This window comes from Pseudophryne corroboree, assembly GCF_028390025.1.
Source record: "Pseudophryne corroboree isolate aPseCor3 chromosome 3 unlocalized genomic scaffold, aPseCor3.hap2 SUPER_3_unloc_21, whole genome shotgun sequence".
NCBI classification, from domain to species: Eukaryota; Metazoa; Chordata; class Amphibia; order Anura; family Myobatrachidae; genus Pseudophryne; species Pseudophryne corroboree.
The window spans coordinates 140,395-284,573 of NW_026967510.1; the positions used below are offsets into that span (position 1 = coordinate 140,395).

The 144,179-nt window shown below is 47.9% G+C and overlaps 1 protein-coding gene and 1 pseudogene across 1 annotated transcript; one reads left to right on the top strand and one right to left on the bottom strand.

The window, feature by feature from the left end:
- The first annotated feature begins 159 nt into the window (after positions 1 to 159).
- Positions 160 to 278, top strand: LOC134983722 (5S ribosomal RNA; annotated as a pseudogene).
- A 2,040-nt stretch (positions 279 to 2,318) lies between these two features.
- LOC134983706 (zinc finger protein 585A-like) lies at positions 2,319 to 111,524 on the bottom strand. Its single transcript, XM_063949361.1, has 2 exons — positions 110,229 to 111,524; positions 2,319 to 5,511 (listed from the first exon to the last, which is right to left on the bottom strand). Exons 1-2 carry the CDS (start codon positions 111,484 to 111,486, stop codon positions 3,563 to 3,565), a joined length of 3,207 nt encoding a protein of 1,068 aa, XP_063805431.1. The 5' UTR covers positions 111,487 to 111,524; the 3' UTR covers positions 2,319 to 3,562.
- Positions 111,525 to 144,179: the final 32,655 nt, after the last annotated feature.

Below are 144,179 nucleotides of genomic sequence, written 5' to 3' on the forward strand. Positions count from 1 at the left end.
AAATATTGTGGCTACATTTTATCTGGTTATTATTGGCATAACTGTTTTTATTGTGTTGAACTGTAATAAATATTAGAAATATTTTTATTTATATACCATCAGCGCTCTTTTATGTCTCTATTGAAACTTAAACAATCTATGGGCCTTAATGAAAGCATAAATTACTACCATACCCCACCGATAAAGCCTGATCTCGTCCGATCTTGGAAGCAAAACGGTGGTGGGCTGGGTCAGTATCTGTGAGGGTGACCCCCAGAGAATACCCGGTGTTGTAATTCGTGACCTCCTCGACTCTTAGCCAACAGAAGGATCACCACATTCTCCCTGAATCATTTCTTTTGCTTATTCTTCTGATCTGTGTACCGTTTCCCTTTATTCATTATAGATCCAAAATTGGTCAATACTAATCAGGATCTACATTTTTGACTATAATTCAGTTCAATGACCCTTGGAGGTCTTATTAATACAAGCTGAGCTTGTGCTGGTGGGATAGGATTAGGATGTAGAGCCAGAGTGTCTACATCCCTCCTGAAGTCTACTAATATAGACTAACCAGAACATTTCCAATTTTCTAAAAAATGTCTACATTTCCTTAAGTTTAATAATTGTGGTGGACTATATAAGTGTGGATTTTTTTTCTTAGAGTAATGAGTTAATAAAAGTTATGTTTTAATATCTTCATACTAACAAATATAAACAAGAGTGCACCCACACAAGAGTCTTCTGTAAATCCTTTTCTTCCCAGTTGTTTCTGACTCTGGGTGAACCACCAGACTTATCAATCAAAATACGAATCATTCGTACATATCATATGTTATTCTGGTACTCTATCATTATTGTTATCACTATTTTTTCTGTACCTTCAGAAAACTGGTGCGGAATCACGTCTACTTTGTGAGATACAATCTATATCGTCTGAGGCATCCAGTTGCCGCATAAGAGCTGCTATCTAATAATCAATATATTTGGTGCTCATTTAATACATGTAATATTGCATTAGCGCCTGATTTAGCTAGGTAATTATATCTTGCATTTTGTCATCTCACTGACGTGACAGGCTCAGCTGTCAGTCATGCAGCCCCACTGCGCCCACTCTCTCCGTACTCATACATACATGCCTTTCTGGGAGTGTCTCGTCCTGGCTGTCAGTCATGCAGCCCCACTGCTCCCAGTCTCTCCGTACTCATACATACATGCCTTTCTGGGAGTGTCTCGTCCTGGGTGTCAGTCATGCAGCCCCACTGCGCCCACTCTCTCCGTACTCATACATACATGCCTTTCTGGGAGTGTCTCATCCTGGTTGTCAGTGAGACAGTATCTCTGGCACAGCTGTGTAATCATGATGTGAGTGTGTGCTGAGTAGTGAGTACTGCTAGCAGCAAGTCTCACAGCTTAACTGCAGTGTAGCAGTGGGGTGTGGGGGGAGAAGGGGGTTGCTACACCAATGAGTCAAGGAATGGAGTAGTTGGATGGGACTCACACAGCAGGTGGTGAAAAACTTAAAAAGGAGGAGTGGTTGGAAGGGGAAGCAACTGGTAGGTTCAGAGGGGATTAGTGAGGGTAAGGACTCTCAAGGGAAATTGGAGTGGGAGCCCACAGGTTCCAAACTGGGTAAAGAGCAGCTTTTAGGAAGGAAATTGGTGAGCCAGACCCTGTGGTTGACCCTTCTCTGCCTCATGTGGGGTGGATCCTTGGACTCTCCAGTTCCTCAGGAGGCTGTGGATTCTTCTTGCCCACTACCTAGTGGTTCTGTGGTCATCTCAGGCCATGAACCTCCCAGATGCCAGGCCTCCAGATAAACATGAAATGGTCATGGAGGTGGTCCTGGGCTCTGTACAGGAGGAGGTAGAAAAAGCAAAGGAAAGTTGTGTCCCTTCTGAAGGGGCAATGGTAGACATTGTGAATGGTGAAGGTAAGGTTTTGTGGGCGAAGAGGGAGTTATGCCATATATTCCAGAAGCATGGGTCCTCAGCCTATATGATGGCCCACAATTAATGTGGCCTCTGTCTTGACCGACCAAGCTTGATTTATGGGCTTTTTAATTTTTTTTTAAGCAGGATAAAGGCTGATTTTTTTATTTCTGCAGTAGACTAGAAGAAGCCCAGACAGTCCCACTTCCATTATACCACCTGAATGTGACTGTCAGTGACCACCGTGCCATCACTTACCTGTATGCTTACACGAAACAGAATGATGGAACACTTACAAAGGTTTCTTCTGGTGTCCACTCCGAGATTAGACATTATGGCGTAATTACTCAGACGGGAATATAAAACAGATAAAAAAAATAAAAGCTTTAATGTAATAATTAGACGCAAACAAAAGCTTTTATTATGAAATCATACAGGGGAGTATCTGCACCATATAGATGTAACATACAACAAACCACCGCAGATGGAACCCGGGTGACTCTAATGCACATGGTAATGTACAGGGTATATATGGATAGGATCTTGTATCAGAAAACACTCAACACTCCTTATCAAGATGAGTGTCTGCAACAAGTTAGGCAAACTAGAAGTGAAAACACGTTCCAATGGCCGCCATATTGTCGTGCAGCAATACAGATTGTGGAAACTGGTATTAGACATTCACATTTACACAAAGAACAAGATACAAAATAAACAGCAGAAAAAAGACCTAAGCATTTGGGATGTATTATTTAGGAAGTAAATAGAGGTACATTAATGAAAAGTGTGAGTAGCAGTCACCAGTCTGCTTGTGAAGGTCTCTAGAGTGGTGGTCTTTTGGACTGTGCAAGGCAGTGAGTTCCATGGTCAGGACTGCAAAGCTAAAAGTTCAACCCATAAATGAATGACAGGAGATTCTTGGTACTGCTGGTAACAGTCCTTCATATGTAGAAGTAAGCAGGGCAGTAAGGACGCAGAAGCTGCTTCTAGTACCTTGGACCATGTAATGTTGTGCTGGGAAGGTCAGTTAGCCAATTATGAAATAGATTTTCCATCTTACAGGCAGCCGGTGAAGGGAGTAGAGAATGGGTGTTATGTGGCAGGAACGGGCGGGTTAGGTAACAGCTTGGCTGCTGCATTCTGTACTAGCTGCAAGCTCTGTAATTCTTTTGCTGGGTGACCCAGGTAGATGGCATTGCAGTAGTCTATGAACTTCTGAGGGAATGAAGTGCTTGATTCTGTCTATGGTCCACAGATGGAAGAATGTGGATTTGTATGTGGTGGATACCTGATGTCTGTGTCAGCCACATACCAGGACAACACAAAGATTCAGCACATGTTCAGTATTTTGCAATTCTGAACACCAAAGCATAAATCCAGATGGTTGGTAAAGCTGTAGTCTTGTCCTTTGTTGGGAAGCTTCTACTATGTTTCACAAAGACTGAGTCACAGCCAACTGGCATCATCCACCCCTGGCGCTCAGCTAGGATTGGTATTTGGTTCTCAGTACATGGAGCAAAAAGCAGGTAATCAGCATAGCAGTGGTAGACCAGGCCATGACGTCTGATTATCTCACCCAGTGGTAGCATGTATATTTTATAAAGCATAAGAGATAGGATTCACCCTTGAGGAACATTGGACGACAGTGATAATTATACTCCAGAAGATGGAAATGGTTCCGTACTTGGGTAATGTCTAATATGTTCAACAAGAGCGGATTTATTTCTCTCACAGCATGAAAATGGCTTCTCACCTGTGTGACTTCTCTGATGTGTGACAAGATCTGATTTCCGTACAAAACATTTCCCACACTCAGAACAGGAAAATGGCTTCTCACCTGTGTGACTTCTCTGATGTATAACAAGAGCTAATTTCTGTGTGAAACATTTCCTACACTCAAAACAGGAATATGGCTTCTCACCTGTGTGACTTCTCTGATGTGTGACAAGATCTGATTTCCGTACAAAACATTTCCCACACTCAGAACAGGAAAATGGCTTCTCACCTGTGTGACTTCTCTGATGTAAAACAAGATCTGATTTCCGTACAAAACATTTCCCACACTCAGAACAGGAAAATGGCTTCTCACCTGTGTGACTTCTCTGATGTAAAACAAGATGTGATTTCTGTGCAAAACATTTCCCACACTCAGAACAGGAAAATGGCTTCTCACCTGTGTGACTTCTCTGATGTAAAACAAGATGTGATTTCTGTGCAAAACATTTCCCACACTCAGAACAGTAAAATGGCTTCTCACCTGTGTGACTTCTCTGATGTAAAACAAGATTTGATTTCCGTACAAAACATTTCCCACACTCAGAACAGGAAAATGGCTTCTCACCTGCGTGACTTCTCTGATGTAAAACAAGATTTAATTTCCGTACAAAACATTTCCCACACTCAGAACAGGAAAATGGCTTCTCACCTGTGTGACTTCTCTGATGTATAACAAGAGCTGATTTCTGTGTGAAACATTTCCTACACTCAAAACAGGAATATGTCTTCTCACCTGTGTGACTACTCTGATGTGTGACAAGATTTGATTTCTGTGCAAAACATTTCCCACACTCAGAACAGGAATATGGCTTCTCACCTGTGTGACTTCTCTGATGTAAAACAAGATGTGATTTCCGTGCAAAACATTTCTTACACGCAGAACAGGAATACGGCTTCTCACCTGTATGACTTCTCTGATGTGTAACAAGAGCTGATTTATGTGTGAAACATTTCCTACACTCAAAACAGGAATATGGCTTCTCACCTGTGTGACTTCTCTGATGTGTGACAAGATTTGATTTCAGTGCAAAACATTTCCCACACTCAGAACAGGAATATGGCTTCTCACCTGTGTGACTTCTCTGATGTAAAACAAGATGTGATTTCTGTGCAAAACATTTCCCACACTCAGAACAGTAAAATGGCTTCTCACCTGTGTGACTTCTCTGATGTAAAACAAGATTTGATTTCCGTACAAAACATTTCCCACACTCAGAACAGGAAAATGGCTTCTCACCTGCGTGACTTCTCTGATGTAAAACAAGATTTAATTTCCGTACAAAACATTTCCCACACTCAGAACAGGAAAATGGCTTCTCACCTGTGTGACTTCTCTGATGTATAACAAGAGCTGATTTCTGTGTGAAACATTTCCTACACTCAAAACAGGAATATGTCTTCTCACCTGTGTGACTACTCTGATGTGTGACAAGATTTGATTTCTGTGCAAAACATTTCCCACACTCAGAACAGGAATATGGCTTCTCACCTGTGTGACTTCTCTGATGTAAAACAAGATGTGATTTCCGTGCAAAACATTTCTTACACGCAGAACAGGAATACGGCTTCTCACCTGTATGACTTCTCTGATGTGTAACAAGAGCTGATTTATGTGTGAAACATTTCCTACACTCAAAACAGGAATATGGCTTCTCACCTGTGTGACTTCTCTGATGTGTGACAAGATTTGATTTCAGTGCAAAACATTTCCCACACTCAGAACAGGAATATGGCTTCTCACCTGTGTGACTTCTCTGATGATTAACAAGATGTGATTTCCGTGGAAAACATTTCCCACACTCAGAACAGGAAAATGGCATCTCACCTGTGTGAGCATGCTGATGAATAACAAAATGTGAGCTATGTGCAAAACATTTCCCACACTCAGAACAGGAATATGGCTTCTCACCTGTGTGACTTCTCTGATGTATAACAAGAGCTGATTTCTGTGCAAAACATTTCCTACACTCAGAACATGGAAATGGCCTCTCACCTGCCTTAGCTGGCTGATTGGTAATACGCTTTGTGTTCTGTGTAAAACATTTGGCATCTATAGAACAGGGAAACACTGTATTTACTGTCAGAGCTGTAACAGATGCACCAATATCAGAGTGATCAGGAGAACATTTCCCAGTATCAGAGGGATCAGCTGATAGAGCTGGATGTATAATTGGGGTAATGGGGTTAGCTCCTGGAGAATCCTGTCTACTGTCGTTATCGGTTATTTCAGAATCCAGGGATAACATTAGATGTCCTTCTGAGATGTTCCTGCTTGTGTGTCCATCTGCTGGAAATAAAATACATTAATATATAAAATGAATAGACAAGACCCAGGGTGTTACAGGACACAATATATAATTCTATAAACTGACATTTTTTCCTGAAATCATTGCTTTTATGTTTATTAAAAAACAAAAAAAGCTAGGATGCTTAGACTGGAGCTTGATCAACATTGAACGCTCATGTGGGATTACTAGATGTGACATGGACGCTCATGTGGGAGTACTAGAGGTGACAAATGCAAAATCATGCACTTGGGTCTCAAAAATCCAAAGGCTAAATATAGTAGTAATGGCACTATACTGGAAACTACTGAGGAGGAAAGGGATCTAGGAGTCACTATTTCAGATGACTTATAGGCAGGTAAGCAATGTAACAAAGCAATGAGGAAGGCTAGTCAGATGCTTGGCTGCATTGGGAGAGGAATCAGCAGCAGAAAGAAAGAAGTAATAATGCCACTGTATAGGTCATTGGTATGGCCTCATCTAGAATACAGTGTTCAATTCTGGAGGCCATATCTTCAAAAGGATATTAATACATTAGAAACTGTACAAAGGAGGGCAACTAAAATGGTGCATGGCCTACATTACAAAACATACCCAGAAAGACTAAGAAATCTCAATATGTATAGTTTGGAGCAGAGAAGGGAAAGGGGGAACATGATAGAAACTTTCAAATATATCAAGGGTTTTAACAAAGTCCATTCTCCAAATGAAGAGAAGCAATAGAACACGGGGACATGCACTGAGACGGGAGTGGGGGGGGGTGGGGTTCAGGGGGAAATTTGCGGAAAAATTACTTCATAGAAAGGGTAGTGGACAAGTGGAATAGCCTCCCATCGGAGGTGGTAAAGGCTAAAACATTAGAGCAAATTAAACACGCATGGGATAGACATAAGGATATCCTTACAAAGAAATAAGGATCAAATAAGGTTAGAGATAAAAAGAATGTAAAAAAAAAAAAGGGGGGGGCAGACTAGATGGGCCAAGTGGTTCTTATCCGCCGTCAAATTCTATGTTTCTATGACATGGACGCTCATGTGGGATTACTAGAGGTTACATGGACGCTCATGTGGGATTACTAGAGGTGACACGGGCGCTCGTGGGATTACTAGAGGTGACACGGGCGCTCATGTGGGATTACTAGAGGTGACACGGACGCTCATGTGGGATTACTAGAGGTGACATGGACGCTCATGTGGGATTACTAGAGGTGACATGGACGCTCATGTGGGATTACTAGAGGTGACATGGACACTCGTAGGTTTACTAGAGGTGACATGGGCGCTCATGTGGGATTACTAGAGGTGACATGGACGCTCATGTGGGATTACTAGAGGTGACATGGACGCTCATGTGGGATTACTAGAGGTGACATGGACGCTCATGTGGGATTTCTAGAGGTGACACGGACGCTCATGTGGGATTACTAGAGGTTACATGGACACTCATGTGGGATTACTAGAGGTGACATGGGCGCTCATATGGGATTACTAGAGGTGACATGAACGCTCATGTGGGATTACTATAGGTGACATGGGTTTTGCAATAATAAAACAGCAAAGAAGAGAAAGTGCTGTCCTGCTTGCGCAATAATAATAGGATTTTAATATACCTACCGGTAAATCCTTATTTCGTAGTCCGTAGAGGATGTTGGGGATGCATCAAAGACCATGGGGTATAGATAGGTCCTGTGGAGCCTTGGGTACTATAAAATTTGAATAGTGTGGGTTGGCTGCTCCCTCTATGCCACTCCTCCAGACCTCATTTTAGGAACTGTGCCTGAGGAGATGGACAACCTCGAGAGAGGATACTACAAAACTGTGTGGTGAGATTTCACCAAATCACACTGAATTTATAATATGCAACCACATGTAACTCAATGAAAACATGTCAGTATACATGACCAAAGAGTGGCAACAAATGCTGCCATTACTGAACAAGTAACAACCGTGCAGGAAAACATCAGCACTGGGCGGGCGCCCAACATCCTCTATGGACTACGAGAAAAGGATTTACCGGTAGGTATATTAAAATCCTATTTTCTCTTATGTCCTAGAGGATGTTGGGGATGCATCAAAGACCATGGAGCCTATACCAAAGCTCCCACTAGGGGAGGGAAAGTGCTGATGTACCCTGCAAACTAATTGACCCAACTGGAGGTCATCAGAGGCCAAAGTATCAAACTTGTAGAACTTAGCAAATGCGTTTGATCCTGCTCACGTAGCTGCTCAGGAAATTTGAAGTGCGGAGACACCTCGGGCAGATGTCCAGGAAGAGCCCACTATACGAGTAGAGTGATGCTTTACCGATTTAGGTTCCGGCAAACCTGCCGCAGAAAACATGCTGAATAGTACATTCGATCCAGCGAGAAAGAGTCTGCTTAGAAGCAGCACACCCAATTTTAATCGGTATCATGAAGTACAAAAAATGCTTCCGACTTTATAAGAGGAGCAGTCCTCTTCACATATACCTTCAAAGCCCGGACCACGTCCAAGGACTTACTGAAGTAGAAATGTCAGTAGCCACTGACACCACAACAGGTTGGTTGATATGAGAAACCGACACAACCCTAGGAAGGAATTGTTGACGCGTCCTTAGCGCAACTCAAAACTCATGAAAAAACAAAGAGGGCTCTTGTGGGATAAGGCCCAACATTCCAACACCCGCCTTGCGGATGCCAATGCTAACAAAGTGATCAGCTTTCATGTAAGAAACTGAAATTCTGCCTCTCATAAAGGTTCAATGAATCTGAATGCAGGACTTGTAACATAACAGAAACATCCTATGGCTCCGTAGGAGGCACACAAAAAAAAAAAAAAAAAGGAGGCTGTATCCGCAGAACCCCTTTCAAGAACGTCTGCACCGCAGGAAACGCAGCCAATGGTTTCCGGAAGAAAAAACAAACAAGGCCGAAAACTGGACCTTGAGCAAGCCTAATCATAGGCCCACAACCACACGGGACTGTGGAAAGAGAAGGAAAAGACCTACGTGGAACCCCACTAAAGGAAGTTTCTTGGATGTACACCAAGACATCTTTTCTCCAATAACCATGTCACGATCCAGGTAATTCCTTATTAGTATTTACCTTCCAAATGCCTCCCGAGACTGTCCCTGTGGCCGCTGTGCGCGTCTGGGTGCATGTGATTCTGCTACTGCGGCCTTTATCGCCATTGTTACACATTTCCTATAGTAGTTTATTCCCCTTCTGTGTGTGTTCATGGGCGCAGCCATGTTGGACTTCAGTCACATGACATTGTTTCTCCTATCCACGGTGCTGACAAGTGCTGGAGCCTAATTGCCCACCAATCCCTGCTAACCTGTGGGTTTAAATAGCCTGTCCCAGCATTGAAGGATGTCAGTGCTTCAATTGTCTTCAGTGATTCCAGTGTGCAGTTCTCCTATGGACTTTCTCTGCGGTACAGCCTGACTTCCTGGTGATTACACTCTGCAGTGTAACCCGACACTCCAGTGATTAACCCTCTACAGTCTACCCTGATTCACCTGTGTCTGAACTCCGGCTTTCCAGCAGCCATTCTCCAGCTTCTTCTACAGCTCTCCAGCGATCCCCAGCATCACATCATGCTTCACCTGTGCTTCTAAGTACAATAGTGCATTTCTATCTGCGAACCCCAGCTTCACTCAAAGATTACCAACGATCCCCAGCATCACTTTATGCTTCACCTGTGCTTCTAAGTACAATTGTGCATACCACTTATACTTCAGATTACTGGTCACAACCAGTAATATTTCAGAGACTCTCTTGTTACTGTTTTTGTTTGGTTGCACATTATCTGACTTTTCGTTTAATAAAAGCATTTAAAGATATTCCTGTTGTCGTGGTCACGCCTTCGGGCATTTGGTATACAGCTTCTACGTATGTCCAGGAGTCCCACAGCTCCTCCTAAATTCAAGTACCCGTCAGCCTCTACAACTGAGGCTCCCAGTCACGGTCACCAGCCCTCAGTTGTGACAGTAAGCACTGACCTAATGGATCTGGCCGGAGACCAGGCCCAAGCGTTTAACCTGATGCAACAACTTGCAGCACGCTTAGAACTTCTGGAGGCTGCACAGGGTCAAGTTATTCGCTGTCTCCAGGACCTTTCCACCCGGCTGGATGGAATCCAAGTAACCCTTCATGGTTCAGGGGCGGCCAGTGTTGTGACTCTCAGTCAACTGTTGGTTCAGTTACAAGACCTTCTCTCTAGCATCGTTCCAGTTATTTCAAAGTGTCTCTGTGATACTCCTATTATCTCTGCTCCCATCTCCATGAAAGCCTTCCCACAGTTTGCTGAGAACAAGGATGCTACAGCTGCCAATCTCTCTATGTCCAAGTCGTTTCCCCTTGCTCCAAGAAAAGATAAGTTCCGGAGTAAGCCACGGTCTAGACTTTCTGAAGAGGAACGCAAGCGTCGCATGCAGTTTCAACTCTGCTTCTACTGTGGGGGTTCTGATCACTTTATTAAAGACTGTTCTCTCCGTAAGCCAAGGAAGTGGGATAGATCTCCACATCACAGCATTCATAGTTACAAACCTTCCTATGTGGAATCTTCAGCTCCTTCTGATCCGGTCAAGAAAAATATAAAAGTTGATCAAAGAAAAACCCAATTCTACAATTGGGGTCCTGTGTCCAGGAGCCCCATTTCCAATTCCGGGAAACAAAAAGAGATTTAATGAGACTTTCTTCACTAAAGGGAAATCCAATTCAGCAGCCCAAGACGGGGCGTCTGTTTCTGCAGCCCCAGGAGGGGTATCCAATGTTCAAGCTCAACTAGCGGCATATGCGTCTTCTCAAAAAGGAGTTTCTGATCTGTCAACTCCAGGAGGGGTGCAGGAGAAAACAACCCTGAGAGAGGTGTCTGATTCGTCAACCCCAGGAGGGGTCACCGAAATTTCAGCCCCAAGGGAAGTATCCAGAGCAGAGTTCCCAGATGGAAATTTTTGTGCTACAGATACAGTTATGAACTCCTGTTTGCCGTTTTCAGAGAGCACCACCCTGTTGGCATCCAGCATGGACCAGGTCCTGGATGGTCTAACTGAACACTTGGATACCACTCATTCCGTTTCCAACCGGATTCTGACTCCTTCGGTTCCAGCTGATTCCAGTAAGCCTCTTTGGTTCCAGCCGATTCCAGTAAGCTTCCACCGGTTCCAGCCGGGTCAAGCTTTTCCGGACCCAATCCTGTCCCATCCGTCTGTCCGGATCAACCTCCTTCGGTTCCAGACGATTCCAGCACCTTCCAATCTAATCAAGTCCTATCCGTCAGTCCAAAGACTCCTCTGGTTCCAGCCAGTTCAAGTTCATCAGGATTCAATTCAGATTCCGAAGGTGAATTTGTTGATGACTCAAGCTGCATTATGGGAGGTCCTGCTCTTTCCTGTTATGCTTTCACGCATGAAGAGGTTCCAGAATTACCAAAAAGCTCTACAGGTCTCTGTATGAAAAGTCCTCGTTATAGAACAAGATTTCATTTAAGCCTTAGTGGAGTGCTAGCTTCAAAAGCACAATTTTCTCGTACTTCTAATCCAGGAAAGGAACCTTCTACATGTTATTCCTCAGTCCTTTCAGATGAAGAAGATTGGGATGACTTCTAGCAATCCAGTTGCTTCAGGCTTTCCACGCCAGATTTCCTCCTCAAGCCTAAGTAGTGTCTTGGGGCCACTCCTAAAGGGGAGGGTACTGTCACGATCCAGGTAATTCCTTATTAGTATTTACCTTCCAAATGCCTCCTGAGACTGTCCCTGTGGCCACTGTGCGTGTCTGGGCGCATGTGATTCTGCTACTGCGGCCTTCATCGCCATTGTTACACATTTCCTATAGTAGTTTATTCCCCTTCTGTGTGTGTTCATGGGCGCAGCCATGTTGGACTTCAGTCACATGACATTGTTTCTCCTATCCACGGTGCTGACAAGTGCTGGAGCCTAATTGCCCACCAATCCCTGCTAACCTGTGGGTTTAAATAGCCTGTCCCAGCACTGAAGGATGTCAGTGCTTCAATTGTCTTCGGTGATTCCAGTGTGCAGTTCTATGGACTTTCTCTGCGGTACAGCCTGACTTCCTGGTGATTACACTCTGCAGTGTAACCCGACACTCCAGTGATTAACCCTCTACAGCCTACCCTGATTCACCTGTGTCTGAACTCCGGCTTTCCAGCAGCCATTCTCCAGCTTCTTCTACAGCTCTCCAGCGATCCCCAGCATCACATCATGCTTCACCTGTGCTTCTAAGTACAATAGTGCATTTCTATCTGCGAACCCCAGCTTCACTCAAAGATTACCAACGAACCCCAGCATCACTTTATGCTTCACCTGTGCTTCTAAGTACAATAGTGCATACCACTTATACTTCAGATTACTGGTCACAACCAGTAATATTTCAGAGACTCTCTTGTTACTGTTTTTGTTTGGTTGCACAGTATCTGACTTTTCGTTTAATGAAAGCATTTAAAGATATTCCTGTTGTCGTGGTCACGCCTTCGGGCATTTGTTATACAACTTCTACGTATGTCCAGGAGTCCCACAGCTCCTCCTAAATTCAAGTACCCGTCAGCCTCTACAACTGAGGCTCCCAGTCACGGTCACAAGCCCTCAGTTGTGACAAACCATGGTAAAGTCTTGACGTGACTCCATCCCCTGTCCGAATAGCATAGGGATGACTTTGCTCGGAATACCATTCCGAGCTAATATCAGCCGCACAACTTCCATATCATCAAACGGATATGCGATAAGTGTTTAATAAGAACTGGCCCCTTCAGACGCAGGTCCTTTTGACGATGCGGAAACCTTCGAACCTTTGGAAGTAACCCAAGAGCCTGAAAACAAGCTCTCCTTGGCCATCCCAGGGCAATGAGGGACGCCAGATTTTATGTTCCATTAAGTGTAACTGGAGAGAACACCTCCACTGACTAAACGCCCCTGGAACCAACAGAGGGCTGACTGCCACTGAATGTGGGTTTGTTCTGGAACCCAGTGTTCAAAACTTTATTTTGAGATGAAACATTCGTTCCACCCTACAGAGGAACGTACCAAATGTTTTAGATTTTTGACGTAAACTATGTCAGTCCGACCTTCGTTACAGAATGCTTGTGCGAAGAAGTCAGACATGTCGTGGAAGTTCTCCCCTTGCGCGAATGTCTGTCAAACTTTCTCCTGAGAGAGGAGGATCCAGGTACGACTTCTGAACCTGCGTTCCTCGAGTAGATGGAACCATTTTACCCCTTTTCAGGGAATGAAATCTAGGTGGAAGCTCAACGGCGTACTCACCGTTACATCCCAAGATGTGCTTTGAACACTTGTCCTAGAGATTTCGCTAGAAGAACTCGTTCTGGAATCATTAAATTACGCCACAGCAGTGCTGTGAGATATTACGGGATTAGGGAAGATGTGAACATCTGGACAAGGACCCTCTGCAATTACAGAGGCCTAAGAACCTCCAGAACTGATAACAGTGCCGCATTGCCAACCATATGTAGGTATGACGCAGAGGTCAAGTGGGAAGCGGGCCTAGCCCCGCCAGTCGTAGAGACTGCCTTTCCAAATGGAAAATAAGAATTTACTCACCGGTAATTCTATTTCTCGTAGTCCGTAGTGGATGCTGAGGACTCCGTAAAGGACCATAGGGAATAGACGGCTCCGTAGGAGACTGGGCACATCTAAAGAAAAATTTAGGACTATCTGGTGTGCACTGGCTCCTCCCCCTATGACCCTCCTCCAAGCCTCAGTTAGAACACTGTGCCCGGAAGAGCGAACACAATAAGGAAGGATTTTGAATCCCGGGTAAGACTCATACCAGCCACACCAATCACACCATATAACTCGTGATAGGAACCCCGGTTAACAGTATGATAACAACGGAGCCTCTGAACAGATGGCTCGCAATAACAACCCGATTTGAGTAACAGTAACTATTTACAAGTACTGCAGACAATCCGCACTTGGAATGGGCGCCCAGCATCCACTACGGACTACGAGAAATAGAATTACCGGTGAGTAAATTCTTATTTTCTCTGACGTCCTAGTGGATGCTGGGGACTCCGTAAGGACCATGGGGATTATACCAAAGCTCCCAAACGGGCAGGAGAGTGCGGATGACTCTGCAGCACCGAATGAGAGAACTCCAGGTCCTCCTCAGCCTGGGTATCAAATTTGTAGAATTTTGCAAACGTGTTTGCCCCTGACCAAGTAGCAACTCGGCAAAGTTGTAAAGCCGAGACCCCTCGGGCAGCCGCCCAAGATGAGCCCACCTTCCTTGTGGAATGGGCTTTTACAGATTTAGGCTGCGGTAATCCCACCGCAGAATGCGCCAGCTGAATAGTGCTACAAATCCAGCGCGCGATAGTCTGCTTAGAAGCAGGAGCACCCAGCTTATTGGGTGCATACAGGATAAACAGCGAGTCAGTTTTCCTGACTCCAGCCGTCCTGGAAACATAAATTTTCAGGGCCCTGACTATGTCCAGTAACTTGGAATCCTCCAAGTCCCTAGTAGCCGCAGGCACCACAATAGGTTGGTTCAAGTGAAAAGCTGATACCACCTTCGGGAGAAACTGAGGACGAGTTCTCAACTCTGCCCTATCCATATGAAAAATCAGATAAGGGCTTTTACAAGACAAAGCCGCCAACTCTGATACACGCCTGGCCGAAGCCAGGGCCAACAGCATGACCACTTTCCACGTGAGATATTTTAAATCCACAGTCTTAAGTGGCTCAAAACAATGTGATTTCAGGAACTCCAAAACCACATTGAGATCCCAAGGTGTCACCGGGGGCACAAAAGGAGGCTGAATATGCAGAACTCCTTTGACAAAAGTCTGAACTTCAGGCAGTGAAGCCAGTTCTTTCTGGAAGAAAATCGACAGAGCCGAAATCTGGACCTTAATGGACCCCAATTTGAGGCCCAACGTCACCCCTGCTTACATGAAATGCAGGAATCGACCCAGTTGAAATTCCTCCGTTGGGGCCTTTCTGGCCTCACACTAAGCAACATATTTCCGCCAAATGCGGTGATAATGTTTTGCAGTAACATCCTTCCTGGCCTTGATCAGGGTAGGGATGACTTCCTCCGGAATGCATTTTTCCTTCAGGATCCAGTGGTCAACCGCCATGCCGTCAAATGCAGCTGCGGTAAGTCTTGGAACAGGCAGGGCCCCTGCTGCAGCAGGTCCCGCCGTAGTGGTAGAGGCCATGGGTCCTCTGAAAGCATCTCTTGAAGTTCCAGGTACCAAGCTCTTCTTGGCCAATCCGGAACCACGAGTATAGTTTTCACTCCTCGCCTTCGTGTTATTCTCAGTACCTTGGGAATGAGAGGCAGAGGAGGAAACACAAACCGACTGGTACACCCACGGTGTTACTAGAGCGTCCACAGCGATCGCCTGAGGGTCCCTTGACCTGGCGCAATATCTTTTTAGCTTTTTGTTGAGGCGGGACGCCATTATGTCCACCTGTGGTCTTTCCCAACAGTTTACCAGCATTTGGAAGACTTCTGGATGAAGTCCCCATTCTCCCGGGTGGAGGTCGTGCCTGCTGAGGAAGTCTGCTTCCCAGTTGTCCACTCCCGGAATGAACACTGCTGTTAGTGCTAACACGTGATTTTCCACCCATCGGAGAATCCTTGTGGCTTCTGCCATTGCCCTCCTGCTTCTTGTGCCGCCCTGTCTGTTTACATGGGCGACCGCCGTGATGTTGTCTGATTGGATCAGTACCGGCTGGTTCTGAAGCAGGGGTCTTGCTTGGCTTAGGGCATTGTAAATGGCCCTTAGCTCAAGAACATTTATGTGAAGTGAAATCTCCTGAGTTGACCACAGTTCTTGGAAATTTCTTCCCTGTGTGACTGCCCCCCAGCCCCGAAGGCTGGCATCCGTGGTCACCAGGACCCAGTCCTGTATTCCGAATCTGAGGCCCTCTAGTAGATGAGCCCTCTGTAGCCACCACAGCAGCGACACCCTGGTCCTTGCCGACAGGGTTATCCGCTGCTGCATCTGGAGATGGGACCCGGACCATTTGTCCAACAGGTCCCACTGGAAAATCCTTGCGTGGAACCTCCCGAATGGAATTGCTTCGTATGAAGCTACCATTTTTCCCAGGACTCGTGTGCATTGATGTACCGACACCTGTCCTGGCTTTAGGAGGTTTCTGACTAGAGATGACAACTCCTCGGCTTTTTCCACTGGAAGAAACACTTTTTTCTGGTCTGTGTCCAGAATCATTCCCAGAAACAGAAGACGTGTCGTCGGGACCAGCTGTGACTTTGGAATATTGAGAATCCAGCCGTGCTGTTGCAGCACTTCCCGAGAAAGTGCTATCCCCACTACCAACTGTTCCTTGGACCTCGCCTTTATCAGGAGATCATCCAAGTACGGGATAATTAAAACTCCCTTCTTGCGAAGGAGTATCATCATTTCGACCATTACCTTGGTAAAGACCCTCGGTGCCGTGGATAACCCAAACGGCAGCGTCTGGAACTGATAGTGACAGTCCTGTACCACAAATCTGAGGTACTCCTGGTGAGGGTAAATGGGGACATGCAGGTACGCATCCTTGATGTCCAGGGAGACCCTGTAATCCCCCTCGTCCAGGTTCGCAATAACCGCCCTGAGCGATTCCATCTTGAACTTGAAACTTTTAAAATAAGTGTTCAAGGATTTTAAATTTAAGATGGGTCTCACCGAATCGTCCGGTTTCGGTACCACAAACATAGTGGAATAGTAACCCTTCCCTTGTTGAAGGAGGGGTACCTTGACAATCACTTGCTGTGAATACAGTTTTTGAATAGCCACCAACACTGCCTCCCTGGCAGAGGGAGTTGCCGGTAAGGCAGATTTTAGGAAACAGCGTAGGGGGGGGGGACGGCACACGTCTCGAATTCCAGCCTGTACCCCTGCGATAATACTTGAAGGACTCGGGGATCCACCTGTGAGAGCCCACTGTGCGCTGAAATTCCTGAGACGGGCCCCCACCGTACCCGGATCCGCCTGAGCAGCCCCAGCGTCATGCTGTGGACTTACCGGACGCAGGGGAGGACTTCTGCTCTTGGGAACTAGCTGTGTGCTGCAGCTTTTTCCCTCTACCTTTGCCTCTCGGCAGTAAGGATGAGCCTCTAGCCCTCTTGCTTTTCTGGGGCCGAAAGGACTGTACCCGATAAATACGGTGCTTTCTTTTGCTGTGGGGTAGACTGTGGCAAAAAAGTCGATTTCCCAGCAGTAGCTGTGGAAACGAGATCTGAAAGACCCTCCCCAAACAGTTCCACCCCCTTATAGGGCAAAACTTCCATGTGCCGTTTCGAGTCGGCATCGCCTGACCATTGCCGTGTCCATAACCCCCATCTGGCGGCAATGGACATAGCGCTTATTTTTGATGCCAGCCGGCAAATATCCCTCTGTGCATCACGCATGTATAAGACTGCATCTTTTATATGCTCTATCGTCAGCAAAATATTGTCCCTATCCATAGTATCCATATTATCCCGACAGGGAATCTGACCAAGCAGCTGCAGCACTGCACATCCATGCCGATGCAATAGCTGGTCTCAATATAATGCCTGAGTGTGTGTATATATAGCTTTAAAGGTTGTTTACTGCTTTCTATCAGCAGGTTCCTTTAGGGCGGCCATATCCGGAGACGGTAGTGCCACCTTTTTTGATAAGCGTGTCAGTGCTTTATCTACCCTAGGGGGTGTTTCCCAACGTGACCTATCCTCTGGCGGGAAAGGGTACGCTGCCAATAACCGTTTAGAAATGATCAATTTCTTATCTGGGGAAGTCCACGCTTCCTCACACACCTCATTTAATTCCTCAGATGCAGGAAAAACTACAGGTAGTTTTTTCTCACCAAACATAATACCATTTTTTGTGGTACCTGGGGTATTATCAGAAATGTGTAATACATTTTTCATTGCCTCAATCATGTAACGGGTGGACCTATTGGAGGGTACACTAGTCTCATCGTCGTCGACACTGGAGTCGGTATCCGTGTCGACATCTGTGTCTGTCATCTGAGGTAGCGGGCGTTTTAAAGCCCCTGATGACATTTGAGACGCTGGAACAGGCACAAGCTGAGTAGCCGGCTGTCCTATGTCGTCAAACCTTTTATGTAAGGAGTTGACACTGTCACGTAATTCCTTCCATAAGTCCATCCACACAGGTGTCGACCCCACAGGGGGTGACATCACATTCACAGGCATTTGCTCCGCCTCCACATCATTTTCCTCATCATACATGTCGACACAGCAGTACCGACACACAGCACACACACAGGGAATGCTCTGACAGAGGACAGGACCCCACAAAGCCCTTTGGGGAGACAGAGGGAGAGTATGCCAGCACACACCAGAGCACTATATACCACAGGGATATCACCTATAAAGAGTGTTTTCCCCTTATAGCTGCATATATATTATTATACTGCACCTAATTTGTGCCCCCCCTCTTTTACCCTTTCCGTAGTGCAGGACTGCAGGGGAGAGCCAGGGAGCGATCCTTCCAGCGGAGCTGTGAGGGAAAATGGTGCCGGTGTGCTGAGGGAGATGGCTCCGCCCCTTTTTCGGCTGGCTTTCTCCCGCTATTTTAAGAATTCTGGCAGGGGTTAATTAACACCTATATAGCCCCTGGGGTTATATATGGCATCAGTTTGCCAGCCAAGGTGTTCTTTATTGCTTCTTAATTCCCCCCCCCCCCAGCGCCCTGCACCCATCAGTGACCGCAGTGTGTGGTGTGCATGAGGAGCAATGGCGCACAGCTGCAGTGCTGTGCGCTGCCTTGAAGACAGAAGTCTTCAGCCGCCGATTTTCCGGACCACCTTCTTGCTTCTGGCTCTGTAAGGGGGACGGCGGCGCGGCTCCAGGAACGGACGACGAGGTCGGGTCCTGTGTTCGATCCCTCTGGAGCTAATGGTGTCCAGTAGCCTAAGAAGCCCAAGCTACCACCACTTAGGTAGGTTCGCTTCTTCTCCCCTTAGTCCCTCATTGCAGTGAGCCTGTTGCCAGCAGGTCTCACTGTAAAATAAAAAACCTAAACTATACTTTCTTTCTAGGTGCTCAGGAGAGCCCCTAGTGTGCAACCAGCTCCGCCGGGCACAGAAATCTAACTGAGGCTTGGAGGAGGGTCATAGGGGGAGGAGCCAGTGCACACCAGATAGTCCTAAATCTATCTTTAGATGTGCCCAGTCTCCTGCGGAGCCGTCTATTCCCCATGGTCCTTACGGAGTCCCCAGCATCCACTAGGACGTCAGAGAAATCAGAGATTTAGTTTCCAAATTTCTTTTGATAATTCCGCCAGGTGGGAGCCAGTTAAGTTATTGACTTGCGACCGTAGGTAATGCATACCCATAGCGGATCCCTGTCTCCCACCTGAGTGGACTTCCAGGGGGAAGCGTCATGTGAAAATAGTAGGTGGAACAGATGTCGTATTCTGTTCCTGCCCCTCCTTTCCCGAAAAAAAGGCGGGGACCTCGGGACCTTACCGTTATCCCGCCCCTAGGGTCAAGAAAAGAGCATCCCTACCAATCGAACATTTATATACATATATAAAATTCTAACAGAGGTCCTGCATACTTTCCAATAGTACTGGAAACCCATGCACCCACAATAGGTGGCCTGAAGACAGTTTTACTGGCCGAGTATATAAATGGGAGTGTAGGCTCAAGTATGCGGCCAGCCTGTTCTTTCAGTGATGCTGAACCGGGGACGGGTCAGGTAATAGTAATCTGATAATCTGGACACAGCGGTGTGCACCACAGGAGAAATCTCCCAATATGTCTTATCCTTTTCAGGACACGGCTAAGCCGTGAAAATACCCTTAAGAATCAGGACTTATGTGCCTGGGATTTTCCAGGCGTGTTCAAACATAGCATCAGAAATAGGGGATGTTATCACAGGCTTCGTATTTATAGTAAAATAATCTCTCATCTCCTGTACAGGAGTGTAACAGCGATTTCTAACTCTTCCCCGAAGTTTGCATCATAGTTTGAATACACTTTGCTAGGATAGCATTCTGTCTACAGATCCCCTCTCACGTCCCCGTGTCGACTTCTGACGACTTGCATTATACGTGTAAAAGCACGCTTCGAGGGACATGAGGGGTCTAAAGAAGTTTTCAAATTGTATAAATATATCATTCAACTGAGAAATTATAAACTTAACTTCTGTAAATCCTCATCATGGGGACCAGGAGACATGACACCGTCCTGTCTTACTGACATGAAGCAATAGCTGAATTACATTCTGCATTGACTGATGTATATATATATGTTCCTTATAGACATGATATACTGTAATGTTACACATACACAGATACACAGTTTGTATACTGATTTATCAGATTAATCGGACAGGAATTCATACAGTGCACATCCTCTGATATACTCTTTAGACTGATAATGTGAACTTTCACCCTCATACCCAGACGGTCTGCAACATTTACCTCAGAGAATAATCAGATCAATACAGAAGTATGAACCAGCCACATACCAGCGCTACTAGAAACTTTTTTTATAACCTTCCACTGAATTAATACATTAACATCATCCCAAAATACATCCCCCTATACTTATAACACCCTGTTACCAGTGAGTTATGAGCAGCGGTGCAAGTATGCGGGTACGGGCAGGAACGGCGTACCCTTAAGAATTTAGCCGTGGGTATGCCGTACCCACACCGACGGGCCGCCGCTCCTCTTCCCTCCCTGCCTCTGCTGCTCCCCGCACCACCGCTGATGTGAGGGGAGGAGAGTGCAGCCTGCGCCTCTCCTTCCCCGTAGTCTCCGGCGGGTACAGGTGCCTTTGTTCAAGTCAGCGCTGCCCGTGAGCCAATCAGAGCTCGCGGGACCGATCCTCCCGAAGAAGTAAGGGCCATGGATCTTCCAACAGAAGAAGATCCAGCAGATACGCATACCAACCCCTCCTTGGTCTGTCCCGAGCAATGAGGATTGCCAGAACCTTTGTTCTTCTTACAAGTTGAAGAACTCTTGGAATCAGAGGAAGTGGGGGGGAACACATACACTGACGTGAACACCCACGGTGTTACCAGTGTGTCCACTGCCAATGCCTGCGGGTCTCTCGACCTGGAACAGTACCTCCACAGCTTCTTGTTGAGATGGGAGGCCATCATGTCTATGTGAGGTACCGCCACCAAATAGGTTACCTCATCGAACACCTCAAGGTGGAGGCCCCTCTCTCCTGGATAGATATGGTGTTTGCTGAGGAAGTCTGCTTCCCAGTTGTCTACTCCCGGAATAAAGATTGCAGACATCGCCACTGCGTGCCTTTCTGCCCAGAGGAGGATTCTTGACACCTCTGACATTGCAGCCCTGCTCTTTGTTCCACCTTGTTGGTTTATGTAGGCCACTGTTGTCACATTGTCCAACTGCACCTGAACAGCTCGATCCTGTAAGTGGTGTGCTGCTTGAAGAAGGCCATTGTACACGGCCCTTAGCTCCAGGATGTTTATTGGGAGAAGAGATTCTTGATACGAACACCTTCCTTGGAAGGTTTCTCCCTAAGCGACCGCTCCCCAACCTCTTAGACTTGCATCCGTGGTTAGAAAAATCCAGTCCTGAACCCCGAACCTTCGGCCTTCCAGAAGGTGTGGTAGTTGTAGCCACCAGAGGAGCAAAATCCTGGCTCATGGTGACAGACGTATCCTCTGGTGCATATGTAGGTGAAATCCCGACCACTGGTCCAAGAGATCCATCTGAAAGGATCGAGCATGAAACCTTCCATGCTGCAGAGCCTCGTAGGAGGCAACCATCTTCCCCAGAAAGCAGATGCACTGATGAACCGATACCCGGGAAGGCTTCAAGACACCCCGGACCATTGTTTGAATCACCAATGCTTTTTCCACCGGTAGAAACACCCTCTGCACCTCCGTGTCGAGGATCATTCCCAGGAAAGACAGGCTCCTTGTTGGCTCCAGGTGAGACTTTGGAAGTTTCAGTATCCAACCGTGCTCCTTGAGCAGAGTGTCGTGAGAACAATGGATCTTAATAACTTCTCCCTGGACGAAACCTTGATCAGGAGATCGTCCAGATATGGAATTATGTTCACCCCCTGCTTGCTGAGGAGAACCATCATCTCTGCCATCACCTTGGTGAAGACCCTCGGTTGAAACAGATAGTGATCGTTTAACAGTGCAAACCTGAGATAAGCCTGATGCGGCGACCAAATGGGAATGTGGAGGTATGCATCCTTGATGTCCAGGGACACCAGGAATTCCCCCTCCGTCAGTCCTGAGATGACAGCTCTCAGAGACTCCATCTTGAACTTGAACTCCCTGAGATAAAGGGTCAAAGACTTTAAACATAGAATTTGTCGGCAGATAAGAACCACTTGGCCCATCAGTCTGTCCCATTTTGTATTACATTATTTTTATCTCTAACCTTATTTGATCCTTATTTCTTTGTAAGTATAACCTTATGTCTATACCATGCATGTTTAAATTGCTCTACTGTCTTAGCCTCTACCACCTCTGATAGGAGGCTATTCCAATTGTCCACTACCCTTTCTGTGAAGTAATTTTTCCGCAAATTTCTCCTGAACCTCCCCCCCTCCAGTCTCAGTGCATGTCCTCGTGTCCTATTGCTTCTCTTCATTTGGAGAATGTTTCCCTCCTGGACTTTGTTAAAACCCTTCATATATTTGAAAGTTTCTATCATGTCCCCCCTTTCCCTTCTCTGCTCCAAACTATACATATATATAATACATATATTTAACCTTTAAATGTTCCCTGAAAACTCACCTCTTCAAACAAGCCTATCAAATTCCAAACCTACCCACATAACCTTCAGTGCTTCCCTATCTAATTAAATCCTCTCTGTACAGTACACATAACATCACATATCTTGTCTTTCTTTACTCTCACACCCTCCTGACACTTGGCCAACATCGCTGGGTGATCCTATCATACAACCAATTAAGAACCTAGCAATCTGGTTGACCATTATGCAATAGGTAGCATCTATCCTTGTGTATCAATGCCTATTTCTCCATAGATTGTAAGTTTGCGAGCAGGGCCTTCCTATCTCTATGTCTGTCTGTTTTTACCCAGTTTTGTTGTATTACTGTTGTTCTAATTGTAAATCGCAACGGAATATGCTGCGCCATATAAGAAACTGCTAATTAATAAAATAATAGTTTCCTACTGTATTGTCTTACTGACCTATTGGTGGTCATTCCGAGTTGTTTGCTCACTGCCGTTTTTAGCAAAATAGCGATCAGGCTAAAAATGGGCGAATCTGCCATGCGTATGAGCCGCAGGGCGCACGCGCTAAGTATTTTCACACGAAACTATGCAATTTTTCACAGGTCCGAGCAACGCTTTTCAGTCGCTCTGCTGATCGGTGAGTGATTGACAGGAAGTGGGTGTTTCCGGGGCGGAAACTGAGCGTTTTCCGAGAGTGTGCAAAAATGCCTGAGTGGCTGGAGAAACGGGGGAGTGGCTAACCGGACGCTGGGTGTGTTTGTGATGTCAAACCAGCAACTAAACGGACTGAGGTGATCGCAATCTAGGAGTAGGTCTGGAGCTACTCAGAAACTGCAAGGAAATACTTAATAGCAGAACTGCTAATCTTTTGTTCGCAATTCTGCTAAACTAAGATACACTCCCAGAGGGCGGCGGCCTAGCGTGTGCAATGCTGCTAAAAGCAGCTAGCGAGCGAACAACTCGGAATGAGGGCACTAGTTTCTTACTGCATTGTCTTACTGACCTATAGTTTCCTTCTGTATTGTTTTACTGACCTATAGTTTCCTTCTGTAATGTCTTACTGACCTATAGTTTCCTTCTGTATTGTCTTACTGACCTATAGTTTCTTCTGTATTGTCTTACTGACCTATAGTTTCTTCTGTATTGTCGTACTGACCTATAGTTTCTTACTGTATTGTCTTACTGACCTAAAGTTTCTTACTGTATTGTCTTACTGATGTATAGTGGCTTACTGTAGTCTTACTGACCTATAGTTTCCTTCTGTATTGTCTTACTGACGTATCGCAGCTTACTGTAGTCTTACTGACCTATAGTTTCCTTCTGTATTGTCTTACTGACGTATCGCAGCTTACTGTAGTCTTACTGACCTATAGTTTCCTTCTGTATTGTCTTACTGACCTATAGTTTCCTTCTGTATTGTCTTTCTGACCTATAGTTTCTTCTGTATTGTCTTAATGAACTAGTTTCTTCTGTATTGTCTTACTGACCTATAGTTTCTTACTGTATTGTCTTACTGACCCATAGTTTCTTAATGTATTGTCTTACTGACCTATAGTTTCTTACTGTATTGTCTTACTGATGTATAGTGGCTTACTGTAGTCTTACTGACCTATAATTTCCTTCTGTATTGTTTTACTGACGTATCGCAGCTTACTGTAGTCTTACTGACCTATAGTTTCCTTCTGTATTGTCTTACTGACCTATAGTTTCCTTCTGTATTGTCTGGCTGACCTATAGTTCCTTACTGTATTGTCTTACTGACGTATCGTGGCTTACTGTAGTCTTACTGACCTATATTTTCCTTATTTATTGTCTTGCTGACGTATCGTGGCTTACTGTATTGTCTTACTGACCTATAGTTTCCTTCTGTATTGTCTTACTGACCTAGTTTCCTTCTGTAATGTCTTACTGACCTATAGTTTCTTCTGAATTGTCTTACTGACCTATAGTTTCCTATATACATAGTTTTCCTGTCTATGGTGGTCATTCCGAGTTGTTCGCTCGCAAGGCGATTTTAGCAGTATTGCACACGCTAAGCCGCCGCCTACTGGGAGTGAATCTTAGCATAGTAAAAATGCGAACGATGTATTCGCAATATTGCGATTACACACCTCGTAGCAGTTTCTGAGTAGCTTCAGACTTACTCGGCATCTGCGATCAGTTCAGTGCTTGTCGTTCCTGGTTTGACGTCACAAACAAACCCAGCGTTCGCCCAGACACTCCCCCGTTTCTCCAGCCACTCCCGCGTTTTTTCCGTAAACGGTAGCGTTTTTTCCCACACGCCCATAAAACGGCCTGTTTCCGCCCAGTAACACCCATTTCCTGTCAATCACACTACGATCGCCGGAGCGAAGAAAAAGCCGTGAGTAAAATACTTTCTTCACAGCAAAATTACTTGGCGCAGTCGCAGTGCGGATATTGCGCATGCGCACTAAGCAGAAAATCGCTGCGATGCGAAGAAATTTACCGAGCGAACGACTCGGAATGAGGGCCCAGGTATGGTAGGTAAGTAAGTTAACAAGAGTGCTCCCAAAAAAGAGGATTTTGGTACTTACCGATAAATCCATTTCTCTGAATCCCCTAGGGGACACTGGAGTCTTATACAGTAGGGGTGTGAAGCTTGCAACCGGAGGTGTGGCACAATCTAAAAATGATCATTGTCTGCACAGACGGCTCCTCCCCCTTCACATCCCTCATCCCTCAGTTTGGAAAATTTGACCAAGAGAACAGGACATGATACTATAGCACATGGCGAGGAACCGACCCGCACAACATATCAAACAGCATCCAAGAAACTCTTAACAGAAAAACTAACGTTGTTTGCACAAACTGTTTGAACAAGAACCTTGAACACAGCAGGTTGACAGCACCGAGGTGGGCGTCCAGTGTCCCCTAGAGGATTCAGAGAAATGGATTTATTGGTAAGTACCAAAATCCTCTTTTCTCTTTCATCCACTAGAGGACACTGGAGTCCTACACAGTAGGGGACGTCCTAAAGTTATCCCCCAGGGAGGGAGTGCTGTCGGTGGCCTGCAAAACTAAAACGTCCAAACTTAGAGTCTCCGGACGCGAAGTTATCAACCTTGTAAAATTTTGCGAACGTGTGGGCTGAGGACCACATCACCGCTCTGCAAAGTTGAGTAGTGGAAACACCTCTGGCAGCTGCCCATGACGCACCCACTGATCTGGTGGTATGAGCACCCATCTGAACCGGAAACTGTTTGTCACAGGAAATGTAAGCTTGCCAAATGGCAAGTCGAATCCATCTAGACAAAGGCTGCTTAGATGCTGACCAGCCCTTTTTAAGAACAAACAATGGTCCAACTTTCTAAAGGACGACGTAACTTGTACATATACACGTAAAGCTCAGACAACATCCAAGGACACTTCCCCATCTGTGAGACCCTGAAAAGATGGGACCACAATTGGCTGGTTTACATGAAACCCCGAAACCAACCTTAGGAAGGAAACCTGCTCTTGTACGGAGTTCTACCCTATCCTCATGAAACATTCAAAGGACTCTTACACGATAAGGCTCCCAACTCAGAAACTCACCTGGCTGAAACCAAGGCAAGCAATAATGTAACTTTCCAAAAGAGATATTTCAGGTCTGTTCTTGCTAACGGCTCAAAAGTTGGAGATCTCAAAAATTCCAACACCAAAATTTAAGTCCTATGGCGCAGTGGTAGGATAAAAAGGGGGTTGTATCTTCAGAACCCCCTGTAAAAAGGTTTGAACCTCTGACAAGAGTGCTAACCGCTTGTTGAAATAGGATGGAGAGAGCCGAAATTTGAACCTTCAGAGAGCCCAGCCTCAGTCCTACATCTAGACCGGCCTGAAGGAAGAGTAGAAGTCTGGATAAGTGGAAGTTCGTCGAATTCCAACCACGTTCTTGACACCAGTCCATGCACTTCTTATAAATCCTGTAGTAGTGCATGGCTGTGACCGGCTTCCTAGCGGCAAACATCGTAGGAATGGCCGTTCTTGGTATCCCTCTGTTTCTTAAGATCCGGGTTTCAATAGTGACGCCGTTAAACGTAGCTGGGTGTTGGAACAATCCCTGAGATAGCAGGTCCTCCCTCTGAGGTAACCATCAAGGATCTTCCACTAGTAACCCTCGCAGGTCTGAATACCAACTCCTGTGGGGCCAATCTGGTGCAATTAGAATTGACCACACTCGTTCTCATTTCAACCATTTCAGAACCCTGGGTATGAGTGGGAAAGGTGGAAAAATGTAAACCCTCCTGTCAATGCGTCCACTCCTTCTGCTGCTGGAACTTTTGCCTGGACACATATCTGGGCAGCTGATGGTTTTGCCGAGACGCCATTAGATCGACTTGAGGTAGACCCCATCTCCTCACCACCATGTCAAAAATCCGTGGATGTAGGCACTACTCTCCCGGATGCATGTCCTGGCGGCTGAGATAATCTGCTTCCCAGTTTTCCACACCTGGAATGAACACTGCCGAGAGGATGAGGTTTCGCCTTTCTGCCCACAACAAGATCTTTGTGGCTTCCTTTAACGCCATCCTGTTCTTTGTTCCTCCTTGATGGTTTATGTAAGCCGTCATTGTGACATTGTCCGACTGTATCTTTAAGTGTTGACCCATGACTAGGTCTGCGGCTAAGAGAAGTGCATTGTAAACTGCTCTCAGTTCAAGAATGTTTATGGGTAGGCTGCTCTCCTGTAACGTCCATCCTTTATGTCCATGGATACCATGACCCCTCCATGTTCTAAACACACAATAACTGACTGGATTTATTCCATCTTGAATCTGCAAACCGTTAGGAATTTGTTCCACTAGGACGGCACTTCAATCTCTGAGTCTGGCGTCCGTTGTCAGGGTCCTCCAATCCCAAATGCCGAATCTCTTGCCTGCTGCGAGATTCTTGTGCAACGACCACCAAATCAAGAAGGTTCGTATGCGTGGTGGATGCTGGATTCTTCGATGTAGAAGCCAGTGCGAACCTGCTCCCTGAGCAATGAGTTTAATCTGGAATCGTCAGGAATAAAGTCCTCCGCACCGGAGAGCTGCGAATGACGCCACCCTCTTCTCGAGAAGTAGCACACAGAGGTGTAGAGAAACCATCTGTGTCCTTAGTACCTGAGCCACTAACCTCTGTGGGTCCTGGATCTAGTTCTCTGGTAGGAATACTCTTAATTGTATCGTGTCCAAGATGAGACCGAGGAATTGAATCCGTGGAGTTGGCATGAGGTTGGATTTCTGGAAGTTCACAATCCACCCATGTTGAATGAGAAATTGATGAGATTTCCGAGCATCCTTTATCAGCTGTTTCTGAGATGAGGCCTTGATCAGTAGATCGTCTAGATAAGGTATGATCGTGACCCCTGTCTCAATCCTGTCACCACTATTGCTATGATCTTTATAAAGATTCTTGGAGCTGATGATAGACCGAATGGCAGGGCCCTGATTCGGTAGTGATCCCACACCGGTGCAAATCTTAAGTAAGCTTGGTGAGGGGTCCAAATCGGGATATGAAGGTATTTTGCACTACCAAAAGTTTTGAATAAAATCCCGTTCCTCATTGAGGATCTGGGACTGGCGACTTAACCCTTTGTATGCAGGAGTCTTTGAAGTTGCCTCCTGTAACGCTCCTGCTCGCAATGGGCACCTAGGACCTCGCGCTGCAAATAAACGGACTGTGTGGACGCTGTTGTAACTATCCTGTAACCCTGGGAAATATCTGGTTGACCCAGACATCTGGTGATGTTTTGGCCCAGGCGTCCCGAAAACCTTCCAACTCTGCGCCCCCCAAGGGGGACCCCAGGTGAGCAGGGAAACCATCATGCCACAGGTCTGTTCTGCTTTTCTGGTGTTGACTATGAACGACCTCTACCTCTGGTTCCACGAGTCTGTTGCTCCAAAACCTCTTCTGGCTCGGTACGACAGCGATCAAATGAATTTAAACACTGGTCCCGAGCAACCTCCTCTAACGTGTGATGTGGTGCTCGAGTAAGAAGTAGGTAGAAAGGTAGATGTCACTGCAGTTGCCTGCGAAATCCACTTGTCTAACTCATCAAACATCATCTAACCCCCAAATGGAATAGCCTCTACTCTCTTTAAAAGAAGGGGAGCGGCGGAGGAGCTGCGCTGCTAGCCTACCAGGGCTTAAGTTACTAGGCAGCAGCGTATGAGAAGCCCTCGTACTAGCACCGACGGCGGGAGGAAGCGTGCAGGGGATATAGCCCGGGTCTCTGTGAGTGCAGGGGAAGCTGCGGCTGCTAGCAGCAAGAGATATGTCGTTTCAGCGGGAGGGGACGCTCTTTTCAAGCGCCACGCTGTGTGTTTAAGAGGCGGCGGTATACGCTGCCGCTGACAGCCGCGCTGTGTCTCCCTCAGCCCTCTGTCTGTAGAGGAAGGAAGGGCGGGCGGGGGAGCAGACATGAAGCGGGAGTATATAGCTGGCCAGGGAGTGTTTTAGACCGTTTGTTCTGTCACAGCGCCAGCGGAAGGAGGGGGGCGGCGGGGAAGCTGCGCTGCTGAGTCCCAGGGCTTAGAGACAGAAGGTAGCAGCGTTGTGTGCGGTCCGCGGGAGGAAGTCTGTCAAACTGCCTCCTGGATCCATGAAGAAGCTATGGTTACCGTGAGTGTAACTGTAACTAGGGCCCCTTCACAACCAGTACTCACTGCTGACTCTGTGCTCCGGATTTTCTGAGGAGAGATGCAGATCCCCTTTAGTAGGGATCATTGTCTCTCTATTCTTAAGACTTTCGTCCCCCTTTACATTAGGGTAACTCAGTCTCAATATTGAAATGGAGCAGGAGCTCCCTTCTTGTGCTGGTACCTCCTTGGAACAATTTTTCAAACTGAGGGATGTGAAGGGGGAGGAGCCGGCTGTGCAGACAATGCTAATATTTAGATTGTGCCACACCTCCGGTTGCAAGCTTCACACCCCTACTGTATAAGACTCCAGTGTCCCCTAATGGATGAAAGAGAAAGGAGGTTTTACCTCTTTCTTTCCCGACCGCTCTTCTATGCAGAAGGGATATATCTGCTGTTTGAGAGATGCTCCCTGTAAGGAATATAGAAATTTTCCACTTGTAGCTGATCTTGCAAAAGACCCCCACCCAATTTGTATCAGTTAAATTAAAGTCTCCCATGATTAGGACTTCTCCCTTTAAAGCCATTTTAGTGATGTCCAACAATAGATTCCTGTCCAAATCCTGCCCCTGGCCAGGTGGTCTACAGATCACCCCAATGCTAATAATGTCCTTCTCTCTGGTTTCTGTGGTGAGCCAAAGGTCTACTATATACAAGGAGTTATTTAATACCTGCATCATCTAACAAAATGAAGGTTATTTAATAAAAGGTTGCTAAACTGAGAAATTTAGATCCCATACAAATTAGACGCTCCACAAAAAACACACTACTACTTATATATGATCCCTAAAAATAAACTTCTGCTTGTTACTTTTAATAACACTTTAGTGATGTGTGTAATAACGCTCTTCATGTGATGTTTGTCAAGGATAGCCTTGTGTTATAAACACCCAACTGAGAACAGGGCTGATGGTGGAGGAGGATGTAGGATAAGAGATTGCTGTAGTGACTGAGCAATGAGAATATGTGACTTCTGTAATAATAAGATTTTACTTACCGATAAATCTATTTCTCATAGTCCGTAGTGGATGCTGGGACTCCGTAAGGACCATGGGGAATAGCGGCTCCGCAGGAGACAGGGCACAAAATAAAAGCTTAAGGATCAGGTGGTGTGCACTGGCTCCTCCCCCTATGACCCTCCTCCAAGCCTCAGTTAGGATACTGTGCCCGGACGAGCGTACATAATAAGGAAGGATATTGAATCCCGGGTAAGACTCATACCAGCCACACCAATCACACCGTACAACTCGTGATCTGAACCCAGTTAACAGTATGATAAATGCAAAGGAGCCTCTGAAAAAGATGGCTCAACAATAATAACCCGAATTTTTTTTGTAACAATAACTATATACAAGTATTGCAGACAATCCGCACTAGGGATGGGCGCCCAGCATCCACTACGGACTATGAGAAATAGATTTATCGGTAAGTAAAATCTTATTTTCTCTAACGTCCTAAGTGGATGCTGGGACTCCGTAAGGACCATGGGGATTATACCAAAGCTCCCAAACGGGCGGGAGAGTGCGGATGACTCTGCAGCACCGAATGAGAGAACTCCAGGTCCTCCTCAGCCAGGGTATCAAATTTGTAGAATTTTGCAAACGTGTTTGCCCCTGACCAAGTAGCTGCTCGGCAAAGTTGTAAAGCCGAGACCCCTCGGGCAGCCGCCCAAGATGAGCCCACTTTCCTTGTGGAATGGGCTTTTACTGATTTTGGCTGTGGCAATCCTGCCATGGAATGTGCAAGCTGAATTGTACTACAAATCCAACGAGCAATCGTCTGCTTAGAAGCAGGAGCACCCAGCTTGTTGGGTGCATACAGGATAAACAGCGAGTCAGATTTTCTGACTCCAGCCGTCCTGGAAACATATATTTTCAAGGCCCTGACAACGTCAAGCAACTTGGAGTCCTCTAAGTCCCTAGTAGCCGCAGGTACCACAATAGGTTGATTCATGTGAAATGCAGAAACCACCTTAGGTAGAAATTGAGGACGAGTCCTCAATTCCGCCCTGTCAGAATGAAAAATTAAGTAAGGGCTTTTACATGATAAAGCCGCCAATTCTGACACACGCCTGGCTGAAGCCAAGGCTAACAGCATCGACACCTTCCACGTGAGATATTTTAAGTCTATCGTGGAAAGTGGTTCAAACCAATGTGATTTTAGAAAACTCAACACAACATTGAGATCCCAAGGTGCCACTGGAGGCACAAAAGGAGGCTGTATGTGCAGCACCCCTTTCACAAATGTCTGAACTTCAGGTACTGAAGCCAGTTCTTTCTGGAAGAAAATCGACAAGGCCGAAATTTGAACCTTAATGGAACCTAATTTTAGGCCCATAGACAGTCCTGTTTGCAGGAAATGCAGGAAACGACCCAGTTGAAATTCCTCTGTAGGGGCCTTCTTGGCCTCACACCACGCAACATATTTACGCCAAATACGGTGATAATGTTTTGCGGTTACTTCCTTCCTGGCTTTGACCAGGGTAGGGATGACTTCTTCTGGAATGCCCTTTTCCTTTAGGATCCGGCGTTCAACCGCCAAGCCGTCAAACGCAGCCGCGGTAAGTCTTGGAACAGACAAGGCCCCTGCAGTAGCAGGTCCTTTCTTAGAGGTAGAGGCCACGGTTCGTCCGTGAGCATCTCTTGAAGTTCCGGGTACCAAGTCCTTCTTTGCCAATCCGGAACCACGAGTATAGTTCTTACTCCTCTCCTTCTTATGATTCTCAATACTTTTGGTATGAGAGGCAGAGGAGGGAACACATACACTGACTGCTACACCCACGGCGTTACCAGAGCGTCCACTGCTATTGCCTGAGGGTCCCTTGACCTGGCGCAATATTTGTCCAGTTTTTTGTTTAGACGTGACGCCATCATGTCCACCTTTGGTTTTTCCCAACGGTTTACAATCAGGTGGAAGACTTCCGGGTGAAGTCCCCACTCTCCCGGGTGAAGGTCGTGTCTGCTGAGGAAGTCTGCTTCCCAGTTGTCCACTCCCGGAATGAACACTGCTGACAGTGCTATCACATGATTTTCCGCCCAGCGAAGAATCCTTGCAGCTTCTGCCATTGCCCTCCTGCTTCTCGTGCCGCCCTGTCTGTTTACGTGGGCGACTGACGTGATGTTGTCCGATTGGATCAACACCGCCTGACCCTGAAGCAGAGGTTTTGCTTGACTTAGGGCATTGTAAATGGCCCTTAGTTCCAGAATATTTATATGAAGAGATGTTTCCATGCTTGACCACAAGCCCTGGAAATTCCTTCCCTGTGTGACTGCTCCCCAGCCTCTCAGGCTGGCATCCGTGGTTACCAGGATCCAATCCTGAATGCCAAATCTGCGCCCCTCTAGTAGATGAGCACTCTGCAGCCACCACAGGAGAGACACCCTTGTCCTTGTTGACAGGGTTATCCGCTGATGCATCTGAAGATGCGATCCGGACCATTTGTCTAGTAGATCCCATTGAAACGTTCTTGCATGGAATCTTCCAAATGGAATCGCTTCGTAAGAAGCCACCATTTTCCCCAGGACCCTCGTGCACTGATGTACTGAGACCTGTCCTGGTTTTAGGAGGTTCCTGACTAGCTCGGATAACTCCCTGGCCTTCTCCTCCGGGAGAAACACCTTCTTCTGGACTGTGTCCAGAATCATTCCTAGGAACAGTAGACGTGTCGTTGGAATCAGCTGCGATTTTGGAATATTTAGAATCCACCCGTGCTGACGTAGTACTACCTGAGATAGTGCCACTCCGACTTCTAACTGTTCCCTGGTTCTTGCCCTTATCAGGAGATCGTCCAAGTAAGGGATAATTAAGATGCCTTTTCTTCGTAGAAGAATCATCATTTCGGCCATTACCTTGGTAAAGACCCGAGGCGCCGTGGACAATCCAAACGGCAGCGTCTGAAACTGATGACAGTTTTGTACTACAAACCTGAGGTACCCTTGGTGAGAAGGGTATATTGGGACGTGGAGATAAGCATCCTTGATGTCCAGAGACACCATATAGTCCCCTTCTTCCAGGTTCGCTATCACTGCTCTGAGTGACTCCATCTTGAATTTGAACCTTTTTATGTAAGTGTTCAAAGATTTTAGATTTAAGATTGGTCTCACCGAGCCGTCCGGCTTCGGTACCACAAACAGCGTGGAATAATACCCCTTTCCCTGTTGTAAGAGGGGTACCTTGATTATCACCTGCTGGGAATACAGCTTGTGAATGGCTTCCAGAACTGCCTCCCTGTCGGAGGGAGACTTTGGTAAAGCAGACTTCAGGAACCGATGAGGAGGAAACGCCTCGAATTCCAGTTTGTACCCCTGTGATACTACCTGTAGAATCCAGGGATCCACTTGCGAGTGAGCCCACTGCGCGTTGAAATTCTTGAGACGGGCCCCCACCATGTCTGAGTCTGCTTGTAAAGCCCCAGCGTCATGCTGAAGACTTGGCAGAAGCAGGGGAGGGCTTCTGCTCCTGGGAAGCGGCTGCATGGTGCAGTCTTTTTCCTCTTCCTCTGCCCTTGGGCAGAAAAGAGTGGCCTTTTGCTCGCTTGTACTTATGGGAACGAAAGGACTGAGTTTGAAAAGACTGTCTTTTAATGCTGATGTGAAGTAACCCGGGGTAAAAAGGTGGATTTTCCAGCCGTTGCCGTGGCCACCAGGTCCGATAGACCAGCCCCAAATAACTCCTCCCCCTTATACGGCAATACTTCCATGTGCCGTTTGGAATCTGCATCCCCTGACCACTGTCGCGTCCATAATGCTCTTCTGGCAGAGATGGACATTGCGCTTACTCTTGATGCCAGGGTACAAATATCCCTCTGCGCATCACGCATATATAGCAATGCATCCTTTAAATGTTCTATAGTTAACAAAATATTGTCCCTATCCAGGGTATCAATATTCTCCGTCAGGGAATCCGTCCAAGCGACTCCAGCACTGCACATCCAGGCTGATGCGATTGCTGGTCGCAGTATAACACCAGTATGTGTGTATATACTTTTTAGGATATTTTCCAGCCTCCTATCAGCTGGTTCTTTGAGGGTGGCCGTATCAGGGGACGGCAACGCTACTTGTTTAGATAAACGTGTGAGCGCCTTATCTACCCTAGGGGGTGTTTCCCACCGCGCCCTAAGCTCTGGCGGGAAAGGGTATAGTGCTAATAATTTATTAGAAATTAGCTGTTTTTTATCGGGGGAAACCCACGCTTTATCACACACCTCATTTATTTCATCTGACTCAGGAAAAACTATTGGCAGTTTTTTCACACCCCACATAATACCCGTCTTTGTGGTACTTGTAGTGTCAGAAAGGTTCAATGCCTCTTTCATTGCCGTGATCATGTAACGTGTGGCCCTACTGGACATTACGTTTGTCTCGTCACCGTCGACACTAGACTCAGTATCTGTGTCAGGGTCTGTGTCGACCCACTGAGGTAACGGCCGTTTTAAGGCCCCTAACGGTGTCTGAGACGCCTGAACAGGCACTAATTGATTTGCCGGCTTTCTCATGTCGTCAACAGTTTTTTGCAAATTGCTGACATTATCACTTAATTGCTTAAACACAATCATCCAGTCAGGTGTCGACTCCCTAGGGGGTGACATCACTAACACAGGCAACTGCTCCGCCTCCACCTCATTTTCCTCCTCATACATGTCGACACACGCGTACCGACACACAGCACACACACCGGGAATGCTCTGATAGAGGACAGGACCCCACTTAGCCCTTTGGAGAGACAGAGGGAGAGTCTGCCAGCACACACCCAGCGCTATATATATACAGGGATAACCTTATATAAGTGTTAAACCCTTATAGCTGCTGTTTTATATTGTAATCTGCTGCCAAAATGCCCCCCCTTCTCTTTTTTACCCTGATTCAGAAGCAGGACTGCAGGGGAGAGTCAGGGAGCCGTCCTTCCAGCGGAGCTGTGAGGGAAAATGGCGCCAGTGTGCTGAGGAGATAGGCTCCGCCCCTTCACGACGTCCTTATCTCCCGCTTTTTCTGTGTAAAATGGCAGGGGATAAAATACATCCATATAGCCCAGGAGCTATATGTGATGTATTTCTTTAGCCTCCTAAGGTATATTTCTGTTATATTGCGTCTCAGGGCGCTCCCCCCCCAGCGCCCTGCACCCTCAGTGACCGGAGAGTGAAGTGTGCTGAGAGCAATGGCGCACAGCTGCGGTGCTGTGCGCTACCTTAGTCTGAAGACAGGATGTCTTCTGCCGCCGATTTCACCGGACCTCTTCGTCTCTTCTGGCTCTGTAAGGGGGACGGCGGCGCGGCTCCGGTGACCCATCCAGGCTGTACCTGTGATCGTCCCTCTGGAGCTAATGTCCAGTAGCCTAAGAAGCCCAATCCACTCTGCACTCAGGTGAGTTCGCTTCTTCTCCCCTTAGTCCCACGATGCAGTGAGCCTGTTGCCAGCAGGACTCACTGAAAATAAAAAAACCTATATAAACTTTTATTCTAAGCAGCTCAGGAGAGCCACCTAGATTGCACCCTTCTCGGCTGGGCACAAAAATCTAACTGAGGCTTGGAGGAGGGTCATAGGGGGAGGAGCCAGTGCACACCACCTGATCCTTAAGCTTTTATTTTGTGCCCTGTCTCCTGCGGAGCCGCTATTCCCCATGGTCCTTACGGAGTCCAAGCATCCACTTAGGACGTTAGAGAAAAGTGTTTATTACTCACCTGTGCTGATATCTGTAGGGATCTCCTCCTCCTTACACTGCTGATCACCCTTCACATACATCTCTTCTTCTCCCTCTATATCTTCTGCCTTCATATCAGTCACATACGTCTCTTCTTCTCCCTCTGTATCTTCTGCCTTCATATCAGTCACATACGTCTCTTCTTCTCCCTCTATATCTTCTGCCTTCATATCAGTCACATACGTCTCTTCTTCTCCCTCTGTATCTTCTGCCTTTATATCAGTTACATACGTCTCTTCTTCTCCCTCTATATCTTCTGCCTTTATATCAGTCACATACGTCTCTTCTTCTCCCTCTATATCTTCTGCCTTTATATCAGTCACATACGTCTCTTCTTCTCCCTCTATATCTTCTGCCTTCATATCAGTCACATACGTCTCTTCTTCTCTCATTATATCTTCTGCCTTTATACGAGAAAGACGTTCTATCTAAATAACCCAAAAAATACAATGGCATTTGCATACTGTTTGGTTAAACTGAGGTGAAACAGTATAATATCAGTGTATAAAACACACAGATCCTCTACACATTATATAGTGACAGTCACTTTGGTATATTGGGGAGACCCTAAATCCCACCTACCTGATCCTCCTGTGGGATCCTGTGATTCTCCTCTGTACAGTCCTGGGAATACAGAGGACGGGGACATCTCTCTGGGGTATCTCTGTTACTGGGCCCATCTGTAGGAGACACACAGTGACTGAGTACAGTGTATATATGTGATTATCAGATGAGGTGTGTATATAGGGGCCCCCATACCTGCTCTCCCCTGTACAATACATGACATTGTCCTCTTACCCAGTGATGTGAGGGGCCGGTGATTCTCCATCATCACGTCCTTGTACAGACCCCTGTGTTCCTCTATATACTCCACCTCCTGCATGGAGACATAGACAGTGACATCCTGACACCTTATAGGAACCTGACACACACAGTGATACAGTCATCACCCAGACATCCCCCGGTGTTACTGTATAATGTCCCATTCCCAGCAGTCACCTCTCCAGTCATCACCCAGACACGTCCCCTGGTGTTACTGTATAATGTCCCATTCCCAGCAGTCACCTCTCCAGTCATCACCCAGACACATCCCCCGGTGTTACTGTATAATATCCCATTCCCAGCAGTCACCTCTCCAGTCATCACCCAGACACATCCCCTGGTGTTACTGTATAATGTCCCATTCCCGGCAGTCACCTCTCCGGTCATCACCCAGACACATCCCCTGGTGTTACTGTATAATGTCCCATTCCCAGCAGTCACCTCTCCAGTCATCACCCAGACACGTCCCCTGGTGTTACTGTATAATGCCCCATTCCCAGCAGTCACCTCTCCAGTCACCACCCAGACACGTCCCCCAGTGTTACTGTATAATGCCCAATTCCCAGCAGTCACCTCTCCAGTCATCACCCAGACACATCCCCTGGTGTTACTGTATAATGTCCCATTCCCAGCAGTCATACCTCCAGTCACCACCCAGACACGTCCCCCAGTGTTACTGTATAATGCCCAATTCCCAGCAGTCACCTCTCCAGTCATCACCCAGACACATCCCCTGGTGTTACTGTATAATGTCCCATTCCCAGCAGTCATACCTCCAGTCATCACCCAGACACGTCCCCTGGTGTTACTATATAATGTCCCATTCCCAGCAGTCACCTCTCCAGTCATCACCCAGACACGTCCCCTGGTGTTACTGTATAATGCCCCATTCACAGCAGTCACCTCTCCAGTCATCACCCAGACACGTCCCCTGGTGTTACTATATAATGTCCCAGTCACAGCAGTCACCTCTCCAGTCATCACCCAGACACATCCCCTGGTGTTACTGTATAATGTCCCATTCCCAGCAGTCACCTCTCCAGTCATCACCCAGACACGTCCCCTGGTGTTACTATATAATGTCCCAGTCACAGCAGTCACCTCTCCAGTCATTACCCAGACACATCCCCTGGTGTTACTGTATAATATCCCATTCCCAGCAGTCACCTCTCCAGTCAGCAGCTGAATGATCTTGTTAGGGAGTTGCAGGATATTCTGGTCAATGTGTCTCATGTGTCAGTGAGTGAGGTGGAGGCACCGTGATGGGGCTCTGGGTCCTGCGCAGTCCTCCTGACACACGGGGATGGCTGCTCGGTGTCTCACACTCACCGGATGTCTTCTTCACTACTGCGTAACCCTGCGAAATGGGGGAGACATCACTGTAAATACTCACAGATCTTCTCATCTCCCCAGTCATGTCCCTGTATTATTAATAGATATGTGATGTCACTGTGACGCTCCCAGTTCCCCTCACCTCCCCAGTCATATACCTGTATTATTACTATAGATATAAGTGATTTCACTGTGACGCTCCCAGATCCACTCACCTCTCCAGTCATGTCCCTGTATTATTACTATAGATATAACTGATGTCACAGTGACGCTCCCAGATCCCCTCACCTCCCCAGTCATGTCCCTGTATTATTACTATTGTTCCAATAGACACACTCATCCCAACCCACACAGTGTACCTGTCCTATAACGGGCACACTTACCTCTGCATTATGGTTACCTTCTTTTTACTCAATCTACCTACCAGACATACACACCAGGGACGTGCGGTGAGGTACATTTATCAGGAGGCACTGGCTAGTACCAGAGCCAGATTTACACACAATATATGAGCCCAAGGATTACACACAGGAGCAGAGGTATACACACGTGGGCATTGTACACAGGTGCAGAGGTATACACACGTGGGCATTGTACACAGGTGCAGAGGTATACACACGTGGGCATTGTACACAGGTGCAGAGGTATACACACGTGGGCATTGTACACAGGTGCAGAGGTATACACACGTGGGCATTATACACAGGTGCAGTAGTATATACACGTGGGCATTAGACACAGGTGCAGAGGTATACACACGTGGGCATTAGACACAGGTGCAGAGGTATACACACGTGGGCATTGTACACAGGTGCAGAGGTATATACACGTGGGCATTATACACAGGTGCAGAGGTATACACACGTGAGCATTAGACACAGGTGCAGAGGTATATACACGTGGGCATTATACACAGGTGCAGAGGTATACACACGTGGGCATTATACACAGGTGCAGAGGTATACACACGTGGGCATTAGACACAGGTGCAGAGGTATACACACGTGGGCTATATACACAGGTGCTGTGGTATATACACGTGGGCATTATACACAGGTGCAGTGGTATATACACGTGGGCATTATACACAGGTGCAGAGGTATATACACGTGGGCATTATACACAGGTGCAGTAGTATACACACGTGGGCATTATACACAGGTGCAGAGGTATACACACGTGGGCATGATACACAGGTGCAGAGGTATATACACGTGGGCATTATACACAGGTGCAGAGGTATACACACGTGGGCATTATACACAGGTGCAGTGGTATATACACGTGAGCATTAGACACAGGTGCAGAGGTATATACACGTGGGCATTATACACAGGTGCAGAGGTATACACACGTGGTCATTATACACAGGTGCAGAGGTATACACACGTGGGCATTATACACAGGTGCAGAGGTATACACACGTGGGCATTGTACACAGGTGCAGAGGTATATACACGTGGGCATTATACACAGGTGCAGAGGTATACACACGTGGGCATCAGACACAGGTGCAGAGGTATATACACGTGGGCATTAGACACAGGTGCAGAGGTATACACACGTGGGCATTATACACAGGTGCAGAGGTATACACACGTGGGCATTAGACACAGGTGCAGAGGTATATACACACGTGGGCATTAGACACAGGTGCAGAGGTATACACACGTGGGCTATATACACAGGTGCTGTGGTATATACACGTGGGCATTAGACACAGGTGCAGAGGTATATACACGTGGGCATTATACACAGGTGCAGAGGTATACACACGTGGGCATTATACACAGGTGCAGAGGTATACACACGTGAGCATTAGACACAGGTGCAGAGGTATATACACGTGGGCATTATACACAGGTGCAGAGGTATACACACGTGGGCATTATACACAGGTGCAGAGGTATACACACGTGGGCATTAGACACAGGTGCAGAGGTATACACACGTGGGCTATATACACAGGTGCTGTGGTATATACACGTGGGCATTATACACAGGTGCAGTGGTATATACACGTGGGCATTATACACAGGTGCAGAGGTATATACACGTGGGCATTATACACAGGTGCAGTAGTATACACACGTGGGCATTATACACAGGTGCAGAGGTATACACACGTGGGCATGATACACAGGTGCAGAGGTATATACACGTGGGCATTATACACAGGTGCAGAGGTATACACACGTGGGCATTATACACAGGTGCAGTAGTATACACACGTGGGCATTATACACAGGTGCAGAGGTATACACACGTGGGCATGATACACAGGTGCAGAGGTATATACACGTGGGCATTATACACAGGTGCAGTAGTATACACACGTGGGCATTATACACAGGTGCAGAGGTATACACACGTGGGCATGATACACAGGTGCAGAGGTATATACACGTGGGCATTATACACAGGTGCAGTAGTATACACACGTGGGCATTATACACAGGTGCAGAGGTATACACACGTGGGCATGATACACAGGTGCAGAGGTATATACACGTGGGCATTATACACAGGTGCAGAGGTATACACACGTGGGCATTATACACAGGTACAGAGGTATACACACGTGGGCATTATACACAGGTGCAGAGGTATACACACGTGGGCATTAGACACAGGTGCAGTGGTATACACACGTGGGCATTAGACACAGGTGCAGAGGTATATACACGTGGGCATTATACACAGGTGCAGTGGTATATACACGTGAGCATTAGACACAGGTGCAGAGGTATATACACGTGGGCATTATACACAGGTGCAGAGGTATACACACGTGGGCATTATACACAGGTGCAGAGGTATACACACGTGGGCATTATACACAGGTGCAGAGGTATACACACGTGGGCATTATACACAGGTGCAGAGGTATACACACGTGAGCATTAGACACAGGTGCAGAGGTATACACACGTGGGTATTATACACAGGTGCAGAGGTATACACACGTGGGCATTAGACACAGGTGCAGAGGTATATACACGTGGGCATTAGACACAGGTGCAGTGGTATACACACGTGGGCATTATACACAGGTGCAGTGGTATACACACGTGGGCATTATACACAGGTGCAGAGGTATACACACGTGGGCATTATACACAGGTGCAGAGGTATACACACGTGGGCATTATATACAGGTGCAGAGGTATATACACGTGGGCATTATACACAGGTGCAGAGATATACACACGTGGGCATTAGACACAGGTGCAGAGGTATACACACGTGGGCATTATACACAGGTGCAGTGGTATATACACGTGGGCATTATACACAGGTACAGAGGTATACACACGTGGGCATTATACACAGGTGCAGAGGTATACACACGTGGGCTATCTACACAGGTGCAGAGGTATACACACGTGGGCATTATACACAGGTGCAGAGGTATATACACGTGGGCATTATACACAGGTGCAGAGGTAAATACACGTGGGCATTATACACAGGTGCAGAGGTATACACACGTGGGCATTATACACAGGTGCAGAGGTATACACACGTGGGCATTAGACACAGGTGCAGAGGTATATACACGTGGGCATTATACACAGGTGCAGAGGTATACACACGTGGGCTATATACACAGGTGCAGAGGTATACACACGTGGGCTATATACACAGGTGCTGTGGTATATACACGTGGGCATTATACACAGGTGCAGAGGTATATACACGTGGGCATTATACACAGGTGCAGAGGTATACACACGTGGGCTATATACACAGGTGCAGAGGTATACACACGTTGGCATTATACACAGGTGCAGAGGTATACACACGTGGGCATTAGACACAGGTGCAGAGGTATACACACGTGGGCATTAGACACAGGCGCAGAGGTATACACACGTGGGCATTATACACAGGTGCAGAGTTATATACACGTGGGCATTATACACAGGTGTAGAGGTATATACACGTGGGCATTATACACAGGTGCAGTGGTATATACACGTGGGCATTATACACAGGTGCAGAGGTATACACACGTGGGCTATATACACAGGTGCAGGGGTATATACACGTGGGCATTATACACAGGTGCAGAGGTATATACACGTGGGCATTATACACAGGTGCAGAGGTATATACACGTGGGCATTATACACAGGTGCAGAGGTATATACACGTGGGCATTATACACAGGTGCAGAGGTATACACACGTGGGCATTATACACAGGTGCAGAGGTATATACACGTGGGCATTATACACAGGTGCAGAGGTATATACACGTGGGCATTATACACAGGTGCAGAGGGATACACACGTGGGCATTATACACAGGTGCAGAGGTATACACACGTGGGCATTATACACAGGTGCAGAGGTATATACACGTGGGCATTATACACAGGTGCAGAGGTATATACACGTGGGAATTATACACAGGTGCAGAGGTATACACACGTGGGCATTAGACACAGGTGCAGAGGTATACACACGTGGGCATTGTACACAGGTGCAGAGGTACACACACGTGGGCATTGTACACAGGTGCAGAGGTATACACACGTGGGCATTATACACAGGTGCAGAGGTATATACACGTGGGCATTACACACAGGTGCAGAGGTATATACACGTGGGCATTATACACAGGTGCAGAGGTATACACACGTGGGCATTATACACAGGTGCAGAGGTATACACACGTGGGCATTATACACAGGTGCAGAGGTATATACACGTGGGCATTAGACACAGGTGCAGAGGTATATACATGTGGGCATTATACACAGGTGCAGAGGTATACACACGTGGGCATTACACACAGGTGCAGAGGTATATACACGTGGGCATTATACACAGGTACAGAGGTATATACACGTGGGCATTGTACACAGGTGGAGAGGTATACACACGTGGGCATTATACACAGGTGCAGAGGTATATACACGTGGGCATTATACACAGGTGCAGTAGTATATACACGTGGGCATTATACACAGGAGCAGAGGTATACACACGTGGGCATTATACACAGGTGCAGAGGTATATACACGTGGGCATTAGACACAGGTGCAGAGGTATACACACGTGGGCATTATACACAGGTGCAGAGGTATACACACGTGGGCATTATACACAGGTGCAGAGGTATACACACGCGGGCATTATACACAGGTGCAGAGGTATATACACGTGGGCATTATACACAGGCGCAGAGGTATATACACGTGGGCATTAGACACAGGTGCAGTAGTATATACACGTGGGCATTATACACAGGTGCAGAGGTATATACACGTGGGCATTATACACAGGTGCAGAGGTATATACATGTGAGCATTATACACAGGTGCAGAGGTATATACACGTGGGCATTATACACAGGCGCAGAGGTATATACACGTGGGCATTAGACACAGGTGCAGTAGTATATACACGTGGGCATTATACACAGGTGCAGAGGTATATACACGTGGGCATTAGACACAGGTGCAGTAGTATATACACGTGGGCATTATACACAGGTGCAGAGGTATACACACGTGGGCACTATACACAGGTGCAGTGGTATATACACGTGGGCATTATACACAGGTGCAGAGGTATATACACGTGGGCATTATACACAGGTGCAGTGGTATATACACGTGGGCACTATACACAGGTGCAGTGGTATATACACGTGGGCATTATACACAGGTGCAGAGGTATATACACGTGGGCATTATACTCAGGTGCAGAGGTATACACACGTGGGCATTATACACAGGTGCAGAGGTATATACACGTGGGCATTATACACAGGTGCAGAGGTATATACACGTGGGCATTATACACAGGTGCAGAGGTATATACACGTGGGCATTAGACACAGGTGCAGAGGTATACACACGTGGGCTATATACACAGGTGCAGAGGTATACACACGTGGGCATTATACACAGGTGCAGTAGTATATACACGTGGGCATTATACACAGGTGCAGAGGTATACACACGTGGGCATTATACACAGGTGCAGAGCTATACACACGTGGGCATTATACACAGGTGCAGAGGTATACACACGTGGGCATTAGACACAGGTGCAGAGGTATATACACGTGGGCATTATACACAGGTGCAGAGGTATATACACGTGGGCATTATCCACAGGTGCAGAGGTATACACACGTGGGCATTAGACACAGGTGCAGTGGTATACACACGTGGGCATTAGACACAGGTGCAGAGGTATACACACGTGGGCATTATACACAGGTGCAGAGGTATACACACGTGGGCATTATACACAGGTGCAGTGGTATATACACGTGGGCATTAGACACAGGTGCAGTGGTATATACACGTGGGCTATATACACAGGTGCAGAGGTATATACACGTGGGCATTATACACAGGTGCAGAGGTATACACACGTGGGCATTGTACACAGGTGCAGAGGTATACACACGTGGGCATTATACACAGGTGCAGAGGTATATACACGTGGGCATTAGACACAGGTGCAGAGGTATATACACGTGGGCTATATACACAGGTGCAGAGGTATATACACGTGGGCATTATACACAGGTGCAGTAGTATATACACGTGGGCATTATACACAGGTGCAGAGGTATACACACGTGGGCATTGTACACAGGTGCAGAGGTATACACACGTGGGCATTATACACAGGTGCAGAGGTATATACACGTGGGCATTATACACAGGTGCAGAGGTATATACACGTGGGCATTATACACAGGTGCAGAGGAATATACACGTGGGCATTATACACAGGTGCAGAGGTATACACACGTGGGCATTATACACAGGTGCAGAGGTATATACACGTGGGCATTAGACACAGGTGCAGAGGTATACACACGTGGGCATTATACACAGGTGCAGAGGTATACACACGTGGGCATTATACACAGGTGCAGAGGTATATTCACGTGGGCATTAGACACAGGTGCAGAGGTATATACACGTGGGCATTAGACACAGGTGCAGAGGTATACACACGTGGGCATTATACACAGGTGCAGAGGTATACACACGTGGGCATTATACACAGGTGCAGAGGTATATACACGTGGGCATTAGACACAGGTGCAGAGGTATACACACGTGGGCATTATACACAGGTGCAGAGGTATACACACGTGAGCATTAGACACAGGTGCAGAGGTATATACACGTGGGCATTAGACACAGGTGCAGAGGTATACACACGTGGGCATTGTACACAGGTGCAGAGGTATATACACGTGGGCATTATACACAGGTGCAGAGGTATACACACGTGGGCATCAGACACAGGTGCAGAGGTATATACACGTGGGCATTAGACACAGGTGCAGAGGTATACACACGTGGGCATTATACACAGGTGCAGAGGTATACACACGTGGGCATTAGACACAGGTGCAGAGGTATATACACGTGGGCATTATACACAGGTGCAGAGGTATACACACGTGGGCATTATACACAGGTGCAGAGGTATACACACGTGGGCATTAGACACAGGTGCAGAGGTATACACACGTGGGCTATATACACAGGTGCTGTGGTATATACACGTGGGCATTAGACACAGGTGCAGAGGTATATACACGTGGGCATTATACACAGGTGCAGAGGTATACACACGTGGGCATTATACACAGGTGCAGAGGTATACACACGTGAGCATTAGACACAGGTGCAGAGGTATATACACGTGGGCATTATACACAGGTGCAGAGGTATACACACGTGGGCATTATACACAGGTGCAGAGGTATACACACGTGGGCATTAGACACAGGTGCAGAGGTATACACACGTGGGCTATATACACAGGTGCAGAGGTATATACACGTGGGCATTATACACAGGTGCAGAGGTATACACACGTGGGCATTGTACACAGGTGCAGAGGTATACACACGTGGGCATTAGACACAGGTGCAGAGGTATACACACGTGGGCATTATACACAGGTGCAGAGGTATACACACGTGGGCATTATACACAGGTGCAGAGGTATATACACGTGGGCATTATACACAGGTGCAGTGGTATATACACGTGGGCATTATACACAGGTGCAGAGGTATATACACGTGGGCATTATACACAGGTGCAGTAGTATACACACGTGGGCATTATACACAGGTGCAGAGGTATACACACGTGGGCATGATACACAGGTGCAGAGGTATATACACGTGGGCATTATACACAGGTGCAGAGGTATACACACGTGGGCATTATACACAGGTGCAGTGGTATATACACGTGAGCATTAGACACAGGTGCAGAGGTATATACACGTGGGCATTATACACAGGTGCAGAGGTATACACACGTGGGCATTATACACAGGTGCAGAGGTATACACACGTGGGCATTATACACAGGTGCAGAGGTATACACACGTGGGCATTATACACAGGTGCAGAGGTATACACACGTGAGCATTAGACACAGGTGCAGAGGTATACACACGTGGGTATTATACACAGGTGCAGAGGTATACACACGTGGGCATTAGACACAGGTGCAGAGGTATATACACGTGGGCATTAGACACAGGTGCAGTGGTATACACACGTGGGCATTATACACAGGTGCAGTGGTATACACACGTGGGCATTATACACAGGTGCAGAGGTATACACACGTGGGCATTATACACAGGTGCAGAGGTATACACACGTGGGCATTATATACAGGTGCAGAGGTATATACACGTGGGCATTATACACAGGTGCAGAGATATACACACGTGGGCTTTAGACACAGGTGCAGAGGTATACACACGTGGGCATTATACACAGGTGCAGTGGTATATACACGTGGGCATTATACACAGGTGCAGAGGTATACACACGTGGGCATTATACACAGGTGCAGAGGTAAATACACGTGGGCATTATACACAGGTGCAGAGGTATACACACGTGGGCATTATACACAGGTGCAGAGGTATACACACGTGGGCATTATATACAGGTGCAGAGGTATATACACGTGGGCATTATACACAGGTGCAGAGGTATACACACGTGGGCTATATACACAGGTGCAGAGGTATACACACGTGGGCTATATACACAGGTGCTGTGGTATATACACGTGGGCATTATACACAGGTGCAGAGGTATATACACGTGGGCATTATACACAGGTGCAGAGGTATACACACGTGGGCTATATACACAGGTGCAGAGGTATACACACGTGGGCATTATACACAGGTGCAGAGGTATACACACGTGGGCATTAGACACAGGTGCAGAGGTATACACACGTGGGCATTAGACACAGGCGCAGAGGTATACACACGTGGGCATTATACACAGGTGCAGAGTTATATACACGTGGGCATTATACACAGGTGTAGAGGTATATACACGTGGGCATTATACACAGGTGCAGTGGTATATACACGTGGGCATTATACACAGGTGCAGAGGTATACACACGTGGGCATTATACACAGGTGTAGAGGTATATACACGTGGGCATTATACACAGGTGCAGTGGTATATACACGTGGGCATTATACACAGGTGCAGAGGTATACACACGTGGGCTATATACACAGGTGCAGAGGTATATACACGTGGGCATTATACACAGGTGCAGAGGTATATACACGTGGGCATTATACACAGGTGCAGAGGTATATACACGTGGGCATTATACACAGGTGCAGAGGTATACACACGTGGGCATTATACACAGGTGCAGAGGTATATACACGTGGGCATTATACACAGGTGCAGAGGTATATACACGTGGGCATTATACACAGGTGCAGAGGGATACACACGTGGGCATTATACACAGGTGCAGAGGTATACACACGTGGGCATTATACACAGGTGCAGAGGTATATACACGTGGGCATTATACACAGGTGCAGAGGTATATACACGTGGGAATTATACACAGGTGCAGAGGTATACACACGTGGGCATTAGACACAGGTGCAGAGGTATACACACGTGGGCATTGTACACAGGTGCAGAGGTACACACACGTGGGCATTGTACACAGGTGCAGAGGTATACACACGTGGGCATTATACACAGGTGCAGAGGTATATACACGTGGGCATTATACACAGGTGCAGAGGTATACACACGTGGGCATTATACACAGGTGCAGAGGTATATACACGTGGGCATTATACACAGGTGCAGCGGTATACACACGTGGGCTATATACACAGGTGCAGAGGTATACACACATGGGCATTAGACACAGGTGCAGAGGTATATACACGTGGGCATTATACACAGGTGCAGAGGTATACACACGTGGGCATTATACACAGGTGCAGAGGTATACACACGTGGGCATTATACACAGGTGCAGAGGTATATACACGTGGGCATTAGACACAGGTGCAGAGGTATATACATGTGGGCATTATACACAGGTGCAGAGGTATACACACGTGGGCATTACACACAGGTGCAGAGGTATATACACGTGGGCATTATACACAGGTACAGAGGTATATACACGTGGGCATTGTACACAGGTGGAGAGGTATACACACGTGGGCATTATACACAGGTGCAGAGGTATATACACGTGGGCATTATACACAGGTGCAGTAGTATATACACGTGGGCATTATACACAGGAGCAGAGGTATACACACGTGGGCATTATACACAGGTGCAGAGGTATATACACGTGGGCATTAGACACAGGTGCAGAGGTATACACACGTGGGCATTATACACAGGTGCAGAGGTATACACACGTGGGCATTATACACAGGTGCAGAGGTATATACACGTGGGCATTATACACAGGCGCAGAGGTATATACACGTGGGCATTAGACACAGGTGCAGTAGTATATACACGTGGGCATTATACACAGGTGCAGAGGTATATACACGTGGGCATTATACACAGGTGCAGAGGTATATACACGTAGGCATTATACACAGGTGCAGAGGTATATACACGTGGGCATTATACACAGGTGCAGTGGTATATACACGTGGGCACTATACACAGGTGCAGTGGTATATACACGTGGGCATTATACACAGGTGCAGAGGTATATACACGTGGGCATTATACTCAGGTGCAGAGGTATACACACGTGGGCATTATACACAGGTGCAGAGGTATATACACGTGGGCATTATACACAGGTGCAGAGGTATATACACGTGGGCATTATACACAGGTGCAGAGGTATATACACGTGGGCATTAGACACAGGTGCAGAGGTATACACACGTGGGCTATATACACAGGTGCAGAGGTATACACACGTGGGCATTATACACAGGTGCAGTAATATATACACGTGGGCATTATACACAGGTGCAGAGGTATACACACGTGGGCATTATACACAGGTGCAGAGCTATACACACGTGGGCATTATACACAGGTGCAGAGGTATACACACGTGGGCATTAGACACAGGTGCAGAGGTATATACACGTGGGCATTATACACAGGTGCAGAGGTATATACACGTGGGCATTATACACAGGTGCAGAGGTATACACACGTGGGCATTAGACACAGGTGCAGTGGTATACACACGTGGGCATTAGACACAGGTGCAGAGGTATACACACGTGGGCATTATACACAGGTGCAGAGGTATACACACGTGGGCATTATACACAGGTGCAGTGGTATATACACGTGGGCATTAGACACAGGTGCAGTGGTATATACACGTGGGCTATATACACAGGTGCAGAGGTATATACACGTGGGCATTATACACAGGTGCAGAGGTATACACACGTGGGCATTATACACAGGTGCAGAGGTATATACACGTGGGCATTAGACACAGGTGCAGAGGTATATACACGTGGGCTATATACACAGGTGCAGAGGTATATACACGTGGGCATTATACACAGGTGCAGTAGTATATACACGTGGGCATTATACACAGGAGCAGAGGTATACACACGTGGGCATTGTACACAGGTGCAGAGGTATACACACGTGGGCATTATACACAGGTGCAGAGGTATATACACGTGGGCATTATACACAGGTGCAGAGGTATATACACGTGGGCATTATACACAGGTGCAGAGGTATATACACGTGGGCATTATACACAGGTGCAGAGGTATACACACGTGGGCATTATACACAGGTGCAGAGGTATATACACGTGGGCATTAGACACAGGTGCAGAGGTATACACACGTGGGCATTATACACAGGTGCAGAGGTATACACACGTGGGCATTATACACAGGTGCAGAGGTATATTCACGTGGGCATTAGACACAGGTGCAGAGGTATATACACGTGGGCATTAGACACAGGTGCAGAGGTATACACACGTGGGCATTATACACAGGTGCAGAGGTATACACACGTGGGCATTATACACAGGTGCAGAGGTATATACACGTGGGCATTAGACACAGGTGCAGAGGTATACACACGTGGGCATTATACACAGGTGCAGAGGTATATACACGTGGGCATTATACACAGGTGCAGAGGTATACACACGTGGGCATTATACACAGGTGCAGAGGTATACACTCGTGGGCATTATACACAGGTGCAGCAGTATACACACGTGGGCATTATACACAGGTGCAGAGGTATATACACGTGGGCATTATACACAGGTGCAGAGGTATACACACGTGGGCATTATACACAGGTGCAGAGGTATATACACGTGGGCATTAGACACAGGTGCAGAGGTATATACACGTGGGCATTATACACAGGTGCAGAGGTATACACACGTGGGCATTATACACAGGTGCAGAGGTATACACTCGTGGGCATTATACACAGGTGCAGCAGTATACACACGTGGGCATTATACACAGGTGCAGAGGTATACACACGTGGGCATTAGACACAGGTGCAGAGGTATACACACGTGGGCATTATACACAGGTACAGAGGTATATACACGTGGGCATTATACACAGGTGCAGAGGTATACACACATGAGCATTATACACAGGTGCAGAGGTATATACACGTGAGCATTATACACAGGTGCAGAGGTATATACACGTGGGCATTATACACAGGTGCAGCAGTATACACACGTGGGCATTAGACACAGGTGCAGAGGTATATACACGTGGGCATTGTACACAGGTGCAGAGGAATACACACGTGGGCATTATACACAGGTGCAGAGGTATACACACGTGGGCATTATACACAGGTGCAGAGGTATACACACGTGGGCTATATACACAGGTGCAGAGGTATACACACGTGGGCATTAGACACAGGTGCAGCGGTATACACACGTGGGCATTAGACACAGGTGCAGAGGTATACACACGTGGGCATTATACACAGGTGCAGAGGTATATACACGTGGGCATTATACACAGGTGCAGAGGTATACACACGTGGGCATTAGACACAGGTGCAGAGGTATACACACGTGGGCATTAGACACAGGTGCAGAGGTATACACACGTGGGCATTAGACACAGGTGCAGAGGTATATACATGTGGGCATTAGACACAGGTGCAGAGGTATACACACGTGGGCATTATACACAGGTGCAGTGGTATATACACGTGGGCATTATACACAGGTGCAGAGGTATACACACGTGGGCATTATACACAGGTGCAGAGGTATATACACGTGGGCATCAGACACAGGTGCAGAGGTATACACACGTGGGCATTAGACACAGGTGCAGAGGTATATACACGTGGGCATTATACACAGGTGCAGCGGTATATACACGTGGGCATTATACACAGGTGCAGAGTTATACACACGTGGGCATTATACACAGGTGCAGAGGTATACACACGTGGGCATTATACACAGGTGCAGAGGTATACACACGTGGGCATTATACACAGGTGCAGAGGTATATACACGTGGGCAATATACACAGGTGCAGAGGTATATACACGTGGGCATTATACACAGGTGCAGAGGTATACACACGTGGGCATTGTACACAGGTGCAGAGGTATATACACGTGGGCATTACACACAGGTGCAGAGGTATACACACGTGGGCATTATACACAGGTGCAGAGGTATACACACGTGGGCTATATACACAGGTGCAGAGGTATATACACGTGGGCATTAGACACAGGTGCAGAGGTATACACACGTGGGCATTATACACAGGTGCAGTGGTACATACACGTGGGCTATATACACAGGTGCAGAGGTATATACACGTGGGCATTATACACAGGTGCAGAGGTATACACACGTGGGCATTAGACACAGGTGCAGAGGTATATACACGTGGGCATTATACACAGGTGCAGAGGTATACACACGTGGGCATTATACACAGGTGCAGAGGTATATACACGTGGGCATTATACACAGGTGCAGAGGTATACACACGTGGGCATTATACACAGGTGCAGAGGTATATACACGTGGGCAATATACACAGGTGCAGAGGTATATACACGTGGGCATTATACACAGGTGCAGAGGTATACACACGTGGGCATTGTACACAGGTGCAGAGGTATATACACGTGGGCATTACACACAGGTGCAGAGGTATACACACGTGGGCATTATACACAGGTGCAGAGGTATACACACGTGGGCTATATACACAGGTGCAGAGGTATATACACGTGGGCATTAGACACAGGTGCAGAGGTATACACACGTGGGCATTATACACAGGTGCAGTGGTACATACACGTGGGCTATATACACAGGTGCAGAGGTATATACTCGTGGGCATTATACACAGGTGCAGAGGTATACACACGTGGGCATTAGACACAGGTGCAGAGGTATATACACGTGGGCATTATACACAGGTGCAGTGGTATACACACGTGGGCATTATACACAGGTGCAGAGGTATATACACGTGGGCATTATACACAGGTGCAGAGGTATACACACGTGGGCATTATACACAGGTGCAGAGGTATATACACGTGGGCATTATACACAGGTGCAGAGGTATATACACGTGGGCATTATACACAGGTGCAGAGGTATACACACATGGGCATTATACACAGGTGCAGAGGTATACACACTTGGGCATTATACACAGGTGCAGAGGTATATACACGTGGGCATTATACACAGGTGCAGAGGTATATACACGTGGGCATTATACACAGGTGCAGAGGTATATACATGTGGGCATTAGACACAGGTGCAGAGGTATACACACGTGGGCATTATACACAGGTGCAGAGGTATATACACGTGGGCATTATACACAGGTGCAGAGGTATATACACGTGGGCATTATACACAGGTGCAGAGGTATACACACGTGGGCATTATACACAGGTGCAGTGGTATATACACGTGGGCATTATACACAGGTGCAGAGGTATACACACGTGGGGTATATATACACAGGTGCAGAGGTATATACACGTGGGCATTATACACAGGTGCAGAGGTATATACACGTGGGCATTATACACAGGTGCAGAGGTATACACACGTGGGCATTATACACAGGTGCAGAGGTATACACACGTGGGCATTAGACACAGGTGCAGAGGTATACACACGTGGGCATTAGACATAGGTGCAGAGGTATACACACGTGGGCATTATACACAGGTGCAGAGGTATACACACGTGGGCATTATACACAGGTGCAGAGGTATACACACGTGGGCATTATACACAGGTGCAGAGGTATATACACGTGGGCATTATACACAGGTGCAGTAGTATATACACGTGGGCATTATACACAGGTGCAGAGGTATATACACGTGGGCATTATACACAGGTGCAGAGGTATACAAACGTGGGCATTATACACAGGTGCAGAGGTATACACACGTGGGCATTATACACAGGTGCAGAGGTATACACACGTGGGCATTATACACAGGTGCAGAGGTATACACACGTGGGCATTATACACAGGTGCAGAGGTATACACACGTGGGCATTAGGAGAATGTGAGGGGCGGCAGGTGAGGGGGCATTAGGAGAATGCATATGCAGCAACTGAGGGGGCATTAGGAGAATGCAGGGGCAGCAGGTGAGAGGGCATTAGGACAATGTCAAGGGCAGCAGGTGAGGGGGCATTAGGAGAATGCAGGGGCAGCAGGTGAGGGGGCATTAGGAGAACGCATAGGCAGCAGCTAAGGGGGCATTAGGAGAATGCAGGGGCAGCAGGTGAGGGGTCATTAGGAGAGTGTCAGGGGCAGCAGGTGAGGGGGCATTAGGACAATGTCAGGGGCAGGAGAGGGGGCATTAATTAGGATAATGTCAGGGGCAGCAGGCATTAGGAGAATGCATAGGCAGCAGCTGAGGGGGCATTAGGAGAATGTCAGGGGCAGCAGGTGAGGGGGCATTAGGAGAATGTCAGGGGCAGCAGGTGAGGGGGCATTAGGAGAATGTCAGGGGCAGCAGGTGAGGGGGCATTAGGAGAATGTCAGGGGCAGCAGGTGAGGGGGCATTAGGAGAACGCATAGGCAGCAGCTGAGGGGGCATTAGGAGAATGCAGGGGCAGCAGCTGAGGGGGCATTAGGAGAATGTCAGGGGCAGCAGGTGAGGGGGCATTAGGAGAATGTCAGGGGCAGCAGGTGAGGGGGCATTAGGAGAATGTCAGGGGCAGCAGGTGAGGGGGCATTAGGAGAATGTCAGGGGCAGCAGGTGAGGGGGCATTAGGAGAATGTCAGGGGCAGCAGGTGAGGGGGCATTAGGAGAATGTCGGGGGCAGCAGGTGAGGGGGCATTAGGAGAATGTCGGGGGCAGCAGGTGAGCGGGCATTAGGAGAATGCCGGGGGCAGCAGGTGAGGGGGCATTAGGAGAATGCCGGGGGCAGCAGGTGCGGGGGCATTAGGAGAATGCCGGGGGCAGCAGGTGAGGGGGCATTAGGAGAATGCCGGGGGCAGCAGGTGAGGGGGCATTAGGAGAATGCCGGGGGCAGCAGGTGAGAGGGCATTAGGAGAATGCATAGGCAGCAACTGAGGGGGCATTAGGAGAATGCAGGGGCAGCAGGTGAGAGGGCATTAGGACAATGTCAGGGGCAGCAGGTGAGGGGGCATTAGGAGAATGTCAGGGGCAGCAGGTGAGGGGGCATTAGGAGAATGTCGGGGGCAGCAGGTGAGGGGGCATTAGGAGAATGTCGGGGGCAGCAGGTGAGCGGGCATTAGGAGAATGCCGGGGGCAGCAGGTGAGGGGGCATTAGGAGAATGCCGGGGGCAGCAGGTGCGGGGGCATTAGGAGAATGCCGGGGGCAGCAGGTGAGGGGGCATTAGGAGAATGCCGGGGGCAGCAGGTGAGGGGGCATTAGGAGAATGCCGGGGGCAGCAGGTGAGGGGGCATTAGGAGAATGCCGGGGGCAGCAGGTGAGAGGGCATTAGGAGAATGCATAGGCAGCAACTGAGGGGGCATTAGGAGAATGCAGGGGCAGCAGGTGAGAGGGCATTAGGACAATGTCAGGGGCAGCAGGTGAGGGGGCATTAGGAGAATGCAGGGGCAGCAGGTGAGGGGGCATTAGGAGAACGCATAGGCAGCAGCTAAGGGGGCATTAGGAGAATGCAGGGGCAGCAGGTGAGGGGTCATTAGGAGAGTGTCAGGGGCAGCAGGTGAGAGGGCATTAGGACAATGTCAGGGGCAGGAGAGGGGGCATTAATTAGGATAATGTCAGGGGCAGCAAGCATTAGGAGAATGTGAGGGGCGGCAGGTGAGGGGGCATTAGGAGAATGCATAGGCAGCAGCTGAGGGGGCATTAGGAGAATGTCAGGGGCAGCAGGTGAGGGGGCATTAGGAGAATGTCAGGGGCAGCAGGTGAGGGGGCATTAGGAGAATGTCAGGGGCAGCAGGTGAGGGGGCATTAGGAGAACGCATAGGCAGCAGCTGAGGGGGCATTAGGAGAACGCAGGGGCAGCAGCTGAGGGGGCATTAGGAGAATGCAGGGGCAGCAGGTGAGGGGGCATTAGGAGAATGTCAGGGGCAGCAGGTGAGGGGGCATTAGGAGAATGTCAGGGGCAGCAGGTGAGGGGGCATTAGGAGAATGTCGGGGGCAGCAGGTGAGCGGGCATTAGGAGAATGCCGGGGGCAGCAGGTGAGGGGGCATTAGGAGAATGCCGGGGGCAGCAGGTGAGGGGGCATTAGGAGAATGCCGGGGGCAGCAGGTGAGGGGGCATTAGGAGAATGCCGGGGGCAGCAGGTGAGGGGGCATTAGGAGAATGCCGGGGGCAGCAGGTGAGGGGGCATTAGGAGAATGCCGGGGGCAGCAGGTGAGGGGGCATTAGGAGAATGCCGGGGGCAGCAGGTGAGGGGGCATTAGGAGAATGCCGGGGGCAGCAGGTGAGGGGGCATTAGGACAATGTCAGGGGCAGCAAGTGAGGGGGCATTAGGAGAATGTCAGGGGCAGCAAGTGAGGGGGTATTAGGATAATGTCAGGGGCTGCAAGTGAGGGGGTATTAGGAGAATATAGGGGCAGGTGAGGGGGTATTAGGAGAATATAGGGGCAGGTGAGGGGGTATTCGGAGAATATAGGGGCAGCAGGTGAGGGGGTATTAGGAAAATATAGGGGCAGCAGGTGAGGAGGCATTAGGAGAATATAGGGGCCGCAGGTGAGGTGGCATTAGGAAAATATAGGGGCCGCAGGTGAGGGGGCATTAGGACAATGTCAGGGGCCGCAGGTATGGGGGCATTAGGACAATGTCAGGGGCCGCAGGTGAGGGGGCATTAGGACAATGTCAGGGGCCGCAGGTGAGGGGGGCATTAGGAGAAGGTCAGTGGCAGGAGAGAGGGCAATAGAAGGTCATTAGGTGAGGGGGCATTAGTAGAATGTCAGGGGAAGGAGAGGGGGTATTAGGATAGGTTGGGGGCAGGAGAGGGGGTATTAGGAGAGGTTGGGGGCAGGAGAAGGGGGTATTAGGAGAGGTTGGGGGCAGAAGAAGCGGGTATTAGGAGAGGTTGGGGCAGGAGAGGGGGTATTAGGAGAGGATGGGGCAGGAGAGGGGGTATTAGGAGAGGATGGGGGCAGGAGAGGGGGTATTAGGAGAGGATGGGGGCAGGAGAGGGGGTATTAGGAGAGGTTGGGGCAGGAGAGGGGTATTAGGAGAGGATGGGGGCAGGAGAGGGGGTATTAGGAGAGGATGGGGGCAGGAGAGGGGGTATTAGGAGAGGATGGGGGCAGGAGAGGGGGTATTAGGAGAGGATGGAGGCAGGAGAGGGGGTATTAGGAGAGGTTGAGGGCAGGAGAGGGGGTATTAGGAGAGGTGGGGGCAGGAGAGGGGGTATTAGGAGGGTTGGGGCAGGAGAGGGGGTATTAGGAGAGGATGGGGGCAGGAGAGGGGGTATTAGGAGAGGATGGGGCAGGAGAGGGGGTATTAGGAGAGGATGGGGGCAGGAGAGGGGGTATTAGGAGAGGATGGGGGCAGGAGAGGGGGTATTAGGAGAGGATGGGGGCAGGAGAGGGGGTATTAGGAGAGGATGGGGCAGGAGAGGGGGCATTAGGAGAGGTGGGGGCAGGAGAGGGGGTATTAGGAGAGGATGGGGGCAGGAGAGGGGATATTAGGAGAGGTAGGAGGCAGGAGAGGGGGTATTAGGAGAGGATGGGGGCAGGAGAGGGGGTATTAGGAGAGGTTGGAGGCAGGAGAGGGGGTATTAGGAGAGGTAGGAGGCAGGAGAGGGGGTATTAGGAGAGGATGGGGGCAGGAGAGGGGGTATTAGGAGAGGTTGGGGCAGGAGAGGGGGAATTAGGAGAGGTTGGGGCAGGAGAGGGGGTATTAGGAGAGGTTGGGGCAGGAGAGGGGGTATTAGGAGAGGTTGGAGGCAGGAGAGGGGGTATTAGGAGAGGTAGGAGGCAGGAGAGGGGGTATTAGGAGAGGATGGGGGCAGGAGAGGGGGTATTAGGAGAGGTAGGAGAGGGGGTAGGAGAGGGGGTATTAGGAGAGGATGGGGCAGGAGACAGGAGGGATGAGGGGACATTACGTGGAGGATAAGGCAGCAGCTCACACCCTGGCCTGGACGGAGAAATGTGTACCGGAAGTGGGCGGGGCGACATTTCCGTGGGATCGTCACCATAACGCATGGGATTATGGGTAGTGACTACCACGGTAACTCAGCAACCAGGAGCAGCCCCGCCCACTCACTGCTTATAGGTCGCAGCTTCCAGTCACAGTTAAACACAGCCCCGCCCTTACTTCCTCTCATAGGCCGCAATACTCCGTCACTCATTTGCCTCTAGCCCCGCCCACTCCCTGCCCATTGGACGCAGCGTCTCGTCACACAACAACCTCTCCCTGCCCGCCCACTCTCCCGCCCATTTGCCGCCGTATCCTATCACTCTCCTGTACATTGGCCGCGGCCACGCCCACTCTCCTGCTCATAAATCGCAGCTTCCAGTCACTGTTACACCCAGCCCCGCCCTCTCTCCCTCTCATAGGCCGCAATGCCCCGTCACTCAACTAGCTCCAGCTCCGCCCACAGCACCCAGATTTCCGTCACTCAGCCATCGTTAGCCCCGCCTACTCTCTAGCCCCAGCTCCCTGTTACGTCATTATCAGAGCTTGCTCAGACTAAGCCAACATGGCGGCCCCCATAGGGAGCCGAGAACATGGCGCTTTCCCCGTCCTGATGTTGTGATGTGTGTATAATAATAATGGGTGATGTATGGTCACAGCTGCGGTGTTACTGACCGGGCTGAGGCCAAGGAGGAGAATGTAGTGACAGAGGTCCATGGGGGAGGGTGTAGTGACAGAGGCCCATGGGGGACATGTAGTGATAGAGGCCCATGGGGGGGGGGGGGGGGGGGTTGTAGTGACAGAGGCCCATGGGGGAATGTAGTGATAGAGGACCATGGGGGGAAATGCAGTGACAGAGGCCCATGGGGGATGCAGTGACAGAGGCCCATGGGGGGGGTGTAGTGACAGAGGCCCATGGGGGGGGTATGTAGTGATACAGGCCCATGGGGAGGAGGGGGGATGTAGTGACGGGCCCATTGGGGGGTGTAGTGACAGAGGCTCATGGGGGAAAAGGTAGTGACAGGGGCCCATGGGGGACATATAGTGATATAGGCCCATGGGGGGGGGTTGTAGTGACAGAGGCCCATGGGGGAATGTAGTGATAGAGGACCATGGGGGGAAATGCAGTGACAGAGGCCCATGGGGGATGCAGTGACAGAGGCCCATGGGGGGGTGTAGTGACAGAGGCCCATGGGGGGGTATGTAGTGATACAGGCCCATGGGGGGAAATGTAGTTATAGAGGTCCATGGGGGGAATTTAGTGATAGAGGCCCATGGGGGGGAATGTAGTAATAGAGGCCCATGGGGGAATGTAGTGACAGGGACCCATGGGGAGAATGTAGTGACAGGCCCATGAAGGAATGTAGTGATAGAGGCCCATGGGGGGGATGTTGTGATAGAGGCCCATGGAGGGGGAGATGTAGTGATAGGGGCCCATGGGGGCGAGGGATGCAATGATAGAGGCCCATGTGGGGAATGTAGTGACGGACCCATGGGGAGAATGTAGTGATAGGCCCATGGGGGGGGGGGTGTAGTGATAGAGGCCCATGGGGAGAATGTAGTGACAGGCCCATGAATAAATGTAGTGATAGAGGCCCATGGGGGAGGGATGTAGTGATAGAGGCCCATGGGGGGATTGTAGTGATAGAGGCCCATGGGGGGAGGGATGCAGTGATAGAGGCCCATGTGGGGAATGTAGTGACAGGGACCCATGGAGAGAATGTAGTGATAGAGGACCATGGGTGGTTGCAGTGATAAAGGCCCATGGGGGAATGCAGTGATAGGGACCCATGGGGGGAATACAGTGATAGAGGCCCATGGGAGGTGTAGTGACAGAGGCCCATGGGGGAAAATTTAGTGACAGAGGCCCATGCGTGACATGTAGTGACCGAGGCCCATGGGGGAAATGTAGTGATAAAGGCCCATGGGGGGTGTAGTGATAGTGGCCCATGGGGGGGTGTAGTGATAGAGGCCCATGGGGGGATGCAGTGATAGAAGCCCATGGATGGATGCAGTAACAGACGCCCATGGGGGGTAGTGAAAGAGGCCCATGGGGGGGTGTAGTGACAGAGGCCCATGGGGAGAAAGTAGCGATAGTGGCCTATGGGGAGAATGTAGTGATATGGGCCCATGGGGGATAGTGATAGAGGCTCATGGAAGGGAATGTATCGACAGAGGCCCATGGGGGTGAAATGACAGACGCCCATGGGGGGTTGTGATATAGGCCCACATGATAGAGTGATAGAGGCCCATGAGGGAATGCAATAATAGAGGCCCATGGGGGAATGCAATAATAGAGCCCCATGGGGGATGCAGTGATAGAGGCCCATGGGGGGGAATGCAGTGACAGGGACCCATGGGGAGAATGTAGTGACAGGGGCCCATGGGAGGGAATGTAGTGACAGGGACTCATGGGGAGAATGTAGTGACAGAGGCCCATGGGTGGGATATAGTGACAGAGGACCATGGGGGACATGTAGTGATAGAGGACTATGGGGGGAAATGTAGTGACAGAGGCCCATGGGGAAATGCAGTGATAGAGGCCCATGGGGGATGCAGTGACAGAGGCCCATGGGGGGTGTAGTGACAGAGGCCCATGGGGGGATGTAGTGATAGAGGCCCATGGGGAAATGTAGGGACAGAGGCCCATGGGGGGGATGTAGTGATAGAGGCCCATGGGGGAGGGATGTAGTGATAGAGGCCCATGGGGGGGGAGATGTAGTGATAGAGGCCCATGGGGGCGAGGGATGCAGTGATAGTGGCCCATGTGGGGAATGTAGTGACAGGGACTCATGGGGAGAATGTAGTGATAGAGGCTCATGGGGGGGATGTAGTGATAGATGCCCATGGGAAGAATGTAGTGACTGGCCCATGAAGGAATGTAGTGATAGAGGCCCATGGGGGGATGTAGTGATAGAGGCCCATGGGGAAGGGATGTGGTGATATAGGCCCATGGGGGGGAATGTAGTGATAGAGGCCCATGGGGTGAATGTAGTGACAGGCCCATGGGGGGATGTAGTGACAGAGGCCCATTGGGGATGTAGTGACAGAGGCCCATGGGGGATGTAGTGACAGAGGCCCATAGGGGGATGTAGTGATAGAGGCCCATGGGGGAATGCAGTGTACCTTGGCTACCCGGTACAGTAACCGTTTCCACTAGGTCACACTCCCTGCTCCCATCCCAGCAAGGCCGCGGCCAGCTTGGCGCCTCATACTTTCCAGGGATGGGTCAGAGAGCTGAGCTTCCCTAAACTCCTGCCTGCGGCCCTCACTTTCTCCTAAGTTTGGACACTCTACAGGGGGAATATTGGGGTCAGTCAAGTGGGGGTCAGTAATGGTAGGGTCGGGGTAGTCGCTGATACTCACCGCCGGAGTTTGCAAACCACTAGGGACAGGAGCATCACTGGGCACCCCCACAGGATTCAACAAACTGGAACCAACATCCTCTGCGTTGCTAGGGGACGATGCCCACCAGAGGCAAGGGGTAGATGTGCTGATCTGGCCGCTGTGGTCTTTTCCTCTGGGATGGCTGACACTGTGGTTGGCGGTTGTTCAGCCGCTGTGATCTTTTCCTCTGGGCTGGGCGGTGCTGGCAAAGACGATGAAGACTGTAGTCTGTCCGCTTGACTCCGGGTGATGGCGTTCGCAAAGGCAGTAACTATTCCTCCACCGAGATCATTCTCCAAGACGACATCAGTTGGGAGGCCATCCATTACGGCAACATCTCTTAGCTCTTGTCCAGCTCCCCAGTCGAGGTAGACTCTGGCCATGGGCACTTCTCGCTCCAGCCCATCGGCCACTGTAACTTTTGCAGTGCAACCCAACAGTTATGGAGGCCCCAGAGTCTGTTAAGCCTTCGCCCTGCAGGGACCCCACTTGGACCGGCTGCAGGTGCTGCCACATATTTGGTGGGGGCTTCTTAGCCATACAGGTGACTCTTTCCACAGAGTCCACCTGTTTCTCACCACACTCCATCGGACTGACTGGAGGGGGTACAGTCTCTGGAAGCTCATCTCCACGGGTTAAGCAAGCAATTTGGGCTCCAGCACTCGGATTTGGGGCACGAGTCTGGGGTGCTTGGGATGCAGGACAGTTCATCCTCAGATGTCCGATCTTCCCACAGCCATAGCACTTTTTATCCAGGCGTGGCTCCGATGTCCTCTGATTACTGGCAGGGGCACTGTGGGGCGGTTGCTGGCTAAAAGCACCCGGGTTGGAAGATGCTTGCTTTGGGGAGCGATGAGCTGAAGAGGGGGGTCCCCTTGGTGGTACAGTCTGTTGGAGCTGGCTGCTGGCGGGGCGCTTCTGCCCTGTGGCCGAATTGCCACATACTTGTCTGCTAACTGGGCAGCCATTTTTAAGCTGGGTGGCTCCCGATCTAGCACCCACTCCTTCACTTCTGGGGCGCACCTGCGGTAGAATTGCTCCCTGCAGATCAGGTCGATCAGTGCATCCCATGTAGTGGCTTCAGAATCCTTCACCAACTTCACCACGTACTGCCGCAGCTGGGTGGCGAACTGCCCATGGGTGCTGCTAGGATTCTTGGGCAAGTCTCTGAACTTCTTCCTGTAAGACTCTGGAGTGATGAAGAATCGCTGGAGGAGGGCCTTCGCGACTTCGTCGTAGTCCACACAGTCCTCCGTGGCCACTCCTCGATAGGCATCCAAGGCCACTCCATGCAGAGTGGGCACAAGGTGTCTCACCAACTCCGACTTGGGTAAATCGTGTAGTTTACAATCCTTTCAAAAACTTGTAAATGTCCATCAATGTCCCCATCACTGTCTGCAAACTTGGCAAACTGAATACGTCCTGATCTGTGTACAACAGCTGACAACGGCTCCCGGGGTACCACGGCCTGTGGTGCCCGCTCATCACGCCACATCTGGATGATAATCAAGCGCTCTTGCTCCGTTTCCCTTTCCCCCAATTCCGCTAGCCAATCTGCTAGGGTATCCGGGCCCCCCACCCTGGGACGTTGGGATCCTGGCCCTGCTAGGGATTGCTGGGAAACATGGCTGCTGCTAGAAGGGGTGGGGCTTGTGGGTCTCACCGGTTCCTTACGAAGGTCCACTGGTGGGCCGTCCTCTGCGATGCTGACGCCGTCAGTGCTCTCCACCTCCGCCCGATGGGACTCCTCTAAGCTCATGAGCGCCGCCTTCATGACGCTTCTGGACGCGTTGAAAGGGATATCCACACCCTTCTCCTGGCACACGATCTCCAGATCGGCCTTAGACGTTCCACTGAAGTCCGTCTTCTTGTGCGTTCTTCTGCGCTGCAGTTACTCCTCTCCTGAGTAACTCGGCTTCTCCAGTCGGATGACCGAAAAGCCGCCTGGGATGATCCCACCGCTATGCCACCAATTTCTGTGACAGGACGGTCCTGTACGAAAGCACTCGTCGCTTTCGCGTCCTGTCTCCTGCGCACAGAATGGATTATCAGGTCACACAAAGCCTGACCACATAGGGGATTCCCGCTTACCGTCAGTAACCGCCTGTTACTGACTCCACCCACTGCGCTGTGGGCGGGTTTATGCTGCCACCACCAAACTCCTAACCGGCCGTGGCGTTTGGAACCACGGTTCTGCTCTGTATGTGCCGACGCACTGCCTTACCACACCTGTGTGGTGTTGACAAATCCCCACTAGCCACTTGCTAAGCCTCAACCGGTAGCTGACGGAAGGCGGAACTTGGAGACGTTAGGTGCTTCCCTGGACAGCCGGAGGACGGGGCTAGGTTTGGCCTAACCCTGTTGGTCACAAGATGAATCAATCTTCTTGAGGCAAATGGTATTTATTTGCAATAGTTCTAAAGAGAACTCTTCCCTATTGCTAGGGGCAACAGCATACAGCAAGATGTTCCAGCAAAATAAGATGGTACAATTACAACCTGGAGGCACGCAGGCCTCCTTTTTATGTGAATTTTCCACACAGTACCACAGGGAGGTAAGCCCTCCCTGTCTTCTCCAACCAATCAGGTTATTTTACAAAATACCAATAAATAAATTACATTTCAAAAGGAGATAAGTGCAATAAAACAATATCCTCCTTCCTGTCACCCAGACAACGTTTGGTATCAGATTAACATTCACTATTGATAAATTTATCACATAGCTTCAAAATACAAATGTTTCTGTCTCATTCACATCTCCAGGCAAACCCAGTGTTTGGGATTACAACAGGAAAGGCTACAATACAAACAGTCTTCCTTCCTGCATCTGCCATTCAGGGTTCATATATCAATGAAATCATTACATGAAACAGGTTCCAAGCCCATAGACCCCGTGATTAGCATCTCTCTCTAAGGAACTTACACATCAAAAGGTTTTGTCATTCACACCTCTCTGCTAGGACAGGGCCATTAGCATGCCACTTCCTATTTCCAGAGGATAAGAGATTATTATTCAGACATCTGTAAGAGTAAGTGCATTTTCCTCTTTAAATATACAGGTGACCACATCTTGAATATAAAATAAATACAGTTAAACATGCATTCCTGCAATTGTGCACAGAGCACAATATAGCGACGGGGACCCATGGGGGGTATGTAGCGACGGAGACCAATGATAGGGGCACATGGGGGGGAATGTAGCGATAGGTGCCCATGGGGAGATTGTAGTGATAGGGGCCCATGGGGGAATGTAGTGATAAGGGCCCATGGGGGGTATAGTGATAGGGGCCCATGGGAGGAATGTAGTGATAGGGGCCCATGGGGGGAATGTAGTGATAGGGGCCCATGGGAAGATTGTAGTGATAGGGGCCCATGGGGAATGTAGTGATAAGGGCCCATGGGGAGAATGTAGTGATAGGGGCCCATGGGAGGAATGTAGTTATAGGGGCCCATGGGAGGAATGTAGTGATAGGGGCCCATGGGGAGAATGTAGTGATAGGGGCCATGGGGGAATGTAGTGATAAGGGCCCATGGGGAGAATGTAGTGATAGGGGCCCATGGGGAATGTAGTGATAGGGGCCCATGGGGAATGTAGTGATAAGGGCCCATGGGGGGTATAGTGATAGGAGCCCATGGGAGGAATGTAGTGATAGGGGCCCATGGGAGGAATGTAGTGATAGGGGCCCATGGGAGGAATGTAGTGATAAGGGCCCATGGGAGGAATGTAGTGATAGGGGCCCATGGGGGGAATGTAGTGATAGGGGCCCATGGGGAGATTGTAGTGATAGGGGCCCATGGGGGAATGTAGTGATAAGGGCCCATGGGGGGTATAGTGATAGGGGCCCATGGGAGGAATGTAGTGATAGGGGCCCATGGGGAGAATGTAGTGATAGGGGCCCATGGGGATTGTAGTGATAAGGGCCCATGGGGAGAATGTAGTGATAGGGGCCCATGGGAGGAATGTAGTGATAGGGGCCCATGGGAGGAATGTAGTGATAGGGGCCCATGGGAGGAATGTAGTGATAGGGGCCCATGGGGAGAATGTAGTGATAGGGGCCCATGGGGAGAATGTAGTGATAAGGGTCCATGGGGGGAATGTAGTGATAGAGGCCTATGAGGGGAATGAAGAGATAGGGGCCCATGGGGGAATGTAGCGATAAGGGCCCATGGGGAGAATGTAGTGATAAGGGCCCATGGGGGGAATTAAGGGGCCCATGGGGGGGTGTAGCGATAGGGGCCCATGGGGGGGTTGTAGTGATAGGGGCCCATGGGGGGGTGTAGCGATAGGGGCCCATGGGGGGGTGTAGCGATAGGGGCCCATGCGGGGGTGTAGTGATAGAGGCCCATGGGGGGATGTTGCGATAGGGGCCCATGGGGGGGTTGTAGTGATAGGGGTCCATGGGGGGGTTGTAGTGATAGGGGCCCATGGTGAGAATGTAGTGATAAGGGCCCATGGGGGGAATTAAGCGATAGAGGCCTATGAGGGGAATGAAGAGATAAGGGCCCATGCGGGAAATGTAGTGATAGGGGCCCATGGGGGGGTGTAGCGATAGGGGCACATGGTGGGGTTGTAGTGATAGGGGCCCATAGGGGGATGTAGCGATAGGGGCCCATGGGGGGGTTGTAGTGATAGGGGTCCATGGGGGGGTTGTAGTGATAGGGGCCCATGGTGAGAATGTAGTGATAGGGGCCCATTGGGGGGTGTAGCGATAGGGGCCCATGGGGAGAATGTAGTGATAGGGGCCCATGGGGGGAATGTAGTGATAAGGGCCCATGGGGGTGGTGTAGCGATAGGGGCCCATGGGGAGAATGTAGTGATAAGGGCCCATGGGGGGGAATTAAGCGATAGATGCCTATGAGGGGAATGAAGAGATAGGGGCCCATGTGGGAAATGTAGTGATAGGGGCCCATGGGGGGGTGTAGCGATAGGGGCCCATGGGGGGTTGTAGTGACAGAGGCCCATGGGGGGGGTGTAGCGATAGGGGTCCATGGGGGGGTTGTAGTGATAGGGGCCCATGGGGGGGTTGTAGTGATAGGGTCCCATTGGGGGGTTGTAGTGATAGGGGCCCATGTGGGAAATGTAGTGTTAGGGGCCAATGGGGGGGTGTAGTGATAGGGGCCAATGGGGGGGTGTAGCGATAGGGGCCCATGGGGGGGATGTAACGATAGGGGCCAATGGGGGGGTGTAGCGATAGGGGCCCATGGGGGGATGTAACAATAGGGGCCCATGGGGGGAATGCGGTGATAGGGGCCAATGGGGGGGTGTAGCGATAGGGGCCCATGGGGGGGTGTAGCGATAGGGGCACATGGTGGGGTTGTAGTGATAGGGGCCCATGGGGGGGATGTAGCGATAGGGGCCCATGGGGGGGTTGTAGTGATAGGGGCCCATGGGGGGGTTGTAGTGATAGGGGCCCATGGTGAGAATGTAGTGATAGGGGCCCATTGGGGGGTGTAGCGATAGGGGCCCATGGGGAGAATGTAGTGATAGGGGCCCATGGGGGGAATGTAGTGATAAGGGCCCATGGGGGTGGTGTAGCGATAGGGGCCCATGGGGAGAATGTAGTGATAAGGGCCCATGGGGGAAATTAAGCGATAGATGCCTATGAGGGGAATGAAGAGATAGGGGCCCATGCGGGGAATGTAGTGATAGGGGCCCATGGGGGGGTGTAGCGATAGGGGCCCATGGGGGGGTTGTAGTGACAGAGGCCCATGGGGGGGTGTAGCGATAGGGGTCCATTAGGGGGTTGTAGTGATAGGGGCCCATGGGGGGTTGTAGTGATAGGGGTCCATGGGGGGGTTGTAGTGATAGGGGCCCATGTGGGAAATGTAGTGTTAGGGGCCAATGGGGGGGTGTAGTGATAGGGGCCAATGGGGGGGTGTAGCGATAGGGGCCCATGGGGGGATGTAACGATAGGGGCCAATGGGGGGGGTGTAGCGATAGGGGCCCATGGGGGGATGTAACAATAGGGGCCCATGGGGGGAATGCAGTGATAGGGGCCAATGGGGGCGTGTAGAGATAGGGGCCCATGGGGGGGAATGTAGTGATAGGGGCCCATGGGGGGAATGTAGTGATAGGGGCCCATGGGGAGATTGTAGTGATAGGGGCCCATGGGGGGGTTTTAGTGATAGGGGCCCATGGGGGGGTTGTAGTGATAGGGGCCCATGGGGGGAATGTAGTGATAGGGGCCCATGGGGAGATTGTAGTGATAGGGGCCCATGGGGGGGTTGTAGTGATAGGAGCCCATGGGGGGGAATGTAGTGACAGAGGCCCATCAGGGGGAATGTAGTGACAGAGGCCCATGGGGGGGGATGTAGTGATAGAGGCCCATGGGGGTATGTAGCGATAGGGGCCCATCGGGGGGTTGTAGTGATAGAGGCCCATGGGGGGGAATGTAGTGACAGGAGCCCATGGGGGGGATGTAGCGATAGGGGCCCATGGGAGGAATGTAGCGATAGGGGCCCATGAGGGGGGTTGTAGTGATAGAGGCCCATGGGGGGGATGTAGCGATAGCGGCCCATGGGGGGGTTGTAGTGATAGAGGCCCATGGGGGGGAATGTAGTGATAGGAGCCCATGGGGGGGATGTAGCGATAGGGGCCAATGGGGGGAATGTAGCGATAGGGGCCCATGGGGGGGTTGTAGTGATAGGGGCCCATGGGGAGATTGTAGTGATAAGGGCCCATGCGGGGAATGTAGTGATAGAGGCCCATGGGGGGAATGTAGTGACAGAGGCCCATGGGGGGAATGTAGTGACAGAGGCCCATGGGGGGGGATGTAGTGATAGAGGCCCATGGGGGGGATATAGCGATAGGGAACCATGGGGGAGTTGTAGTGATAGAGGCCCATGCGGGGAATGTAGTGACAGGGGCCCACGCGGGGAATGTAGTGATAGAGGCCCATGGGGGGAATGTAGTGACAGAGGCCCATGGGTGGGGATGTAGTGATAGAGGCCCATGGGGGGATGTAGTGACAGAGGCCCATGGGGGGGATGTAGCGATAGGGGCCCATGGGGGGGTTGTAGTGATAGGGGCCCATGGGGGGGAATGTAGTGATAGGAGCCCATGGGGGGGATGTAGCGATAGGGGCCCATGGGGGGAATGTAGCGATAGGGGCCCATGGGGGGGTTGTAGTGATAGGGGCCCATGGGGGTTGTAGCGATAGGGGCCCATGGGGGGGTTGTAGTGATAGGGGCCCATGGGGGGGTTGTAGTGATAGGAGCCCATGGGGAGATTGTAGTAATAGGGGCCCATGGGGAGATTGTAGTGATAGGGGCCCATGGGGGGTTGTAGTGATAGGGGCCCATGGGGGAGTATGTAGCGATAGGGGCCCATGGGGGGGAATGTAGTGATAGGGGCCCATGGGGGGGATGTAGTGATAGGGGCCCATGGGGGGGAATGTAGTGATAGGGGCCCATGGGGGGTGTAGTGACAGAGGCCCATGGGGGGAATGTAGTGACAGGGGCCCATGGGGGGGTATGTAGCGATAGGGGCCCATGGGGGGGTGTAGCGATAGGGGCCCATGGGGGGTATGTAGTGATAGGGGCCCATGCGAGAAACGTAGCGACGGGGACCCATGGGGGGAATGTAGCGATGGGGACCAATGATAGGGGCCCATGGGGGGATTGTAGTGACAGAGGCCCATGAGGGGAATGTAGTGATAGGGGCCCATGGGGGGGTATGTAGCGATAGGGGCCCATGGGGGGTATGTAGTGATAGGGGCCCATGCGAGAAACGTAGCGACGGGGACCCATGGGGGGAATGTAGCGATGGGGACCAATGATAGGGGCACATGGGGGGGAATGTAGTGACAGAGGCCCATGGGGGGGTTGTAGCGATAGGGGCCCATGGGGGGTGTGAGGACACGGGGTTCTTCTAATCACTCAGACAAAGTGATGGTTTATTTCTCTCAGCACACAGTAGTAGATAAGTCACAGGAAACAGAAGTAAATATAGCCCAGAGACAGTATACAGGTCGCAGTCCGGATAGTAAGTCCCAGTAGCGCAGTGATCGCAAAAACGCGGCATAACGTGTATTTTACCCAATATTAAGGCCCAGGGACTCACTTTTTCTGAATGGGTGGGTCCCCGGGGACGCGCGCCACTGGGATTGGCTGGAGGTGTAATGATTGATGTCTCCCTTGTCTGGGCGCAGAGAGAACTAAAAATGTGGAGAGGAAGCCTCTTGGTCAAGGGAGACATCAATCATTACACCTCTAGCCAATGTGAGTGGAGCGCGTCCCCAGGGACACACCCATTCAGAAAAAGTGTATATGACGCTTCCCTGCTTCCCGGGCGCTCTGGACGCGACAGTGACTGTGTGTGTATTCATAGCGCAGCAGCTACCAGCCTGGACAGTGCTGACGCTGCTGCAGTTCTGATTGGCTGATATAAACCCCATGGGGATGGGGGGGGGGGGGGCACGCACCTCTGATGTCCCGCATGCTCCACTAAGCGCAGCAGCGGCAGCGGGGTTGGAGAGTAAGTTCCAGGCGCACACCGCACAGGAGGATCTGGCAGTGAGGGAGGGAAAGGGCGGCTGCACTACCGCACGTCAGTGCTAGTGTTCCCATCCCCTAGCAACGTCCTTGTTCCTGTCTATGTAATCCATCAGGAAGCTCTCACTGTACACACTCCCTCACCACCCGGGATTTATGGAGATCAGCGGCAGCCGCCCTCTGCTTGATTTATTAGGCTGTGCTGTGAGCGGAGCTCGGAGGTGCTGGGGGAGGGCTGCAGTGTCCATACTGTTAATACTGTGTGCAGCCAGCTACCAGCATAGGACAGGTCTATATGACGTGCTCTACCTGCTGCAATGTGTATAACGTTCTCTACCTGCTGCAATGTGTATAACGTGCTCTACCTGCTGCAATGTGTATAACGTGCTCTACCTGGTGCAATGTGTATAACGTGCTCTGCCTGGTGCAATGTGTATAACGTGCTCTACCTGCTGCAATGTGTATAACGTGCTCTACCTGGTGCAATGTGTATAACTTGCTCTACCTGGTGCAATGTGTATAATGTGCTCTACCTGCTGCAATGTGTATAACGTGCTCTACCTGCTGCAATGTGTATAACGTGCTCTACCTGGCGCAGTGTGTATAAGTGCTCTACCTGCTGCAATGTGTATAACGTGCTCTACCTGCTGCAATGTGTATAACGTGCTCTACCTGGCGCAAAGTGTATAACGTGCTCTACCTGCTGCAATGTGTATAACGTGCTCTACCTGGTGCAATGTGTATAACGTGCTCTACCTGGTGCAATGTGTATAACGTGCTCTACCTGCTGCAATGTGTATAACGTGCTCTACCTGGCGCAATGTGTATAACGTGCTCTACCTGGTGCAATGTGTATAACGTGCTCTACCTGCTGCAATGTGTATAACGTGCTCTACCTGGCGCAATGTGTATAACGTGCTCTACCTGCTGCAATGTGTATAACGTGCTCTACCTGGTGCAATGTGTATAACGTGCTCTACCTGGTGCAATGTGTATAACGTGCTCTACCAGGAATATGTGTATAAAGTGCTCTACCTGGCGCAATGTGTATAACGTGCTCTACCTGGCGCAATGTGTATAATGTGCTCTACCTGCTGCAATGTGTATAACGTGCTCTACCTGCTGCAATGTGTATAACGTGCTCTACCTGCTGCAATGTGTATAACGCGCTCTACCTGCTGCAATGTGTATAATGCGTTCTACCTGGCGCAATGTGTATAACGCACTCTACCTGGCACAGTGTGTATAACACGCTCTACCTGCTGCAATGTGTATAACGCGCTCTACCTGGCGCAATGTGTATAACGTGCTCTACCTGGTGCAATGTGTATAACGTGCTCTACCTGCTGCAATGTGTATAACGTGCTCTGCCTGCTGCAATGTGTATAACGTGCTCTACCTGGTGCAATGTGTATAACGTGCTCTACCAGGCGCAATGTGTATAACGTGCTCTACCTGGCGCAATGTGTATAACGTGCTCTACCTGCTGCTATGTGTATAACGTGCTCTACCTGCTACAATGTGTATAACGTGCTCTACCTGGTGCAATGTGTATAACGCGCTCTACCTGGTGCAATGTGTATAACGTGCTCTACCTGGAGCAATGTGTATTACGTGCTCTACCTGGAGCAATGTATATAACGTGCTCTACCTGGTGCAATGTGTATAACGTGCTCTACCTGGTGCAATGTGTATAACGTGCTCTACCTGGTGCAATGTGTATAACGTGCTCTACCTGGTGCAATGTGTGTAACGTGCTCTACCTGCTATAATGTGTATAATGTGCTCTACCTGGTGCAATGTGTGTAACGTGCTCTACCTGGTGCAATGTGTGTAACGTGCTCTACCTGCTGCAATGTGTATAACGTGCTCTACCTGCTGCAATGTGTGTAACGTGCTCTACCTGCTGCAATGTGTATAATGTGCTCTACTTGGTGCAATGTGTATAACGTGCTCTACCAGGCGCAATGTGTATAACGTGCTCTAAAAGGCGCAATGTGTATAACGTGCTCTACCAGGCGCAATGTGTATAACGTGCTCTACCTGCTGCAATGTGTATAACGTGCTCTACCTGGTGCAATGTGTATAACGTGCTCTACCTGCTGCAATGTGTATAACGTGCTCTACCTGGCGCAATGTGAATAACATGCTCTACATGCTGCAATGTGTATAACGTGTTCTGCCTGCTGCAGTGTGTATAACGTGCTCTAACCGGCTGCAATGTGTATAACGTGCTCTACCTGCTGCAATGTGTATAACGTGCTCTAACCGGCTGCAATGTGTATAACGTGCTCTACCTGCTGCAATGTGTATAACGTACTCTACCTGGCGCAATGTGTATAACGCGCTCTACCTGGCGCAATGTGTATAACGCGCTCTACCTGGCGCATTGTGTATAACATGCACTACCTGCTGCAATGTGTATAACGTGCTGTACCTGGTGCAATGCGTATAACGTGCTCTACCTGGCTGCTGCAATGTGTGTAACGTGCACTACCTGCTGTAATGTGTGTAACGTGCTCTACCTGGTGCAATTTGTGTAACGTGCTCTACCTGCTGCAATGTGTGTAAATTGCTCTACCTGGTGCAATGTGTGTAACGTGCTCTACCTGCTGCAATGTGTGTAATGTGCTCTACCTGCTGCAATGTGTATAATGTGCTCTAACTGGCGCAATGTGTATAATGTGCTCTACCTGGCGCAATGTGTATAATGTGCTCTACCTGGCGCAATGTGTATAATGTGCTCTACCTGGCGCAATGCGTATAACGTGCTCTACCTGGCGCTGTGTTAAAACGTGCTCTACCTGGCGCAATGTGTATAACGTGCTCTACCTGGCGCAATGTGTATAACGTGCTCTACCTGGTGCAATGTGTATAACGTGCTCTACCTGCTGCAATGTTTATAAAGTACTCTACCTGGAGCAATGTGTATTACATGCTCTACCTGGAGCAATGTGTATAATGTGCTCTACCTGGTGCAATGTGTATAACGTGCTCTACCTGGTGCAATGTGTATAACAAGCTCTACCTGGTGCAATGTGTATAACGTGCTCTGCCTGCTGCAATGTGTGTAACGTGCTCTACCTGGTGCAATGTGTGTAACGTGCTCTACCTGCTGCAATGTGTATAACGTGCTCTACCTGCTGCAATGTGTATAACGTCCTCTACCTGCTGCAATGTGTATAACCTGCTCTACCTGCTGCAATGTGTATAACGTGCTGTACCTGGCGCAATGTGTGTAACGTGCTCTACCTGGTGCAATGTGTATAACGTGCTCTACCTGCTGCAATGTGTATAACGTGCTCTACCTGCTGCAATGTGTATAACATGCTCTACCTGGTGCAATGTGTATAACGTGCTGTACCTGGAGCAAAGTGTATAACGTGCTCTACCTGGTGCAATGTGTATAACGTGCTCCACCTGCTGCAATGTGTATAACGTGCTTTACCTGCTGCAATGTGTATAACGTACTCTACCTGGTGCAATGTGTATAACGCGCTCTACACGCTGCAATGTGTATAACGTGCTCTACCTGCTGCAATGTGTATAACGTGCTCTACCTGGTGCAATGTGTATAACGTGCTCTACCTGGTGCAATGTGTATAACGTGCTCTACCTGGTGCAATGTGTATAACGTGCTCTACCTGCTGCAATGTGTATAACGTGCTCTACCTGGTGCAATGTGTATAACGTGCTCTACCTGGAGCAATGTGTATAACGCACTCTACCTGGCGCAATGTGTATAACGTGCTCTACCTGGTGCAATGTGTATAACGTGCTCTACCTGGTGCAATGTGTATAACGTGCTCTACCTGCTGCAATGTGTATAACGCGCTCTACCTGCTGCAATGTGTATAACGTGTTCTACCCGGTGCAATGTGTATAACGTGCTCTACCTGGTGCAATGTGTATAACGTGCTCTACCTGCTGCAATGTGTATAACGTGCTCTACCTGCTGCAATGTGTATAACGCACTCTACCTGGTGCAATGTGTATAACGTGCTCTACCTGCTGCAATGTGTATAACGCACTCTACCTGGTGCAATGTGTATAACGTGCTCTACCTGCTGCAATGTGTATAACGTGTTCTACCTGGTGCAATGTGTATAACGTGTTCTACCTGGTGCAATGTGTATAACGTGCTCTACCTGCTGCAATGTGTATAACGTGCTCTACCTGGTGCAATGTGTATTACGCGCTCTACCTGGTGCAATGTGTATAACGTGCTCTGCCTGCTGCAATGTGTGTAACGTGCTCTACCTGGTGCAATGTGTGTAACGTGCTCTACCTGGTGCAGTGTGTATAACGTGCTCTACCTGGTGCAATGTGTATAACGTGCTCTACCTGGTGCAATGTGTGTAACGTGCTCTACCTGCTGCAATGTGTATAACCTGCTCTACCTGCTGCAATGTGCATAACGTGCTCTACCTGCTGCAATGTGTATAACGTGCTCTACCTGCTGCAATGTGTATAACGTGCTCTACCTGCTGCAATGTGTATAACGTGCTCTACCTGCTGCAATGTGTATAACATCCTCTACCTGCTGCAATGTGTATAACGTGCTCTACCTGGTGCAATGTGTATAACGTGCTCTACCTGCTGCAATGTGTATAACGTGCTCTACCTGCTGCAATGTGTATAACGTGCTCTACCTGCTGCAATGTGTATAACGTTCTCTACCTGCTGCAATGTGTATAACGTGCTCTACCTGCTGCAATGTGTGTAACGTGCTCTACCTGGTGCAATGTGTATAACGTGCTCTACCTGCTGCAATGTGTATAACGTGCTCTACCTGCTGCAATGTGTATAACATGCTCTACCTGGTGCAATGTGTATAACGTGCTGTACCTGGAGCAAAGTGTATAACGTGCTCTACCTGGTGCAATGTGTATAACGTGCTCTACCTGCTGCAATGTGTATAACGTGCTCTACCTGCTGCAATGTGTATAACATGCTCTACCTGGTGCAATGTGTATAACGTGCTCTGCCTGCTGCAATGTGTATAACGTGCTCTACCTGGTGCAATGTGTATAACGTGCTCCACCTGCTGCAATGTGTATAACGTGCTTTACCTGCTGCAATGTGTATAACGTACTCTACCTGGTGCAATGTGTATAACGCGCTCTACACGCTGCAATGTGTATAACGTGCTCTACCTGCTGCAATGTGTATAACGTGCTCTACCTGGTGCAATGTGTATAACGTGCTCTACCTGGTGCAATGTGTATAACGTGCTCTACCTGGTGCAATGTGTATAACGTGCTCTACCTGCTGCAATGTGTATAACGTGCTCTACCTGGTGCAATGTGTATAACGTGCTCTACCTGGAGCAATGTGTATAACGCACTCTACCTGGCGCAATGTGTATAACGTGCTCTACCTGGTGCAATGTGTATAACGTGCTCTACCTGGTGCAATGTGTATAACGTGCTCTACCTGGTGCAATGTGTATAACGTGTTCTACCTGGTGCAATGTGTATAACGTGCTCTACCTGCTGCAATGTGTATAACGTGCTCTACCTGGTGCAATGTGTATTACGCGCTCTACCTGGTGCAATGTGTATAACGTGCTCTACCTGCTGCAATGTGTGTAACGTGTTCTACCTGGTGCAATGTGTATAACGTGCTCTACCTGCTGCAATGTGTATAACGTGTTCTACCTGGTGCAATGTGTATAACGTGCTCTACCTGCTGCAATGTGTATAACGTGCTCTACCTGCTGCAATGTGTATAACGTGCTCTACCTGGTGCAATGTGTGTAACGTGCTCTACCTGCTGCAATGTGTATAACGTGCTCTACCTGGTGCAATGTATATAACGTGCTCTACCTGGCGCAATGTGTATAATGTGCTCTACCTGGCGCAATGTGTATAACGTGCTCTACCTGGTGCAATGTGTATAACGTGCTCTACCTGCTGCAATGTGTATAACGTGTTCTACCTGCTGCAATGTGTATAACGTGCTCTGCCTGGCGCAATGTGTATAACGTGCTCTACCTGGCGCAATGTGTATAACCTGCTCTACCTGGCGCAATGTGTATAACGTGCTCTACCTGGCGCAATGTGTATAACGTGCTTTACCTGGTGTAATGTGTATAACGTGCTCTACCTGGTGCAATGTGTATAACGTGCTCTACCTGGTGAAATGTGTATAACGTGCTCTACCTGGTGCAATGTGTATAACGTGCTCTACCTGCTGCAATGTGTATAACGTGCTCTACCTGCTACAATGTGTATAACGTGCTCTACCTGGCGCAATGTGTATAACGTGCTTTCCCTGCTGCAATGTGTATAACGTGCTCTACCTGGTGCAATGTGTATAACGTGCTCTACCTGGTGCAATGTGTATAACGTGCTCTACCTGCTGCAATGTGTATAACGTTCTCTACCTGCTGCAATGTGTATAACGTGCTCTACCTGCTGCAATGTGTGTAACGTGCTCTACCTGGCGCAACGTGTAAAACGTGCTCTACCTGGCGCAACGTGTATGTCACAACTGAGGGCCTAAGCTGACGGAAGGCAGCCTCAGTTGTAGGGGCTGAGATGTACCGGAACCTGGGAGGTTGTATCAGACCCCTGGACATGTAAGTAACATGAAGAGAAACCGCCCGAAGGCGTGACCACGACAACTTGAGTAAAAGTCAATGATATTTATTTATGACAAACTCCATGCATCACAGTAGCAGTAAAAGAAACATAAAAATCAGCAGAGAAAATAATAATACAGTTCCTGGGTACTACAGGGTGGCAGGGGCCACAGAGCTCTGGTGGTATGAGACAGTTCTTATTATCTGCAAGTTGGAAAGTCCTTACCAGGCTCAACTGTAGCAATGAGGGAAGCCCAGGGTCGTACCAGCTGGTGTTCCAGGGAAAGCTGGACTGCTGTAGGTAAAATGCTGCTGTGGGTACTGGTTAGAACCAGACAGGTGTTGGCACGGAGTGGATACTGGCTGGAATCAGTTAAATAATAAATAAAGCTTGAGAGCGATGCAATATAGATGAAATGTAGAATTTGAGAGCGGAGAAATAATAATACCGGTGGAGAGTGGTAAACTGCAGAAAGGACACCGGCCCTTTAAGAGAAGCTGTACACTGCTGGAAGCTGAGCTGGAAGCAGGTGATGTTGTAGCTGGAAACAGATGAGTCCAGTATGGATCGGAGAGTCAGTCTACACCGCAGATGGAATGCTGGTGCGGGTCTCTATAGCAGAAGTCTGGAGACAGGAGCTGGAACCTGGAAGACATTCACAGGAGAGAGACAAACTGGAACAAGGTTTGACAACCAAAGCACTGACGCCTTCCTTGCTCAGGTACAACATACTTATACCCGCAGCAAGGAAGGCATTGGCTAGGCAATTATGCAAATTAATAATACTGACAACGGATTGGTAGGAATGATCAGCTGACAGAATCCAAGATGGCTGCGCCCATGCAGACACTTGGAGGGAAGTTTGGATTGTAATCCATGCGGTCTGGAAAACAGTAATGGCGGCGCCGGCCACCGGAGACAGGAGATGCCAGGCTGACAGATGCACATCTGACCACGCGGACACAGCAGAGGCCGCGGCTGACGTAATCGCCACTCTGAATGCAGAAGCTCAGGGACGGCGGCGGAGGCCGCGGGAGATGCCATGCCAGATGTATAAGGCGTTACTGAGACTGCGTCCAGAGAGACAGGAGAGGATGCAGGAATGTGCACATCAGGATAACAGATGGGATCCGGTCCTGGAGCGCTGAGCCAGCCTTAGGAGACATCTGATAGGTAAGAAATGGCGTCCAGATACCCAGATCGTGACAGCACCCCCCCTTTAGGAGTGGCCCCAGGACACTTCTTTGGCTTTTGAGGAAACTTGGAATGGAATCTCCGGACCAAGGCAGGAGCATGGACATCAGAGGCATTGGTCCATGAACGTTCCTCAGGGCCATAACCCTTCCAGTCAATAAGATACTGAAGTTGACCGTAACGGTGACGTGAGTCCAGGATCTTGGCTACTTCATACTCAACGCCTCATTGAGTTTGGACTTTCGGAGTTGGAGGAAGTGAGGAATGAAACCGATTCAAGATTAGCGGTTTCAACAGGGAAACATGGAATGTCCTGGGTATTTTTAAGAAGGGAGGCAACTGGAGTCTGTAAGCAACAGGATTGATGACTTGATCAATTTTAAAAGGACCGATGTAGCGAGGTGCAAACTTCATACTGGGAACTCTTAACCTCAAATTCTTCGTGGATAACCATACCCGATCACCCACCTTGAGAGCAGGAACTGCTCGACGCTTCTTATCCGCAAACTTCTTGTACCTGAACGATGCCTTGAGCAGAGCTGATCGTACGCTCTTCCAGATATTGGCAAACTGATGCAAGGTGATATCCACTGCGGGAACAGAAGTTGCTGGAAGCGGTTGGAACTCAGGGACTTTAGGGTGGAATCCAAAGTTGGTGAAGAATGGTGTTGAAGAAGATGAAGAATGATACTGGTTGTTATGACAAAACTCGGCCCAGGGAAGTAATTGAACCCAGTCATCTTGAGAGGAGGACACATAGATGCGGAGGAAGGCCTCCAAGTCCTGATTCACCCTCTCAGTTTGACCATTGGTCTGAGGATGGTAAGCCGTGGAAAACTTTAGCTTGACTTGGAGGACTTGACATAAACTTCGCCAGAATTTGGCTGTGAATTGAACTCCTCGATCTGAGATGATTTCTTCAGGAAGACCGTGGAGTCGGAAGATCTCTTGTATGAATATTTGAGCCAACTTGGAAGCTGACGGAAGACCGGTGAGAGGAATGAAGTGTGCCATCTTGGTGAACCGGTCAACTACCACCCAGATGGTATTGAACTTGTTGCACATGGGTAAATCTGTAATAAAATCCATCGACAGATGGGTCCATGGTCGACGGGGAACAGATAGTGGAACCAGTTGCCCCGCAGGCGACTGGCGGGATACCTTATGTTGAGCACACTTTGGGCAAGATGCAATAAACTCCAAAACGTCCTTTTTCAGAGTTGGCCACCAATAGGACCTAGAGATAAACTCCAGGGTTTTTTGGATACCTGTATGTCCGGCAAAGCGGGAAGCATGGGCCCAATGCATGAGCTTCTTCCTTAGTGTCGGCTTCACAAAACTTTTCCCTAATGGGGGCGTAGAGTCCATCCCTACCGTGGAGAATGCCAACGGATTTATAATAGGATGCTTGTCTGAAGACTCTGACTCATTTTCTTGCTCCCATGAGCGGGAAAGGGCATCGGCCTTGCGATTCTGAGAGCCCGGACAGAACTGGAGTTTAAAGTCGAACCTGGAAAAGAAAAGTGCCCATCTGGCCTGACGAGGGTTGAGACATTGTGCGCCTTTCAGATATAGAAGGTTCTTGTGGTCTGTAAGGATGGTGATTGAATGAGAAGCTCCCTCCAACAGATATCTCCACTCCTCTAGAGCGAGCTTGATGGCTAGCAACTCTTGGTCGCCAATGGCATAGTTGCGTTCCGCTGGGGAGAACTTCCGTGAGAAGAAACTGCAAGGATGTAAATGGCCATCTTTAGCCCTCTGAGATAACACCGCTCCTACTCCAACGGAGGAGGCATCCACCTCTAAGATGAAAGGAGAGTCGATGTCAGGCTGTTTCAGGACAGGCGCAGAGATGAACCTCTGTTTTAAAAGATGAAAAGCTTGCATGGCTTCTTCAGACCACTTGGACGGGTTAGCACCCTTCTTGGTGAAAGCAGTAATAGGCGCCACAATAGTGAAAAAAAGTCTTGTATAAACTTTCGGTAATAATTGGCGAACCCTAAAAACCTCTGGACCCCTTTGAGGGTTAAGGGTTCCGGCCAATTCTGGATTGCTTGTAGTTTCTCAGGATCCATCTCTAGTCCGGAACCGGACACAATGTACCCTAGAAATGGAATGGACTTGACTTCAAAGACGCATTTCTCTGACTTCCGGTTCCGGCATGAGAGCGTGAGCAGCGTCTCTCAACAGCTCCGCAACTAGCCCCAGCTTTTGATGATATCAAAGCTGTCTACATCACGAGCCCACAGGTCGAGGTCTCCCCGTCGCAAGGAGGTCACAATGGACAAATATCTAGCTGTGTCTCCGGCATCAAAATCACCGGCCCCGCTACAGCAGACGCGCCAGGAGAAACGCCGTGGAGAGCATAACATGGCGCCGGGTGCAGATACAGCGCCGGGGACGCCAGCGTCTAAGAAGGTGATTCCAGACCTTTTTTCTGAGACTGCGACAGGTGGAAATGGTAATAATGGCTCAGGTACATTTACTTCAACATATGCTGACATGATAGCTGCTATTCAAGCAACGGTGGAACCTCTTTTAAATAAGGCTGTGTCCGATATTTCTAGTCAGCTTCAACATCTCAATATGAGAGTCTCTGATACTGAAAGCCATATCAGTACAGCTAGAGATGACATAGACACCTTACAGAAAGAAGTCCGTATGCTTACGTCTGATAATGCACGTCTTTCTGAGAAGTTAGATAATATAGAAAATAGAACGAGGAGGAATAATTTAAGAATAATTGGTCTCCCTGAATCGCTGGCTGGAGCTTCTCTTGCTCATTTTGTGAGAATCACGCTTCCCAAGATGTTAAATATCGAAAGTGCTTGTGCCGATCTTATAATCGAAAGAGTACATAGAATTGGGGGTACAGCACAACCTCCCTCGAATCGACCAAGAGCAGTTATTTTTAAGACCTTAAATTACTTGCATAAGCAGGAGATATGGAAAGCAGCACGTAAAGTTAAGAATCTGGAATGGGAGGGTCACTCCCTAAGAGTGTTTCAGGACTTTTCGGTGGAGTTATCTAAGCTGAGGAAATCGTTCTCTCCAGTGTGTTCTGATTTGGTTAAAGATCAACGCAAGTTTTTCATGATGTTTCCAGCAAGACTGCGGATTTTTACAGACTCGGGACAATTAGACTTTACTAATGCAGCTGATGCGGCAGCCTTTCTGAAGGAAGAAGCCGATGGAAAACGTAACACCAATAGTACCGAGGGATGACTTTACCCTTTAAGTGATCACTTCTGATTCTCTAAATATGCCTGTTTTCTAGTTTAGGTATATAGTAGTTATAAGAGCCATAAAATTATGGTGACAGTTTTATCAAGATGGTATTTCTGTTAGATTTAAGTTGGGGCAAAAGGAGGAGCTGAGCCGGATTCTTTTCTAGTTTAAAGCTAAGCTTTCTTTTGGATCTCCTCATGTCTGGAGCCTTTGAGGTGCAGACTGGGGTTAAAAGCTGGGAGTCCTTTTTGCAAATGTTGTTATTCTGCTCAAATTGTTCTATTACCGACAAGATTCGGTTTGTTTATGTAGTGGTTTATGTGTGTTCCCTATTGTTCTTTCCCTACTCTCTCTCTTTATTTCTTCTTGGTCTGACTTCACAATTCAAAACTGTATTGAATAGCATGTTTTCTTAAGGTATTAATGTCAGTCAAAATAGGATCGTTAAATATTCGTGGTATCCATACTCCAGCCAAGCGTAGGAAATTATTGACGTATCTCAATAAATTATCTGTAGATATTATCTGTTTACAAGAAACGCATTTGCTGGCTCCTGAAGTCAAGAAACTACAAATGTTAAATTGGACATTATTGGGATCAGCATCATATACCACAAAATCATGTGGAGTGGCAATCCTTGCTAAACGCTCTCTAGATCTTCAGGTTATCTCAGTAGAAAGCGACTTAGAAGGCCGTTATGTCATAGTAAAAATAGCTATGGCAGGCTTAAGCTATGATATTTGTAGTATTTATGCCCCTACACCGTATAAAAAATTATTTATGAGACAAATTCTAGCTAAATTACATACTTATGATCCGGCTACACTAATAATCTGTGGAGATTTTAATTTAATTACATCCTTTCTAGATCGCTCCCCCCCCCCGAAATCTTTGGTGCGACTTCCTAAGTTAGGTATAAAATTTTTTGCTGAATCACTGAATTTAATAGACTCCTGGAGAGTACTCAATCCCATAGAGAGGGAGTATTCTTGTCTTTCCATGACTCATAACACATGGTCACGTATTGATTATATTTTTGTTGCTAACCCCCTATTCCCTAAAGTTGAATTGGCAAAAATAGAGCCTCCGGTTCTATCAGATCATGGATTAATATGCACAGTCTTACGCATAGCTAAGCCTAATGCTGTCAATCCAGTGTGGAAATTCCCGGCCTATTTGATTAATTCAAAATTATTTAAAGATAATTTAATGCAAAAGTGGAAGGACTATGTTTCTCATAATGAGGATTATGCAAAGGAGAATCCCCCAATTTTTTGGCAGACAGCCAAAGCAGTTTTAAGAGGCGATATCATACAATACCAATCTCAAATGGTAAAGAAAAGAAAGGATTTATATATCAATCTTCAATCTCAGCTCTCTAAAGCGTTCCAACTATTTAAGCAATCTCCTTCTCCTCTTACTAAGACTCAATATATTAAAGCTCAATTACATTTTAATGAATTCCTTAAAATAAGCGGAGATAAATATCTGTTTAATGTTAATTCTAAGTTCTATCGATTCGGTAATAAGACTGGGAAACTTCTTACTAATCTCCTACAGGGATCTAGACGGAAGACAGTGGTACACCCTTTACAGACTTCAGATGGGTCTCTTACTACGTCTGACCAGCAAATAGCGAGTATTTTACAGACTTTTTACAAAAATTTATATTCCCCCCCTATAGATACTAAAGAATCTGAACTAACTTCCTCTTTATTTTGGGACTCCCTTCCTTTACCTCAGCTTTCTAATCTCTATTCACAATCATTGATAAACCCGATTACTACTGAAGAAATTTCCACAGTTATTGGACAGTTGAAAGCAGCAAAGGCCCCGGGCCCAGACGGCTTCTCTACTGAATTTTATCATCTAATGAATCCGCTTATAGTTGAACCATTAGCAGAATGTTTTAACCATATTATCACAAATGGGGTACTCCCGTTACATTTTTCAGATGCGATTATTAAGGTTCTACCTAAAGAGGGGCGAGATTTAAATATACCAGGGTCATATAGGCCTATATCGCTTCTGAACAATGACTATAAGATATTTACAAAAATATTAGCCGAACGTTTGAAACCAATTCTGCCATCACTGATCCATAGGGATCAGACTGGATTTATTACAGGACGCCATTCAGTGGTGAATGTAAGAAGGGTCCTGGCTGCGATTCAACATGTCTGTTCTAATGCTTTCTCCTCATCTTCTAATCCAATAGTAGTTACATTAGATGCAGAAAAAGCATTTGATTTAGTTTTATGGCCTCATTTATTTAAAACCTTAGCTAATTTTGGCTTTCCCCCCCAATTTATTAACATTCTTCGCACAATATACTCTAGTCCTAAATCCCAAGTAGCTTGTAACGGTATCCTATCTTCCTCTTTCTTATTAGGCAGAGGAACTAGGCAAGGTTGTCCCTTGTCCCCTCTCCTTTTCGCTATTGCAATTGAACCGTTAGCGGTAGCTATTCGAGAGGCATCAACGATTGAAGGTATCAAAATTAATTCGGTAGAATTAAAGATTGGTTTATTTGCAGATGATGCCCTTCTCTTTCTTTCAAACCCTATTAGGTCCTTACCAGCTTTGTTTAATCTAATTGATTCCTTTAGTAAAATATCGGGATATAAAGTAAACATAACAAAGTCAGAAGTACTTTTGATAGGGAATACAAAACCTGATTTTTTGAAACTTATGAACATTCCACTTGCTCTTGCTCCTTCCCGTTTTAAATATTTAGGAATACAGATTTGCTCAGACCTTTCTCAGATGTACTCGGCAAATTTTACTCCAGTAATAGCCAAAATAGCATTAAAGCTTGAGTCATGGAAAGATTTGCCGCTCTCTCTCTTGGGAAGACTAGCTGTTGTCCAATCTATTTTATTTCCAAAATTGTTTTATTGTATGCAACAAATCCCAATAGCTTTATCTCCTTCGGATATTAAGAAACTAGATTCTATATTTTTCAAATTTATCTGGCAAGGTAAACGCCCACGGATCTCTAGGGCAAAAATGATTGTACATAAATGGAAAGGAGGTTTGGGATATCCTGATGTGCCTGCCTATTCACTTTCTATTTTTTTCAGATATATTAATGCCTGGATATTAAATAAGTCTGAATATGTAGATTTTGAATTGGAATCAGCTATATTTCACCCGTATGCTCCGGGAGCACTATTACAATCTAAATTAGCTATAATCCCCCAATGGATTAAGACTCACATCCTTTTTAAAGATACCTATACAGCTTGGCTAGCCATAAATAACAAATTTAAAACTAATCCTTATGTGACTCAATTTATATCATTGTGGGGAAACCCTGCATTCCCTCCAACCTTAACTAATTCGAGATTTACAGTGTGGAAAAAGAAAGGGCTGGATTTGTCATACAAAGTTTTTGACCCAGGTGGCTCAATTTCAACATTTTCAGATATATGTTTAACTTATTCTATTCCACAAAACCATATGTTCATGTACTTCCAAACACGTCATTTTTTAACTTCTATTAAGGCATCAAAACCGTTTATGCCTATAAAGGGTATTCATGTGTCACAAGTGAAGTCTGTGGATATGTTACTCACTTTTCTTTTGAATAGAGGTTATAAAGTTAAATATTTATACCAATTAATAATGGGTGATAATGACCATGTGCAATGGGATAATTTACTGCAGAAATGGAAAGCAGATATTCCTTCCCTTTCAGATATCCCAGAACTGATAGAGTTGGCTGGGATCTCTCTAAAAGCTTTGTCTTCTGCATATTTGCAAGAAGTCTACATACGGATATTACATAGAGCATATATTACTCCGCATCAAAGGAGATATATGGTAAAAGAAGAACAGGGGAATTGTCTTAAATGTGGAGCTGCAATTGCAAATTTTATTCATTGCACATGGGACTGCTACAAGCTGAGACACTTTTGGTGTAAGATAATATGCTTTATAAATTTAGTGTTTGACCTACAGCTGAAACCGGATGTGAAAGCTTGTCTGGGTCTTGGTTTCTCTGCTTGGTATTTAGGGCTTAATAAAAAACATATTTTACCTCTTCTTATTACTATTCTTACTATAAGTAAGAAATGTATACTATTACATTGGACTAAAAAATCAGCCCCTACAGTTGCAGAAGTTAAATGTAAGTTAACAAATATGTTATATTATGAAAAAAAATATATTCGTGCAGATATGGCTGTGAATATACAGAAGTTTTACCTTAAATGGGATCCATTTATAAATACACTAGAACCTGAGACTCAAACACAAATTTATAGAACATTTGGTGATTTTCCTCTGCAAGACTGATATACTGTTGTAAAGTGGCTCAATTCCTCTATTAGAAGTTTTAGTTGGGTATGAGAACGATTAAATAGGTGATCCTATACCGGATTACTTACTTTTGTTTTTTGAAGGATTTTGAATTGTGGAGTATAGTCTAATATCTATTTCTTTTCTTCCTTCTTTTTCTATTTCATCTATCTTTTCCTGGTCTTCTTTATTCTAAATTCTTTCCCCTCCTTCCCTCCCTCCCTCCTAGGTATTTTAATTTATGAATAGGGACTGGTATTAGCTGATGAGGTTTGAATATTTCAGGGCTATGTTTTAAGAAATGTCAGAGAAGAGATTAATGATGAAGAAAATGTTTTTATTTGCAGTTTGTACTTATATTTCCAACAAAGAGATAATTCCGGTTATATCTGATGTACATTTAATGTTAAGCATTATAATAAGCCTGTTATTACGAAATTGCATTATACAGTCCATTTTTTATTGTTTCTTTTCATTTATGCAACAAAAAAAAGAAAAATGTCTATACTAACTGTATTTGTTTTAAATACTTATATTATGTTTATTGACAAATTTCAATAAAAATATCTTTAAAAAAAAAAAAAAAGACGCATTTCTCTAATTTGCAATAGAGATGATTGACACGGAGACGGGACAGAACCTCCTTTACCCAAAAACGATGTTCCTCTAAATTGTTGGCAAAAATGAGGATATCATCTAGATAGACCACGACATGACGGTATAGAATGTCTCTGAAGATCTCATTGACGAAATGCTGGAAGACAGCTGGAGCATTGCTCAATCCGAAGGGCATGACGAGGTACTCATAATGTCCGTCACGGGTGTTAAATGCGGTCTTCCACTCGTCACCCTCACGGATCCGGATGAGATTGTATGCACCTCTCAAGTCCAGCTTTGTAAAGATGGTAGCTCCGCTAACTCTGTCAAAGAGCTCAGTAATCAGGGGTAAAGGATAGCGGTTCTTGATGGTAATGTCGTTCAAACCTCTGTAGTCGATGCACGGCCGCAGACCACCATCTTTTTTTTTTTACAAAAAAGAAGCCTGCGCCGGCTGGAGAAGAAGAAGGTCGAATGAATCCCTTTGCTAGGTTCTCTTTAATGTATTCCTCCATAGAATGCGTCTCAGGCAGAGACAACGGATAAGTTCGGCCTCGAGGTGGAACCTTCCCTGGAACGAGATCAATCGGGCAGTCCCATTCTCTATGAGGAGGAAGGATATCAGCAGAAGCTTTACTGAACACATCCGTGAAATCTTGATATGGAGGAGGTGGAACATCAGACGACCTGGGGGAGGAAGAACAGACAGGCAACACTTTAAACAAACATGTCTCAGCACAGGAGGGACCCCATGCCAGAATTTGCGTAGTCGTCCAATCAATTGTAGGATTGTGAAGAAGGAGCCATGGAAGGCCCAGGACCACAGGATGTGTGGCTCTTGGAATCACTAAAAGTGAAATAAGTTCGGAATGAAGAACTCCCACTCTCAGACGAACTGGTAGAGTCCTTAGAGCAATAACTGTATCAAAAATTTTACTGCCATCCACGGCAGTTAAGGAAAAGGAGGAAGGAAGTCTCTCGGTGGGTAGGGACCACCGTTTAACATAGGCTTCGGTAATAAAGTTCCCAGCTGCTCCGGAATCCAGGAGGGCAATGACGTTCTGATAACGTTGAGCAACTTGAAGCGAGACTGGGAGATTACAATCTTGAGGAGATGGAGAGGAGATCATTACTCCTAGCCGGCCCTCTCCTTGGCGAGCTAGGATTTGGAGTTTCCCGGACGTTTGGGACAGGCATTAATAGTGTGAGACGGAGCTGCACAATACAGACAGAGAGACTCAGAGAGACGTCTTCGGCGCTCAGCAGGAGTTAAACGGGAACGACCAATTTGCATGGGTTCATCTTTAGTTGGTGACAGTTGGCGAGGAGGAGGAGCAGAAGATTTTGGAGCAGATGATCTTCCACGCTCAGTTGCTCTCTCTCTGAAACGTAAGTCAACTTTCGTACAAAGTGAGATTAGCTCATCTAACTTGGAGGGTAGGTCTCTGGTAGCTAACTCATCTTTAATACGCTCGGATAAACCATGCCAGAATGCAGCATACAGGGCCTCGTCGTTCCATGCCAGTTCAGATGCCAGGATCTGCAACTGTATAAGATATTGTCCTACAGTACGTGATCCCTGGCGTAAACGGAGAATCTCAGACGAAGCTGAAGTTACCCGGCCTGGCTCGTCGAAGATGCGCCTGAATGTTGACACGAATGCGGTGTAAGAAGATAGCAGGGTGTCGGACCTCTCCCATAACGGTGATGCCCAGTCAAGGGCTGAGCCACTGAGAAGAGAGATAATGTAGGCAATTTTTGTACGGTCACTGGGAAAATTGCCAGGTTGTAGCTCAAACTGAATCTCGCACTGGTTGAGAAATCCCCTGCAGAATCTTGGAGATCCGTCAAATTTTGCTGGCGTCGGAAGATGAAGACGTGGAGCAGAAATGGGTAAGGTGGGTGGGGTTATAGTTGGAGTCACTGTGGTTGACGCACCAGACGCGCCTAATCCACGGAGAGTTGTCTGAATCCCATCCAGCCGAATAGAGAGATCCTGGAGACAGCGGATGATGTGGCCCTGTGCAGCCTCCTGATGTTCTAGTCGGGCTGCCAGTTCTTGCATCGGCCTGGCCGCTTGATCCTGGTCTCCGGCTGGATTCATTAGGTCAGTGCTTACTGTCACAACTGAGGGCCTAAGCTGACGGAAGGCAGCCTCAGTTGTAGGGGCTGAGATGTACCGGAACCTGGGAGGTTGTATCAGACCCCTGGACATGTAAGTAACATGAAGAGAAACCGCCCGAAGGCGTGACCACGACAACTTGAGTAAAAGTCAATGATATTTATTTATGACAAACTCCATGCATCACAGTAGCAGTAAAAGAAACATAAAAATCAGCAGAGAAAATAATAATACAGTTCCTGGGTACTACAGGGTGGCAGGGGCCACAGAGCTCTGGTGGTATGAGACAGTTCTTATTATCTGCAAGTTGGAAAGTCCTTACCAGGCTCAACTGTAGCAATGAGGGAAGCCCAGGGTCGTACCAGCTGGTGTTCCAGGGAAAGCTGGACTGCTGTAGGTAAAATGCTGCTGTGGGTACTGGTTAGAACCAGACAGGTGTTGGCACGGAGTGGATACTGGCTGGAACCAGTTAAATAATAAATAAAGCTTGAGAGCGATGCAATATAGATGAAATGTAGAATTTGAGAGCGGAGAAATAATAATACCGGTGGAGAGTGGTAAACTGCAGAAAGGACACCGGCCCTTTAAGAGAAGCTGTACACTGCTGGAAGCTGAGCTGGAAGCAGGTGATGTTGTAGCTGGAAACAGGTGAGTCCAGTATGGATCGGAGAGTCAGGCTACACCGCAGATGGAATGCCGGTGCGGGTCTCTATAGCAGAAGTCTGGAGACAGGAGCTGGAACCTGGAAGACATTCACAGGAGAGAGACAAACTGGAACAAGGTTTGACAACCAAAGCACTGACGCCTTCCTTGCTCAGGTACAACATACTTATACCCGCAGCAAGGAAGGCATTGGCTAGGCAATTATGCAAATTAATAATACTGACAACGGATTGGTAGGAATGATCAGCTGACAGAATCCAAGATGGCTGCGCCCATGCAGACACTTGGAGGGAAGTTTGGATTGTAATCCATGCGGTCTGGAATACAGTAATGGCGGCGCCGGCCACCGGAGACAGGAGACGCCAGGCTGACAGATGCACATCTGACCACGCGGACACAGCGGAGGCCGCGGCTGACGTAATCGCCACTCTGAATGCAGAAGCTCAGGGACGGCGGCGGAGGCCGCGGGAGACGCCATGCCAGATGTATAAGGCGTTACTGTGACTGCGTCCAGAGAGACAGGAGAGGATGCAGGAATGTGCACATCAGGATAACAGATGGGATCCGGTCCTGGAGCGCTGAGCCAGCCTTAGGAGACATCTGATAGGTAAGAAATGTGCTCTACCTGCTGCAATGTGTATAACGCGCTCTACCTGCTGCAATGTGTATAATGCGTTCTACCTGGCGCAATGTGTATAACGCACTCTACCTGGCACAGTGTGTATAACACGCTCTACCTGCTGCAATGTGTATAACGCGCTCTACCTGGCGCAATGTGTATAACGTGCTCTACCTGCTGCAATGTGTATAACGTGCTCTACCTGCTGCAATGTGTATAACGTGCTCTACCTGCTGCAATGTGTATAACGTGCTCTACCTGCTGCAATGTGTATAACGTGCTCTACCTGCTGCAATGTGTATAACGTGCTCTACCTGCTGCAATGTGTATAACGTGCTCTACCTGCTGCAATGTGTAGAACGTGCTCTACCTGCTGCAATGTGTATAACGTGCTCTACCTGGTGCAATGTGTGTAACGTGCTCTACCTGCTGCAATGTGTGTAACGTGCTCTACCTGCTGCAATGTGTATAACGTGCTCTACCTGCTGCAATGTGTATAACGTGTTCTACCTGCTGCAATGTGTATAACGTGCTCTACCTGGTGCAATGTGTTTAACGTGCTCTACCTGCTGCAATGTGTATAACGTGCTCTACCTGCTGCAATGTGTATAACGTGCTCTACCTGCTGCAATGTGTATAACGTGCTCTACCTGGTGCAATGTGTATAACGTGCTCTACCTGCTGCAATGTGTATAACCTGCTCTACCTGCTGCAATGTGTATAACGTGCTCTACCTGCTGCAATGTGTATAACGTGCTCTACCTGGAGCAATGTGTATAACCTGCTCTACCTGCTGCAATGTGTATAACGTGCTCTACCTGGAGCAATGTGTATAACCTGCTCTACCTGGTGCAATGTGTATAACGTGCTCTACCTGCTGCAATGTGTATAACGTGCTCTACCTGCTGCAATGTGTATAACGTGCTCTACCTGGAGCAATGTGTATAACGTGCTCTACCTGGTGCAATGTGTATAACGTGCTCTACCTGGTGCAATGTGTATAACATGCTCTACCTGCTGCAATGTGTGTAACGTGCTCTACCTGGTGCAATGTGTGTAACGTGCTCTACCTGCTGCAATGTGTATAACGTGCTCTACCTGGCGCAATGTGTATAACGTGCTCTACCTGCTGCAATGTGTATAACGTGCTCTACCTGCTGCAATGTGTATAACGTGCTCTACCTGCTGCAATGTGTATAACGTGCTCTACCTGCTGCAATGTGTATAACGTGCTCTACCTGCTGCAATGTGTATAACGTGCTCTACCTGGCGCAGTGTGTTTAACGTGCTCTACCTGGAGCAATGTGTATAACGTGCTCTACCTGCTGCAATGTGTATAACGTGCTCTACCTGCTGCAATGTGTATAACGTGCTCTACCTGCTGCAATGTGTATAACGTGCTCTACCTGCTGCAATGTGTATAACGTGCTCTACCTGCTGCAATGTGTATAACGTGCTCTACCTGGTGCAATGTGTATAACGTGCTCTACCTGGTGCAATGTGTATAACGTGCTCTACCTGCTGCAATGTGTATAACGTGCTCTACCTGCTGCAATGTGTATAACGTGCTCTACCTGGTGCAATGTGTATAACGTGCTCTACCTGCTGCAATGTGTATAACGTTTTCTACCTGGTGCAATGTGTATAACGTGCTCTACCTGCTGCAATGTGTATAACGTGCTCTACCTGGTGCAATGTGTATAACGTGCTCTACCTGGTGCAATGTGTATAACGTGCTCTACCTGGTGCAATGTGTGTAACGTGCTCTACCTGCTGCAATGTGTATAACGTGCTCTACCTGCTGCAATGTGTGTAACGTGCTCTACCTGCTACAATGTGTATAACGTGCTCTACCTGCTGCAATGTGTATAACGTGCTCTACCTGCTGCAATGTGTATAACGTGCTCTACCTGCTGCAATGTGTATAACGTGCTCTACCTGGTGCAATGTGTATAACCTGCTCTACCTGCTGCAATGTGTGTAACGTGCTCTACCTGGTGCAATGTGTGTAACGTGCTCTACCTGCTGCAATGTGTATAACGTGCTCTACCTGCTGCAATGTGTATAACGTGCTCTACCTGCTGCAATGTGTATAACCTGCTCTACCTGCTGCAATGTGTATAACGTGCTCTACCTGCTGCAATGTGTGTAACGTGCTCTACCTGCTGCAATGTGTATAACGTGCTCTACCTGCTGCAATGTGTATAACGTGCTCTGCCTGCTGCAATGTGTATAATGTGCTCTACTTGGTGCAATGTGTATAACGTGCTCTACCTGCTGCAATGTGTATAATGTGCTCTACTTGGTGTAATGTGTATAACGTTTTCTACCTGGTGCAATGTGTATAATGTGCTCTACCTGCTGCAATGTGTGTAACGTGCTCTACCTGGTGCAATGTGTATAACGTGCTCTACCTGCTGCAATGTGTATAACGCGCTCTACCTGCTGCAATGTGTATAACATGCTCTACCTGCTGCAATGTGTGTAACGTGCTCTACCTGGTGCAATGTGTATAACGTGCTCTACCTGCTGCAATGTGTATAACGTGCTCTACCTGCTGCAATGTGTATAACGTGCTCTACCTGGCGCCATGTGTATAACGTGCTCTACCTGGTGCCATGTGTATAACGTGCTCTACCTGGTGCAATGTGTTTAACGTGCTCTACCTGCTGCAATGTGTATAACGTACTCTACCTGCTGCAATGTGTATAACGTGCTCTACCTGCTGCAATGTGTATAACGTGCTCTACCTGGTGCAATGTGTATAACGTGCTCTACCTGCTGCAATGTGTATAACGTGCTCTACCTGCTGCAATGTGTATAACGTGCTCTACCTGCTGCAATGTGTATAACGTGCTCTACCTGCTGCAATGTGTATAACGTGCTCTACCTGCTGCAATGTGTATAACGTGCTCTACCTGGTGCAATGTGTATAACGTGCTCTACCTGGTGCAATGTGTATAACGTGCTCTACCTGCTGCAATGTGTATAACGTGCTCTACCTGCTGCAATGTGTATAACGTGCTCTACCTGGTGCAATGTGTATAACGTGCTCTACCTGCTGCAATGTGTATAACGTTTTCTACCTGGTGCAATGTGTATAACGTGCTCTACCTGCTGCAATGTGTATAACGTGCTCTACCTGGTGCAATGTGTATAACGTGCTCTACCTGGTGCAATGTGTATAACGTGCTCTACCTGGTGCAATGTGTGTAACGTGCTCTACCTGCTGCAATGTGTATAACGTGCTCTACCTGCTGCAATGTGTGTAACGTGCTCTACCTGCTACAATGTGTATAACGTGCTCTACCTGCTGCAATGTGTATAACGTGCTCTACCTGCTGCAATGTGTATAACGTGCTCTACCTGCTGCAATGTGTATAACGTGCTCTACCTGGTGCAATGTGTATAACCTGCTCTACCTGCTGCAATGTGTGTAACGTGCTCTACCTGGTGCAATGTGTGTAACGTGCTCTACCTGCTGCAATGTGTATAACGTGCTCTACCTGCTGCAATGTGTATAACGTGCTCTACCTGCTGCAATGTGTATAACCTGCTCTACCTGCTGCAATGTGTATAACGTGCTCTACCTGCTGCAATGTGTGTAACGTGCTCTACCTGCTGCAATGTGTATAACGTGCTCTACCTGCTGCAATGTGTATAACGTGCTCTGCCTGCTGCAATGTGTATAATGTGCTCTACTTGGTGCAATGTGTATAACGTGCTCTACCTGCTGCAATGTGTATAATGTGCTCTACTTGGTGTAATGTGTATAACGTTTTCTACCTGGTGCAATGTGTATAATGTGCTCTACCTGCTGCAATGTGTGTAACGTGCTCTACCTGGTGCAATGTGTATAACGTGCTCTACCTGCTGCAATGTGTATAACGCGCTCTACCTGCTGCAATGTGTATAACATGCTCTACCTGCTGCAATGTGTGTAACGTGCTCTACCTGGTGCAATGTGTATAACGTGCTCTACCTGCTGCAATGTGTATAACGTGCTCTACCTGCTGCAATGTGTATAACGTGCTCTACCTGGCGCCATGTGTATAACGTGCTCTACCTGGTGCCATGTGTATAACGTGCTCTACCTGGTGCAATGTGTTTAACGTGCTCTACCTGCTGCAATGTGTATAACGTACTCTACCTGCTGCAATGTGTATAACGTGCTCTACCTGCTGCAATGTGTATAACGTGCTCTACCTGGTGCAATGTGTATAACGTGCTCTACCTGCTGCAATGTGTATAACGTGCTCTACCTGCTGCAATGTGTATAACGTGCTCTACCTGCTGCAATGTGTATAACGTGCTCTACCTGCTGCAATGTGTATAACGTGCTCTACCCGCTGCAATGTGTATAACGTGCTCTACCCGCTGCAATGTGTATAACGTGCTCTACCTGCTGCAATGTGTATAACGTGTTCTACCTGGTGCAATGTGTATAACGTGCTCTACCTGGTGTAATATGTGTAACGTGCTCTACCTGCTGCAATGTGTGTAATGTGCTCTACCTGCTGCAATGTGTACAACGTGCTCTACCTGCTGCAATGTGTATAACGTGCTCTACCTGGCGCAGTGTGTATAACGTGCTCTACCTGGAGCAATGTGTATAACGTGCTCTACCTGCTGCAATGTGTATAACGTGCTCTACCTGCTGCAATGTGTATAACGTGCTCTACCTGCTGCAATGTGTATAACGTGCTCTACCTGCTGCAATGTGTATAACGTGCTCTACCTGCTGCAATGTGTATAACGTGCTCTACCTGCTGCAATGTGTATAATGTGCTCTACGTGGCGCAATGTGTATAACGTGCTCTACCTGCTACAATGTGTATAACGTGTTCTACCTGCTGCAATGTGTATAACGTGCTCTACCAGCTGCAATGTGTATAACGTGCTCTACCTGCTGCAATGTGTATAACGTGCTCTACCTGGCGCAATGTGCATAACGTGCTCTACCTGCTGCAATGTGTATAACGTGCTCTACCTGCTGCAATGTGTATAACGTGCTCTACCTGCTGCAATGTGTATAACGTGCTCTACCTGCTGCAATGTGTATAACGTGCTCTACCTGCTGCAATGTGTATAACGTGCTCTACCTGCTGCAATGTGTATAACGTTCTCTACCTGCTGCAATGTGTATAACGTGCTCTACCTGCTGCAATGTGTATAACGTGCTCTACCTGCTGCAATGTGTATAACGTGCTCTACCTGCTGCAATGTGTATAACGTGTTCTACCTGGTGCAATGTGTATAACGTGCTCTACCTGGTGCAATGTGTATAACGTGCTCTACCCGCTGCAATGTGTATAACGTGCTCTACCCGCTGCAATGTGTATAACGTGTTCTACCCGCTGCAATGTGTATAACGTGCTCTACCTGCTGCAATGTGTATAACGTGCTCTACCTGCTGCAATGTGTATAACGTGCTCTACCTGCTGCAATGTGTATAACGTGCTCTACCTGCTGCAATGTGTATAACGTGCTCTACTTGCTGCAATGTGTATAACGTGCTCTACCTGCTGCAATGTGTAGAACGTGCTCTACCTGCTGCAATGTGTAGAACGTGCTCTACCTGGTGCAATGTGTGTAACGTGCTCTACCTGCTGCAATGTGTATAACGCGCTCTACCTGCTGCAATGTGTATAACATGCTCTACCTGCTGCAATGTGTATAACGTGCTCTACCTGCTGCAATGTGTAGAACGTGCTCTACCTGCTGCAATGTGTAGAACGTGCTCTACCTGGTGCAATGTGTATAACGTGCTCTACCTGCTGCAATGTGTATAACGCGCTCTACCTGCTGCAATGTGTATAACATGCTCTACCTGCTGCAATGTGTGTAACGTGCTCTACCTGGTGCAATGTGTGTAACGTGCTCTACCTGCTGCAATGTGTATAACGTGCTCTACCTGCTGCAATGTGTATAACGTGCTCTACCTGCTGCAATGTGTATAATGTGCTCTACCTGGTGCAATGTGTATATCGTGCTCTACCCGCTGCAATGTGTATAATGTGCTCTACCTGCTGCAATGTGTATAACGTGCTCTACCTGCTGCAATGTGTACAACGTGCTCTACCTGCTGCAATGTGTACAACGTGCTCTACCTGCTGCAATGTGTATAACGTGCTCTACCTGGTGCAATGTGTATAACGTGCTCTACCTGGTGCAATGTGTATAACGTGCTCTACCTGGTGCAATGTGTATAACGTGCTCTACCTGGTGCAATGTGTATAACGTGCTCTACCTGCTGCAATGTGTATAACGTGCTCTACCTGGCACAATGTGTATAACGTGCTCTACCTGCTGCAATGTGTATAACGTGCTCTACCTGCTGCAATGTGTATAACGTGCTCTACCTGCTGCAATGTGTATAACGTGCTCTACCTGCTGCAATGTGTATAACGTGCTCTACCTGCTGTAATGTGTATAACGTGCTCTACCTGCTGCAATGTGTATAACGTGCACTACCTGGTGCAATGTGTATAACGTGCTCTACCTGGCGCAATGTGTGTAACGCGCTCTACCAGCTGCAATGTGTATAACGTGCTCTACCTGGCGCAATGTGTGTAACGCGCTCTACCAGCTGCAATGTGTATAACGTGCTCTACCTGGTGCAATGTATATAATGTGATCTACCTGCTGCAATGTGTATAACGTGCTCTACCTGCTGCAATGTGTATAACGTGCTCTACCTGGTGCAATGTGTATAATGTGCTCTACCTGGTGCCATGTGTATAATGTGCTCTACCTGCTGCCATGTGTATAAAGTGCTCTACCTGCTGCAATGCGTATAACGTGCTCTACCTGCTGCAATGTGTATAACGTGCTCTACCTGCTGCAATGTGTATAACGTGCTCTACCTGCTGCAATGTGTATAACGTGCTCTACCTGGTGCAATATGTATATTGTGCTGTACCTGTTGTAATGTGTATAACGTGCTCTACCTGCTGCAATGTGTGTAACGTGATCTACCTGCTGTAATGTGTATAACGTGCTCTACCTGCTGCAATGTGTATAACGTGCTCTACCTGGTGCAATGTGTATAACGTGCTCTACCTGGTGCAATGTGTATAACGTGCTCTACCTGGTGCAATGTGTATAACGTGCTCTACCTGGTGCAATGTGTATAACGTGCTCTACCTGGCGCAATGTGCATAACGTGCTCTACCTGCTGCAATGTGTATAACGTGCTTTATCTGCTGCAATGTGTATAACGTGCTCTACCTGCTGCAATGTGTATAACGTGCTCTACCTGCTGCAATGTGTATAATGTGCTCTACGTGGCGCAATGTGTATAACGTGCTCTACCTGCTACAATGTGTATAACGTGTTCTACCTGCTGCAATGTGTATAACGTGCTCTACCAGCTGCAATGTGTATAACGTGCTCTACCTGCTGCAATGTGTATAACGTGCTCTACCTGGTGCAATGTAAATAATGTGCTCTACCTGCTGCAATGTTTGTAACGTGATCTACCTGCTGCAATGTGTATAACGTGCTCTACCTGCTGCAATGTGTATAACGTGCTCTACCTGGTGCAATGTGTATAACGTGCTCTACCTGGTGCAATGTGTATAACGTGCTCTACCTGCTGCAATGTGTATAACGTTCTCTACCTGCTGCAATGTGTATAACGTTCTCTACCTGCTGCAATGTGTATAACGTGCTCTACCTGGTGCAATGTGTATAACGTGCTCTACCTGGTGCAATGTGTATAACGTGCTCTACCTGGTGCAATGTGTATAACGTGCTCTACCTGGTGCAATGTGTATAACGTGCTCTACCTGGTGCAATGTGTATAACGTGCTCTACCTGGTGCAATGTGTATAACGTGCTCTACCTGCTGCAATGTGTATAACGTGCTCTACCTGCTGCAATGTGTATAACGTGCTCTACCTGCTGCAATGTGTATAACGTGCTCTACCTGGTGCAATGTGTATAACGTGCTCTACCTGGTGCAATGTGTATAACGTGCTCTACCTGCTGCAATGTGTATAACGTGCTCTACCTGGTGCAATGTGTATAACGTGCTCTACCTGGTGCAATGTGTATAACGTGCGCTACCTGTCGCAATGTGTATAACGTGCTCTACCTGGTGCAATGTGTATAACGTGCTCTACCTGGTGCAATATGTATAACGTGCTCTACCTGCTGCAATGTGTATAACGTGCTCTACCTGGTGCAATATGTATAACGTGGTCTACCTGGCGCAATGTGAATAACATGCTCTACATGCTGCAATGTGTATAATGTGTTCTGCCTGCTGCAGTGTGTATGACGTGCTCTACCTGCTGCAATGTGTATAACGTGCTCTAACCGGCTGCAATGTGTATAACGTGCTCTACCTGCTGCAATGTGTATAATGTGCTCTACCTGGCGCAATGTGTATAACGCGCTCTACCTGGCGCAATGTGTATAACGCGCTCTACCTGCTGCAATGTGTATAACGTGCTGTACCTGGTGCAATGTGTATAACGTGCTCTACCTGGCTGCTGCAATGTGTGTAACGTGCACTACCTGCTGTAATGTGTGTAAATTGCTCTACCTGGTGCAATATGTGTAACGTGCTCTACCTGCTGCAATGTGTGTAATGTGCTCTACCTGCTGCAATGTGTATAATGTGCTCTAACTGGCGCAATGTGTATAACGTGCTCTACCTGGCGCAATGTGTATAATGTGCTCTACCTGGCGCAATGTGTATAACATGCTCTATCTGGCGCAATGCGTATAACGTGCTCTACCTGGCGCTGTGTTAAAACGTGCTCTACCTGGCGCAATGTGTATAACGTGCTCTACCTGGCGCAATGTGTATAACGTGCTCTAACCGGCTGCAATGTGTATAACGTGCTCTACCTGCTGCAATGTTTATAAAGTGCTCTACCTGGAGCAATGTGTATTACGTGCTCTACCTGGTGCAATGTGTATAACGTGCTCTACCTGGTGCAATGTGTATAACGTGCTCTACCTGGTGCAATGTGTATAACGTGCTCTACCTGGTGCAATGTGTATAACGTGCTCTACCTGCTGCAATGTGTATAACGTGCTCTACCTGCTGCAATGTGTATAACGTGCTCTACCTGGTGCAATGTGTATAACGTGCTCTACCTGGCGCAATGTGCATAACGTGCTCTACCTGCTGCAATGTGTATAACGTGCTTTATCTGCTGCAATGTGTATAACGTGCTCTACCTGCTGCAATGTGTATAACGTGCTCTACCTGCTGCAATGTGTATAATGTGCTCTACGTGGCGCAATGTGTATAACGTGCTCTACCTGCTACAATGTGTATAACGTGTTCTACCTGCTGCAATGTGTATAACGTGCTCTACCAGCTGCAATGTGTATAACGTGCTCTACCTGCTGCAATGTGTATAACGTGCTCTACCTGGTGCAATGTAAATAATGTGCTCTACCTGCTGCAATGTGTGTAACGTGATCTACCTGCTGCAATGTGTATAACGTGCTCTACCTGCTGCAATGTGTATAACGTGCTCTACCTGGTGCAATGTGTATAACGTGCTCTACCTGGTGCAATGTGTATAACGTGCTCTACCTGCTGCAATGTGTATAACGTTCTCTACCTGCTGCAATGTGTATAACGTTCTCTACCTGCTGCAATGTGTATAACGTGCTCTACCTGGTGCAATGTGTATAACGTGCTCTACCTGGTGCAATGTGTATAACGTGCTCTACCTGGTGCAATGTGTATAACGTGCTCTACCTGGTGCAATGTGTATAACGTGCTCTACCTGGTGCAATGTGTATAACGTGCTCTACCTGGTGCAATGTGTATAACGTGCTCTACCTGCTGCAATGTGTATAACGTGCTCTACCTGCTGCAATGTGTATAACGTGCTCTACCTGCTGCAATGTGTATAACGTGCTCTACCTGGTGCAATGTGTATAACGTGCTCTACCTGGTGCAATGTGTATAACGTGCTCTACCTGCTGCAATGTGTATAACGTGCTCTACCTGGTGCAATGTGTATAACGTGCTCTACCTGGTGCAATGTGTATAACGTGCGCTACCTGTCGCAATGTGTATAACGTGCTCTACCTGGTGCAATGTGTATAACGTGCTCTACCTGGTGCAATATGTATAACGTGCTCTACCTGCTGCAATGTGTATAACGTGCTCTACCTGGTGCAATATGTATAACGTGCTCTACCTGGCGCAATGTGAATAACATGCTCTACATGCTGCAATGTGTATAATGTGTTCTGCCTGCTGCAGTGTGTATGACGTGCTCTACCTGCTGCAATGTGTATAACGTGCTCTAACCGGCTGGAATGTGTATAACGTGCTCTACCTGCTGCAATGTGTATAATGTGCTCTACCTGGCGCAATGTGTATAACGCGCTCTACCTGGCGCAATGTGTATAACGCGCTCTACCTGCTGCAATGTGTATAACGTGCTCTACCTGCTGCAATGTGTATAACGTGCTCTACCTGGTGCAATGTGTATAACGTGCTCTACCTGGCGCAATGTGTATAACGCGCTCTACCTGCTGCAATGTGTGTAACGTGCTCTACCTGCTGCAATGTGTATAACGTGCTCTACCTGCTGCAATGTGTATAACGTGCTCTACCTGCTGCAATGTGTATAACGTCCTGATTATGTCCCAGTCAGAGGTGAGTGAGGTGGAGGAAGTGAGTGAGGTGGAGGAGGTGAGTGAGGTGGAGGAGGTGAGTGAGAGGGAGGAGGTGAGTGAGGTGGAGGAGGTGAGTGAGGTGGAGGAGGTGAGTGAGAGGGAGGAGGTGAGTGAGAGCGAGGAGGTTAGTGAGGAGGGTGTGGCTGCTGCTGCAGCCTCCAGTGATAGTGATGGTGTTGTGGCTCCGCAGCCACGCACCACTACAAAGACGGGCCGCAATGTTAAATTCAGCTACGCTGAGAATATGGCTTTGGTGCGGGAGCTGATGAGGCATCATCGGCAGTTGTTTGGCCATGATGCTGCAAAGGTGTCGTCACGCAGGAAGAGTGTTCTGTGGAGGAAGGTTGTTGCGGCTGTGAATAGTGAGGGTGTGGTGAGGCGGACCGAGGACACGCGTCGTAAGCGTTTTTACGACATAAAGCGCCGTGTCAAGGCGAAGATGGCCAAGGAGGCTAAATCGGCCCGCCAAACCGGGGTGGACACCCCTTCCGTGCATCTTACCGTGATTGGGAAGAGCCTGTGCGTGCACTCATTCCGCCAGAAGTGGTTGGTGCCACTTATGTCCGGGATTCGGATCGGCCAAGGCAGGATGGTGAGTTGTGTTTTTTGTGCTTTGTCCTTAGTTGTCTGAAATGTCTTCTAGCTAATTGTGGTTGTCAGTTTGTGCATTCTTCTAATGTGTTGGTGATGTAGTGCAGGCATGGCCAACCTGTGGCTCTCCAGCTGTTGTGAAACTACAAGTCCCATCATGCCTTGCCACAGTTTTGCTATTAGGGAATGCTAAAACTGTGGCAGGGCATGCTGGGATGTGTAGTTTCACTACATCTGGAGAGCCACAAGTTGGCCAGGCCTGATGTACTGTTTTTTTTTTTTACTGGTTGCCTTGGCGTTTTCCTGGTGTTGTAAGTCAAAAGTAAATGTTTGTAGGTGTGTTTTCATGCTTTAACATTTTTAATTTAATTGGGTTCTATTTTTGTTAGTTGGTTTCTTCTAATCAAATTTATATTTCAGTCTGGTGCGGGATAAATCCTAGTTTATTGACTGCTCTCATTGTTCCCAGTCACTGCCCCGCGGCACATGGAACATAAGTAGAAGGGGGATTCAGCCTATATACACCAGAGATTCTTTATATCTATCAGAGGAAGGATCTCTATCAGAAGAATGGTTATAGCACTGTTTATATAACAGCATATATTATCATTATTACAGGCTGCTACTCTCTCCCCAGCCTCATTCATTCTTCAGATGTTATATTTCTGTAGCGGGTGCTGGAGATACAGAAAATAAGAATTTACTTACCGATAATTCTATTTCTCGTAGTCCGTAGTGGATGCTGGGACTCCGTCAGGACCATGGGGAATAGCGGCTCCGCAGGAGACAGGGCACAAAAGTAAAAGCTTTAGGATCAGGTGGTGTGCACTGGCTCCTCCCCCTATGACCCTCCTCCAAGCCTCAGTTAGGATACTGTGCCCGGACGAGCGTACACAATAAGGAAGGATTTTGAATCCCGGGTAAGACTCATACCAGCCACACCAATCACACCGTACAACCTGTGATCTGAACCCAGTTAACAGCATGATAACAGCGGAGCCTCTGAAAAGATGGCTCACAACAATAATAACCCGATTTTTGTAACAATAACTATGTACAAATATTGCAGACAATCCGCACTTGGGATGGGCGCCCAGCATCCACTACGGACTACGAGAAATAGAATTATCGGTAAGTAAATTCTTATTTTCTCTGACGTCCTAAGTGGATGCTGGGACTCCGTCAGGACCATGGGGATTATACCAAAGCTCCCAAACGGGCGGGAGAGTGCGGATGACTCTGCAGCACCGAATGAGAGAACTCCAGGTCCTCCTCAGCCAGGGTATCAAATTTGTAGAATTTTTCAAACGTGTTTGCCCCTGACTAAGTAGCAGCTCGGCAAAGTTGTAAAGCCGAGACCCCTCGGGCAGCCGCCCAAGATGAGCCCACCTTCTTTGTGGAATGGGCATTTACATATTTTGGCTGTGGCAGGCCTGCCACAGAATGTGCAAGCTGAATTGTACTACACATCCAACTAGCAATCGTCTGCTTAGAAGCAAGAGCACCCAGTTTGTTGGGTGCATACAGGATAACAGCAAGTCAGTTTTCCTGACTCCAGCCCTCCTGGAAAACTATTTTTCAGGGCCCTGACAACATCCAGCAACTTGGAGTCCTCCAAGTTCCTAGTAGCCGCAGGTACCACAATAAGCTGGTTCAGGTGAAACGCTGACACCACCTTAGGTAGAAACTAGGGACGAGTCCGCAGCTCTGCCCTGTCCGAATGGACAATCAGATATGGGCTTTGTGAGACAAAGCCGCCAATTCTGACACTCGCCTGGCCGAGGCCAGGACCAACAGCATGGTCACTTTCCATGTGAGATATATCAAATCCACAGATTTGAGTGGTTTAAACCAATGTGATTTGGGGAATCCCAGAACTACTTTGAGATCCCACAGTGCCACTGGAGGCACCAAAGGGGGTTGTATATGCAGTACTCCCTTGACAAACTTCTGGACTTCAGGAACTGAAGCCAATTCTTTCTGGAAGAAAATCGGCAGGCCGAAATTTGAACCTTAATGGACCCCAATTTGAGGCCCATAGACACTCCTGTTTGTAGGAAATGCAGGAATCGACCGAGTTGAAATTCCTCCGTGGGGCCTTCCTGGCCTCACACCATGCAACATATTTTCACCTATGCGGTGATAATGTTGTGCGGTCACCTCCTTCCTGGCTCTGACCAGGGTAGAGATGACCTCTTCCGGAATGCCTTTTTCCCTTAGGATCCGGCGTTCAACCGCCGTGCCGTCAAGCGCAGCTGCGGTAAGTCTTGGAACAGACATGATTCTTGCTGAATCAAGACCCTTCTTAGTATCTCTTGAAGTTCCGGGTACCAAGTCCTTCTTGGCCAATCCGGAGCCACGAGTATAGTTCTTACTCCTCTCCGTCTTATAATTCTCAGTACCTTGGGTATGAGAGGCAGAGGAGGGAACACATACACCGACTGGTACACCCACGGTGTTACCAGAGCGTCCCAGCTATTGCCTGAGGGTCTCTTGACCTGGCGCTTCAGATGGGACGCCATCATGTCCACCTTTGGTCTTTCCCAACGGTTCACAATCATGTGGAAACTTCCAGATGAAGTTCCCACTTTCCCGGGTGGAGTTCGTTCCTGCTGAGGAAGTCTGCTTCCCAGTTGTCCACTCCCGGAATGAACACCGCTGACAGTGTTATCACATGATTTTTCGCCCAGCGAAGAATCCTTGCTGCCATTGCCCTCCTGCTTCTTGTGCCGCCCTGTCTGTTTACGTGGGCGACTGCCGTGATGTTGTCCGACTGGATCAGCACCGGTTGACTTTGAAACAGAGGTCTTCCTAGGCTCAGAGCATTGTAAATTGCCCTTAGCTCCAGTATATTTATGTGGAAAGAAATCTCCAGACTTGACCACACTCCTTGGAAATTTCTTCCCTGTGTGACTGCTCCCCAGCCTCTCAGGCTGGCATCCGTGGTCACCAGAACACAGTCCTGAATGCCGAATGTGCTGCCCTCTAGAAGATGAGCACTCTGCAGCCCCCACAGAAGAGACACCCTTGTCCTTGGAGACAGGATTATCCGCTGATGCATCTGAAGATGCGATCCGGACCATTCGTCCAGCAGATCCCCCTGAAAATTTCTAGCGTGAAATCTGCCGAATGGAATCGCTTCATAAGAAGCCACCATTTTTCCCAGGACTCTTGTGCATTGATGCACTGATACTTGGCCTGGTTTTAGGAGGTTTCTGACTAGCTCGGATAGCTCCCTGGCTTTCTCCTCCGGGAGAAACACCTTTTTCTGGACTGTGCCCAGAATCATCCCTAGGAACAGCAGACGTATCGTCGGAAACAGCTGCGATTTTGGAATATTTAGAATCCACCCGTGCTGTCGTAGAACTACTTTAGATAGTGCTATTCCGACCTCCAACTGTTCTCTGGACCTTGCCCTTATCAGGAGATCGTCCAAGTAAGGGATAATTAAGACGCCTTTTTCTTTGAAGAAGAATCATCATTTCGGCCATTACCTTGGTAAAGACCCGGGGTGCCGTGGACAATCCAAACGGCAGCGTCTGAAACTGATAGTGACAGTTCTGTACCATGAACCTGAGGTACCCTTGGTGAGAAGGGCAAATTTGGACATGGAGGTAATCCTTGATGTCCAGGGACACCATATAGTCCCCTTCTTCCTGGTTCGCTATCACTGCTCTGAGTGACTCCATCTTGATTTGAACCTTTGTATGTAAGTGTTCAAAGATTTCAGATTTAGAATAGGTCTCACCGAGCCGTCTGGCTTCAGTACCACAATATAGTGTGGAATAATAATACCCTTTTCCTTGTTGTAGGAGGGGTACTTTGATTATCACCTGCTGGGAATACAGCTTGTGAATTGTTTCCAATACTGCCTCCCTGTCGGAGGGAGACGTTGGTAAAGCAGACTTCAGGAACCTGCGAGGAGAAGACGTCTCGAATCTCCGATCTGTACCCCTGGGATAATACTTGTACGATCTAGGGGTCCACTTGCGAGTGAGCCCACTGCGCGCTGAGACTCTTGAGACGACCCCCCACCTCACCTGAGTCCGCTTGTACGGCCCCAGCGTCATGCTGAGGACTTGGCAGAAGCGGTGGAGGGCTTCTGTTCCTGGGAAGGGGCTGCCTGCTGCAGTCTTCTTCCCTTTCCTCTATCCCTGGGCAGATATGACTGGCCTTTTGCCCGCTTGCCCTTATGGGAACGGAAGGACTGAGGCTGAAAAGACGGTGTCTTTTTCTGCTGAGATGTGACTTGGGGTAAAAAGGTTGGATTTCCCAGCTGTTGCCGTGGCCACCAGGTCCGATGGACCGACCCCAAATAACTCCTCCCCTTTATACGGCAATACTTCCATGTGCCGTTTGGAACTGCATCACCTGACCACTGTCGTGTCCATAAACATCTTCTGGCAGATATGGACATCGCACTTATCTTGATGCCAGAGTGCAAATATCCCTCTGTGCATCTCGCATATATAGAAATGCATCCTATTAAATGCTCTATATCAGTGGTTCTCAAACTCGGTCCTCAGGACCCCACACAGTGCATGTTTTGCAGGTAACCCAGCAGGTGCACAGGTGTATTAATTACTCACTGACACATTTAAAAGGCCCACAGGTGGAGCTAATTATGTCACGTGTGATTCTGTGAAGAGACCTGCAAAACATGCACCGTGTGGGGTCCTGAGGACCGAGTTTGAGAACCTGTGCTCTATATCAATAAAATACTGCCCCTGTCAAGGGTATCAATATTTTCAGTCAGGGAATCCGACCAAGCCACCCCAGCACTGCACATCCAGGCTGAGGCGATCGCTGGTCGCAGTATAACAACAGTATGTGTGTATATACTTTTTAGGATATTTTCCAGCTTCCTATCAGCTGGCTCGAGGGCGGCCGTATCTGGAGACTGTAACGCCACTTGTTTTGATAAGCGTGTGAGCGCCTTATCCACCCTAAGGGGTGTTTCCCAACGCGCCCTAACTTCTGGCGGGAAAGGGTATAACGCCAATATTTGCTATCGGGGTAAACCCACGCATCATCACACACTTCATTTAATTTATCTGATTCAGGAAAAACTACCGGTAGTTTTTTCACTCCCACATAATACCCTTTTTTGTGGTACTTGTAGTATCAGAAATATGTAACACCTCCTTCATTGCCCTTAACATGTAACGTGTGGCCCTAATGGAGAATACGTTTGTTTCTTCACCGTCGACACTGGATTCAGTGTCTGTGTCTGTGTCGACCGACTGAGGTAAATGGGCGTTTTAAAGCCCCTGACGGTGTTTTGAGACGCCTGGACAGGTACTAATTGGTTTGCTGGCCGTCTCATGTCGTCAACCGACTTTGCAGCGTGTTGACATTATCACGTAATTCCCTAAATAAGCCATCCATTCCGGTGTCGACTCCCTAGAGAGTGACATCACCATTACAGGCAATTGCTCCGCCTCCTCACCAACATCGTCCTCATACATGTCGACACACACGTACCGACACACAGCACACACACCGGGAATGCTCTGATAGAGGACAGGACCCCACTAGCCCTTTGGGGAGACAGAGGGAGAGTTTGCCAGCACACACCAAAACGCTATAATTATACAGGGACAACCTTATATAAGTGTTTTCCCTTATAGCATCTTAATATATATATAAATATCGCCAAATAAGTGCCCCCCCTCTCTGTTTTAACCCTGTTTCTGTAGTGCAGTGCAGGGGAGAGCCTGGGAGCCTTCCCACCAGCATTTCTGTGAGGGAAAATGGCGCTGTGTGCTGAGGAGAATAGGCCCCGCCCCCTTTTCGGCTGGCTTCTTCTCCCGTTTTTCTGACAACCTGGCAGGGGTTAAATACATCCATATAGCCCCAGAGGATATATGTGATGTATTTTTAGCCAGCATAGGTACTTTCAATGCTGCCCAGGGCGCCCCCCCCAGCGCCCTGCACCCTCAGTGACCATTGGTGTGAAGTGTGCTGAGAGCAATGGCGCACAGCTGCAGTGCTGTGCGCTACCTCATGAAGACTGAGAAGTCTTCAGCCGCCGATTTCTGGACCTCTTCTCTCTTCAGCATCTGCAAGGGGGTCGGCGGCGCGGCTCCGGTGACCCATCCAGGCTGTACCTGTGATCGTCCCTCTGGAGCTAGTGTCCAGTAGCCTAAAAAGCCAATCCATCCTGCACGCAGGTGAGTTCACTTCTTCTCCCCTAAGTCCCTCGTTGCAGTGAGCCTGTTGCCAGCAGGACTCACTGAAAATAAAAAACCTAACAAAACTTTTACTCTAAGCAGCTCTTTAGGAGAGCCACCTAGATTGCACCCTTCTCGGCCGGGCACAAAGAACTAACTGAGGCTTGGAGGAGGGTCATAGGGGGAGGAGCCAGTGCACACCACCTGATCCTAAAGCTTTTACTTTTGTGCCCTGTCTCCTGCGGAGCCGCTATTCCCCATGGTCCTGACGGAGTCCCAGCATCCACTTAGGATGTCAGAGAAAGGTGGTTCTCCTGATTTGTGGACTCATTACATACAGACGTCATTACTAGTCACTGGTTACTACTCATTATCTGACTGATTTATATTTATATCAGTCGTCACTCAGTGATTGGCAATAGTATTGTGTAGATGCATGTTGGGACAACTTAGCAGGCCTTTGGAATGAAACAGGCAGAAAGCTGGATATTATCTATGCACTAACCTTGGGATAATATAATGTATACCTCGCTCTGTGACAGGGTTTCATAGTGTATACCTTGTTACAGGGAATATCCCTTCTCAATAACAATATTGTCACAGAAGTGATACAAATGTGTAGAATTGGATATGCATGCCTTAGAGAACTGTGCTGTGTTACAGGGTTACACATGATATGCTCAGTCACAGGAGAACACCTTTTATTACCAACAATATTGTTTTATTCCATGTGCATATCTTTGTGATGTGGTCAATTATCAATTTATATATGTACTGAATGGGTAACACATGTGATTGAGGATTCTGATCTGGTACAGGGTTTTACAATGATATACTTGGTTGGTACTTATTTCATGCCTATTGAAAAATCTATCTTAAATAAAAATAAAAAAGTTGTTTTAATTTATTCATGAAACAAAGAAAAAAAAGTGTGCCACACATTAAGGCTTCTTTAGATATAAGTCCACTAGCGTTTTTTTCTAGACCACCTAACCAGTCATTGCAATTTGCTTAATGGTGCACCTCCAACCAGATTAGCTAATCTTTGGTATTAACACTTTCGGATTATTCCCTCTGTGGGTTGGTTCATACATTGAAGGATCATAAAACAATTATCATTTGGGCCTGTGCATAGTCCCTCAGACTTAACGTCTTCCCTGGAAATACTTGTGGATGGAGCCATTCATTCGCTTTGCCAGGATTCAAGGGTGGTCAATCTGTTGAAATCAGAGCACTACATTTTGGCCACTGTGCTCGATCCTAGGTTTAAAGCCTACGTTGTATTTCTCTTTTCGGACACAAGTCTGCAGAGGTGGAAAGACCTGCTGGTGAGAAAATTGTCAACTCAAGTGGAACGTGACCCATCAATAGCTCCTCCTTCATTTTCTCCAGCAACTGGGGCTGCGAGGAAAAGGATAACATTTCCGAGCCCACCCGCTAGACACAAAAGTAACACATTAACAGGAAATTGTTTCTGTCACCATAGCGACAATTATCTGGAAATAAGATAATACACAGACACATAAAAAGACTCAACGGAAATCTTTTGTTTTTAAACAACTTTATTTCATATCTTTAATACACAGATTTTTCTCTATATTTTAAACTTAAAAAATACTTTACTCTGCACAACATGGATAAAATATCCTTTAAATCACAGAAACAATTCAAGTTACATTATAGTATTGCAGGTAAGTAAAACAGATACATATCAGGAGAGCCAAAACCCTATGGGGGTCATTAAGACCCAACTGCAATAGCGGCCCGCAGCACAGTTTGCTGGTGGTGGCAAAATGCACATGCGCAGCGGCCACGCAGACACACACATTGCGGTCGCATCCCTGAGGGGTGAACGCGGGTGGGCCGGGACCATTTTCCGGGGGGCTGCGTGATGTCACATCTGCGATCATCTCTGATTACCCCCCTATAAGCTTCCAGAGTGCACCTCATATCTCATCTTTTCCAAGCTACTACAAATGATATGAGATCGGTAGCAGCACTACTTTCAGGATTATTACACAGAACACACATAAAGGCTGACACAGCAAATAACAGTAACACATACAAGGGATTAATTAGAAATAAGGAAGCATAATCATCATTAAGCCTAATTATCAACTGGTTCTCTGTGGGACCCATACACCTCTTTACTGCCACCAGCAGCCCCAGGTACTGCACTGCGGCCATCCGCCCTGTCTCCCTCCCACTACAGCCACCCACCCTGTCTCCCCCACTACTGTCACCCACCCCACTACTGCCACATCTCCCCCCACTACGGTCACCGCCCCATCTCCCCCCACAACTGCCACCCACCCCGTCTCCTCCCACTACTGACACCACCCCATATCCCCCACTACTGCCACCTGCCCAATCTCCCCCCACTACTGCCACCCGCCCTGCCTCCCCCCACTACCGCCACCCGCCCTGTATCCCCCCACTACCGCCACCCGCCCTGTATCCCCCCACTACTGCCACTGCCTTGTCTCCCCTCTGACACCTTAGTGCTGCTTGAGGACAATATTACCCACAGACAGTGCCTCCGGCAGCCCCCGCTACAGCACTAGTGCCACCACCCTGTCTCCACCTCTGACATCTAAGAACTTCTTGGGGATTATTGGTACTGCTGGTAACAGTTCTTCATCTGCAGATGGCAGCAACGAGGCAGAAGCTGCTTCTGGTACCATGGACCCTGGTCATGTAGGGTTGGGATAGCCCATTATGTAATAGAGTCACCATCTTACAGGCAGCCGGTGAAGGGAGCAGAGAATGGGTGTTATGTGGCAGGAACGGGCTGGTTAGGTAAAAGCCTGGCTGCTGCATTCTGTACAAGCTACAAGCGGTGCAATTCTTTTGCTAGGAGACCCAGGTAGAAGAAATTGCAGTAGTCTATGCGTGATGATACAAGTACATGTATGACTGTAGGTAGATCTTCTGAGGGAAATAAGTGTTGGAGTCTGGCTATGTTCCTCAGATGAGGATCTGATTGTGGCAGATACTGATGTCTAAGTGTCACTCCATTATCCAGGACACCAAGATTCCACACATGATCAGCATTTTGTAACTCTGAACCCCCAAGCGTAAGTCTGGTTGGTTTGCAAAGCTGAACTGTAGCCCTGCCCTTTGGTGGTGAGCTTAAAGACCTGCTTCACCAGGACTTTGTCACAGCCAACTGGCATCACCCACACCTGGAGCTCAGCTAGACAACCCTTTAGGATTGGTACTGGATTCTCAGTACCTAGAGCAAAGACAGGTCATCTGTATAGCAGTGGTAGATGAGGGCATGACATCTGATTATTTCACCCGGTGGTAACATGTATATTGCAAAAAGCATAGGAGATAGGATAAGAACCTTGAAGAACAATGCATGGCAATGATAAGTATACTCCAGAAGATTAAAATGGTTCCTCACCTGAGTGATGTCTATTGTGTGCAACAAGAGATGATTTATTTCTCAGAGTATAGAAATCACTTCTCACCTGTGTGACTTCTGTAATGTATAACAAGATGTGATTTACGTATAAAACATTTCCCACACTCAGAGCAAGAAAAAAGGCTTCTCACCTGTGTGATTTCTGTTATGTCTAACAAGAGCTGATTTGTGTGCAAAACATTTCCCACACTCAGAACATGGAAATGGCTTCTCACCTGTGTGAGTTCGCTGATGTGCAACAAGATCTGATTTACATGCAAAACATTTCCCACACTCAGAACATGGAAATGCCTTCTCACCTGTGTGACGTCTGTGATGTATAACAAGAACTGATTTCTGTGTAAAACATTTCCCGCACTCAGAGCAAGAAAATGGCTTCTCACCTGTGTGAGTTCTCTGATGTATAACAAGATGTGATTTGTGTGCAAAACCTTTCCCACACTCAGAACATGGAAATGCCTTCTCACCTGTGTGACTTTGCTGATGGGTAACAAGTCGTGATTTGTGTGTAAAACATTTCCCGCACTCAGAGCAAGAAAATGGCTTCTCACCTGTGTGACTTCTGTGATGTATAACAAGATCTGATTTACATGCAAAACATTTCCCACACTCAGAGCAAGAAAATGGCTTCTCACCTGTGTGACTTCTGTAATGTATAACAAGATCTGATTTACATGCAAAACATTTCCCACACTCAGAACATGGAAATGGCCTCTCACCTATGTGACTTCTGTGATGTATAACAAGATCTGATTTACATGCAAAACATTTCCCACACTCAGAACATGGAAATGGCTTCTCACCTGTATGCTCTCTCTGATGTCTAACAAGATTGGATTTCCAGGTAAAACTTTTCCCGCACTCAGAGCAAGAAAATGGCTTCTCACCTGTGTGCTTTCTCTGATGTCTAACAAGATGCGATTTAAGTACAAAACATTTCCCACACTCAGAACATGGAAATGGCTTCTCACCTGTGTGACTTCTGTGATGTATAACAAGATATGATTTAAGTGCAAAACATTTCCCACACTCAGAACATGGAAATGGCTTCTCACCTGTGTGACATCTCTGATGTATAACAAGATGTGATTTCTTTGTAAAACATTTCCCACACTCTGAACATATCAGTGGCCTTCCACCTGCCTTACCTGTGTGTAGGTTAATAGGCTGTGTGTTCTTTGTAAAACATTTGGCATCTATAGAACATGGAAACACTGTATCTACTCTCAGAGCTGTAACAGATGCACCAATATCAGAGTGACCAGGAGAACATCTCCCAGGATCAGGGGGATCAGCTGATAGAGCTGGATGTATAATTGGGGTAATGGGATTAGCTCCTGGAGAATCCTGTCTACTGTCATCTTTTATGTCACAATCCGGGGATAACATTAGATGTCCTTCTGAGATATTCCTGCTTGTGTGTCCATCTGCTGGAAATAAAATACATTACGGAAATGTGACATTTTCTGTAACAATATTAATCCTGTAAACAATAGGAGAAGACGACTCTCTGGGACACAATTGTAAATGTGTGTGTATAATAAAACTTTTAATGAAGGCTTTATAATATTGTGTCAGACTACCATTGTGTCCACCCTCCTGAGAACACTCACAATAACATATGTAATATTATAATAAGACTTAGATATCTCTCTCTTGTACTGGTAACTAACCATAAAGTATAAATGGAGATGTAGTCACTCGCCAAGTCCTATGTCAGCACCAATGTAAAACAATGTATGGGGGAACATATCGTATGATTTGGAGATTCTAGATGAACAATAATATCAGTCATATGAGCTGATGGATCAGAGAAATGTCTCCTAACGTTACTCCTGGAAGCATTGGTAAGGTAGCATTCCTTTATGTGTGTGCTCATACGCTGGTAAGCCTGTACATGTGTTACTCACCCTGATATAACGTATATTGCTACAGCAGAGTAGGTGTGGAACAAGGTACTTTACATGCAATATACCATATAATACCCTGTAATCATCATCATCTGCTAGGTTATACTCTACTTTCTCTTATGTACTAGAGGACACTTGAGTCCATTTAGTACCATGGGGTATAGATGGGTCCTTTGGGAGCCACTGGCACTTTAAAAGTTTAATAGTGTGGGCTTGCCCCTCCTTCTATGCCCCTCCTACCAGACTCCGTTTAGAAAATGTGCCCGGAGGAGCCGGTCACAGCTAGGGGAGCTCCTAGGAGTTTTCTTAGCTTTTTATTTTCTAGAGATAGGTTACAGGAAGGCTGCTGGCAACAGCCTCCCTGCTTCGTGGGTTTTAGGCGGGGGTAGAAACCAACTTCCTGAAGAATAGTGATGTGTACTGGAAATTTTTCGGGTTTTGGTTCCGCGGGCGTGTTTTGGATTCAGGCGCATTTTGGCAAAACCTCCCTAAAAATGTTTTGTCGGATTCGGGTGCGTTTTGGATTGTTTTTTTTTTTTTGTTTTTTTTCAAAAAAACCTCAAAAACAGCTTAAATCATAGAATTTGGGGGTCATTTTGATCCCATAGTATTATTAACCTCAATAACCATAATTTCCACTCATTTCCAGTCTATTCTGAACACCTCACAATATTATTATTTTTAGTCCTAAAATTTGCACCAAGGTTGCTGGATGACCAAGCTAAGCGACCCAAGTGGCCGACACAAACACCTGGCCCATCTAGGTGTGGCACTGCAGTGTCAGACAAGATGGCCGATTTAAAAAATAGTCCCCAAACAGCACATGATGCAAATAAAAAAAAAAAGAGGTGCACCAAGGTCGCTGGATGGCTAAGCTAAGCGACCCAAGTGGCCAACACAAACACCTGGCCCACCTAGGAGTGACACTGCAGTTTTCTAGCGAGAGGATGAGTGCTTCCATCCTCATGTGAATCTGAACCACTAGCCATGAACATAGGCCAGGGCCTCAGCCGTTCCTTGCCACTCCGTGTCGTAAATGGCATATTGGCAAGTTTACGCTTCTCATCAGATGCTTTTAATTTAGATTTTTGGGTCATTTTACTGAACTTTTGTAGTATGCTTTACAACACAGAGGTAGAGCAATGGACTACTGTACCGTACTGCTATATATATACTGGTGGTCACCAAAATTCTGCACTGTCCTCCTACTATATAATACTGCACACAACTAAAATGCACCACAGGTATGAATGGATAGTATACTTGATGACACACAGGTAGGTAGAGCAGTGGCCTACTGTACCGTACTGCTATATAATACTGGTGGTCACTGGTCAGCAAAATTCTGCACTGTCCTTCTATACTACAATGCAGCATTTTTCAGGCAGAGAACGTAGATATTTGCAGCACACTGAGCACAGATATTTTCAGCACACTGAATACAGAAACTGATAGAATACTGCACGTCCTCTCCCTATCATCTCCAATGCACGAGTGAAAATGGCGGCAACGCGCGGCTCCTTATATAGAATATGATTAGAGAATCCGACAGCGGGATGATGACGTTCGGACCGCAAAATTTAAAAAATCCAAACCCCCTCCCGTCTTCTTTAGAGGTGGTCGGGGAAGATCAAAAAAACCTGCACCAACAGGTTCCCAGGAACAGAATCCAGGTTCTGCTTCCTCCAAATATTCAGCATGATGGTGGACCTGTCAGCCTGGAGATCAGACAGGTGGGAGCGAGACTAAAAGATTTCAGTCACGTCTGGGCGTCATCATGCCTAGACCCCTGGGTGACAGATATTGTTACCCAGGGGTACAGACTGGAGTTTCAGGAACTCCCACCTCACAGATTCTTCAAATCAGGCTTACCAGGTTCGCAGACAGAAAGTGCTATTCTACAGGAAGCCATTCAAAAAAGAGGATTTTGGTACTTACCGATAAATCCATTTCTCTGAATCCTCTAGGGGACACTGGAGTCCTATACAGTAGGGGTGTGAAGCCTTGAACCGGAGGTGTGGCACAATCTTAAATTAACATTGGGGGTAATTCCAAGTTGATCGCAGCAGGATTTTTGATAGCAGTTGGGCAAAACCATGTGCACTGCAGGGGAGGCAGATGTAACATGTGTAGAGAGAGTTAGATTTGGGTGTGGTGTGTTTAATCTGCAATCTAATTTGCAGTGTAAAAATAAAGCAGCCAGTATTTACCCTGCACAGAAACAAAATAACCCACCCAAATCTAACTCTCTCTGCAAATGTTATATCGGCCTCCCCTGCAGTGCACATGGTTTTGCCCAACTGCTATCAAAAATCCTGCTGCGATCAACTTGGAATTACCCCCATTGTCTGCACAGCCGGCTCCTCTCCCTTCACATCCCTCCTCCCTCAGTTTGAAGAATTGTGACTGAGAGAATAGGACATAACACTATAGACCATGGCGAGGAACCGAACCGTACAACATATCAAAGAGCGGCCAAGAACTCTTAACCGAATAACAAACGCTGTTTGTACGAACTGATTAAAACAAGAACTTGGAACACAGCAGGCTGACAGTACCGAGGCGGGCGTCCAGTGTCCCCTAGAGGATTCAGAGAAATGGATTTAATCGGTAAGTACCAAAATCCTCTTTTTTCTTTCATCCACTAGGGGACACTGGAGTCCTATACAGTAGGGGACGTCCCAAAGTTTCCCCCCAGGGAGGGAGTGCTGTCGGTGGCCTGTAAAACTAAACGTCCGAACTTAGATTCTCCGGACGCAAAAGTATCAAACTTGTAAAATCTTGCGAACGTGTGGGCTGAAGACCACGTCGCCGCTCTGCAAAGTTGAGCAGTGGAAGCACCTCTGGCAGCCGCCCACGAGGCACCCACTGATCGGGTAGTATGAGCACCCGTCTGAACCGAAACCTGTTTGCCACAGGAAATATAAGCATGCCGAATGGCAAGTCTAATCCATTTGGACAAGGTCTGCTTAGAGGCCGGCCAACCCTTCTTTGGCCCATCATAAAGAACAAATAAATGGTCCGACTTTCTGAAGGACGACGTAACCTGTACGTATACCCGTAAAGCTCAGACAACATCCAATGACACGTCCTCATCTGTGAGACCGTGGAAAGACGGGACCACTATTGGCTGGTTTACATGAAACCCCGACACCACCTTCGGAAGGAAGTCTGCTCTTGTACGGAGTTCCGCCCTATCCTCATGAAAAACTAAGAAAGGGCTCTTACAGGATAAAGCTCCCAACTCAGAAACCCGCCTAGCCGAAGCCAAGGCCAGTAATAACGTGACCTTCCAAGAAAGATATTTCAGGTCCGTTCTCGTCAATGGCTCAAAAGTCGGTGACTTCAAATATTCTAACACCAACCCTGAGTCCCATGGTGCCGTGGGAGGACGAAAAGGGGGTTGAATCCTCAGAACCCCCTGTAAAAAGGTTTGAATCTCTGGTAAGGATGCTAGCCGCTCTTGAAAAAGGATGGAGAGAGCCGAAATCTGAACCTTCAAGGAGCCCAATCTGAGTCCTCCCTCTAGACCGGCCTGAAGGAAAAGTAGAAGTCGCGATAAAGTTAGATGAATTCCATCCCCGTTCCTGACACCAAGCCATGTACCGTCTCCAAATCCTGTAGTAGTGCCTGGCTGTGACCGGTTTCCTTGCGGCAATCATTCTAGGAATGGCCGTTCGTGGGATCCCTCTGTTTCTTAAGATACGGGTTTCAATAGCCACGCCGTCAAACGCAGCCTGTTCAGATCGGGGTGTAGGAACGGTCCCTGAGATAGCAGGTCCTCTCTCTGAGGTAACCTCCAAGGATCTTCCGCAAGTAACCCTCGCAGGTCGGTGTACCAACTCCTGCGGGGCCAATCTGGTGGGATTAGAATGACCCACACTCGTTCCCGCTTTATTATTTTCAGAACCCTGGGTATGAGTGGGAAAGGTGGAAAAATGTAAACCCTCCTGTAACACCAAGGAAGTGTTAATGCGTCCACTCCTTCTGCTGCTGGATCTCGAGTTCTTGACACATATCTGGGCAGCTGATGATTTTGTCGAGACGCCATTAGATCCACCTGAGGCAGACCCCATCTTATCACAAACATGTTGAAAATCCGTGGATGAAGGCACCACTCCCCCGGATGCATGTCCTGGCGACTGAGGTAATCTGCCTCCCAGTTCTCCACACCTGGAATGAACACTGCGGAGAGAATGATGTCTTTTCTTTCTGCCCACAACAAGATCTTTGTGGCCTCCTTTAACGCCATCCTGCTCTTTGTTCCTCCTTGATGGTTTATGTAAGCCATCGTCGTGACATTGTCAGACTGAATCCTGATGTGTTGATTCATGACTAGGTCTTCTGCTAAGAGAAGGGCATTGTAGACTGCTCTTAGTTCGAGTATATTTATGGGTAATTTGCTTTATTGTAGCGTCCACCGTCCCTGAAACTGATGGTCCTCTAGGACGGCTACCCAACCTCTGAGACTGGCATCCGTCGTCAGGATCTTCCAATCCCAAATGCCGCATTTCTTGCCGGCTGTAAGGTTCTTGTGTAACGACCACCATGTCAAGGAGACCTGTACTTGTGGTTGAAGTCGGATTCTCCGATGTAGGAGCCAGTGCGAGCCTGCTCCCTGAGCAATGAGGTTCATCTGGAATGGTCGGGAATGAAGTCTGCCATACTGGAGAGCTTCAAACGACGCCACCATCTTCCCGAGAAGTTGCACACAGAGGTGCAGAGAAACGGTCTGCGTCCTCAGTACCTGAGCCACTAATCTCTGTAGGTCCTGTACCTTGCTCTCTGGTAGGAACACACGTAATAGGACCGTGTCCAAGATGAGACCGAGGAATTGAATCAGTTGAGTCGGTACGAGGTTGGACTTTTGGAAATTGACAATCCATCCATGTTGAATTAGAAATTGATGTGATGTCTGAACATCCTTGAGCAGTCGATTCTGAGATGGAGCTTTGATCAGTAAATCGTCCAGATAAGGTATAATCGTGACCCCCAACAGTCTCAGTCCTGCCACCATGATCGCCATGATCTTTGTGAAAATTCTTGGGGCTGACGCTAGACCGAACGGTAAAGCCCGGAATTGGTAGTGCTCCGCCACCAGTGCGAACCGTAAGTAAGCCTGGTGAGGAGTCCAGATTGGGATATTCAGATATGCATCCTTTATGTCCATGGATACCATGAACTCGCTTGGCTCTAAGCCTGCAATGACTGATTGGATTGATTCTATCTTGAATCTGTGGACTCTTAAAAACTGGTTGAAAACTTTTAAATTGAGTATTGGTCTGACCGTCCCGTCTGGTTTTGGCACGACAAAAAGATTGGAATAGAACCCCGTTCCTCTCTGAGAAGCGGTAACCGGAATAATGACCTCTGCTTGAAGCAATTTGTGACTTGCTGCCCGTAGTGCCATTGCTTTTTGAGGACACTGAGGCAATCCTGTTGTAAAAAACTGACTGTGAGGCCTCTGTTGAAATTCCAGTTTGTATCCCTGAGAGATTAAGTTGTTCACCCAAAGTTCTGGTGAGGTCTTGGCCCAGATGTCCTGAAAACCTTCCAGTCGGCCGCCCATCAAGGGGGACCCCAGGTGAGCTGGGAGGCCGTCATGCCACGGTCTTGTTAGCAGGTTTATCCTGCTTTCTGGTTGCTGCTTGCGAGCAGCCTCTACCTCTGCCCCCGCGTGCTTGTGCACTGAACCCCCTACCTCGGGCTCGAAAGGACTGTGACCTAAATTAAGTAAAAGATGGTCCTGAATAACCTCTCCTAGTTTGTGGAGCGGTTCTCGTATAAGGAGTTGGCAGAAAAGTGGACTTCCCCGCTGTAGCCTGCGAAATCCACTTGTCCAACTCTGGTCCGAACAGCATTTCACCCCCAAAGGGAATGGATTCTACCGCCTTCTTGGTGTCAGAGTCACCTTGCCATTCTCTGAGCCATAAAATCCTTCTAGCGGATATGGCCGATGCAGATATGCGCGATGCTATTCTGCTAATATCCTTAGAAGCTTGACACAAGTATGAAGCAGATTCTCGAATGTGTTCCGCCAGCTCTGTAATCTCTTCTAAGCTATTTTCCTCCTCAATAGCTTGTACGATCCGGCCAGACCATGCACCCATGGCTTTGTTGACCCAAGCACAGATGATCGCAGGTCTCTGCGCTGCACCTGCTGCTACAAACATTGATTTTAACGCCGTGTCAACTTTACGGTCGGACGCATCCTTTAACGTAGTTACGTTAGGAATTGGCAACATTGTCTTCTTTGACAATCTTCCTAGTGAAGCATCCACTACCGGTGGGTTTTCCCACTTGTCCATTACACCCTTAGGTAGGGGGTAAGTTACCTGAAAACGTTTCGGAAATTGAAAACGTTTGTCAGGTTGTTTCCAAGCCTCCTCCATCTGAGACTGGAGGGATTTAGGAATGGGGAACGCTGCTGAACGCGGCTTTTGGGATTCGAACAAATCGAAATCCTCCGGCTCCCGGACTTCCTCTTCCTTAAAGCTTAGGATGTCCTTAACCGCGTCAATTAAGGAATCCAGACCAGAGATCACTGAGTCTTCTTCAGGAAAATCGGCGTCTAGGATGGGTTCAATTAACTCACCTTCTTCCGTATCCAGAAGAAAACCCTCTTCCTCTGCAGTTTCTGGTATAATAGGAAGAGTTCTTTTAACAGCCCTGCGCACACTCGTCTCAGCTTGTGTGGGCGGTGTTAACTTGATGAGAAATTCCTCCATTGTCTTTGAGAATCCCGCAGCCCATTCTGATTGCTGCTTGCGGGATTCTGCCATTTCCTTGGAGATTCTATTGGCAAGGTTGTCTTCCCATGCCTTAGCCAGAGCACTGCTCCCAGGTGGAGCGTCCTTGTCTAAGCAGGAGTCGCACACCCCAGAGCTGCCAACCCGCGTGCTCTTCTTGTTACATTTCGTACAAACATAGCAGGTCTTTGAGGTCTTGGTAGCCTTAGACATGTTTTTCTTTTTAAAACCCCTCACCAGGGTATTACACAGCGCTTTCACCCTTTAAACTAGGAAGAGAAAGACTGGGAGATGACGGAAGCGAAGGTATTGGATCCGGCTGGAATTACCTGTCCCCTTTTCTTTATAAAAGGAACAGGTCAAAAAAAAAAAAAAAAACACCAGCCGACTCTCAACCCTCACACCCCAACTGTAAATCAGCCACGATGTTAGAGTTGGCTTGCTTCTGTGTATTTTCTCCGGGATCTTTGAACAGACGTCCCTTGAAAATATAATTTGTAAAGTTTGTTTAATTTTCAGGAGATCCTCATATTGTATATATACACATTTCCCCAGCAGAGGGAGCTGTTTCCTAACTCTCTCTATTATCTTATGCCTGTACTAACCAGGCCGTGCAGCAGGGGGAGTTATTTCTTCTGTGTGGGGGAAGGGGAGGACCTATCCCTCACCTCATCCTGGCGCCAAAACGAACAAACATGATCCCCACTATGTAAGTTCATATGGTGTGGTTCTGTTAATATCCTTAGCCTTTTAACATTGATCTCCCCCTCTGCCGCTACACAGGGTCCGTCTTCCGCAGCGGTGCCCGTGCTCCTCTCCGCACGTGAGTCACCCCATTTGCAAATCGCCCAGGGGCCGACGGCTGGCGCGCGCGACGGGTCCGTCTCCCGTAGCGGCGCCTGTTCTCCGCTCTGCTCTGATCTTGCTGTGCAGCGCACCGCTTCCGCCGTCCCCCCTGCTACAGGGAAGACAGGCTGAGTCCCGCGCCGCACTAAGTCTCCCACGCGCCGCCATGCCCTTCCTCCCTGATTAGCTGTATAAAAGGGAGTTTTAAACAATATTCGCAGTAGAGGTTTTAGAGAGAGAGGGAAAGAAAAGAAAAAAAAATGATATCTTTTCTAACTGGATCCCTAGGCTAAGCTTGTACCAGTACTCACTATTAGCTGATTTGAGGATCTCCTGTGGAGAGATGCAGGTCCCTTCAATAGGGATATTTGTCTCTCTGATCTTAGGCAGCTTTGTCCCCCCTTTATTAGGGTTACGCAGCCCCTTTTAGATTTTCAGTCAGGAGCTCAAGTGCTCCATGTATTGTGCCTCCAGCACAATTCTTCAAACTGAGGGAGGAGGGTTGTGAAGGGGGAGGAGCCGGCTGTGCAGACAATGTTAATTTAAGATTGTGCCACACCTCCGGTGCAAGGCTTCACACCCCTACTGTATAGGACTCCAGTGTCCCCTAGTGGATGAAAGAGAAACTGGTACAAACAAATGTTATTGTTCCAGTTCCACCTCACCCAAAAATCAAGGGTTATTACTCAAACTTGTTTGTGGTACCAAAACCGGATGGTTCGGTAAGGCCCATATTGAACCTGAAGGTGTTGAAACCCTACTTGAGGGTTTTCCAATTCAAGATGGAGTCTCTGAAAGCGGTGCTCTCAGGACTGGAGTAGGGGGAATTCCTAGTATCCCTGGATATCAAGGATGCGTACCTTCACATTCCGATCTGGCCACCTCACCAGGCCTATTTACGGTTTGCACTACAGGACTGTCACTATCCGTTCCAAACATTGCCATCTGGCCTCTCCACAGCACCGAGGGTGTTCACCATGGTCATGGCAGAGATGATGCTACTCCTACGCAGGGAGTGAACATATTTCCATATCTGGATGATCTGCTGATAGAGGCATCTTCCAAGGAGAAGCTGTTGCAGAGTATTGCGCTCTCAACTCAACTACTCTGGTATCATGGGTGGATCCTGAACCTTCCAAAGTCACATTTGGAACAGACAAGGAGACTGCCCTTCCTGGAGATGACACTCAACACGGAAGTGCAGAGGGTGTTTCTACCGGTGGAGAAAGCTTTGGTGATCCAATCAATGGTCCGGGATGTCGTGAAACCTCCCTGGGTATCGGTTCATCGGTTCATTTGCCTTCTGGGGAAGATGGTATCCTCCTACGAGGCTCTACAATACGGAAGATTCCATGCACGCTTCATCCAGCTGGATCTCCTGGACAACTGGTTGGGATTGCATCTTCACATGCACCAACGGATATGCCTGTCGCCGAATGCCAGAATTTCACTACTCTGGTGGCTGCAAACTTCTCACCTGCTCGAGGGCCGCAGGTTCAGGATTCAGAATTGGATTCTTCTAACCACGGATGCAAGCCTCACCCAGGGGGAAAACTTCCAAGGAAAGTGGTCAAGCCAGGAACCGGTCCTTCCAATAAACATTCTGGAACTAAGAGCCATATACAATGGCCTTCTAAAAGTGGCTCATCTTCTGCAATATCGAGTCATGCAGGTTCAGTCGGACAACATCACAGCGGTGTCCTACATAAACAGGCAGGGTGGAACGAAGAGCAGGGCTGCAATGTCAGAGGTAACAAGAATCCTCCTCTGGGCAGAACGACATGCGCTGGCGCTGTAGGCGTTCATTCCTCAGCAGACACAATCTCCTTCCAGGAGAAAGGGGCCTCCACCCAGAGGTATTCACAGAGGTAACACGCCGATGGGGTGTACCTCAGATAGACATGATGGCCTCTCGCCTCAACAAGACGCTTCGGAGGTACTGTTCCAGAGACCCACAGGTAGTGGAGGTGGACGCCCTGGTGACTCCGTGGGTGTTCCTGTCAGTATATGTGTTCCTTCCACTTCCACTCATCCCAAGGATTCTAAAACTAATAAAAAGATAACCAGTTCCAGCGATCCTCATTGCTCTTGACTGGCCAATGCAGGCTTGGCACGCGGATCTTCCGAGGCCTCTTCCTCTTCGTGAGGACCTTCTACTGCAGGGGCCGTTCGCCTATCACGACTTACCGCAGCTACGTTTGACGGCATGGAAGTTGAATGCCAGATCTTAGCTTGGAAGGGCATTCCGAATAAAGTTTTTCCTGCTCTGATCCAAGTTAGGAAGGGGGTAACGTCTAAGCATTACCATCGGATTTGGAAAAAGTATGTGTTTTGGTATGAATCCAAGAAGTTTCCTACGGTGGAGTTTCAACTGGGACATTTTCTCTTTCTGCAAGCGGGTGTGGATGTTGGCGTATGCCTGGGCTCCATCAAGTTCCAAATTTTGGCCTTGTCTATTTTCTTCCAGAAACAATTGGCTGCTATCCCTAAGGGTCAGACTTTCTTGAGAGGAATTCTGCACATCCAACCACCCTTTGTGCCTCTTATGGCACCTTGGGATCTTAATGTGGTGCTGCAGTTCCTGCAATCGGATTGGTTCGAACCTTTACAGGAGGTGGACGTAAAGTTTCTTATTTGGAATGCAGTTACGTTGTTGGCCTTGGCTTCTGCCAGACGTCTGTCAGAATTGGGGGCATTTTCGCACAAGAGCCCCTACTTGATTTTCCATGAGGATAGAGCGGAGCTCAGAACGCGTCAACAATTTCTCCCTAAGGTTGTGTCGGCTTTTCATATAAACCAACCTATTGTGGTGCCAGTGGCTACTGACACCTCAATTACCTCAAAGTCCGTGGATGTCGTGCGGGCTTTGAAAATCTATGTGAAGAGAACTACTCATCACAGGAAGTCAGACGCACTATTTGTACTTTATGAACCCAACAAGATTGGGTGTCCTGCTTCTAAGCAGACAATTTCACGCTGGATCAGGCTTACTATCCAGCATGCTTATCCCACGTCAGGATTGACAATTCCAAAATCTGTTCAGGTCCACTCTACCCGTAAAGTGGGTTCTTCCTGGGCAGCTGCCCAGGGTGTCTCGGCTATTCAGCTTTGCCGAGCAGCTACTTGGTCAGGGTCGAACACGTTTGCTAAGTTTTACAAGTCCTATACTTTGACCAAACTTGAGGTCCTCAGAGGCCAATCAGTTCTGCAGGAACCTCAGTACTCTCACTCCTGTACTGGGAGTCCATGGTACTAAATGGATCCCAGCATCCTCTAGGACATAAGAGAAAATAGGATTTTAATTACCTACCGATAAATCCTTTTCTCGTAGTCCATAGAGGATGCTGGGTGCCCGCCCTGTGCTTCGTATTACTGCATTGTTAATTGGTTCAGTATTGTTGGTTCAGCTGTTGCTGAATTGTTCCAAGTTGGTTAGTTTGGCCTTATGTTATGTGTGAGCTGGTGTGAATCTCACCACTATCTGTGTAATTCCTTCTCTCGAAGTATGTCCGTCTCCTCGGGCACAGTTTCTAGACTAAGTCTAGTAGGAGGAGCATAGAGGGAGGGGCCAGCCTACACTATTAAACTCTCAAAGTGCCAGTGGGTCCCAAAGGACTTGTCTAGCTCCCCTGGTACTAAATGGACCCCAGCATCCCCAACAGACTACGAGAAAAGGACATCCCCATCATCAGTGTCTTACCTCTATTCTCTCAATAGTAATAAGGATGATGTGTGTACGGTAAGTATGATACAGAGAATTACATATCAGAATCTATACTGCTGCCGCCATACTTTGTATTCTCTAGGATCCGTTCGCTGCATAAACCTTGCAGCTTTTTCAAAGGTTTATGCAGCGAAACGCGTCAGTCATTTACCCTTTTGAACAGGACAACCCGGAATTGGACCCGAACCAGCCCATATCACCTACCAGCTATCCAGTGGAGTCCTAGAGAGGCACCATCCTATCTCCGCATCGCATGAGGTACCCACCATACATGGGATATTGCAATAACCCTCTAGCGGCATATGGAACTTTTATTTGGACTCAATACCATCTAAAAGGGACTCTTTATAGTGGTATTTAACTGGACATATCATCTATGGGCAAAATGTGGAACGGATCCTAGAGAATACAAAACATCAGTCCTGAATCATCTCCAGGGGTAAACTTCATCCATCTTATATCATTGGCTAAATCATTCCTTGCTTACAATTGGCTTATTTTACACAAAATACTGCTTTTTAAAGAGTTATTGTTTTTTAATAAATTGTTTTACAATGTACACACTTAGTGAATGGTACTGTTCTTTCCTCTCATAGCGCAGCCTCCTTTTCTTTTCTATTGTTACCATATAGGGAGTGACTCCCCTAAATACTGGCTGCTGCTTAGCCAAGCACCTCGCCTCATAGCGCCCGAATACCCCTGGGTATTTTTTTCCTTATTCCCCAATCTATTAAGTCCCCCACTCCTACTGCCCTATAGCCGCTCGCTCCGCTCACTCCGGGCTCCGTTCCCTGCCGCAGCCTAGTGACGCTGCTGAAGCCACGGACTGTATTCTGGGGCTATGTGCGGCCAGTCTTTCCTGCATGCTTCGGACGGATACCTGACTTGAAGGTGCTTCTGGCTCAGACGGGAGTACTTGCTCTCCAGATAACACAGGTGCGTAGCCCCCGCTACTGCTAGGGATAGAACGGGCTGCCCACAGTCACTGGAGCCCAGCGGTGATATTGGGGAGGGAGATGGCTGCCATTTTGGATCCTGGTGCGTGGCCACTGAATGCTTTGCCTTCTGCCTTCAATAAGGTTTAATATAACTAAGTGTCCTGACGGCTGGACCGGGGTCACTACACTAAATTGAAGCATTTGCCTGGAGGTGAAACTACCTTCTATTTATATAGTACCACTATAATCTACTTCCCTGGAAGAAAAAAAGACAAGGCTGAGATTTGAACTTTTATGGAGCCTAAACGTAGGTCCACATCCACAACAGCCTGCAGGAAGTGCAAGAAATGTCCCAGATGAAAATCCACAGCAGAATACTGTTGACCCTCACACCAAGAGACACATTTCTTCCATATGCGATGGTAATGTTTCGATGTGACCATCTGGCCGGCTTGGAGCAGTCGAGATAACCTTGCCCGGAATCTTTCCTGGCAAAAATCCTCCCAATATACTTCCAATGCATCAAACGTAGCCGTGGTAAGTCTGGATAGATGAATGGCCCTTGTGTAAGACGATCATCCTGAATTGGCAGAGGCCAGGGGCCTACGAGTAATAAGGCTAGAATGTCTACATACCAGGCCCTGCGGGGCCAGTCTGGGGCAATCAGAATTGCCTGAACCCTGTCCCCTTAAGTCCTTTGAGAACTCTTGGAATTAGAGGAACTGGAGGGAACAAGTACACCAACCGGTAAATCCACGGTGTCGCCAGAGCGTCCACTGCTGCGGCCTGTGTATCCCTCGTCCCAGATCAGTAACGCAGAAGCTTCTTGGTAAGCTGAGAAATCAACAAGTCGATTTGCGGGTAGCCACACCGATGAAATATCTGCTGAAACACTTGCAGGTAGAGGCCCCATTCCCCCAGGTGCAGATCATGTCTACTGAGGAAGTCTGCTCCCCAATTGTCTACTCCCAGAATTAATATGGTGGAAATGGCCTTGGAATTCCACTCCATCCAGAGGAGTATCTGTGACACCTCCCTCATTGCAGTTCTGCTGTTTGGACCTCCTTGTTGGTTTATGTATGCCACAGTTGGTGCATTTTCCAACCATACCTGTATGGCCTGATACTGAAGGATATAAAAGAGGTCAGCAGAAGGGCATTGTAAATCGCCCTGAGTTCCAAAACTTTTATCGGAAGGGAAGCCTCTTGGTCAGACCACCTTCATTGGAACCGAGCCCCTAGGGTCACTGCACCCCAACCATGGAGGCTTGCATCCGTTGTCAACAGAATCCAATCCTGAATTCTGAAGTGTCGACCCTCCAGGAGGGAGATCAGCAACCACCATAAGAGGGAAATCCTGGCGTTTGTTGAAAGGCATATCATCTGGCGTATGTTAAGATGTGACCCAGACCATTTGTCCAGCAGATCCAGCTGGAATGGTCATGCATGGAATCTTCCTTACCGAAATGCGTCGTAGGAGGCCATCATCTTTCCCAGTAAGCTTATGCAAAGATGTACCAAGATTTTGTTCAGCTTCAAAATGGAATGTACCATCGTCTGATGTATCTTTGCCTTGTCCATAGGAAGGAACACCTTCTGAGACACCGTGTCCAATATCATTACCAGGAACTGAAGCCTCTGCATAGGTCCTAGGTGGAATTTCTGCAGATTGAGAATCCACCCGTGATCCGTGAGTAGTCGTGTTTGAAGGCTGATCTTTTCCATCAAGTGCTCTGAATATAGCCATTATGAGGAGATCGTCCAAGTATAGAATGATTTTCACTTCCTGCTTGCGGAGTTGTAGCAACATATCTGCCATCACCCCTGATAACATCCTCAGTGCCGTTGATAAGCCGAAAGGCAAGGCCTGGACCTGGTAGTGACTGTCCTGCAGTGCAAACCTGAGTTAAGTCTAAAGAGGCGACCATATTGGGATGTGAAGATATGCATCCTTAATAGCCAGAGAAACCAGGAATTCCCCTTCTTCCATGTCACGCTTGGCTTGAGTTGGGGATCTGACGACTGATAATTGACTGAGGGAGCAGCTATCGGCAAAGGAAGGAAATGAGGTGGCTGAATGTAGTTCTTACTCATGGATTGAATACTTAGGCCTGAAGATGTAGAGGGGTAGGTAATGAGGACAATGACCGAGAATGATACACTGAAGAAAGAGGAATTCAGTTTTAATGAGACCGCAAATCATACACTACGACTAGGAGAGACGTCCGAGTGAATTCTGAAAGACAAAAGGTACATGACTTGTAAACGATGCTGAAGAATACTGAATGGAGAAGTGACTTGTGATTTGTAAACGATGCTGAAGAGAGGATCGCTGTGAGCACCATCCGCAAACGGAGACCCTCTGCCAAATATCAGGATACCAGGGGTTTAACCATAAGAGCAGGTGGACTGGGAGCAAAGGACTGCAATAACAGAACTGACCACCAGGCGGACACAACAGAACCAGGATACCAGGGGTTAACCTGGGAGCGCAGGGCACCTTACAGCAGCAAGTAACTTGAAGTACTGGCAACATAGCTAAGCATCAACCCCTTTTTATAAGGGAAGCCTATACCGGATTGGCTGGACGCGAACTGGGATACCTATCGTCTTGGATTGATCTCCAACATGGTGGCTCCCTGCACAGAGGACACATGTGGAACCAGCACACAGCCACTACCTCTGGCCTCAGCCTCCCAGACGCCGCACTCCAGTAACAGGACACTTGGAAACAGACACCTCCGGCTGCCATGCTCCGCTCCCCAGGACCCGGACCCCGGCCTCCAGACACCCAGCAGCCGCACCGGAAGACCTTGCTGCTGTAGCTCCTATCCATCGCAGCGACACCAGCCAGCTAAGAGGAAGGCCGCAGGGACCAGAACCGGTGGTAAGACTCCGGATGCTGACAGTACCCCCCTTTTTAGGGTGGTCTCCGAACACCCACGCTGCTTAGTGGGATTCTTGGCATGAAAGGCACAACTCAGTCTTGGAGCATGAACATCCTCTGCAGCCACCCAAGATCTTTCCTCCGGACCATATCCTCTCCAATCTATGAGATACTGGAGACGACCATACCTCTTGCGGAAGTCAAGAAACTTATGAACCTCGAATTCCTCATTTTGAGCAGCTTGAACCTTGGGAGGTTAAGGGAAAGATGCCCGAAAATTATTTAGTACAAGAAGCTTTAGCAGAGAAATGTGGAAGGCATTGGGAATTTTCAAATAGGGAGGCAGTTTCACCTTGTAAGAAACAGGATTCAACACTCGTAATAGGATACGGACCGATGAATCTTGGAGCAAACTTTTTGGTAGGAACTTTGAGTCTGAGGTCTCTGGTGGATATCCAAACACGATCTCCCACTTTGAGACTAAGAACAGCCCTATGTTTCCGATCAGCATAGGCCTTTTATTTCTGGGAAGTCTCAAGTAGCGCCTTATGAATTTGACTCCAAATCTTAGTGAACTGACGAAGAGCGGATTCAGCAGCAGGAACCTCAAGAGGTGGGAGAGATTAGAAGGAAGGAACTCGTGGATGAAAACTATAGTTAATGAAGAAAGGAGTGGAATTGGTAGAAGAATGATATAGGTTATTGTATGCAAACTCAGCAAATGGGAGGTAATCCATCCAGTCTTACTGAGCAGGGGACATGAACATCCGTAAGAAAGTTTCCAGATATTGGTTGACTCTTTCAGTCTGTCCGTCAGTCTGAAAATGGTGGGCTGAAGAGAAGTTCAACTTGATTTCTAGGACAGAGCAGAGAGCTTTCCAGAATTTGGCGAGGAATTGAGGACCCCAATCAGAAACTATTTCCTGTGGAAGGCAATGCAAATGAAAAATCTATGAGAAAACAATTTGGATAGCTGAGGAGCAGAGGGAACACCGGTGAGGGGTATGAAGTGAGTCATCTTTAAAAATCATTCCACAATGACACAAATGGTGTTGTGCCTCCTGGAGACTGTCAAATCGGTTATGAAATCCATAAAGATGCGAGTCCAAAGCTTTTGAGGTGTTGAAAGTGGATGAAGAAGACCCGAGGGAGATGTTCGTGGACCTTTTGTTGAACACACTTGGAACAGACTGCTTCAAATTCAAAGACATCTGTTTTAAGATGAGGCTACCAGTAGAATCGCTGAATGAACTTGAGAGTTGTCAGACTTGGTTTTGTCTGTGTCCCCGGAGGGGGCGCTAGTGGGTCAGTGGAGGTAGAAGGGAGAAAGCGAGGAGGCTGGATTAAGTTTCTGCGCATGGGCGCAATGATATTTATTATACAGAAAGTTCACAATGGCAGCAGAAAAGAAACAATAAGAAATGCAAATGTCAATAGTGCAGCGTGGAAGCTGAAAGTCTATGGCAACGGAAATATGGCAAATGGATGAATGGTAACTGATGAATGATAACTGGTAAATGATAATAACTGATGAATGTACACTGATGAATAATAACTTGACAGGAGATAATCTGGTATGGGAACCAGAGCAGTTTAAAACGTGGAGCCAGCAGAGATGGTAATGAATGGCAAACCTGGTAGCAGAGGCAGGAGACTGACAATGTCCACAGTGCAGGTGATGAAGCACTAGCAGCAAGCAAGCTGCATCACAGGTGGGGAGATGGAACACACCTGGAGTCAGTCTTTACTGCTTAGGCTGAAGCACACTGAGTTGATGTTTAGTGTGAAGCCTGTAAACAGAAGCAGGTGTTGCTGAGGCTTGTAGTTCCACGGAGCTGTGAAAGGTAACCAGGAGCACAGAGTCTCAGGAAGATGACCGGAACACGAAGGAACAGGTAGGTATCCAGGAACACGGAGGAACAGGAACCAGATCCAGACACATGGGTCGCAGGAGTGACACAAAGTTCAGGATGCCTGCAGACTGATCCTGGTGGGAGTGAGGAAAGTAGGTGCGGCCAAGCACCGGATTGGCCGCCGTGCTCTGACCGATGGAGACTGTCATGGCGGCGCCCATGCCACGGCCTAACGGGAACGCGGCGTGCTACACGCCCGCTGTCACAGGAGCGCTCCCAGGCCCAGGATGACGTCTGATGGCAGAGGTGCGGATGACAGTGGAACGCAGGGACCCTGGACGGAGTCCGCACCGGCGGACAGATGTGACCATGGTGAGTCGATTCCTGACAGTACCCCCCCCTTTAAGGGTGGGCACTGAACACCCATGAGGCTTGGAAGGATGAGTGTTATGGAAGACACGGACCAACCTTGGAGCATGGACATCTGACGAATTCACCCAACTTCTCTCCTCCGGACCATAACCGGACCAATCGATAAGATATTGAAGACGACCATACCGGCAACGGGAATCCAGAATCTTCTCTATTTCGAACTCCACGCCCCGCTGAGTTCGAACTTTGGGGCCGACTGGAAGAGCTCTTTGGAAGCGATTCAGGACTAATGGTCTGAGGAGAGAAACATGAAAGGCATTAGGTATTCGCAGAGAAGGTGGTAACTTAAGCTTGTAGGCCACAGGGTTGATGACTCTTTCAACAGGAAAGGGACCGATAAAACGTGGTGCAAATTTCATCTATCGACCCTAAGACGGAGGTTCCGGGTAGAAAGCCAAACCTTGTCCCCAGGTTTCAGGCTAGGAACTGCACGTCTTTTGCGGTCAGCAAAGTATTTATACCGGCTGGAGGCCTTCTTGAGAGAAGCATGAATCTTCCTCCAGGTTGAAGAGAACTGACTCAGGGCAGTAGTGGCAGCAGGTACATCCATCTGAGGGACTTCTTGGAAATCTGGAACACGGGGATGTTGCCCACATACAGCAAAGAATGGGGTTGTCTCAGTAGCAGTGTGATAACGGAAATTGTGGGCAAATTCGGCCCACGGGAGCAGATCCAACCAGTCATCCTGAGAAGATGAAACATAAAGTCTTAAAAATGTCTCCAATTCCTGATTCACCCTCTCTGTCTGCCCATTCGACTGAGGGTGGTAAGATGACGAGAACTTCAATTTTACTTGCATGGCAGAACAGAGAGCCCTCCAAAACCTCGCTACAAACTGAACACCTCTGTCGGATATTATTTCTGAGGGTAGACCATGTAGACGGAAAATCTCCCGTAGGAAGATTTGGGCAAGTTTTGGGGCAGAAGGGAGACCCTGGAGAGGAACAAAATGGGCCATTTTGGTAAATCTGTCCACCACAACCCAGATGGTATTGTATCCTTGAGAAGGAGGAAGGTCGGAGATAAAGTCCATGGACAGGTGTGACCAGGGACGGCTGGGAACAGACAATGGTTGTAACTGACCTGCTGGAGACTGACGAGAAATCTTATGCTGCGCACACTTAGGACAGGATGCCACGAAATCCTTGATATCAGCTTTCATCTTTGGCCACCAGTATGTCTCAGAGAGGAACTTGAAAGTTTTCAGGACACCGGGATGTCCAGTGAACTTGGATTGATTGGCCCAAGACAACAACTTGGGACGGAGTTCTGGGGAAACAAAAGTCTTACCAGGAGGAGGATCTGGGGAAACTTGAGATGCAGCAAATACTACTGGACTCAGGATGGGATGCGGAACTGAGTTAGACGTTTCCTCTTCGGACTCCATAGATCGGGATAAGGCGTCAGCTTTAACATTCTGAGAACCTGGGCGGAAATGAAGCTTAAAGTTAAAACGGGAGAAAAACATAGCCCACCGGGACTGGCGAGGATTAAGGCACTGGGCTGCCGTTAAATATAGCAGATTTTTATAATCCGTATAGATGTTGAACGGATATTTGGCCCCTTCCAGGAGATACCTCCATTCCTCGAGGGCCAGCTTAATCGCCAGTAGTTCTTGATCTCCAACGGAATAGTTAGCTTCTGCAGGGAGGAATTTACGAGAATAAAATCCACAGGGGTGGATCTTCCCATCAGTTCCCTTCTGGGAGAGAACAGCTCCAACTCCTACTGTAGAGGCATCCACCTCCAACTCGAACGGCTTGTTTACATCTGGTTGAGACAGAACTGGAGCAGACATAAAGGCCAGCTTGATCTTCTGGAAGGCCGCTAAAGCCTCTTCTGACCAGTTGGAATGATCTGCCCCTTTCCGAGTTTAGTTGGTAATAGGAGCGATGATAGTGGAGAATCCTCGAATAAATTTCCTATAGTAATTGGCGAATCCCAGGAATCGCTGAATAGACTTGAGAGAATTTGGAATGGACCAATTGGCAATGGCTTCCAACTTTGTCGGGTCCATCTGGAGATCCGATCCGGAAATTATATACCCCAGGAAGGGTATAGAGGAAACTTCAAAGGTACACTTGGATAGTTTTCCGTAGAGCCGGTTCTCACGAAGACGTCGGAGGACTTCACGGACTTGTAGACGATGAGAGGGAAGATCTTGGGAGAAGATAAGGATATCATCCAGATAAACTACAAGGTATTTGTACAGAACGTCCCGGAAGATTTCGTTCACAAAGTGCTGGAACACTGCTGGGGCATTACTCAACCCGAATGGCATTACCAGGTACTCGTAATGACCATCTCGAGTATTAAAAGCTGTCTTCCATTCATCACCACTTCGGATTCTAATGAGGTTGTAAGCACCGCGGAGATCTAACTTGGTGAAGATGCGGGCTCCCTTAACTCTGTCAAATAATTCAGTGATGAGTGGTAATGGATAGCTATTTTTGATGGTAATGTCATTGAGACCCCAGTAGTCAATGCATGGACGCAATCCTCCATCCTTTTTCTTAACAAAGAAGAAGCCTGCACCAGCGGGTGAAGACGAGGGACGGATGAATCCTTTCTGTAAGTTCTCCCTAATGTAGTCGCTCATCGCTTCAGTTTCAGGAACAGATAACGGATAGGTACGCCCCCTAGGTGGTTTCTTGCCGGGAAGGAGATCGATGGGGCAATCACACTCTCTATGGGGCGGCAGGACATCAGCGGCTTTCTCACTGAAGACGTCAGAGAAATCCTGGTACGCCGCAGGAAGACTTGACTGGGTTTTGACTTCAGTAGACTTGATAGGACAAACTTGGGCTAAACAGGACTGGTGGCAATGTGAACCCCAAGAAGTAAGTTGTAACGTTGACCAATCAAACTGTGGATTATGTAGCTGGAGCCAGGGCATACCCAAAACGATCTCCTGGGTGGCCTGAGGAATGACTAAGAACTTTATTAATTCTGAGTGCAGGAACCCAACTCCCAAAATCACTGGTGCGGTTTGGTGAGAGATATTCCCCTTGGAGATTCGGCTACCGTCCACAGCGGTAATGTAGACTGGGTATGAAAGTTCACATACAGGCAAACGAAACTTATCTACCGCAGCTTGAGTGATGAAGTTTCCTGCGGCTCCACAGTCCACTAACGCAGATGCAGATTGAAGCCCAACTGAAGTCTCTAAAGTCACGGGAAGGATAAGGTCTTGATTTGAAGGAGAGCAGCTCCGCTCTGTGTCTCCAGCCGCGGTCACCGCTGATCTCCAGTCAGCCTCTCCACACGACTCCAACAGCACGGCTAGGCACAAGAGTGGACAGGGCGCACAGCCCTCAGTGAGTAGCAGCGCTACCTCGCTGAGGTCCGGTCCGCGGTGGGATCACTGCACAACTTCAGTCCGCGGCTTCGGATCCGGGAGTACTCCGCAACCTGCAAAATCCAAATGAATGGATCCGCAACCTACAAAACACACAGAGGGTCAAGAAAGGGCCTGAAAGAGCCCGTAGGACAGCTGTAAAAGGCAGAAAGGACCTATATAAGCAGATGCTCCTTTATCCTGTTTCCTGCTGCCTTTCCAGTCACCCCCCCTCCCCCGTGACATCATTTATTGATGTTGAAAATAGAAGTAATGTAGATTTTTGCACCAATCTAAGACCTGCGAATCTACTTTGGGAGCCACCTCCCCTTTTTTTTTTTTTAAACATTCCCCAGCTGGACGAGGATAATTGGAATTCCATTTCTTGGAATTCTAACTTCCTACTGGGCGTAAACATAAAATTTCCATCAGCTGTTTTGGGATGTTTAAACACAGTTGCCTTAGTTTTTAACACAGGCTCTGCTGCCTCTTCTAAGGATAGAATGGCTTACATAGCACTAATTAGCTCAGGTATGTTCACTGAGCTGAGACATTCCGAAGTGCAATGAGTCCTCATTCTCCAACGAATCCTTATCTAAAACATGTGTAGACTGTGAAGATGTTGTATCATGTCTATGTGATTTACTTACCATCAGCCTTTCAGTCTGCTTTTTTGAGAGGCTGACAATTCCCTAGATGTATAAACCTCAGAATGAATGTTGCATGTAAGGGTTAATAGGGAAACCTATCACTGGTATAGGAGCTGGTATAAACTGCTCAGCTACATTGGATAATGTCTGTGCAAAGTAGCCCATGAAGGTTCACCAGAACCTCTGCCTGCCTCACTGTACACGTGGGTAAGCGTTGTCGCGACCCGGCGGGGAGTTGTTGGAGCGACTCTAAGGTGCGTATAAGATGCTTTTTAGAAAGATCACTCAAAAAAAATAGTAATACTATAAAAATAGGACTTAAATACCTACCAGTAAATCCTTTTCTCCTAGTCCGTAGGAGGATGCTGGGGTCACTTCAGAACCATGGGGTATAGACTGATCCGCAGGAGACATGGGCACTTTAAGACTTTTCCAGAGTGTGAACTGGCTACTCCCTCTATGCCCCTCCTCCAGACTTCAGTATAGGAACTGTGCCCAGGGAGGAGACGGACATTTCGAGGAAAGGATTTATTGTAAAGTTAACAGTGAGAGTCATATCAGCGCACACTTCAACCATGCCGTACAACAGGGCATTCAACGTTACACATGTCAACGGCATGAACAAATGCACAGCAACATGCTGAAAAGAAATGTAACACAACTCTTGTGTAACAACAACTAACAACTGCAGGTAAGGTACGCACTGGGCCAGGTGCCCAGCATCCTCTACGGACTAGGAGAAAATAAGAATTTACTTACCGATAATTCTATTTCTCGTAGTCCGTAGTGGATGCTGGGACTCTGTCAGGACCATGGGGAATAGCGGCTCCGCAGGAGACTGGGCACAAAAGTAAAAGCTTTAGGACTACCCGGTGTGCACTGGCTCCTCCCCCTATGACCCTCCTCCAAGCCTCAGTTAGGATACTGTGCCCGGACGAGCGTACACAATAAGGAAGGATTTTTGAATCCCGTGTAAGACTCATACCAGCCACACCAATCACACCATATAACTTGTGATCTAAACCCAGTTAACAGTATGATAACATGAGGAGCCTCCAAAACAGATGGCTCACTACAACAAAACCCGAATTTTTTGGCAACAATAACTATGTACAAGTATTGCAGACAATCCGCACTTGGGATGGGCGCCCAGCATCCACTACGGACTACGAGAAATAGAATTATCGGTAAGTAAATTCTTATTTTCTCTGACGTCCTTGTGGATGCTGGGACTTCGTCAGGACCATGGGGATTATACCAAAGCTCCCAAACGGGCGGGAGAGTGCAGATGACTCTGCAGCACCGAATGAGAGAACTCCAGGTCCTCCTTAGCCACGGTATCAAATTTGTAGAATTTTACAAACGTGTTTTCCCCTGACCACGTAGCTGCTCGGCAAAGTTGTAAAGCCGAGACCCCTCGGGCAGCCGCCCAAGATGAGCCCACCTTCCTTGTGGAATGGACATTGACAGATTTTGGCTGTGGCAAGCCTGCCACAGAATGTGCAAGCTGAATTGTACTACAAATCCAACGAGCAATAGTCTGCTTAGAAGCAGGAGCACCCAGCTTGTTGGGTGCATACAGGATAAACAGCGAGTCAGATTTCCTGACTCCGGCCGTCCTGGAAACATATACTTTCAGGGCCCTGACTACATCCAGTAACTTGGAATCCTCCAAGTCCCCAGTAGCCGCAGGCACCACAATATATAGAAGAAGCAAGTGTTGGTATTTATCTGTGTCCAGGGCGCGTAAAAAAAAGAAAAAGGTAAGGAAACTTAACACATCCCTTGTCAAATGGGTATACGATGTCTTCTCCAGATTATGCAGGCCTATGAGTCCTTTCGTTCAGGCGAATCTTCTCGTTATAAATGGCTCCCAGTTCATGTCAAAATGGAGAGAAATAAGAGAGAAAAGAAATGTGTAGCACCGTTTACAACAGCTAGAATCGAGAATTCCACACAATGAAAGTTTTTAAGGGCGTACCCCACTCACACAGAAACAAGTAAGTGGGTTCCCGTAAAGGTATCTTTATTGCTAGTTTTTTTCTCCAATCCCCTCAGGTTAGGTTCACGTAATTAAGCGTGCCTGAATCTCACACCACATGGGGTACTGTAAACACGTAGGGGTAGCGTATGAGGCAATTTCAATGCGTACCCTCACTTACACAGAGCAAAGCCAGAACATTCATATAACGGTTTCTTTATATCAACAAAAATCCTCAGGTGCGTACCCCAACTCACTCAGTAAACGATGAATTACTCCTATAAAGGTTTCTTTAAATAGATTCACTGGTATCCCTTTGGTGGATCCACAAGAGGAAAAGGAACTCTTTCTCCCAAATGCCAGACCAGAGTCATGAAAAAAATCCTTCTTTCTAAAACAGGTTTTTTATTCCAGACATAGTCCAAATTCATACAAAGAAATCACCAGACATGGTGACAGAAAAAATAGAAAAGTAAAAATTTAAAAGTACAATAAAAATTCCAAAGGCAAAATTTGAGATAATAATCGGCGTGATTATTCCCTTTTTCCAGAAAACTACTCACAGTACAGTCGTCCGACGCGTTTCGATCTTGAATGGACCTTAATCATGAACTATCTGCACTGTGAGGAGTAAGCATATTTATGCTATGAACATCCAATGAATGAGTAACCGGAAATGATATCATTAATTACAATGAAAATTAATTTTGTTTAAAAACATGATTATTCATCACACAAATTCATAATAACATATACATAAACACTAGTATCATGCATGGTGAAAAAGTACAGCAGGAAAAACACTTTAAAACATATTTTCTTCTCCATTAAAAAACGGAGCTTGGAATTCTGGGTAATGTAGTTTCCATAGTGAACTACTACATAACCATATATGGTGTTTCCACCGGATATTGTGTTGCACCGCTGCTGGTGAAACTTCCCCAGAAAATAATCCCTGAAGGTTTGTTCCGTTTGTAGCCGGAAATGACATCATTAATTACAATGAAAATTAATTTTGTTTAAAAACATGATTATTCATCACACAAATTCATAATAACATATACATAAACACTAGTATCATGCATGGTGAAAAAGTACAGCAGGAAAAACACTTTAAAACATATTTTCTTCTCCATTAAAAAACGGAGCTTGGAATTCTGGGTAATGTAGTTTCCATAGTGAACTACTACATGACCATATATGGTGTTTCCGCCGGATATTGTGTTACACCGCTGCTGGTGAAACTTCCCCAGAAAATAATCCCTGAAGGTTTGTTCCGTTTGGAGAGACAGACGGCGGAAGTGACGTATCGCCGTCTTCTATTTCCGTTTTCAGGGATTCTGGGGTTTGTAGTTTAGAAGGGGAACCGGCGCGGCCATTTCATAGGTTAGAAAGCACTCTGAAACGGTCACCATGGAAACCAGCCGTGTTTTTGGTTTCTTTTCATTCATACATATTATGGGTAGCTAATATAAACGTAAAACAAAGAGAAACAGGAATTAGTGGAAAAAATAGAAACTACAGACTTTCTAAACAGATCTGGGGTAACACTTTTATGAAAATGTTGCATTAATAGATAAAGCTCAAAGTCGCATATTAATTTAGCACATCAGTCAAGGAACCATTTAAGCTCAAAATCGCAGTTCAGACCACCTGGACTTAAGGTGTCATACATAAAAATACATTTAATTTCCGACTTAGCTAGAAATGTATTGAGGTCTTTATTCCTTCCGTTTCCTTTGACCTGTCTAATTCCATAAAAGGCACCACAATAGGCTGGTTCAGGTGAAACGCTGAAAACCACCTTAGGGAGAAATTGAGGGCGAGTCCTCAATTCCGCCCTATCCGAATGAAATATCAGGTAAGGGCTTTTATAGGATAAAGCCGCCAATTCTGATACGCGCCTGGCTGAAGCCAGGGCCAACAGCATTACCACTTTCCATGTGAGATATTTTAAATCCACTGTGGCAAGTGGTTCGAACCAATGTGATTTTAGGAATCCTAAAACCACATTGAGATCCCAGGGTGCCACTGGAGGCACAAAGGGAGGCTGTATATGCAGTACCCCCTTGACAAAAGTCTGGACTTCAGGAACTGAAGCCAATTCTTTCTGGAAGAAAATCGACAAGGCTGAAATTTGAACCTTAATGGACCCTAATTTTAGGCCCATGGACAGTCCTGTTTGCAGGAAATGCAGGAAACGACCTAGTTGAAATTCCTCTGTCGGGGCCTTCCTGGCCTCGCACCACGCAACATATTTCCGCCAAATACGGTGATAATGTTGTGCGGTTACATCCTTCCTGGCTTTGATCAGGGTAGGGATGACTTCATCTGGAATGCCTTTTTCCTTCAGGATCCGGCGTTCAACCGCCATGCCGTCAAACGCAGCCGCGGTAAGTCTTGGAAAAGACAGGGTCCTTGCTGGAGCAGGTCCCTTCTTAGAGGTAGAGGCCACGGGTCCTCCGTGAGCATCTCTTGAATTTCCGGGTACCAAGTCCTTCTTGGCCAATCCGGAGCTACGAGTATAGTTCTTACTCCTCTCCGTTTTATAATCCTCAGTACCTTTGGTATGAGAGGCAGAGGAGGGAACACATACACTGACTGGTACACCCACGGCGTTACCAGAGTGTCCACCGCTATTGCCTGAGGGTCCCTTGACCTGGCACAATACCTGTCTAGTTTTTTGTTGAGGCGAGACGCCATCATGTCCACCTTTGGTTTTTCCCAACGGTGTACAATCAATTGGAAGACTTCTGGATGAAGTCCCCACTCTCCCGGGTGGAGATCGTGTCTGCTGAGAAAGTCTGCTTCCCAGTTGTCCACTCCGGGAATGAACACTGCTGACAGTGCTATCACATGATTTTCCACCCAGCGAAGAATCCTTGTAGCTTCTGCCATCGCTCTCCTGCTTCTTGTGCCGCCCTGTCTGTTTACGTGGGCGACTGCCATGATGTTGTCCGACTGGATCAACACCGGCTGACCCTGAAGCAGAGGCCTTGCTTGACTTAGGGCATTGTAAATGGCCCTTAGTTCCAGGATATTTATGTGCAATGACGTTTCCATGCTTGACCACAAGCCCAGGAAATTTCTTCCCTGTGTGACTGCTCCCCAGCCTCTCAGGCTGGCATCCGTGGTCACCAGGACCCAGTCCTGAATGCCGAATCTGCGGCCCTCTAGAAGATGAGCACTCTGTAACCACCACAGGAGAGACACCCTTGTCCTTGGAGACAGGGTTATCCGCTGATGCATCTGAAGATGCGATCCGGACCATTTGTCCAGCAGATCCCACTGAAAAGTTCTTGCATGGAATCTGCCGAATGGAATCGCTTCGTAAGAAGCCACCATTTTTCCCAGGACCATTGTGCATTGATGCACTGACACTTGGCCTGGTTTTAGGAGGTTCCTGACTAGCTCGGATAACTCCCTGGCTTTCTCCTCCGGGAGAAACACCTTTTTCTGGACTGTGTCCAGAATCATCCCTAGGAACAGCAGACGTGTCGTTGGAATCAGCTGCGATTTTGGAATATTTAGAATCCACCCGTGCTGTCGTAGAACTACTTTAGATAGTGCTATTCCAACCTCCAACTGTTCTCTGGACCTTGCCCTTATCAGGAGATCGTCCAAGTAAGGGATAATTAAGACGCCTTTTCTTCGAAGAAGAATCATTATTTCGGCCATTACCTTGGTAAAGACCCGGGGTGCCGTGGACAATCCAAACGGCAGCGTCTGAAACTAATAATGACAGTTCTGTACTACAAACCTGAGGTACCCTTGGTGAGAAGGGCAAATTGGGACATGGAGGTAAGCATCCTTGATGTCCAGAGACACCATATAGTCCCCTTCTTCCAGGTTCGCTATCACTGCTCTGAGTGACTCCATCTTGAACTTTAACCTTTGTATGTAAGTGTTCAAGGATTTCAGATTTAAAATAGGTCTCACCGAGCCCTCCGGCTTCGGTACCACAAACAGCGTGGAATAATACCCCTTTCCCTGTTGTAGGAGGGGTACCTTGATTATAACTTGCTGGGAATACAGCTTGTGAATAGCTTCCAATACCGCCTCCCTGTCGGAGGGAGACGTTGGTAAAGCAGACTTCAGGAACTGGCGAGGGGGAGACGACTCGAATTCCAATTTGTACCCCTGAGATACTACCTGCAGGATCCAGGGGTCCACTTGCGAGTGAGCCCACTGCGCGCTGAAATTCTTGAGACGGCCCCCCACCGTACCTGAGTCCGCTTGTAAGGCCCCAGCGTCATGCCGAGGACTTGGCAGAAGCGGGGGAGGGCTTCTGCTCCTGGGAAGAGGCTGCCTGCTGCAGTCTTTTTCCCCTTCCTCTGCCCCAGGGCAGGAATGAGTGGCCTTTTGCCCGCTTGCCCTTATGGGGACGAAAAGACTGAGCCTGAAAAGACGGTGTCTTTTACTGCTGAGAGGTGACCTGGGGTAAAAAGGTGGATTTTCCAGCCGTTGCCGTGGCCACCAGGTCCGATAGACCGACCCCAAATAACTCCTCTCCTTTATACGGCAATACTTCCATATGTCGTTTGGAATCCGCATCACCTGACCACTGTCGCGTCCATAACCCTCTTCTGGCAGAAATGGACAGCGCACTTACTCTTGATGCCAGAGTGCAAATATCCCTCTGTGCATCTCGCATATATAGAAATGCATCTTTTAAATGCTCTATAGTCAATAATATACTGTCCCTATCTAGGGTATCAATATTTTCAGTCAGGGAATCCGACCAAGCCACCCCAGCGCTGCACATCCAGGCTGAGGCGATTGCTGGTCGCAGTATAACACCAGTATGTGTGTATATACTTTTTAGAATATTTTCCAGCCTTCTATCAGCTGGTTCCTTGAGGGCAGCCGTATCAGGGGACGGTAACGCCACTTGTTTTGATAGGCGTGTGAGCGCCTTATCCACCCTAGGGGGTGTTTCCCAACGTGCCCTAACCTCTGGCGGGAAAGGGTATAATGCCAATAATTTTTTAGAAATTAGCAGTTTTTGGGAAACCCACGCTTCATCACACACCTCATTTAATTCATCTGATTCAGGAAAAACTACGGGTTGTTTTTTCACACCCCACATAATACCCTTTTTTGTGGTACTTGTAGTATCAGAAATGTTCAAAACCTCCTTCGTTGCCGTGATCATGTAACGTGTGGCCCTACTGGAAATCACGTTTGTTTCCTCACCGTCGACACTGGAGTTAGTGTCCGTGTCTGGGTCTGTGTCGACCACCTGAGGTAACGGGCGCTTTAGAGCCCCTGACGGAGTTTGAGACGCCTGGATAGGCACTATCTGATTTGCCGGCTGTCTCATGTCGTCAACAGTCTTTTGTAAAGTGCTGACGTTATCACGTAATTCTTTCCATAAGGCCATCCAGTCAGGTGTCGACTCCCTAAGGGGTGACATCACTATTACAGGCAATTGCTCCGCCTCCACACCATTTTCCTCCTCATACATGTCGACACAAACGTACCGACACACAGCACACACACAGGGAATGCTCTGATAGAGGACAGGACCCCACTAGCCCTTTGGGGAGACAGAGGGAGAGTTTGCCAGCACACACCAGAGCGCTATATATATACAGGGATAACCTTATATAAGTGTATTTCCCTTATATAGCTGCTATATATGTTTATCTGCCAATTTAGTGCCCCCCCCTCTCTTGTTTTACCCTGTTTCTGTTGTGCAGGACTGCAGGGGAGAGTCAGGGAGACGTCCTTCCAGCGGAGCTGTGAGGGAAAATGGCGCTTGTGTGCTGAGGAGATAGGCTCCGCCCCCTTCTCGGCGGCCTTTCTCCCGCTTTTTCTGAGGAAAACTGGCAGGGGTTAAATACATCCATATAGCCCAGGAGCTATATGTGATGTATTTTTAGCCATTAGAAGTGTTTTCATTGCGTCTCAGGGCGCCCCCCACCCAGCGCCCTGCACCCTCAGTGACCGGAGTGTGAAGTGTGCTGAGAGCAATGGCGCACAGCTGCGGTGCTGTGCGCTACCTTATTGAAGACAGGACGTCTTCTGCCGCCGATTTCCCGGACCTCTTCAGTCTTCTGGCTCTGTAAGGGGGCCGGCGGCGCGGCTCCGGGACCCATCCATGGCTGGGCCTGTGATCGTCCCTCTGGAGCTAATGTCCAGTAGCCAAGAAGCCCAATCCACTCTGCACGCAGGTGAGTTCGCTTCTTCTCCCCTTAGTCCCTCGATGCAGTGAGCCTGTTGCCAGCAGGTCTCACTGAAAATAAAAAACCTATTTAAAACTTTTACTCTAAGCAGCTCAGGAGAGCCACCTAGTCTGCACCCTTCTCGTTCGGGCACAAAAATCTAACTGAGGCTTGGAGGAGGGTCATAGGGGGAGGAGCCAGTGCACACCGGGTAGTCCTAAAGCTTTTACTTTTGTGCCCAGTCTCCTGCGGAGCCGCTATTCCCCATGGTCCTGACGGAGTCCCAGCATCCACAAGGACGTCAGAGAAAAGGATTTACCGGTAGGTATTAAAATCCTATTTTTTCATACGTCCTAGAGGATGCTGGGGTCACTTCAGAACCATGGGGTTATAACAAAGCTCCAGAACGGGAAGGAAAGTGCGGATGACCCTGCAACACTGATTGACCAAACTTGAGGTCATCATCGGCCACGGTATCAAACCTGTAAAACTTGGCAAACGTGTTTTCCCCCGTGGTTGCAAAGTTGCAACGCCGAGACACCCCGGCAGCTGCCCAGGAAGAGCCCACCTTTCCAGTAGAATGGGCATTCACCGAACTCAGTAACGGCAATCCTGCCGTGGAATGAGCGTGCTGAATCGTACCTCTGATCCAGCGCGCAATGGTCTGCTTAGAAGCAGGATACCCAATCTTGTTGGGAGCATACAGGACAAACAGAGCCTCTGGTTTCCAAATTTGAGCTGTCCTTGCGACATAAATTTTCAAAGCCCTGACCACATCTAGGGACTTTGATGCAGAGAAGGTGTCAGTAGCCACTGGCACCACAATAGGCTGGTTTATATGGAAAGAGTAAACCACCTTCGGAAGAAATTGCTGTTGAGTTCTTAACTCCGCCCTATCTTCATGGAAGATCAAGTAAGGGCTCTTGTGAGACAAGGCCGCTAACTCAGACACCCGCCTTGCGGATGCTAAGGCCAACAGTATGACCACTTTCCAAGTGAGAAATTTTAACTCTATCTCCTGTAGAGGTTCAAACCAATGTGATTGAAGGAACTGCAACACCACGTTAAGATTCCACAGTGCCACTGGAGGCACAAATGGAAGTTAATTGTGCAAAACCCCTTTCACGAACGTCTGAACTTCTGGAAGGGAGTTGTTTCTGAAAGAAAATTGATAAGGCCGAAATCTGGACCTTAATGGAGCCCAATTTCAGACCCGCATCCTCACCCGCCTGTAGAAATAGGAGAAAAACGTCCCAAGTGAAACTGTTCCGTTGGAGACTTCTTGGATTCACACCAAGATACATATTTTCTCCAAATACGGTGGTAATGTTTAGACGTTACTCCTTTCCTGGCCTGAATGAAAGTGGGAATGACTTCTTCTGGAATACCCTTTCGGGCTAGGATCTGGCGTTCAGCCATGCCGTCAAACGTAGCCGCGATAAGTCTTGATACACGCACGGCCCCTGCTGCAGCAGGTCCTCGCGAAGAGGTTGAGGATTTTCTATGATTAACTCTTGAAGATCTGGATACCAAGCCCTCCTTGGCAAGTCTGGGACAATGAGGATCGCCTGAACCCTTATTCTTCTAACAATCTTGAGAACTTTTGGAATCAGTGGAAGTGGAGGGAAGACATACACCGACTGAAACACGCACTGTGTCACCAGTGCATCCACTGCTATTGCTTGAGGGTCACTCGACCTGGAATAATATCTCTGAAGCTTCTTGTTGAGACGAGATGCCATCATGTCTACTTGAGGGACTCACCAAAGATCTGCCACCTCTACGAAGACGTGTGGGTGGAGGCCCCATTCTTCTGGATGGAGATCGTGTCTGCTGAGGAAGTCTGCTTCCCAGTTGTCCACTCCCGGAATGAAAATTGCAGAGAGTGCTTGCATGTTTTTCCGCCCAGAGGAGGATTCTTGTCGCCTCTGCCATCGCCGCTCCGCTTTTCATTCTGCCCTGACTGTTTATGTACGCCACTGCTGTTACATTGTCGGAATGGATCTGTATGGGTAGATCTTGAAGAAGATGCTCCGCTTGTAGACGGCCGTTGTAAATGGCTCTCAACTCCAGAACGTTTATGTGAAGACAAGATTCCTCACTTGACCATCTTCCTTGGAAGCTTACTCCGTGTGACTGCCCCCCAGCCTTGGAGACTTGTATCCGTGGTTACCAGGACCAAGTCCTGAATCCCAACCACCCTGAATCCCGAACCTGCGACCCTGCAGTAGGTGAGCACTGTGTAGCCACCACAGGAGCGATTTCCAGAGCCTTTTCCACTGGAAGAAATACCCTCTGTACTTTTGTGTCCAGAATCATTCCCAGAAAGGATAACTTTGTTGTAGGTTCCAATTGTGATTTTGGAATGTTTATGATCCAACCGTGTTGTTGAAGCACTTTCAGGGAGAGTGCAATGTTCTGCACCAACCGTTACCTGGACCTCGCTTTTATTAGGAGATCGTCCAGGTAGGGAATTATAATGACTCCTTTCTGACGAAGGAGGACCATCATCTTCGCCATCACCTTGGTGAAGACCCTCGGTGCCGTGGAGAGTCCAAACGGCAACGTCTGAAATTAGTAATGACAATCCTGTACCGCGAATCTCAGAT

Coding starts and splice junctions, on each gene's coding strand:
- LOC134983706 (XM_063949361.1), bottom strand. CDS start 111,486: ATGTTATCCCCGGATTGTGACATAAAAGATGACAGTAGACAGGATTCT. Junction 5,512..110,228: donor ACATAACAGAAATCACACAG/GTGAGAAGCCTT, acceptor ATGCTCACACAG/GTGAGATGCCATTTTCCTGT.